The sequence below is a fragment of the Maylandia zebra genome, linkage group LG4, assembly GCF_041146795.1.
Source record: "Maylandia zebra isolate NMK-2024a linkage group LG4, Mzebra_GT3a, whole genome shotgun sequence".
Taxonomy (NCBI): Eukaryota; Metazoa; Chordata; class Actinopteri; order Cichliformes; family Cichlidae; genus Maylandia; species Maylandia zebra.
In genome coordinates this window covers 18,888,060-19,032,238 of record NC_135170.1, presented here as the reverse complement: position 1 = coordinate 19,032,238, position 144,179 = coordinate 18,888,060, and the positions used below count along the sequence as shown (strand labels likewise).

Here is a 144,179-nt window from a genome sequence, read left to right as displayed (position 1 = left end):
TCAACCCAACCCCCTCCACCCTCCCCTCTCACGTCCCCTCCCCTACCCACCTTTCCCATCTCCCTTTACCCACCCTCTCACCCCTGCTCTCCCACCCTGTTTATGTTCAGTTCAATGCCTGTGATTTTGTCTTATGTACTATATGCAAATATCTTTATCCTGTTTTTGAATAGTGCATCATAAGTATGCACTGAAGATGAAGGACTAGGCCCGATGAATGAGAAGAAGGTAGAAATCATTCACACAAAGCCAAGAGGGAAAGGCCAGTGTAGTCCTGAGCAAACATGCCCAGAGGTACCCCTCGTTTTGTATCGGTTTTTGATCCTTATAGATGTATATTTGTCTTTGTGGACAAAATGGCAGAAAAAGTTAACGCATCCAGTCAAGATTTCCTGCCTGTATTTACTTGTTTCTTTTATTTATTTATTTTTATATTTATTTATCTTTTGTTTTTTTTACTTTGAAGTAGCAAAATGTAATAATTGCTATTTGTTGCTGTAATAATCCATATAGGGAGGAAAACCAGTCACTGTGTGTGTACATGTTTCCATTTAAAAACCTTGGCGTTTTCTCCTGCTCATATGTAAACGCACAGGTGAACACACAGCCTTGGTCAGAGGTTTTTGGTTTTTTTTGTCACAAAGAAGCTATTTATTTTGCCATATTTATAACGCAATTGCCATGGAATTGTTGTCCAGCGTACTGTGCCTGATGATGCCATGCCAGTGTGTGTTTGGGGGGTGTTAAAGCACCGGGGGTCTAACGTAACCTAACTAACTGGAGGGTAGGGTTTATCGAATGAATTGCAGCTGACTTCCATACCTCACACAGCGTTGGTGTTGTGAGCGAGACCACATGAGAAAAGGGCAAATTAAAAATCATGGATACTCTCTGACTCTCAAACTGTGCAGGTACTCACCCCAGGTACTCCTTTCTCTACCCACATCCATTTCTGAATGCTGTTGCCTGTCAGGAAAAAAAAAAAAAAAAGCAAATTGTGTACTTCTCCAGAACATGAACTTGAAAGCTTGATTGTGTCACATATACTTTTAATTGTGCCTTCTTTGTTTTCCTATTTGTTAACTTTCAAACATGTTTGGGGAGAATGTGCGATAGGATTGTCAGAGAGACACAGATGCACAGACAGCCTGCCTCATATTCCTTTGCCAAATTGGAAATCGTTGCTGATGTGTGCTTTTCCGCAGTGCTTCGTTCGTGTGTTTTTAAAAATGTAATTTGCTCAGGTGTTTGTAATTTTACACTTAAAAAAACATATCAAGTGCATTTCCTCTTTGGCAAAGCAGATATTGTAGTTTTGACACTAAGTTCAGGTTTAGACTTGAGGCAGCTCCTGAAGAGCTTCTTTAAATTGCAAACTTGTGCAAAATGTACAGAAAACAAAATAATCTCAGGGAATTTTGGCCAAATGCAGTCAAGACTTCAAGTGTCTGTTGTGCTAGTAAATGGATAGCTTTGTGCATTATTAGCAGTGTCTCTTGAGGGAAATTTGACTATCAAATGACTTTGTAAATTGTTGTTGTTTGAGTGGCAGCAGTCGTTGCTACAAGCGGATGTTGTGGGACCCTGGCTAACATCGCATTTTGTGGACGTTTCTTTATGCTCAACAGGGGAAGCTGGAATATCTGGTTGAGGAAGAAGTTGAAGAGTGCACCCATCCTTACCCTGAACCTGATACTTCGCTGCTTAAAAACAAGGTGAACCACAAATGTGTAATGGCTTATTTAAAGAAACATGAAAATAAATAAAAACGCGTAAAAATGAGGAGAAAGGACAGATTGCATCGATTTTTCTTGTTCCATTACCTGTCCATCTTTTGGCTGGATAAGGATAGTTGTGGTTCATCTGTTTATCTGATTTTACTGGTCAAGATGTCAGCCAGACAGCACTTAACAAACCAAACTTAGAGAAACTCTTTATGGATTTTTGTTTTTTATTTTGAAACTCTTTCCACATCCTCCGTGTTTCTTGGCATTTAGTGAAAATAAAATAAAATGAACAGTGCTTGTGGTTTGTATTGATTTGTCAGGTTCTACTTCACTTCCTGACCCCCCTTCTTTTCTTTTTTTTAAAGTCAGTTGAAGCGTATGTACAGTGTTAGACCTTTTGAGACAAGCAGTGTCTTCTTTTCTCCTCTACTTTAGAGCTCATTTTGATCGCTCTTGTTCCATAACTGTAAAATACTCTGATTTAATTTTGATCAATTTTGGAGACTTAATTTGTTTCTTTTTTTGCCCTGCTTTTATTGTCCATGTTGTACCACGATGAATAAAAAGCAAAATCTTGTCAAGGGTGTTTTGTTTTTTGTTTTATCCAGTGTGGATATGTACACACAAACTAGTCCTGAGTCAGTGGCAGAGGTAAAAACAGACAGATGTGCTTTCACCACCAGTGCTGCAGTCTCATTAGCATGTTTGATCTGCAGCTGGATTTACATCTTTTTTTTTTTTCCCAAATATTTTTTCACTGACGGTTTTCCTAGTGAATTGTACCATCTGCCAAATACAACGTGAATATTTGATCAACATCCAATGTGTAATTTAAGTCTTCCCATAATTACTTTGATCAGTTTGTGTGAATTCAATAGGCTGCTAAATCTTTTATTATCAAAGTAAGAAACTTTTAATTTGGTTCATTTGCAGAAGCCTTAAAATCAGCTGTTTTCCAGTTTGCATGGGTTTAGATGGTCCATAGAAGACGGAGTGGCCTGCATGTGGTTATAGCTACTGTTTCAGAGCTGAGCTCAATATTTGTTATATTTTTAATATGCTTCATAACTGTAAACAAAAAAAACAACAGAATTCCTGTAATCCAAAGTTAAAGTACCAAATAATTAATAATTGAATTCGGGTGTTCCAATCACCTCACTGGCTACACCCAGGCATGAAGGTGCTGCAATGATTTCTGCGAATGTGTCCAAAAGAAAGGCTTTGTGATGAACTGGAGACTAGAACCAGGACGTATCATCCGACATCAGTGGCTGACCTCACAAATGTGCTTCTGGAAGAATGGTCAAAAATTCCCATAAACACCCTCGTAAAAAACCTTCCCAGAAGAGTTGAGGCTGTTGTAGCTGTAAGGGGTAGGTCGACATCATATTAAACCCTGTGGATTAAGACTGGGATGTCACTCCAAGTTCATAAGCTTGTGAAGGGAGAACTCTCAGAAATTGATTAGCTTTATTTCCAAATAACGCTAAACTATTAATAAATGTGATTTTGTTGGTGGTTTAAGCAGCACTAGCCACTTTTTTAAATGCTTCCTTGAGAAAACCGATTCCTGCAGATTCCTGTCTGTGCAAAATCAAACGTAAAATGTATTCTGTGCATTTCTAAGAATCACCTTTGAATCATACTTTCACCTTGCTCAGCAGTAAACTGCATATGTTGTGCAAGGTCCAGTAAGTCTATCTGTACACACATTAAAATCAAAAATTGTCCCTCCAGATAGCTTTGAGTTCATCTTTTCTAATCAATACTGAACAGACAGCAGAGGCATTCTGATACTGCCAACTCAGCAAGCAACGCAGATGCTGGCCAGAAGCCACCTGCCTGGAACGACCAAAGTGGGGGAATAAAAGAAAATGTTGATTTATTAGCAACTGCAAACGCCTCTTGCTCACTTTTACATGTCACAGAGATCTATGATTTGCCCCCTTCTCAATAATGAACATAGCCATATATTAGTTGCTAGGACACCAACACAAATCTATGCACATTGTATTTACCTGAGCTCATAATGTCATGCAGAAAAAAAGGTTTCACTCATTCCCCCATGCACGTCCATGTCGCTCACAGTGCCCACAGGTCAGGCGTGTTTTGCATGGAAATGACCTTTCCAAACCAGGTGCCTGTAGAGAGAGTGGCAGGGGTTTGTCACAGTTCATTTGAGTCTAATTCCTGTATACAGGTCGCCGAACAGCCGGGGGGGTTGTATTACCCATACCCTGCAGATTCACCACAGTCTGGACTCGAGCCAAGAAAGGAAACAGCAGAAATGGATTAAAATGGTTGTTATCCCATCTGCTGTTACAAAAGCACAACATGCTACAGATTAGCAACATATCAAAACAAAGACAATGGTCTTAAGCAAGCTTACCCTCGTGTTAGAAGTGATGGTAATGAGGCTTGACGAAAAAATCTTCCTGTGATTGATTAAATGTCTAAAACTCATCTCAGTTCATCAAAATTACATATTTGGATTTTTTTGCCCCCCCCCCCCCCAAAAAAGGGAAATGATTCATTCAAATAGCTTAGATGTAACCCCACATCACTGCCTCATTTAGTATGTGCAGGACTATAAATATGCAAATTAGTCGCAGCCTTTCCTTCCCTTTCCCTGCAGCCTGACCCCTCTCTGACTGTCTTTTTGAGTACCAATGTCTCATATGTTCTCGTGCTACAGTGAGAGAGGAAAACCCAGTTCTTGCTTTGCAAATTAGGAGAGAGTTAGTGCAGCGGAGCGAAAAAACTTACAGGACAGAAAGTAGTAGTAGTAGTTAGTCTCTCCAAACAAGTTCATGCAATTAGAGGTTTTTATGTATTAAAACCCTGGCTCTCTGGGTCATAGTTCATGAGCGCATAATTGGTACGCACTGCTGTTTTAGCTCAAAAACGCAAAACTTATGGAGATGCTAACAAAGGTAGACACTTGATTTTGTAGACATGTAGGTGGTCTTTGACTACAGGTTGCAGATGTGAACTTTATCTGTCATAAAGTGACCAGTTTAGCAAGAGAGCGATCAATAATCGGATCCTCATTACTCAGTCAGCTGTGTCCAGAGCTGCTTCCCAGAGAAAAATGTGGTTTGGCTAATCATGTATTTGAGTTGAGTCTATTAGAGTTCAATATGCGTTTGAAAGGTCATAACCAAATTATAAGTCAATTACACATGACCATGCTTGATTGTTCACCTGAACCGGCCCCAGCTGTGACCTCTGATTCTGTCGGTCTCGTGTGACTGCTCAGCTTCACTGCATGTTGCTGCCTGAGCCTTCTGGCTCTGGGTGGCCTCACCTGTCCCTGAACACCAACGCAGCAGGTGGGCTTCATGTGGTCTGTTGACTTCTGGGACTGATACCGGAATATAAAACAATGGCCCGTGAATGGGAGAACATACTTAGGAGAAGCACAGAGCTTCACATAAGGGAGCGACCAATAAGCATGGTTTATTTTTCTGTACATGCAACTTTGAAAGTTATTTTATAGATTAATATAGTGAAGCACTAGGCTTTTGCCACGCTGAACAGCAGGAGGCAGTATTTAGCTTTTTTTCTGAATGGCTTAAACTGCAAAATGTGTGAGGAAGTTGCCTCACAGCATTGCAGATACAGTATTATATATCAGACATGTTGTGTCTATTATTGCATCCCAGTTCATGCAGGAGCGGGGAGGAACACCAAGAACAGTAAATTCTTTGAAACAGTGTCACACTGAGACAACGCTGCCATCCCACTCTCTGCAACACAATCTGCACGTCATTAGCAAAGCAGTATTTCCCCAGGGTAAGAGTTAGAGCAAAAAACAGGCGAGGGAAGCAACAACAGGAAGATAGTGAGCTGAAAAGACAGGGGAAATTGAAAAAGTGATAGAGCAGGAAACAAGGAGCGAGTCAGCCTGGTGTGATGTTAAATAACCTGGTTTAAAAAAAAGAATAATGGAGATAGATTGTCTTCTCTTTTCCCTACTTTTACTCTCTTTCACATAGACAGCCGGTCGATCCGAAGTGAAGGTCGAGGGGGAAAGCAGCACATAGATTATGCAGCAGAGCAGGCAATTCATCAGCGCTGTTGGCATGCTGTCTGATTAATAATCGAAACTGCAACACGCGCTCGCAGCTTATGTCAGCTGTCAGTCATGTCCTTAAGGCATCTGTCATTTGTGCTGAACTAATGCCAACTGCATACTTCTTGCACAACTGTGGCACCACCAATCCAAGAGGAGTTCAGCAAAACTCTGAAGGTATACAGATATTTTTTTACACGTGCCAAGTTTACATTTGTCTTGCACAGCAGCTTTGAACAGAACAACAACCCCATGTGGTTTTTCATACCCAGACCAACAATCAGTATTTCCTTGCTATTAAACCCAGTGTCCAGTGGCTGTGTGTCCTCTGTAGCAGTATCAGACAGAGGTGGGCGGATCAATCCCAGTATTGATAATATTGATACCAATGCTGATATTGGTATCAGATCAATACTAGCATGATAAGTGCAGTATTTAGCCCACTGAATTGTGTGAAAAAAAATACCTCAAACCCGCACTATAAAAAATGTCTGAACCTTTTTGTTTTTACTTTCATGTGTAGTTTATTTATATGCTACAGCGCATTTAAACAACACAAGCTGACCCAAAGTCCTTCAGTGACAGGCATATTTACATTTTCAGGACTCCTAAAAACCCACTTTCAAAATAAGTAAAATTTAGTGTTCATTAAAATACATCTAGATTCATCTCATTAATCACGACACACTGCTTTCCCCTACATACATATTTATATCAGTCCTGTATTTGTTCAGTATCGGATCACTACCAAAATTTGCAGTATCGCACAGCACTAGTGTGACATTTCTGAGCTACCTGGTTCTCCTTAAGAAGGAGCATACTATACATATACGCCACATGCTTGTATGAAGGTGGCTTTTGAATGTGATGCACAGGAAAGATGTAGTTTTTTGGAAAAACTGCCTTGCCTTAAAACAAAATAAATCTCCAGGAGCTCAGTAAAAACCTTGGCTCCTGCCTCAAACAGTCTTGTCTTAAACAAGAAAGACTTTTCTTTAACAAGAAGCATAATTGTTATGCCAGCATGGACCCACACGGTCTGTCTTCTAGTTTGCACTCTGCACGGTAAAGGTTAGGTAAGCCTGCTGCAGATTTGAGTGCTTGCTTCTCTAACACAGTGTTATCAGTATCACAGATTACACTGCCATTCTTTTTCAATTGTATGGGAACTTGTTTTTCTGTGTTTGTTTCAAATGTCTGTGTTTTCATGTAAGAATCCTGTGGGGGATTTTTTTCTGCGCAGTGTAAAATGTAAAATTTCATTAACAGCAATGGAGTTGGAGTGGATCATGGCTTAGTTTTTGCACTGCGCTCCATCTCTCTCGTCTTCTTCCCTCAGCAGATGGCTCCACCACAGGAATGGGCTCAGAATCGACAAGTAAGAGCCCAGCAGCTTTCTTTTTGTCTTTCTTTCTATCTCTTCCTTCATGCTCTCTCTATCTTTTTTTTTTCCTTTTTCGTCCTGCAGTGTTTGCATTTCTGGCCATAGATGAGCCAGAGCCAGGATGGAAGCCAGTGAGAGTTTTCAGTCCTTCCACCAGAGCATCAAAGTCCTTCTGAAGACAAGACTGTCCCCTGTCCTCTTTCCTCATCTGAAAGCTGCACAGGTAGTGATGCAAAGAAAAAGGAATAAGTAGGAAGAAATGCTCCTGATAAGCATAACAAAAAAAGAAAGAAATTGCTAATATATTACAGAGGAACTTTAAAGTCAGAAAGAGAAAAAGAGAAACTGTCAGGATTTGCAAAAACAACAAAAGCTTTACTTTCAGATTCGGTTTAAGGGTAAATCGCTGCATCTGATATGCTGGTGGGATCACCGTGTTCTCATGAAGAACACATTCACTGACACATGTGGAAATTCAGGGCGAGATCAAATCATCCCCTGGTGTAACCTTGTCTCCATGGCAACGGCTCAAGTGACCTTGCCTAATTTGTACCATAACAACCGACAGTTGCAGAAATATGCACCAGGTGAAATGAAGATAACTCTGCACACAGAGCTACCTGCCTCAGTGTTTCCTCGCACGGCTAGAGGGGCAGATAAACCCGGAGGAGAGCTGAAGCCGAACAAATAACAATTACCACCAAAGTCTGTCTGACTAATGCAAAACAATGAAATGGGCAGCACTGGAAGAAATGGTTATTTTCATTCATGTGAAGCCACAGATGACAAAGGTGAACAAACAAATGCATGTTTGTTTCTGCGTACTTGAGATGGGTGAATTTTTTAACACTTTGATGAGCTGCAGCATCATTAGAAGACCATTAGCGTCCCCTGTGTTTAGTTATTGATCTCAGGCTGTGGCACCCAGAGCTTTCTCATTACATGCTGAATCCATGATGCTCGTATTCTAATCTTTGTCAGTCACTAGTGATCATTGTCCCCAAGGTTTATTGCCTTTTACCCACTCATTGTGTTTTCATCAGTATGGATGCAGCATTGAGCCAAGTGTTATGTGTCACATACCTCAATAGGATTTGGGTGCTTTTATTGTTAAAAAAAAAAAGGTAATTATTGGAGACATTTATAACATGTCAAGTTGTCTTGCTTCAAGACTTCTTGTCCGCCCCCTCTCCATCACATCAAGCTTTACTCAATAACTCTTGAGCTATCTCTTCCTAATCTGGGTGGTGTCATGTGGAAAAGAGTTTTCACAGTACTTTAAAATTACAGTTTTTGCCCGTTGCTTGAACACATTTGGCAAAACGTCGCTCATTGTGCCAAAACTCTAAACACAAGTAAACACGACACAACACTGGGAAATATACCATACACATCTGTGCCAAAATGAAACTCCACTCCCAAAACCTAAACTCTGCTATCAAAACCTAACATTCCTCTGTCAAAATGTAACTCTGTTGACAAAATGACACATACTTGCATCATATGCAAACACTTACAGATCAGGGGGAACACACTAGTCTTCTTTACATAAAACACTGCAGTCCTTGATTTCCATTGTGTATTCAGAAGGCACATTTACAGGAGACACATTTCCAAACAACCAAAAACGCAAATAGACCTACTCAATAGTGTACATCGCAGTACCATGAATTCAGATAAAGCAAAAAAAAAAAAAACCACAACACAATAATACTGCAATAGAAAAAACACTATACTGTAAACAAAAAATCATGACAATTGTGCATAAGTGGGCTCATGGATCCCGCCGTCTGTTGGGGTCTGGCCACAGGACCTCATCAACATCGCAAGCAGTGTCCTCTCCCGCTGGGCACCGGGGAAAATATCCTCTTGCATGTCGAAACCATCCATGGATTGCTGTCACCTGAATGTCGCCGCAGGCCTGTTCCATTGCCTGCAGAAGAGGCATGCGGGCATGTGGTTGGCGGTCATATACACGTCATCTCCAAGCCTAAAAAAATCCTCAATAGGGTTTAAAAATGGTGAGTAAGGGGGCAAGTATACCACTTCAAATTGATTGTGGTTGGAGAACCAGGCCTGGACCAGAGCAGCCCGATGGAAACTGACATGATCCCATATCACCACAAACCTGGGCTGATCTGGTCTGTTCTGTACAACTATATCATGGAGAGCATCTAGAAATGTGAGTATGTGTTGGCTATTGTATGGACCTAGTATTGCATGATGGTGCAGAAGCCCTCGAAGGCATATGGCGGCACATAATGTGATGTTTCCCCCGCGCTGCCCTGGGACGTGCACAATTGCCCTTTGGCCAATTACATTACGACCCCGTCGTCTTGTTTTGCTCAGGTCGAATCCAGCTTCATCAATGAAAATGTATTCATGAGGCTGTGCAGCTCCATCCATGGCCAAGATTCTCTGAAAAAAAGGGGAACATGTCACTGTACTACAGTGCTACACATACGGCACCCTCACCCCATCACACAGGTACCTGTGTAGCCCTCAGAATAGATCCATGTGGTACTGATATGGTACATATTCAGCTGCTACTGGACTTCACCAATACTCTATTGTAAATGTAAGGGACAGTTACACGTACCCGTACATATTCAGCTCGAAGTCCTTTGACCCTGTCACTGTTCCTCTCGAATGGGACTCTGTAGAGCTGCTTCATGGTGATGCTGTGTTTACCCAAGATGCGTCTGATGGTGGTGATGCTCACATGGTCTATGTTGCTGAACACTCGCCTGTCTGCAAGTATTTTCCGTCGTAGCTGGTGGAGACGGATGGCATTGTCTGCCCTCACTAGGTCCACAACGGCAAGTTCCTGCTGTTGTGTGAACAGGCGTTGCCGTCCTCCCCCAGAAGGTCTTCGGGTCATTCTGGAGGAATACAACCACATATTGTCATCGGTTTGCTTATTTTTCTTACAGTACTTTACTGTATGTACTGTGTCATCCACTGTACAACACTGTACTTCAATATAAGGAATCAGCCACTTTGGCTGCAAAAGGAGCATTAGCACCCCGTACACTTGATATGGTAATGTGATATACTGTAGAACAGTGCTATAAAACCATCTGAGTAGAGCAGAAGGTATGGAGGTGAAGACATACCTGTTTTCTAGTCGGAATGTTCGTATTACAGATGCCACTGTGAAGCGGCTTAGATGTGGGTGGACTCTCTGCCCAGCTTCCCTCATAGTCAGGCCATGGTTGATGACATGGTCCACCAAAGTTGCTCTTATTTCATCAGAAATATGGGTCCGTTCATGGCCTCTTCGGCCTTCTCCTCCTCTTCCTCCTCCTCCTCCTCTACCTCTTCCTCTTCCTCTTGCTCTCCCTCCATCCATGCTTGCAAAGTTCTTGAAATGGCTACGCTGAGGGCTTTTTGTAGTTGGCTAATTGGTGTTCGGTTTTGCAAGTACGTGCCTTCAGGTGTATATTTGAGTGGTTGCAATTACCCGATGTGTTTTGTATTTTGGATACATGTGTTTTCCGAATGGCACCCTGAGATTTCATTTTGTGAGCGAAGTGTCTTATGTATGAAATAGAGTGTAGCATGCAGGACCATGTGTGTTGCATAAAGGGGTAGGTGTGTTGCATAAAGGAGTAGGAGTGTTGCATAATTGGTACTGGGGTGCAAAGCAGCGCTTTTGTTTAAGGTATGGGTACATGTGTTTGAGGTATGGTAACAAAAGCTTCACGTTGTGTTACTTTAGTCTGAGCATGGGTTTATAGTGTTCAAGCAACGGGCAAAAACTGTAACAAATGCTTGAACAAACGCTTGTAGAACCACCTGTAGTAGCACTAACTTGAAGCAGTTATTTTCTGTGTGACTTTATCAGTCTCTTATATCATCATGGAGGAATTTTTTCCAACTCTTCTTTACCAAATTGTATCAGTTCATCGAGGTTTTGGGAATATGTTTAACCAGACCTGTCAAAAGGTCCAACCACTGCATTTCACTCAGGTTGTCTCTGCCATTGCAACAGCTTGATTCTTTTCTTTTTCAGCCATTCTGAAAAGGGGATCAGTTGGGAATCATGGTCCTGTTGCATGACCCAATTTTGGCCAAGCTTTAGCTCTCAGGCATAGGTATACAGAGCTGCTCGTAGCTGAATCAGGTGTCCAGGACCTGTTACTGCAAAACAACCCAAAATCATTACCTCTCTCTTAGTTGGTGTGAGGTGTTTGTGCTGCTGTTTGGTTTTCACCAAATATGGTTCAGTGTATTATGGCCAAACATCTCCAACTTGGTCTCATCTTTCCAAAGGTTTGCTGTGGAAGTCTTGTGGTTTGTTCAGGTTCAGCTTTGCAAACATAAGACTTGCTGTAATATTCTTGTTAGAGAGACGAAGCTTTCTCCTGGCAATTCTTCCAAATGACTCATACTTGTTCATTTTAATTGTGCTGTCATGAACTTTAACATTTAACTCGCTAACTGAGCACTGTAGAGTCTGAGATGTAGCGCTTGGGTTTCTGTGGGCAATGCATGGTCTGACCTTGAGGTGAATTTGCTGAGATGTCCACTCCAGGGACGATTCTGACATTGTGCCACATTTATAGAGATGCTCACACTTGCTCATGATCAATTATTGAGTTAATTAGATGCAACTGGCTACTATTTACTCTCTTAATTGCTATGGAAGCAGTAAGGGTATAGTTAGTGTTTCACAGGGCCCAGTGCATTCCTGGGAAAAGTTTTTTACATAACTGGAGACTTAAGTAGGGTCTTGGCAAATATTTTGGTAAGAGAACTGTAACGTGTATAATAAAGTGCAGCTTTTAGTGCCAAGTGTGTACCTCAATCCATCCATCCATCCATCCATCCATCCATCCATCCATCCATCCATCCATCCATCCATCTTCTTCTGCTTATCTGGGGCCGGATCGCAGAGAAGCCTGGACCTCCCTCTTTCCAGCCAACTCCTGGGGAAACACTCAGGCGTTCCCAAGCCAGCCGAGAGATATAATCTCTCCAGCATTTCCTGGGTCTGTCCCGGGACCTCCTCCCGGTAGGACATGCCCGTAACACCTAACCCAGGGGGCACCCAGGAGGCATCCTTATCAGATGCCCGAACCACCTCAAATGGCTCCTTTCGATGTGGAGGAGCAGCGGCTCTACTCTGAGCCCTCCCGAATGGCCGAACTTCTCACCCTATCTCTAAGGGAGAAGCCAGCCACCCTTCGGAGGAAGCTAGTTTTTTGCCGCTTATATCTGTGATCTCATTCTTTCGGTTGCAACCCAAAGCTTGTGACCATAGCTGAGGGTAGGGACGTAGATCGACCGGTAAATTGAGAGCTTCTCTTTTACACTCAGCTCTCTCTTCACCACGACGGACTGGTACAGCGTCCGCATCACTGCAGCCGCAGCACCAATCTGTCTGTCGATCTCCCGCACCCTCCTCCTGTCGCTCGTGAACAAGACCCCGAAATACTTATACTCCTCCACTTATAACTACTAGCTGGTAAATTCACACTGCAAATACATCACTGTCTTGGCCAAATATGGTCAGTTTAGGCCGCAAAATAAAACAATATGGCCACATATAAATGAAGTGCATCATTATATAGAGCCTGTTATTCAGCGTCATTAAGAGAGAATAGTTCTTGCAGTTACTGTGAGGTTTATAGATTTTAGGTTAGTGATGTTGTGACTGATCGGTGGACTGTATATAAAAATACACATAAAGGCAAGTAAACAGGAAGTGTAGCCGAGTTTGCATTTTCAGACTGACAAATACTAGTTTTAGAATTAACAGCACCAAACACACAATAATAGGATGTATTTTAATTTGTGTTCACATAAGGCTAAACTCCTGAGAGGTCCTTTCATTTTATTATTGCAACACGTGCTTTGGCCATAACTGCGTTTTTGTTGTCCTGTTGATTAAGCACAGGCTCTAGTGTGGTCTCTTCTATTTTCTCCTCTCCGGGAAACTGCTGATGGTGCAGTTTTCTACCCCATCTTCTCTCCTTCACAGCACACTTTTCCGTCCCATGAATTATGCATCTGATTAATTAGGCTGGTCGTTACAGTATATGGTCAACTGGAAACTCCCCTTTGTTCTAGTTCAAACATGAAATGGACATTTTTTTTCTTCCCCTATTTCCTACCATCATTGTCGGCCATGTCTTTGTTATGGATGAGAGGGAGGGCCCTGGGTATTTGTTGTATCCCTCGGGATGCTGCATGGCATTGCGCAGGGGAAATACAATAAAATAGCAAGATAACAAGATAAAAGCCTCATGTTGGACTTCAAAGTGGAACAGCTGCTTGAATAGAAGCAGGATGAAACACGGTCTGCGCCTTGGTGATTTCAAAGAACAAGTCCACACTGATGGAAAGCTTGAAGAGAACACACGGGATGCTGTGTACAAACACGCAGGTGTACACGTGACGGTGTGAATATTTAATCACTGCGCCGCACCGCAGAATGCTCCTCGAATCGCACTGTACTCAATTTGAAGCAACCAGCCTCTTCTTGCTGCTGTCTCTTGGACTCTCCTGCTTATGCTCACTGGAACGATCACGTTAAGCCACATTAATCCAAGCTTCATCGAACTCCACTTCTTTATGACACACAATGTCACATGAATGTAAGTAACCAGAAGGCATAAACCTCCCTCCAAACAACAATAAATCAAAAGATTCTCGCTAGATGTCAAATTCCTCAGCTAAAGGTGCCTCATCATTTATTGATCGGTGCTGTGCTCGTGAAGGTGGGCTCTCCCGGCTCCTTGGAGACTTAAACAGACACATGAATCCTTTTGCTCATGACAGGAGGGAGGGGATATTCAGGCACTTTTCTGTGCAAAAGCTTGCATTTCTCAAATATGTGCATACACTCACACATTTTACAAGCTTTTAATGAAGTGGGCTTGCACCATGAAGTAATAGGAGGTGTTAGTGGGTGGTTCTGCATTGTGAATCCTGTGGCCTTTCATCGATGCAGGGCTTCAATAGCTGTGTATTGATTGTCCCTCTTTTCCTTGTACAAAAATCAGTCATGTACAGTACCCGTCCACTGATGCGCTGTGGTCAGCATCGCTGTCTTTTATCATTGCCCACTCGTGAGATTATACTGACGAGTCGAGGATGGGCAAAAATTAAAAAGCTGCAGTTCTAATTGTGTCTCATGACTGTAGCTTTTGGAAGGTTTTAAGATTTAAGTGTCAAAATGAAGCGGCAAGGTGTGTGTGTGTGTGTGCCTGGGTCTGTTATCAGCCTTACTACTGCTCTGCTACGAATACTGTCAGATGGCATTACTCGGATGTACAGTATTTGTGTGCACCTGTGCGTCTCAGCATGGGTGTTTATGCCTGCATTTGTGTGTGTGTGTGTGTGAGTGTGCCTCCGACCATTTTCCTGTAATCATCTTGTGTGCTTTTGCGATGAGTAATGAAGCGCTGGCTGTCTGGCGGATGCTGTTTAATCATGCAAATCAGCACCACGCTCATTCCCTGCAAGGATATTGCAGCCAGTGCTGGACAGTGAGCAAGGCCGACCTCCTCCTCGCTGATTTATTCTGCCCTCTTCCCGCTGCCCCTGCGAATGACACCACGGCACTAATGGAAAGGTTGACGGGGAAGGAGGGAGGCGCAAAGAAGGACAAGGAAGGTGTGGGAACGAGGGTGAAGGAGAGAAAGAATGGAACGGAGTAAAAAAATTAGCAGCAGGGGGAAGGAAGAAAGAAATCTGTGCTCACTCTGAGTCCAAGACACAGTCTGGTTTAACCAAAATTCTCATCCGTGTTATCCTTGCATTTCTTCAGCTGCTGGCAAACTTGTTGTCTTACTCTTCCATTTATTCCGTTCACGAATGCACTGATTAGCATGATGCATGACCACACATTAAAAAGGAAATTTTGGGATTTGTTATGTTAACGGACACTAACATTAAAATGCAAACAGGAGAATGACGTTTATCCAGGGCTGTTAAGGTGTGGCTGATGAGAACTGGATGACTTCGGTCTTTGTCTGTGCGTATGTGTGGGTAAGTCACATGTTTCCAAATATGTGGTTGTGGTGCGTTTGGGAGATGAAGTCAATGAGTACTGACATTTGCACTGATGTGCACTGAAATGGAAAATTCAGTGCGGACTGACAAACACCCGACTCTCACCTCAAAACGTTGAGCAGGTCCACTATAATTCTACACAGGAGCATATACCAGCATTTGTATTTTTAATGACAGATATATATATATATAGGCTTGGTCTCATAGTTCAGTAGCTTCCTCTGGATGTGTTCGACAACACAAATTAATAGTTAAAGATTGTGACGTTTAAGGACTCTTTGGGCAACTGAACCATTAAGAACCAAAAATAAGTACAAATTCATTTTTAATGATATGCTACATGTAGACCTATTACATGGCTTTCAGATGTGGTGAGTCATGATATTCTGCTTGGTGATTGGTCAACGTTTTTCTTTCAGGTTCAGTTGATTCTCACTGGTTGCGTCCCAGACCTGAAGCCAACTGTAAAAACTGAGCACATAAAACGTAGTCCAACTCAAAGGCTCAAATTCAGACCATTTCTGTACTTAATGTTTAGACACTTTTGACTTTTCCCACATTAGACTTCCACAGAATTATCACAACAGTTCTGTTCCTGATAAGAACATAAGAAGCTGTTAGTGTGTTACAAACAAATCAACAGCCTCCAAAGCTAAACGATGAAGCCCCTGCAGAAGTGCCAAGAACTTGAGGGTGCCTCTAAAAGCGAGTTAATCATCACAGATTTCCAGCTTTACAGCAGAAATAAACACAATTTTATAAAAAACAAAAAACTTTAGTAACTTCAGCGGTGATTCTAGAGTCTCGTGGGGCTCTAGACAAAAACTCACAGGGGGGCCTCTCCACTGTTCAACACCATTCTGCTATAAATGCTCTGACAGCACCAACAGCAGTCCTATAACAGGTAAAACATTAATCTTGGCAGAGGTTGTGTTTATTTCAATAACAATGCTGTGATCTTTCAGCCTGGTGGCTTTGCTAACAAGTCTACTGCTAGTGTATCAACTCTGGGATAACTTGTCTGCCCCCCCAAGCTTTTGTCTGCCTTGCCTTGGGTGGCAAGTGGCAGCTCTGTGTAACTGTGGCTAATTTTCCCCTTCATTTCAATAAGGAGGGATCATTTAGAAGAATTGAACATGATTTATTGAGATGGAGAATTCAATTAATGAGCTATTTGCCAATTAGACTCTGATGAACCATCATAGCAGACAGGAATCCAAGAAATGACAGGAATTAGGACAGGACCACTGGTGGAGGAGGTGAAGATGGGGGTCTGACTGACCAGGGTGAGATAGAGATGGGGAGGAGGTGGGTGTCTGAAAGGCAGAATGACAGAAGAGCGCTGAGATTTAAAACAGCCAGAAATAAGGCTGATTGGCTCAGAGAGGGCAAGCAAGAAAGTGATTGGATTAGAGCTATGATGTCAGGACTGATTTTGACAGTGTGGGAAAGTTAACACAATTTAAAGAGTAGACTAACAACCCCAGCAAAGCAACCAAATGACTTACTGCATTTTTCCTATTTTATACTTAAGCGTCATGTCAGTGTACCCACTTAAATATGACACATCCTGTACAAGGATTAAAGATGTGGCTTTTTTAAACATTTGGTGTGCCACCAACATAGGCAGCTACATTGGGTGGCTTTCTGCCAGGCCTTACATCAGGAAATTTGTAGCTGAGCTCAGGAGGTGGAGCAGGTCATCTGCTAATCATCTACTAATCGGAGGGTTGGCGGTTTGATCCCTGGCTGCCCCTTGGTCAAGTTGCTCTCTGATGTGTTTCATTGATCTGATTCATATGGTGTGTGAATGTTAGACAGAAAGCACTTATTAGTTTAATCTGTGTAAATGGAAAAACCTCAGCCAGCAAAAAAACCAAACTCTATGACAGGTTTTATGCTTCACCTAGAGTACATTATATCCCCTCTGTTACTACAACACACAGCTTTGTGGAAATAATGAGATCACACGTCCCGGGTGAGTGCTGGACTGCTGGAAAGCCTGTGTGGGCTTGAAAGCGGGAGATCATTATTAAGCTGTTTGTTGCTGTCAGGAATCAAAAAAGGGTCATACTCGGTAGCAAACACAATTCAAGGTGATGCAGCCATTACAAAGATATGGATACGAGCATGTTTACTTCTTGTTCTGGTCTAGAGGCAGTGCACACTTTATTAAAATATTTATTACTGTGTAAACGGATCCATGCATTTGCACAACAGGAGATCGTGTGGTGAGACACAATGAATCGTAATGCAGCACTTCCACTTTGTTTACATGACGCATTAAACTTTCTAGGCAACGGCGTCTAATAATCTCAGCTTTATGCATGCCAGAATTACCCCTCAAGCATACCGCGGCAAAAAGAGTGGACATCCCCTTTACTGTTTTTTAGCTGGCTGAATACCATATGTGCAGGAGAGTGAACATCTGCCACAAAACAGGAAGGATACATACACGTGAACAACAGATCTGCAAGTGGATGCATCCCCCTGAGAGAGCAGAGCATGGTCATTGCTGCACAATTCCAGTTCCAGCAAAGAAACCAAAGAAAATAGTCATAGTGTCACTTGAGACTGTGGAAGTAATGAAATACTACATTTTTTACCCAATGTGGCATGCCAGAACAGGAGTGAGCCCATCTGGAAGCCCAAATTAGATTTTAGTTGGATTGTAATACATTTAAATCAAAGTAAAGCAGGTTTATCTTTCCCTTTTCATGACAACAATAAATTTGTGACTGCAGTATTTGTTAGAATTAGGAAAAAATAGAAGTTGTACCTAAATACAATAAAGTACCAGAAAAATCACCTCCTTAATATTTAGATTATATTTAGAGCACCGACTAAAGAAAAAAGGTGAACTGGAAACGCTGTGCTCAAGGAATTCTGGCCCCTTTCCTTTTGTTTTCCCCACCGTACTCCCTCCGTTGCCTTTTTAAGTCCCAGCTATCAATCTATGTAGTATTTCCTTTGTTTTTTTTTTGCCAATCCAACACTGTGACCACTAAAGGAAAAGACAGAAAGCTCCCCCAGGTTCATGTTCCATCACTGATCTTAGTGTCATCGGCCATCAGCCATTTAATAAATTCATCTCCTTGAAGCATGCCTGCATCACATCCTTCCTCTTATCTGCCCATTAGTATCTGCCCTCTCCTCATCTCCCTTTCCGCCACATTACCATCAAAGGGACAGACATCAAAAGTGCCACATAGCGACCCATTTGAATGCACTTGCTGCTTTGTTCATGCTTGTAAGACTAAATACCTCAGCATGCATGTGCACATCTTTTAATGACTTGTAGCCTGTAGTAGATAAAGCTGATAAAATGTGGCTGAGTGGACTTTGAAGATAAAGATGGAAAAATTAAAAATATTTAGGTAAAAGGCAAAAATTTAAAAACAATTTGTCATGTAAAAGAGCTGTTTAACCAATGAAAACATTTGTCCCGTCTCCAGCTGTTTCGCATCTGATTTCGGGTCCACTCTGTAAATGCTGGTAAGGTAGTAGAGCAGTGTCGCAGCCAGTTGTTGTTAGAGCCCGCGTCTAAAGACCTGAAGCTAAGCCACAGTTTTTGGACAATTTAGTAGAGTTAATGTTTAACAAGTGAGGTCACCAGCCACTAAGCTAAAAGCGATAATTTGCTAACTTTATCTACATGTGCTAATGGCTTACCTGCACAATACAAATCTGCTTAAAAAAAGTTACAGTTTTCAGTTTCAGGGAAAATTATTGCCTACTTGTATTGTAGCTCCTTGTAATTATGATTAGCATTTCATATGATGGTAGATGACCATGGATGAATTCTTCTACCTTAAGTGTGCTGTAGGGATTAGCTTTCTGGGACTAACTAGTATGGTTTCATGATGCTTAAAGATAAGATTATTATTTAGTGAATATTTGCATTTCATGGTTATACAGATCATTTTATAATTGGAACCTAACTAACTACGCTTAAGCTTAATCTATGTAATATTTATGGCTAACCTTTAGCAATGTAGTCGGTAACTAGAGGAATTCTCAATACCTATCAGGACCAAAGGAAAGTGGTTCTCGATCATCTATTTAAAATGTTAACATTAAAATGTATTGTTAACATTAACACAGACTGATATGTTAGGTTTGTTGGTGACTAGCCTGCTAATGTTACAGTTACATTATATTTGCATTAGCATTTAATGTTAGCTGATGCAAACATTTTAGCCTGTGGAACAAAGTGGATTTCAGAATGGCAGCTCTCTTAAAATGTTAACATGTATTTCACGATTTCAACTGACATAGCAAATAATTCAAATAATTTGGATGTTGCTACTGTGAAGTGAAACATACTCAACTAGAATTCTTCAAACAGATCTGGACATCGATATTTTAAGTCCTTCGTTAAATTGCTCATCTTCTGCGTGTAGTTTTTGGTGCCCCATTCATGGTTTCTCCTGTGCTTGTGTGTTTCTTTCATCCTCCTGTGTCTCTTTAGCATGTAAGGACAGACAAGAACCCCTTTTTAGTTGCAGAAGAAAATTTGATCACATCACTCTGATTTTGGCCTCTTTACACTGGCTTCCAATTGAATTCAGGATCCGTTTTAAAGTCCTTTTATTGGTTTTTAAATCTCTAAATGGTCTGGCACCTGTTTATTTGTCTGGCTTGTTGAAGCCCCACGTCCCCACTCCTTCCCTTCGGTCAGCTGAGCAGTTGCTGCTTTCGGTCCCAAATTCATGGCTGAAACTTAGAGGAGACCGAGCGTTCTCTGTTGCTGCGCTTTGGAATAACCTTCCTCTTCATATTAGACAGGTTACATCAGTGCCAGTTTTTAAGTCTTTATTAAAAACCTATTTTTATTCCCTGGCTTTTAACTCTGTGGGTAACTGATATTATTATTGCCTTACAGTCTTAAACACGTGTTTACTAGTATAGGTCCCTCCTAAAGGGAAAGAAGTCCAATTTAAAAATTTGAATAAAATTTACCTGACAAATAGACTCCTTGATGATAGATTCAAAATAGAAACTGGTAATTGTGTATTTTGTGAAACAGAAGAGGAGGATTTGGACCATCTATTGTTTTTGTGCAATTTTATACAAATATTTTGGTTGGATTTTCATACCTGGCTTTATTCCAGTGGGATTCAAATTACCCCATTTACCTTAAATATGATATTGTTTGGCGTGTTGTTGAAAGAAAAAAAAAGCTAATTATGGTGTTAATGTGTTATTAATCTTGTGCAAGCAATTTATACAAAGCTTGTCGTTTTTATAAGACCAAACCAACACTAGCTTACTGGAGAAACAACTTAAACCTGTTGGTTAAATCTTTGACTTTAGTTAAAAATAAAAAGGCTGCTTTTTTTTTCCTTTTTGGAAGATTTTGATTTAGTGAGTTGATTTAATCTGTTAAATTATATGACCCCATCTTTATATCTTCTTTTTCCTATGTATGAAAGTTGCTAATATGTAAGGAATGTCTATTCTTTGAATGTGTAATATATGGTGCATTTTGTTTGTATGTTGATTTTGCTAATTTAAAAACAAACAAACAAACAAACTAGTATCCGGTTGTTCAGTCTGACGTCACTAGCCGTGTCTGGGTCTAAACTCCGCTGCAGGTCCATATATCAAACGATCACTGTGGCATTACTGAGAGTTGAAAAACTGTCTAAAGTCTTTCATCTTTAATAAAATGATCAGCATTTTGCTCTACCAGGTGTAACAATTGAGTTTAACATCCAGGCATCCATGAAAACGGAATTTATGACATTTAACAGAGTTAGAAGTTAGCAGGGAGTTAGCTCGCTAGCTTCTATCTAAATACAATATAGCATGTCCTGACTGCGGGGTTTTGGAAACAAATTAAAACATACAGCTTTCTTATCACTTCCAGCATAAATGAAGACAGAAAACTAAACAGCAGTGACGTTTGTAGGGTTACTGAAGTTTGGCTAGCTGGTATATAATGATGTGCTACGTGACCGCTAGCGACATAGCTATGTTAGCATAATATAAACAAGCTAACTTTTTTTTCCACTCGATAAAAGTTAACATGAGTTTTCTCGGTGGTCAGAAACAAATGTAATCGCATGGCAGGATGCTGTAAAAGGACCAAACTTCAGCCAGGAGAACAACTGAGATAATTCATCCACAATACAAAGTTAGTCATTCATATACTGCAGCATGGGCTGGGCTGTAGTTATATCCTAAGGTTTTAAAAACTGAGCTTAAATAAATGATTAGCGGTAATAAAAGCCGAGGGAGGTCAACAGGGATCACTGACTGTTTTAGGAGCTTTTTGAGATCAAATAGAAGAAAATACATAGCAGTTTTTAAGTCTTTATTAAAAACCTATTTTTATTACCTGGCTTTTAACTCTGTGGGTAACTGATATTATTTATTTATTTATTTTATTATTATTTATTTATTTATTTTTTAAATTTTATTGCTATGTCTGGTTTTATTACTATGTGCATATTAGTATTGTACAGCACTTTGGTCTACCAGGTGTGTTTTTAAAGTACTATATAAATAAATAAATGATGATGATGATGATGAAGAAATGCCGCCTTAACGCCAAGACTCACTGAACATGTTGTAACAAAACAAGACGAAACAACACTTGTTGTGTCCCTTAACCTGCTAAGACCTGAACTCTTTAATAGCATGTATTTTTAATTTCTCTTTGCCATTTGGGCTGATTGGGAGCTGATGAATGTAAAAACAAAGAATTACCTGATTTTTTTAAAAGAAATTTTTAACTGAGTTTTGTTTCTGGGAAAAATGAGATACATATAAGAGGACATGCGTTTTAAATTTCCATAGAACATGGTTCTATAGAATTTCATGGTTTGATCCAGGAGTTGAGACTGTGTCATGACCACATGTTTCAGGATGTCAGTGGGGCAGTTTGAGCTCTTGTTGGCAGAGTTGGAAACACATCTGAGGGGGCAGGGAACTAATTTCAGAGCATTGTCTAGCTGTTTATCTGAGGATGAATAACATTACTTTACTATTTATATATCCAGTACTAGTGTGGGGTTTGAGCTACAAGGACACTTGCAGCTGTCTGGTCAGTTTATTCAGATCTGAAAAATCGAGCTTTGTTTAAAAAGAAAAAAATGAATGAGAAACTCTCCAGCTCTTGTCCTACGTTTATGTGACGCTAGTGTGAGCCTTGATGTCATCAAGAGGTGCTGTATTGTTTAGATAAAACTCCCTCTGTTGTTGAGCTGGCTGGATGGTAACACAAAAACAGGGTTTTCTGACTAAACAGACTGTTACTTTCACAAATATCCACTGATTTGTCTCACTCATATTAGCCACAGATAAACATTGAAATATATTCTTCTTGCAAAGAACTAGATTTGGATTTTGTTTTCCATCACTTACATTGGAAGCACACTAGGAACAGATTTCAGCCAATCTGGACAGAAGGATTGATTACAGCAAGCAATAGCTGTTCAGTATTCATATGGCACCTAATTTTTTTATTTTATTTTATTTTATTTATTTATTTATTTATTGCTAGATATTGAAAATGTGATATTTATTGGGTGCTAAACAAAACTTTTGATGGCGATCGCCAGAAAAACAGAGATGCTATTTATTAGATACAAGGTTTAAAGTATACATGCCTGAAGTGAATGACAGGGACACATCAAGTACAATGAATAGATTGATTACGGCACAGCCATATTATATATATATGAATAGCATGTTTTCTTTGTTCCTATTAGTCTTTTTTTTTCACTATTTCTTGCTCTTTGTCACCTCCCTGCTCGTTAGTCTTGTGTCTGTTTCACATTTTATGTTTTTCCTCCATAACCTTCCTCCCTCTCCCTTCCTCTTCTATACCCCCTTTCTTTGCCCTCTTTCCCTGCTTTAGTGAATGCAGACATGGCAGATGCAATTCCAATATGGATACATCCTGTGCATGAAGTGTTGGCTTCAGTTTCACTTCCTGAGCTCCTGTGGATATACAACATATGTTCAAAAGCTAAATCTGGCCATTTTTTAAAAAGTCACCGGTCAAGTGGCTGTATAGCAGTGTGACACACTCAGTTTTACTTTGCCACACGGATGCTTTTCTGAATGTTTTTGCCATGCTGTCGTCAGTTCTTTCTTTATTTTGCTTCAACCTCATTCATCTTTTCACCTGGCTTTGTCTGCAGCGCAGTCTTTCAGTCTCCATCTGTCTCTTTCGCTCCTTCCTTGCCTCGTACTCACCCACCAAACTAGCTCTGTCTGTCAGTGATATTGTCCTTGTGTAGATGCAGTCACAGCCAGGACAAAAGGCAACATTTGCTACAAAAAAGAGCCAGGATGGCTTCTTGATCCGGCCTTCAACAAAATGCAGGAACATTTGACAATCAACATGTTTGCAGCAAAGATGACGAAGCGTCTCTTTCTTACCCACATGTGCACTCCCACACATCAGCCTCCTAGGTAAACAGGACAGACAGGCTCTCCAGTGGAGAAGAAATGCTTTTCCCAGTGTGGGCCTACATGCTTAGCAGAGTGAATAATTACAGTGATAAAAATGAGGTGATGGAGAAGGGAGATAAAAAAAAACTCGTAAGATTCAACCTGGCGAGGCAAAATTCATAGAGATTAAAGTAAAAGGCACCAAACGAGATAAAAAACACAACTTCCAAGCGCAACCACAACGCATGACAACGTGATATTGCTTCTAAACAGCGCGCTGATTCCGGCGTGTTAGTTTCAACGTGCCTGTGCATTTCCAGATTTTCCAGAAGTCTTACACATTACATGATACGAAAAATAATTGAGAGGTTTTATGGGTATAACAGGAAAAGGTAACATAATTGAGAAACATTTGAAAAGGAAGCACTGAGTAGCATAGAGCAGATGAACTGTAAAAGTGAAGCAAAAGGCCAAAAGAAAGGAGGATTAGGAACATTTGTACATTAATAGTAATTCCTTCACTAGGTTTTATCCTTTCAGAATGACTAAACACATAAGTTAGTAGTTACATTAAATGAGAATTTACCATGGACACCTGGTGCAGTCTCTTTATATATGAGGGCAACAAAAAGTTCACGTTTCTGAACTGCAGTTCTGATTGTAATTAAATGAATAAGCATGATGAAGACTATATCCCATTCCGCATGTATGCATGCAAACTTAAGGTGTTTGAAATTCATGAGCATCTTCATAGTTTGCCCTTCACTGCAACCTTGTGTCACGCGTTATGCAAATTCACGTGTGTCTGAGTTCAAGCTGATGTTCTGTCCCGTACTTTCACTCTCAGTGGGCTCATAGCGCTGCATGCATGAGAGCGTACAGCTGAAAGCTCTTAACACCAAGGCCCAGGTGTCAAAAAAAAAAAAAATGAAGCTTTTCAAAATGCAACAGGCATCGAACTGAAACGTCATTAAATGCACCTCTGGCATGTTTCAGTAATACTGGCTCAGTATTGCTTCACTTTAACCTGAGACAGAAGGTGGGCTCATGCATATTGATTTAACTATATTCAGTGCATAGAAACACAGTTCAGTCGTACATGTTTACAGCACCGGAGGATGCTGAGATAAGTAAAATGTCAACAAAGCTAAAACCAAGAGGTCCCAGTTTGTAGCACGCCCGACTTTGAAACAACTTTCATGTGCGATTGCTTTGAAGTGCATAATGATTGCCAAGGTTGCCATAATTAAAGGTTCAACTAAATATGAAATAAATACAATGCATGAATAAAAAATAAAACAAAAAACAACTGCCGCCTTTGTTGCTCAGGATGCGCTGTGATGTGGAGAACTTTTTTTATTCACCAGTTATTCATTTAATTAATCTTTTAATCAATTGTTATATGCGTTTCTGTATATTTTTCTTCTGATGCTTTAGCTTCGTTAACAACCATAGAGACTAAAGGTAATGTTTTGCTTGCATGCAGTCATCTGTAGAGTAGGTAAGCAGTGTCAGTGAAAAGATGTAGGACGTTTTAGAAATGTAAAAGATGAAGGACACACTTCCAAAGTATTTCCGATGAAACATCTAATCATTTTCACACTACAGCGAAAGACTTTAGCTTTTTTTTCACAAAATATTTGATTTGGACAAATGAATTACAAGTTTTGGGCAAGTTAAAATCATTTGCAGATTATCTAATGGTTTTCTGAATGTTTTGGGAAATGCAACTGAACTGAGAAATGTGCCAAAGAAACTGAGATAAACAACGACTGCACATTATTGCAAACTTAAGCTTTAATCAGCATTCTTAAGAAAGAAAGAATGAGACTGCACTCAGACATCCTGTGAAACAAAGTCTTCGAAAGGTCACTGTGATTTCAGCTTTTCCATTTACTCATGAAACCGCTACCCATAAATGTTCGTCTGAAATTATAGCTTGTATTTCCAATCTTTTGGCTCGTCCCCCCCCCCAAAAAATCCTCCTTTTGCATGCTGTTTAAAGGCAATATGTGAATGGCTCGAAACTGATATCGTGAGCTTTGCTACATGTGAAAGTAAAGAGATGGAAAACAGTCTGTGTTTATCTAAAATTAATCTCACATGTTGTCATAAGAAAAACACCAAATCGCTTCTAATGCATTAAATTGTGGAAACAAAGGAGACAAGGCAATAACATATACTTAGAAATAAAATATTATATTTAAATTTTGTTGATCTACAGAAAAGAGAAAGAGAAATTGAATAACAAGCTCTATATAAAGGAAGGCCTATGAATAAATACATTTACCCATTTTATAATCATCTTAGTCTTTGAAGAGCTGGATTTGTTTATAGCTCAAAAACCTTTAAGGAAGGCTCCTAGAATTAATAATTTACCCCTGACTTTTGCAAACACTTGGAGCTTTCATTTTTCTCTCAAATCAAACTGATGTTTGTAAAAGAGTGAGGGCATACCATGAAACCGTTCCTGCAAGCGGCATCACACAGTAGATAACCTGCAAAAAGAGCCCAAGTTTTTGTCTCAGTAAACATTTTGATGCCGTCAGGGGACAAGTCCTTGTTCGGTTGCGTTCAAGCAAGACAGCTTAGCAATGCTGTCAATATATCAGTGTACTCTGTAAGTGTGAGTTTCGATGGTAACGACTGCAAATGAACAAGGCTGCCTGGTGCATTTTGAGTCATATGACAAAGTTACCCGTGTGTGGGAGATTGATTGCAAGAGATTGGATAAGATTCACATATGCCTTTCCTGCTTTTGCTGTAATTTGTCAACAGACGCTGTCACTGCGTTACAGAAGAGACTGTTTTGCAGCACTGTGAAGCACAAAGAAAAGTAAAGCAACACAGCTGACACATGCAAAAGCTACATTAGATACAGTCTTTTAATGGTGCGTTGCAAGCGAAAGAAATTGGTGACCCATCAAACTACGCTGCAATTCACAGTACGGCTCAGCTTGCAAAATTCTGCCTGGGAGTGGTACATTTTACATTTTACATGTTTCATTTATTTTATTTTTTTGGCCTTTGCACTACTGTAAAGCTTTCTTTTTCCTGTCAGCAGGACATGTCTTTAGCACAGTCTAACAGAAATATGCAGAAATCATGTTCGACAGGTTAAGACAGTTTGTTTAGCCATGTTGCAATAGGTGGACCTTTTAGGATGTCAGACTATTCAACAGCCACTAAAATAGACTTCGATCAGCATGGGATAGGAATGTAGGAAACATTTGCAATTTCCAATAAATCCTTGTATGCACAAGTGGTTATTTGATATTGTGATTAAACTGCTCACTGATTTGAGAAATAGACCAAAACGTTAAAAATGCTAAGAGAAATGGTATTAAACCCAACAAAGAGATGTTGCAATAAGATACCTGGAGCTCTGTTGCAACATTTTTTGTCATTCTAAACTGCTTTCTCACGTCTTTGTGCACTTAAACCAGCACTATGTAGAACCACTACATACGTAGAACTATACAAAATCGCACATCTCCGGTTTTCACATTCGGTTTTCACATTTAAATACGGCTGTGTTGCCCCACGCTGTGTGTGCCATTTGATGCCGCAGCTACAGACAGAAGAGTAAAAAGGCATCCAACCACTCGACTCAACAATGAGCTTAAACTTACTACATAATTCTGAGTGGGTTTACAGGAGTGGAGACAGATCATCTGGGGCAAATGGAGCAAAGTAAAAGCAGCTGGCTTCAGAAAAATTATGCAGTTAGAAATCCCAATTAATATGTGAGAAAAGAAATGTCAGTCCCAGTCTAAGAAGATCAAATTCCTATAAATTTTTGCCACAGGATCCCAGAAAGAGAACAACTCTGTCCCAAAAATGGACATCAGGGAAGAGCTGGCTCTTACGGAGCCCCGCAAGGGACATGGGAGGAAAAAAAAATTAAGATGAACTTTTGCGAGTTCTCGCAAAACAAACTCAGGATCTCGCAAAACTTTTGCGAGAAAATATACTTTTAAGATATTTTGAGGCGTGAATGTAGTTGTGTAAACATCAAATATCTGCTCGATTTACAAGACATCACATATTTGCAAAAGTGCTCCGACGTTTTCGGAGACGTCTAACACCCACCATCGCGAAGCTAACGGGAGGTCGAGACCTACTATAGCCGCGGGGAACACCGCTCTCCCGGCACATCGTGCCTCGACCTCCCGGTCGGCTTCGAGCTGGCGGCCTCCGAATGCGGCAAAAACTTTTGCGAGATCGCGAAACTCGGGATCTCGGAAAAGATTATCTTAATTTTTTTTCCTCCCATGTCCCTTGCGGGGCTCCGTAGGGCACTTATTATAACAAGAATGGAGTCAGAAGGGGTGCCTTACAGTCTTAAACACGTGTTTACTAGTATAGGTCCCTCCTAAAGGGAAAGAAGTCCAATTTAAAAATTTACCCGACAAATAGACTCCTTGATGATAGATTCAAAATAGAAACTGGTAATTGTGTATTTTGTGAAACAGAAGAGGAGGATTTGGACCATCTATTGTTTTTGTGCAATTTTATACAAATATTTTGGTTGGATTTTCATACCTGGCTTTATTCCAGTGGGATTCAAATTACCCCATTTACCTTAAATATGATATTGTTTGGAGTGTTGTTGTAAGAAAAGAAAGCTAATTATGGTGTTAATGTGTTATTAATCTTGTGCAAGCAATTTATACAAAGCTTGTCGTTTTTGTAAGACCAAACCAACACTAGCTTACTGGAGAAACAACTTAAACCTGTTGGTTAAATCTTTGACTTTAGTTAAAGATAAAAAGGCTGCTTTTTTTTTTCCTTTTTGGAAGATTTTGATTTAGTGAGTTGATTTAATCTGATTATATGACCCCATCTTTATATCTTCTTTTTCCTATGTATGAAAGTTGCTAATATGTAAGGAATGTCTATTCTCTGAATGTGTAATATATGGTGCATTTTGTTTGTATGTTGATCTTGCTAATTTAAAAACAAACAAACTAGTATAGGGCTTTGGAGCGTGATGTCACGGGAGGGGGCGTGACCAGGATTTTTGGTTGAGGCGCCATGTTTCTGGACCAAACAAAGCGCTAGCAAAAGAGGAGCGAAAGCAGACGGATAACACCAGTTAGTACTTGCTGCGTGGTCGGTTGTAATGTTAGATCGCATGACCGGCAAGAGAATAAGCTTGAAAATGGTTTATCTTTTCATTCTTTCCCAACTGGAAGCAACATGAGGCAGCTCACCTAGCGGATGTTACCAAAAGAAGGAGTCTAGCCTGGATAGCAGCTGTGAGATGAGCTGATATCCAGTTCTCTTCCATCTCCAAATATCTGTTGGTGCTCCAGACATTTTCATTCCGGTAAGTTCTAAATATGTTCATATCTTTATAGCCTATTAGTTTTATTTGCGATGCGCTCTAAGGTCATAGCAAATTAGAACAAACATCCTACTTCTGCAAAATCATTTGCAGAACTACATTATATTTATAGAGTTGCTAATTATTTGGCATTATTGCAGGCAAACCAACCTATGAAATGGATGAAACACATCGTGACTGGGTTCCAACGCTACACAAGGGCCACTCCGAAATCCCTGCTTCAAACAAACCACCATGCCAATCAGATTACTTCTTCCATGTGAGGATGAAGAGGTGACCCTTCTGGATAAGATGGTGAAGGTTTGCTGCGTTTTGGTGAACAGTGTGGTAGTAAAACCAGGGAAAAAGGAAACTTGCTCTTGTTAAATACTCTTAAAAGTGTTGTGCTGTGTGTATATATAGCGGTAGAGGGGAAAACTCCGACCCTCCTCCTCCTGCTCCCTTTTCTCCTCCTTCTCCTCCAGCAGACATTCATAGTGGAGGGAGGGTCTGTCAGCTACACCCCCCTGGGATCTGCTCCTCCTCTGCCCGAGTATCAACTTTCATATATGGCTGCTCCAATCACCATGCAGCCATCTCATATGTACGGCCAGCCAGGCACAGCTAGATAAGGACAGGTGAGACACTCAGACAGTTGTCGTTAGATATTTATTGATAAAGGTGCTTGAACCTGTTGGATGCTTCAGGCTAATGAAAGAAAAACTGTTTTGCTTACATGTTTCTGTGCTGTTTATCATTATTAGTCTTTGAAATGCTGGACTAAGTGTCAGTATTATGGATTTTTGGAGCAGAGGCCAAAGGTCAAAGCAGAATTAAATATCAGTGACAGTGCAGCTGTGGGAGAGAGAGTAAGTGTGTAACTCTGAATACATTTATACATCTGTTAATGTTCTATGCTCTTGTTTGTGCATGTGTACCAGCTGTCCTGTAGTTATGTGTAGCAGCAGTGTGGCTGTGTATTTATACGAGCTGTGTGTTCTGGTGATCTTATATCCACAGTGGAAGTCGCTCTCAAAGAAGGAGCAGAAAAAATATTTTGACGAGGCGGAAACACAAAGATGTCATCACGCCACAGAACAACTATGTATGTCCAAAGTGCCAACATACAGTTCATGCATCTGCCTTTCACTGCACTGAATGATGAAACAGTCACTGCAGAGAGTTTGTATCAGCTCAGGAAAATTCTGATGTGTTTGTTTTTTTAAAAGAGGAAGAGAGTCAGAGATCGCAACTGCACCAAAGGTGAGAGAATATTTCGGGGAATTGTTTTCATGTCAAATGTGATGAGAAAAGTCAAAAATCTATTAAAAAAGAACCATTGTGTTTTTGTTTGTGTCCTCTGAACCTGAAGAGGACGCTCAGCAGGCCAAAATGCCTTGTATGAGGCCAAGTCAAGCAGAGCCCTCTTCTAATTCAGCTATGAAGGAACCGCATCAGCTGGATAGAGTCTGGGTGTGCCAGTGTTACGTCCCCACATAAAATTCAGGAGGCCCAGCTGGGGCCGTAACAGACAGCCACAGACCAGCCAGGTGTTAACACCCTTATCAATCAGAACACAGTACTGGTGCAAATGCCAAACACACTGAACCCGGTCAGTGTGCCTGTGTGCAATGTGCCACAACTTTATTAGTCCCTCCTGCCTCTCATCTGGAGTCCCCTCCATTCACACCACTGATCTCCTCTACTGCACCAAGTTCCTCAAATAGAATCACTCAGCATCATTCCTCTTGGCGGGAAATTCCCTAGACTGGTCCTCAAGAAAATCAAACCAACCCTCATGGATTCATTTGCATCATAGGCCTCCTCTGTGCATTATGCCAATTATCAGATATGCAATGCAGTGAAATCACTCTGTATGCAGAGCATATGCACACAAGGAAGAGCATCAGATATTCTGGATCAGCTGTAAGCGAATGGTTTTCAGTTTTTCTTGTTTTGCAGGTGAAATAAAGATCAGCAACATTTGTTTACCTTCCTGAAGTTCTGTATCACTTAGTTTTTTTCCTGGTGCATATAATCCTAAGACTAAAGACTAAGTAAAGCGCTATACAAATACAGGCTATTTACCATGTGATAGTTGGGGGTTTTAAATCTGGCTGTTGCAAACAGAGCTACAATATGAGAGAACTGTCAGCGCTTGCGTCGAATAAGTCTTTCAAAGCCGTCACTGAGCATTGTTACAGTATTATTTTTCACTATTATCTTACAAAACAGCAGTCCAGGTGTTGAGGAAACCAGTCAATCATCCATCACAATGAAAGCAAAGCAAGGCTAAAACTAGCAATGTCAGCGCTGCTCCCAATCTCCTAGTTTCAGCTGTCACAGCTTCTTTCTCGGCTAATGGCTTTAAGTTGCAGAGAAAAAGTGAAAGAAGCAGGGAGAAGAGTGAGCGGGTGGGAAATGGTGTCTGTGAAGGGATAAGATTTAGGCATTAGCAGTGACAAGTCAGCTACCTTGCAGGCTTCTGTTTGGTGGAACCATAGGCTGCATTCAAACATAGCTGCTGGGATGTCACCCATTGGTTTGTGAAGCCCAATTTGAAGGCTCAGTCACTATAAAAGTTTTTTGGGGGAGCCAGAAATGACCTTGCTAATATAAGGTTTGAAAAACTGTGCTAATTAGTGCTAAATAAAAATAAAACACAGGCTTTTCTCGCACTTAAATGCACAGAAAACCATATCAGGTAAAATCAAAATCCATATTACATTTTCCAAATTCTCCAAAAGACACCACAAGTATGGCTGATGAGCCCTTTTTAGTGGTTCAAATTAGCAAACGTAAAGCCTCATAGACAGCTCCTAGAGATTTCTCGAATGATGTCATGGGCACATTAAGAGTTTTCTGCCATATTGGATGTGATGCAACCACAAGGAACGAACTGGCCATATTTAGCCAGCTGGCTGGTCAGTCATCTCTGGAAGGTGCTGGTTGATTTGGACGCTAGCAGTTTGTCGTGGTCACCTGTCGTTTCTGCATAAGGCAGCCGACTTCTCTGCAAAAACTTTCCAACTACTTGCTGAGCTGTAGTAAAACTTGAAAAAGTGGTGAGGCCAGCGTAGACCTTCAAAGTAAAAGCTATCCATCACATTTCAAAAAGAACAAATTTGACTTCAAAGGTGAGTGGTCTCTGTTTCCAGTTTCTCTAGTGCTTGGAGTGTAGTTTCCAGGTGTCTGTAGACAAGTCAGTGTGTTCCATGTAATCGTCGAATAGCAGCAGTAATCTGTAAGTAAAGCAACTGACGGACAGTTTTAAAAAGTGGTTGGGGAATACACATTGTCAACTAGCAACCAATGGTTGCCAAGATGAGTCTGGCCAGTCTGTAGGCCTGGGACTTTAATAATCAACCTCCAGCAACCAATTGCCAACAAGTTGGAGAATCCATATTTTTGCCTCCCAGCCAGTGGTTGCCAGATGGTTGCAGACTCTCTCGGCCCATGTGACTTCAACCTTACTAACTTCAAAATTGCAGACAAGTTGACATAGCCTGGTTAGCGGTCACATATCTGCAAAACCTCAACGGGCTACAATGCTTTTAGTCTCAGTGAAACTCCAAACTTAAAAAATGTTTAAAAAGGGGTTAATTAGCTATAGACATCAAACTATTTTTGTAAACACATTAAATTCAGCTGTAAATGTGGGCATTTACAGCCCCTTTAAGCAAGCCTTCAGTTTTTGGCAAAACCCTTCAGTTACTAGGGGTGTGGAGAAAATGGAAAGGCCTGACACACACAAGCACTGATGCAAATTATGTAAAAGTTCATAAAGGCCAGAGAGCTGCCTATTTGAATTAGAGCAGATAGGGAAAAGCGTTGCTACTGTGCCTGTTTAATTCATCCTCTGAAATCACAGAGCGACGAGCTGGGAAAGAGAAGACAGAGAAAAGAGTGGGCACAAACAACAAAGAGACACTCAAATGAGACAAAACCTAAGAACCAGTTTAGATTTCTGAAAGTTTAAATATTGTCTGGAGATTGATAGCTTTTTTCTTCTGATCTTACACATTCAGCTCATTTTACTGCCACTTTATTCATCATTTTATTGTGCCACCTTCACAACCTGCCTTTATCTGACTTTCTCCCTCGAGCCTGTGATGCAATCAATGGGTTTGGACAACTCCCATGGGCAGTTAGCCTTGACAGCTGACAGGGGCTGGTTTCAATGCCTGCCCCTGATGTGTGTGCGCACACGCCTGCATGTGCGTGTGTCAGGAAAGACTCAGGTGTGGACTGAGAGTAAAGGATTCAGTGGCTGATGTGATTAGAGAGATGAAAAAAGAGAGAAGTAAGGGAAGTGGACTTCATTTTTACAGTAATAATCCCATACAGCTGCATCAGGAAATGGAATGGCATTCATTTATCATCATTTGCCGAACCTTCAAAGGGAAGAAAAATTTCTCTGCACAATTTTCTGTCTTTTTTTTTCACATAGAAATGCCCACACTGCTCTCTAACCCATCAGTTTGACTTCTCTCACGACAGCAGCTTGTGGTCTATGTTAGTCCCCTAAAAACAGGCAGTTAGGTCATCTCCTTGCACATCAAAAACATTCTGCTGGCTTACGTGAGTCATTAAGTGACAGAGCATTAAAAACACATCCTAATTGACTTGCTTTTTTTTTTTTTTTTTTTGGGAATGAAAGGCTTAACACTTCTCTCCTGGGGTAAAAGCAAAAAAAAAAAATCTGCAGTTTGAAAACAAGTTGGATGTTGTCAGAAGTCTGTTGTTCCTCCCTTTCTTCCTCCTGCCCAGAGAAAAACTCAGTAATGAGACACATCTTTGTGGATCTTGTTTATCAGTTTGACAAAACTCGGGGGTAAAGATTGCTTTGACGGCACGCCGTTTCTCTCAATTTTTTCGACTACCTTCTGACCTAACGTCTTTGGCAGACAAATTTGAGAAAGATGAGAAAAGATTTTTCCCCCCTTTTTTGAAAAGAACCCCTCACAACCAACTTTAATACATTTCATCCAAGACACTGAAAACAGCTCGACTGAGGTGTTTGGAGCATTTTCTTTCTCATCAGACATACTGTAAATAAAACAAGAGCGAGCTTTGACAGTCTGAAAATCTCCCTTGTCCACAGTGTTCTCATGCTGCACAGAAGCACAGTGAAGTAAAGCAGCAGGTTTCTAGGCGTGGTGAACATTTTGTCTTTCATTTTTGTTTTTTTAACCAAACGAGGCCTGATGTGTCAGGGGACTTGTGCGCTGCCATGGGAAATAATCAATCAAATAAGCACACCAGTCCCCCAAAGGCATGGATATTGACCTTTGGAGTTAATGTTGCAAGAGGCTACTTGCACTCATCTGGCATTGGAAGGAAGCCACACAAAAAGCTGCAAAAATTCCAGATGACAGAACCTGGAGATAACCAAAGCAATGACACTACCACTTGCATCCACACATAGTCTTGGAGACTCGTGCACTTTTGCCACTCGCCACACAAACACACACACACCTCCACTCTCCTGCGGTGACATTTGAAGGACAGGGGCCTGGAGGGAGAACAGGTTTTGAGAGGTTAGATGAGGTGGAGGGGCTGGCTGGTTGAGGGTGTGAGGTAAACAACACCTCTGAGTTCAGCGTGCATGCTTAATGTGCTCTCTCGCGCTGACGGCTCCGCTGGGCAAGACTGCCGATGACAAGCTGTCTGGAGAAGTCTCCTACTCCTGCACCATCTCACTACCTCGGTCTCTCGCGCTGTCTGTTAGCTTTACTCTGTCCAGCTGTCCATGTCGGGTGCGGACAGCTTTTGGTGCAGTCTCGTTGGCTTTGTCTTCCCTGCCTGACACAATCCAACCTCTTTCCTCCTGGCTGTCATACCACAAGCTTAATCATTTAAATGTGGAAAAAAACAAAACACAGGCATAAAAATGAAGACTGGATGTGTGTGATTTTTTACATAAAATGTAATATTTTATCATTTTATAGTTTTTGTTGGAGGAGAAACATTTTTTTTTTTGTGACTGATTCTCCAGTGGTCTCATAGCAGCAGTCAGAAACATCCGGGGCATTCCCTTCACCTTTGTACAGTTTTATGAAATGCATACTAACGATATATTCATGATCACTGGCAGCAATGCACACATGCAGATCAAAATACAAAGATATGTACAAACGTGAAGTGTACACTCTTAAGGTGTGTTCAGACTGAAGGTGAAGCAAATTTTGAAGAGACGGACATGACTGCATACAATACAGAGTGTACAGGGGGACGCAGGCTTGATCAAGGCAGCTTGGACTGGAGCAAAAAAACACGTTAGGAAAGATGTGTGCTTTTGCTGAACCTTGTTCAAGACAAGGGGGGTCTTGAACATCAGTCTAAGTGAGAGCTGTAGCACACACACACAGTGCATGAAGGCACACTCTGCTGACGCACAAATTTGGTGCACTGTTCTGCTTGTTGTATCTGACGTCCGGCGCCTGTAGTGTGTGAGCGCACAGTGCACAAAACACTCAAGCTGTCAAACTTGTGCGAATAAAGCAAGGCGAGAATTTGCTTCGCTTTCTGTCTGAGCACAGCTTTACAGCTATCTTTAAAATTTAAACTAGTGGTTTTTACCCCCCGACCTGAGTTCGTTAACCTCATTTACTCATGTTATCCAATTGGAGCCCATCTCTCTAGCGACTGGTTTTGGAGAGGGCAGAGGTGCTATCCGACCAGTTGGAAGTTTAGACGTGCAGAAGCAAAAACAGACAAAAATGAGTACTGTTGTAATCCGAGGAGATAAAAATCACATTGACATCATTTACTCAGGGCATACACATAGAACATTTATTGCTGTGTAGTCAGGCTTTAACCTTTGATGCCATATTCACTGACACAAGGATTTGTCTCAGAAAGATAAGAGGATATATCTTTAATGCTAAAACAGCCCTTGGTTGCTTTGTGTTTTTTCCCTCTTCGACCTTTAACCCCGCCAGCTATCCTTACTGACAAACAGGACATTTCAGGAAAAAGGCAAACACTTTACCTGAAGTCACAAACGCACATGCACACACAGTCCCTCACACAGACACACGCGCACACGCAAATGCCTCACTCGTTAATACCCAACACCATATGCTAAAACATAGTCATCAAAGTGATTTTGCATGATAAAAAAGGTCAAACCCTCAGATTTTCTCACATCACCTCATTCCTCTTGAGAAATGGAAAAAAATAAATAAGGTAATGATTGAAACGCCAGGGATAAAACAGTCTACCTCTTAGAAATCAGGCTTAAAGATGAACGTCTCCTTTTTGGATGGAGCAGTTAATCGAGTGGTGGAAGCCAAAAAGACGCCAAGTCTCGTTCCGCTCTTACAGTTTCAGCTTTTCGCATCAAATCTCCGTGCGTGAAAAGTTTGCTACAACATACTGTATGTGTGAAAAGATGGGGGGGGGGCTGAGTGCATCACTGTGTCGTTTCAAGAATAAGCATACTGTATTGCAATCCCAGAATCATGCTTAAGGAACACTAATGTGCCCGTAATCGATATGTTATGGTGTAACGCTCAAATTAAAGCTTTCATAGAGATGGTGTACGCTGTTTGTGTGGTTTTTTTTGTTGTTGTTTTTTAGCATAGGAGACTAAAAGCAAACAAAGTCCCCTTTTGTGCAGGGAATGTCCGTGAGCTAGACAGTCCCCATGTGGTGAGTGAGTATGGCTGTTCCCACCTCTGGTTGTCCTCTGAGACTCCAACATCTAGAAAAATCAAATCGCGAGGAACCAGCGTTCCCAAGGAGAAATGTGCTGGAGGGAACAATCACTTCAGCGCACAGAGTTTGTTTGAAATTTTTTGCTTCGTTGTTTTATACACTGTCCACACCTTAGAAAAATGTTAGAAAACTTGGAAGCCACTGGCAGACCAAAAAAAGTCCTAGACAACAAAGTCAAAGACACTGCATGGGTTAAACTAAATCGGGACAAATTAACGGCAACACTTGCACGTGCCTATTCTCTTTTCTACAAAAATAGTGGAATAGAAATCACATGGTTATCACCCAACATTGACATGTCAATACACTTCTGTATATAGTTAAAAATCTTGGTTAAATGCAATCCCATCATGCAGTCAAGGACCCTTGCAACACTTTTGTGTGAGGGTGGTTTCTTTTTTTTTTTGTCCATTCGCTTTAAATCCTTAAACGTAATGAGAGGAAGTGGCGTCAAAAAAGGTGTGTGCTTGAAGTCTCACTTGAGCGAGGGAGCTGCAAACCACATTTTCCAGTGCAGGCGTAGCTGGGCCGCTCACACGACGCTGTTTCTCCTGGCCGCGTCTGTGAAGCTCCATCCAACCTAGCTTTCCGTTTTATACTATATTTCTTCATGTTCACGAGTGAGAGATGCTGGCAAGAGAAAGGAAAATAACCAATTTCACGAATCACTCCATGCACAGTTATACCTCCACAGTCTGTTAATTTATTTCCATTTCCCGGTGCCACTGAAGACCAAGCTGAAAGACGTGCGAAACTTTTCCTCAGTTGATACCTCTCCCCCTGGTTTCAAAAACACAGAGGTGCGGTGCAGCGGTGAGAATGCTTTAATTCATTGCCTTAGATACCTGAGGCGGTGCTCTCTCACACACACTCACACACACACACAAACGTGAGCACACATTCCTGAACTTTCCTCCACCCTTCACATTTTACTCTGATCTCAGCAGAAGCTCCTGTGCCAGAGTGAGTAAGACCTGTTGTTTCCGTCTGCCAGAACAGATGGACATTAGATCCGCTTTCTGCTTTTCCAGCCAAACAAATGACCTGCCTTCTCCTTGCCCCAGTCTTCCTCCCGCCTTCATATATTCCTCCATCACAAAGCCTCCGCCCGTGTATTTGCCACACTGCCTTGGAGACATAAGCGAATCAAAACACCCTCTGTTGGCATGGATTGCTATTTCTTGTTTGGTTACTTCTGTTTTTGCATTTTTAACCTCAGTGAACCCGAGCCATCAGGAAAAAGGAAATTACAGTCGAGCAACATGAAGATTCTTTGTTGTATCTTTGAGTTCAAACCCTTTTGTATCTCCTTCTGGGTTTGCTGTGTGATCAGAAGCTTCCATGGCCTCCCATACTGGTACAGCCGCCAAGTTGGTGGAAGCTCTTGGACCTTGAAAAGGCCACTTCCACACCAACAGACCATAACCAAAACCACTCCCATAGATAGCACAAAATAGGACATGGGCTTGTCACGAATGTATAGAAATGGGTTAAGGGGGCAAGATGAGGGTTTGGTTTTGGAATCGTGTGTCATCAGACCTTTCTCTCACCGATGAGGCAGAGAGAGCGAGAGGGATAGCAATGAGTTCAGATCCAAGGAATGGAGAGACAAACAAAAAGGAAACATTGGGTTTCATCTGTTTTTTCGACAAGGCCCTACTGTTGTTTGGCTTGAGCTCTTCCCCTTTAGTCCTTGATCTCCATCTCCTATTTCCCCTCTTCCTTCTCCTCTTCTTGTATCAACCCCAGTCCAGGGGTTGGCCAAGAAGCCTTGGGGGTCCATAAGCTCCAGACCCATAATCTCCCTACGACCCTCCCTGCTCCGGGAAGACAGCAGCATCCCCCCTTGGTCCAGGCTGCCTGTGCTGTTGCACTTCTTTACTGCTCCTCCTGGGTACACCAGGGAGCTGGGTGATAGCAGTGATGTCAGCGACAAGCTGCTAAGTGTCTCTGACAAGTGTTCACTGTTGCCTGCTTGGCTGGAGCCACAACCGCCAATAGACGATCCAATCCCTATGCCCAGGTCCTCATCTGAAGGGTCGATCGAGTCATCGCGGGTGTACCCAGGGCTGGTGCTGCCACGCCCGCTGCTCTGACTCCGCTGGTGACCCCTGGTGGCCAGAAGGGTTAAACCAGACGATGGGCTCGGTCTTGGTCTCAGGGTCTGGACTGGGGAAGAAATGGAGGTGGTGTCCTCAGGCAGAGGGAGAGGACACATAAGCGGCAATGGAGCTGATGACAGTGGAAAGTCTAAGTTCTGAGGTGGGGACACACTGAAGCTCAGTCCTTCTTCCAAGGTGGTCTGAAGGCTGCCTTCAGAGCTGCCTGTAGCGAGGGACGAATCACTGTGGGAAGGGTACTGAGGGAGATAAGAGACAGAGTGGAGAGAGATAATGAGCTCATCAATCCAACTCTCTTTTTCATTAAGACTTGTAACAGTACTGATTACAAGCCTGCCTTTATTATATTTACTTGATCATCATTTGTTAGTTAGCAATTACTGAAATATATTTCAACAGAACCTCACAACTGTCTTTTTATGTTTCCACGTCAAACATCATCTAACTTACCGTAATCTATCTATTTGGTCCCTCGTCCCCTCTTACCTGTGTGCAGAGCTTCTTCCTATGGGCTCCAGGGGAGCGGAACGAAGCCCACGAGGCTCTGGAGGCTCGGGAGGCCAGCCTAAGGCCTCTTGACAAACGTAGGCTTCTACTGCGGGGAGGTACTGGGATGGCTGCTTAAGAGACCAGCAGAGGACATTATTAGTCAGTTCTTACAACCAGATTTTATTTTAGGGTTAAGGATGTATTAAAAAGACAGATTTTATATACAGAAGATGGTGACGGATTAATCTGTAGTCTGGGCCTGAATACACCCAATATGATGCCATTTGATGTAAAAACTAACTGTACATGTGCATATATAGAGCTAATCCTACTGCAGAGGTCAGTTTCTTCCTTAGACTCCCCCCTCGTCACCTCTTATAGGCGCATTTTGAGACTTACTGTACGTGGACTTCTCTTGTTTATTTATATAATTACTTGAATTTAATTTATTGCCTTGTTCTTTGATTTGAAGTGCTGTTTAACCAAATTGTGCAGCATTTTGTTGAGGCTGTCACTTAAGATTACAGCATTTCGTTTACACAATATACACACACAGAGCAACAAGCAATTCACATTATTGTGCTTATGTGTTTGTTGCGCTGTGGATTTACTCACCTGGGCTGCACTGAGGTGAACAAACACGCGGTTCGTGTGTTTGCATTTCCATCTCCTGCAGTACGATCTCCATCTCAATGCCCGTGCTGAGGGCTCTGCATGGCTGGCTCTGCACCACAGTCTGAATCTGGTGACCTCCTCCTTCGACCTCCTCAGAGCTGGGAGAGTCACTGCTGCACTTTACCTACAAGACAGAAGATTAACAAATATCCAGAACAGTGGATGCTTTTTCCTTCATATCTAAATTAGACATATGGGCTCAATTTGTGACGCAAACTGCTGCGACCTGTTTTGGAAAAGCTTGTATGATTAAGATGATTAGATGATCATTAAGTTAGCATAAAATTTTCTTTAAACTCTCATTTCATCTCCAAAGCAATAATTAATCCATAATTCATGTGATGTATTTTAAATTGAGGGTTCCTGGTTGAGGCAAAAAAAAAAAAAAGCCCCTAAGGTGCTGGGGAGATATTAAACATGGCCTCTGAGTCACATCATTCTCTTTGGCTTTTCATTTCAGTGCAATTCAAAGTGTGAACATGAGCTCTTAATTGTTATGTTAATCCTATATTTCGTGACCTTAAATGTTTAGGTTTGAAATTCCCGAGCATCCGCAAACAGGCCGCGATGGCTTGAAGTGAGTAGCAGGAGGCGGATGAAGGCAAGAGTTCAAAAATAAGCTGGTACATGTGTGAGAGTGGGTGTGCAGGAATGCTTTTGTGCTTTCATTAGTGTACTGTACCTCTGAGTCATTCAACCCGAGCCCCTTAACAGCCCCATTTCAGGTGAAATCTCAAATAGCCTTATCAAGCATTCGCTTCTACCCCTGCACACACATCTCTTCAGATACCACCACTGTCAATGGAAAATTGTATTTAGTAGTCAGTATAATCTTTTAGTGATATAAGTTTGCTTATGGTAGGATGCTGTTTGTAGTTATTTGGTAGTGACAGGATGTGTGATTTTTAGCAGGCTTGGTTCACCCCCCACATCCTGGGAGCATGGGAGAGGTCGTACCTTGTTTTATTGTAGATACATCCTAACTTGAAGATCTGTTTGATGTTTGGTAGAGCTTCCTACCCTTTGTATGGTTTCACTGTGTTATCTTTGGTAAACCATACATTGGGTGTGGGGGAAGACTACCCTCTTTATGACCAAGGATGTTGTTCCTGCTTTTAGGTTATATGACCCTTTGTTCAACACACACACACACACACACACACACACACACACACACACACACACACACACACACACACACACACATACGCTCAATGGAGTATAAATAAAGACCGGGGCAGTTCTCTCACTGGAGTCTCTTAGAGTGGAGGCTGCCCTTGCTAGCAAGAAGTTCTGTGTGTTTCTCTTCTCTGAGTCTTTACTGAAGAAGTGTTTTAGAACATTTTCCCTAACATTTACTTGGTCCTTCGAGCCGGATCAGAATATATCAGAACTGTTATCTGTGACTCTGTTCCAGGATCCAGCACTGATTCCTGACGCCGTGGGGAGCCGGCACCGAAGTCTGTGCACAGCCCTCTCAGATGAGGAGAGAGTCCCAGAGCGTGAATTCGAGTCTGGGCCGGTGACCAGGTCCACGGCGCTGGGATTCAGTCTGGTGATCCGAACCGTCAGTGGGACATCGGGGGTGAGAAACACTATTTGGTATTTAAAGACGGCCGCAAAGATTTAAAGTAACGTGACAAATTAAAAATACGTTTAAGTAACGTGATAAATTAGGTTGGGTTCGCCGGAAGGAGCCGAATTTGACTAGTTTTAGAGGTAGCTGAAATTATCTCGTGACAAATTAGGTTTAAGTTCGCCGAAAGGAACTGTGTTTCGACCAGTTTTAGAGGTAGCTGAAATTATCTCGTGACAAATTAAAAATACGTTTAACAAATGAAAACACGTTGAGTATATAAAACGGCCGCAAAGGTTTAAAGAAATGTGATAAAATAGGTTTAAGTTCGCCAGAAGGAACTGTGTTTTGACCAGTTTTAGAGGTAGCTGAAATTATCTCGTGACAAATTAGGTCTAAGTTCGCCAAAAGGAACTGTGTTTCGACCAGTTTTAGAGGTAGCTGAAATTATCTCGTGACAAATTAGCGCGCAAATGTCTATGTGTGTGTATGTGTCTGGAAGTAAGTTGATTTTACAGCACAATACGCTGCTGAACTACTTCCATTTTTGTTTTCTTTGCTGAGGCTCACGTAGTGGTGACAAAGGAGAACGGTTGAGTTTCATCTCATAAAACTGATACCGCTTCACCGTTAGGGTGAAGTCGAAGGCAGTATCAGTAAACCACTCTGAAGTCAAGCGTGCCAGTGACGGCCCAGCAAAAAATCTTTGAAAATGGGGGATAAACAAGTAAAATTAACACCTGATGAGAAATGTCTAGAAAAACAGCAAGCCGGAGCAGGACTAATCCAAAAGAAAGAGAGAGGAATGCATAGTGGAAGAGCAAGAGGTAGAGGCTACACACACACACCAAACAGTGACTTTAACACTACATGCTGGAGGTGTGGAAAAGAGGGACATTTTGTACGTGACTGTAAGAAACAAAGAAGACAGTAACTCAGAATAGGATAGCAGCTCAGGTGAAGAGAGCAGTTCAGACTAGGAAGAACATAATAATCCCTCACCCAGTGAAAATTAGAGATCACAGTAGTTTGAAGTAGTTTAAAAAAGGGTTGGAAACAGACCCGACTGAATAGATATAAATGCAAGAGGAGTAAAGTAAAATAAACAAAAGGCTAAATTACAACTTAATTTTAATGCATTCAAACTAATAATAAAAAGGATAACAACCTATAAACTGGTATTAATAATGAAAGCAGATAATTCACACAAACAGAACTGTGATAACTGGAGTGTGCAGCGTTTCCGTGAGCAGTTTTCCTGCATCTTGACTTGTGTGTAGAGTGTTCATAACATCAGCATTATGTTTTTGTTTATTTGTTTTGTTGGGTTGAAAAATAGTTAAATAAACTGGTGATCATATTTATGGATCACCATGGTACATATCAGCTATGTGATTTATTTACGCAGATGAAAAAGTGAGTGTGAATGTGTTTGACGTCACAGTGTTTTTGTGCGCTGTGTAAAAAGAATTGTTTTTGATTGTGAGAGCGGTGATTCTGCAGGTCACCAGCTATTTAAAATAGTAATAATAATAATAATAATACAAACAAAAAAGAGTGAAAAAGAGACAAAATTTACATTGTAGATGAAAAATAATTATAGGAAAAAGGTTTTGTGTTGATCAACCAAGAACAACTACAATCTTATTTTCTGCTTTTAAGAAAGGACGGTTCACAAAAACAGAGAGAGAGAGAGATGTGTGTTGATTAAGCAGTGAGGATAATAATGAAAGTCTCTCAGTCTGTCGTTTACAGGTGGGGAACGGAACTGGATCAATTCTCCACGGGCAGCAGTCGGAAGAAAATTATAGGTTGAAATCATTAGAAAAAATAGAAAACACCCAGCCAGAATTTTTTGGCTAAATTGTTTTGCAGCTTCCCATCCTCATCCCGAACAAGCAAGCTCCAAGGAAACGAATCTCTCCCTGAAGACACCGAGTGCAGTTTCAGAAGCACGAGCATGAACATTTAACAGTGGACAGGAGTCCAAGAGACAATCTGAGCAGAGAGGCCCAGCAGCGCTGTGGGCAAACGGCATCAGAAAGAGAAGAACCACCATCTAGATTGGATGGATGGAGATGCGTTTCCAGCAAGCTGCAAACTCACTGTGTGTGAAGGACTTTGACATTTGCCATGTTTGGAGTGAGATGGCAATAAAAGAGACAGTGGGACAAAGAGTGACACGGGACAAAGCTGAAAAAGCTGACTGCCATTGGACTGAAAAGTGGGAGAGATGAAAAGGAGCAGAAGAGGACTGAGGCGGCTGTTTTAGCGTGGGCAATCAAATTGGGTTAAGGAATTCGGGGAGACAGGCGACTGCCTGGAGGTGGAGGATTGACAGTGTCCAGACCACCACAAAAGGGGGAGGACGACAAGCACTCAGGTATGCAAGTGTACTGTTAGAAAAAAATGGAAAGTGACACGACACATACAGATAATATGCACCAGAGATAAAAAAAAAAAAATCATACACAAAGTGTTACACATTAAGAGAGGGCATTTGTAGAAGGGGTTAACAACACACAGTGTGGTTGCCGATGGTAACCTGCAAGCATTTGGGGTTTAGCTGTGCCTGACTATGACAGAGTTTTTCATTTGTTTCTGAAACAAAATTTGGAGTGAACGGAGCTTTGTTTCAGAAAAAAAAAGGGGGAAGGTACATGAAAGGATACATAAAAACAGAACATGCACTAACCCTACTAATACAAACACAAAATAACTCATGAAGATTAGACAACATTTTAAGTGTGTGAGTCCGTTTATCATCTTGTCCAAGTCACCTCGTGTGATGCAAAGACCTGGTGATTAAACTCATAGCTAATAAGACACATTAGGCTTATGTGTGTGTTGTGCAGCTGATGATTGATTTGGAGTGAATCTAGCTGATGATTCTTCTCCTGTTGAGAAGTCGAGCTTGCCGATTAGTATAATGGTATGATTTACCCTCCTGAGATGAGGAGTTTGTGTCATGACTTAACAAGGCCTTTTTATTTTGATACTTTTACAGTGCACTGAAAGTTTGGTTTGATAATCTGTTATTTTTCATTTTTATCTTTTGAACAGGCACTGATTTTGTTTGTCTATTTCTTTTCTTTAAGCAGATCTGCACGTCGGGAATTAAAAGTGCTATACGACCTGTCGAGAACGCCGTTACAAGTGCATTTTCTCCACATTAAAATGGGCTCAGGAGAAAGCCACTTATTTGGGACAATTATTAAATGAATGTCCCAGCCTGAAAAAGGATTCAGCGAGGTAATCCGATCTAAAAGTTTTTTTTATTTTTGAGATGACGTCATTTTGCTGAGAGTGGAAACTAAATGCGACAATCGATTCCACTATCAGCAAAGAAAGAAAGAATGAATGTATGAATGCGTGAGTGAAAGGAAAGAAAGCTGACTGACTGGTAAAAGAAACTGTGAGAAAGTGTACACACCTGCGCAGCGCTAACATTTACATTTCTTTTTACAGCAGATGATTAATCATGTGTTTGATCATGTGGTTTATAAGAGGATTAGTTAATGTTTTTTTTTTACTATAGGATTTCTGGGTTTATATGTGAATGACATTCTTTCCACGAGAAGGGATGGTTGACTTTATGGTCTTTTTATGGCACCTCTGGAACCTGTTGACCTGTGTCTGACCTCCGTCTGACCACAGTCAATGTGTATTGCTAATGTTTGTTTCTCTGAGAATGCTGTGGAGGATTCGGCAGAGGCGGACAAGTGACATTAGTAAAACAAATAAGAGATTACGATACTTATGGAATAGTTTATTATGGGCTCATTTGCTGGCCACTTTTGAATCCATAATAATATATGAGTGGAGTGACTTTGCTTAAGAGAAGTCACCGATTACATTAATGTTAACTGAGCACATGGGATGATCCATGTTTGAGGCAAATTGGGGTGATAATAGTGATTTAATGATTTGAGAAAACTTGCACATGACACTTGTCTTGCCCGTGCTTATTACTCTTTTGATATAATTGTTTATACGTGTGAAGTTTGATTTTATTTCCAGATCTTGTCTTCCAGGCCATGATGGCCAGTTTTTAAGACAGGGATCCAGGTTTGGTGAGTTGACGCATGAGAAGTGTCCATGCGTCAAGAGGTGGAGTCCAAGGATTAACATTAAACAATGTTTTCTATTATTATTGCTGCAGTGATTTAACCGTTTATTTACGGGTATTAAACCTATGCAAGTGGTGCACCCATGTTCAGATGAGGCTTTGATGGTCTATAAGTTCACTGAACTAAAGAATGTGGTTTGATGATTGTTGACATGCTCTCCAAATAGAAGTTTTTCTAAAATACAGGTGCAGCAGTAATCTCCTGGGAAATCTTCAGAGGCCCAGTGAGAAGCGAGAACCATTCCAGGCATAGCTGACAGCACCAGGCAGTGGTTGAGGTCAAAGGTCAAGCTGGTTAGGGCCCATCATGAGATCAGACTTTGGAGCCACAGCAAGGACCATGAAACTGCGTTGGAATGAGAGCTGTGCCAAAGGGGATTTCCAGAGGCCAACAGAGGAGATTGTGGACAACAGATGGGCACCTGAAGGATGAGGGGAGCGTGCCAAGCTCCATCGACAGCACATTAGGGAAATCTCACACTTGGTTGTTTCAGTGGTGAGGGGGGAGTGCTGATTGAGCCCCCGTAGGGTAAGCTCGCACTCCAACCTCCAGCCTCTGATCAACTCTAGGGCAACCAAGTGTGAGGTGTGATGGATCTGTGTGCAACCATGGGGAGGTGGACCCTCCTGGTTACCTTGACTACGATGCTCACCCTTACAGGACTTCAGCTGACCTCAACAGCAGCTGAACCAGGAGGCAGGCAGAAGAGATGGACACACGACACCTCTCACCTAAGGGACATGACGCAAGATCACATTCATCCGTGGATGAATAATGCCTGGTACCGTTATATCCACGACAGAACAAAGGCAGAATCGGCAAATACAGACTGTTATGTCTGTTCTCATATGCCCAGCACGTCGACACACCCCACATTATATGGCAAATATATGAACAACACTCAAGCAAAGTGTGCAGCCAGCTTTGCTGGCATTGGATTCCAACACAGCTGAATCATCATCGACGATAAAATCTCATACGCTGTTGGACTTAGTAATGGAACATGTGATCAACTCTTTTGGATCGACTTCAATGTGACAAATCGGAATATCTCTATCCATTTCCCAGTGTTCCTGGACCAAGTGCCAGGAAAGAACCACTCCATGTGTTACCAGCAAGAGAAAGGTAACAGACCCCTTGGAGACACCACAAATTGTGTCCAAGCTGCAAGCCACGGAGAGGGCGCACCTGTGAACATGAGTGGACCCTCTAACGGCACATACTGGGTGCAAGGAATGGCCTGGCTATGTGGACAACGGGCATATTTCATATTGCCCCCAGACTGGACAGGAACATGTGCTCCTATATTCCTGTCAGACCACACCTTCAGGATGACTGCAGTGAACACCACTTCTACACTACGCCGGAAAAGAAGATTAGCGATTCCTAAACTTCAACCACATGACCCGATATGGGGAGGCGACGTGCCTAAGGAGTTTAAATTATGGACTACTGGACAGGAAGTACTCCATTCATTGTTCCCCTTGGTGGGAGCTGGAAAAAACATGCTGAGAATTGAAACTCTGGATTACCGGTTTGGACTTTTCCTGAACGCTTCATGTAAGATCAACGAACAGCAGAACCAGGAAATTGATGCATTACGGATTACAGCGATGCAACATCAAGTAGCTCTGGACTTGTTATTAGCAGAGAAAGGGGGACTTTGCGTCCTTTTTAATACCACATGCTGCACTTACATACCAGACGATGTACATTCATCAAACATGACTGACGCCCTGAATGTTTTGAGACAGATCCAGCAGGCTCAAAATCAGGACTATGTAAGTGATACAAGTGACTGGTTCTCTTGGCTATAAACTGGCTCCTGGTTACAGGTGCTAAAAAGACTACTCATCGGAGTTGGGATATTTTTACTTTTATTTTGTGTTTTTGTAACGTGTATATTGCCATGCCTAAGACTCATGATTAACCGCATAATATTTTCTACTGTTGCTGCATATACAGCTGTGACAAATGATGATGATAACTTTGGCCTGTTGGAACATGAAGACTTTGTGTGATTAATGACGATGTGACAGAAAATGTACGATAAGATGTTACAAACTGATATCTCACTTTAAAAGTTTTTTCTGACAACAGGAGGGAATGTCAATGGAAAATTGTATTTAGTAGTCAGTATAATCTTTTAGTGATATAAGTTTGCTTATGGTAGGATGCTGTTTGTAGTTATTTGGTAGTGACAGGATGTGTGATTTTTAGCAGGCTTGGTTCACCCCCCACATCCTGGGAGCATGGGAGAGGTCGTACCTTGTTTTATTGTAGATACATCCTAACTTGAAGATCTGTTTGATGTTTGGTAGAGCTTCCTACCCTTTGTATGGTTTCACTGTGTTATCTTTGGTAAACCATACATTGGGTGTGGGGGAAGACTACCCTCTTTATGACCAAGGATGTTGTTCCTGCTTTTAGGTTATATGACCCTTTGTTCAAAACACACACACACACACACACACACACACACACACACACACACACATACGCTCAATGGAGTATAAATAAAGACCGGGGCAGTTCTCTCACTGGAGTCTCTTAGAGTGGAGGCTGCCCTTGCTAGCAAGAAGTTCTGTGTGTTTCTCTTCTCTGAGTCTTTACTGAAGAAGTGTTTTAGAACATTTTCCCTAACAACCACCATAATTACTACTTGTCACGGTCCGTGGAGATAGACCGTGTGGGAATGTGTGTGTTGGACCCAGACGCGAACACAAGCGAAGATGCAGGAGTGGATTAAACAAAAGCGAGCCTTTTATTATGGCTGATAACAGAACAAACCAGAGCGAGGGCAGTACAAGGGTAATAGTTCAAACAGAAAACCTAAACTGGACATAAACTAAGAAAAAGCTATGGCTGGAGATACGGAACACAGGGGGTGGTAACACAGACGACGCGACACAGACTGCATGAAACACAGAGACTAAATACACATGAGGGATGATCAGGGGAAGTGGATGCACACGGGGAACACAGGTGACACTGATAATCATAACAAGACACGGCAGGAGTGAACGCAACACTGATGGGAGATGGGCAAAGTAAAACAGGAAGTACACAGAGGTTCAAACAGGAGGAGAGAGAGCACGGGGAGAACGCAGACATAACGGGCTGGGGAAAACATAGAATAAAGCACAAAGAGAGACGAGGGCTCATAAATACACAGAGGGGCACACAGGGGGTAAGAGTCACGAAGGGAAAACACTTAGGGAACAACACAACAGGGCAACTCAGGAAACATGGCCTAAATAAGGAACGAAATACAAAAATACAAGGAACTAAGAATACTGGGCCCACATGGCCCAGGACCATGACACTACTAGCCCTAACCCTAATGTTAGACAAGCTTTTAAGTAAAAATGGTGTGCTTTATATTGTAAGGGCTTGCTTTGGGCAGAGATGTGACTTCCCTCAGTGTGACTGTGTAAAACGGATTTATTTATTTATTTGACACCAGATTTCTTTTAATCAAACAGCGCTGGGCAAATTAAAACCCTAACCTTACGTCCTTTGTCACCTTCTCTCTTTCCCTCTTCCCCTTCTTTTCTCATCTCCTTCCCTCTCCTCTAATGAGCACTGGTTCACAGCCATGCTTGGTGACGGCAGGCTTATCTAGCTCTCCAGAACCAAGGAGCATTACCCCATTACAGAGGAGGATATCTAGGATGGATGGATGATAAGGGATGGAGATAGTGAGGCTACAGAGCAGGTGTGCAATTACCAGAGGGGGAGCACTGTCAAAGGAGAAGCATAAAAGATAAAGTCTAAAGCAAGCTTTGGGCGGGTTCATAGAGAGCCACCACGAATTGTGATTGAGGGGAGTTTGGTGGAAAGATTTATTCACGAGAAGGACTGTAGAGGATAGAGACTGTCGACTCTCCAAAGACAAGATAGTTACCCTGATACATAGAAAGAAAGTGATAAAGGCATCTTTGGAACCTAAAGGTTTATATCTGCAAATCGCGAGAGAGCCTAAAGCGCAGCCATGAAAATGATTTTATGAGGGTTCATTTGTTTTGTGCTTCCTGGAAGTAATAATAAAGAAATCTGCTGCGGGGTTGGAACAAAGTGCTGGTAAACTGCTGTATTTACGTCAAATATAAAGCAGCTGGTGGAACCTATGGGCTCTTATCCAATGACCTAGCCTCTGGGGACAATGAGCATTGATTTTCTTCTGACGCTTGCGTATAACAAACACCAGGTTGGTGACGTCCTGCTCCATGTGTTGGTGATTGCTTACCTCCCAACTATCAGTGGAGATAAATATAAAAAACTACAATAAAAGCTAACTTGTAAATCGTCTTTTGTCAGCCTGCTTTGTCAGCCAAAGTCTGATTGGTCAATACTAGCCTGACACAGTTTTCCTGTACTAAATGTTGTATCTTGTTGAATTTGTGGTGCAGTATTCTCTTTCTATTCGTCTTACTCACATGAAACTGGCTTAAAATTCCGTCTAAAGATGACAACCAAGTGTGCAGCACGGCAAAATGATAATAGTACTAATATCCTCCTAGTGACATTTAAGCGGGCGCTTACTCTGCACACCTTTGTAACTCAGAGCTGTGTAAAGATGGCTCAATGTTGTAAATCAGAGCTAGTGTACAAAACCTTAGTGCCCCTAAAATGACAGGATTACTAGAGCTACCTATCATTAAAACAACCCTAAACGTTCATACACTGACTTTTAGATTGGCCTAGCTGAAAATGAGCCTTCTTATGGACACACTGTAAAGCTATAAAATCCATATTTAAAGTGAAAATCTTTATGGTGTCTTTCCTCTTCACTCTGCTTATACCCACCTCGCCCTCTTGCGCCAGCAGCTGGTAGGCAGTATGCTCATCTAGGCTGAGGTCATCCGGCAGGGCAGGGGATGAAGACTTGTCCGAAAGTTGCTCTGACTTCAAGGAAGCCTGTTCAATCTCTGCCATCCTGATCTGCTGGAAAGAATATACTTCAGTTATCCATGCTTTTAAAGGCATAGGGAATAGGACCGGCAACTGTTTCAGACTTTCTACTTCATAAAACATGGTCTCATCAGTGCTCAGTAAAATTTTACATGTTTAGCGCAAGGTTCATAGCAACCAGCCACGACTTCAGTGGCTTACATTTTGGTGGATATAGAAATGAAACTTTTAAAGGTTTAGTTTATTTTGATATCTATCTATATTATTTATATCTTGCATGATTTTTTGTTTTATTTTTTGTTAAAAGGCCAACATGAGCTACAGAGACGAGTTCGATAAAACCTCCACCAAGCTGGTTCACCAGATGCTGACAATTCAAAGTTGCCAAAATGCCATGGCGCCTGTCTGTAAAGAGAGGCAGGATGAGAGATTTCAAGAGAGCAGTGACATTACTTCATCATCATCAAGTGAGCAATTGTTTTTTAGTGGCATCAATATATACGCAAATAAAGAGGCTGGATGGGAAGCTGGATGAGGCGGGTATCCATGCAACGTTTTCGTGTACGTGTCGGCGCCGTCTTCATGTATATGCAAAAGAGAGTGAAGATGTTTATTTTTCCTATCAAGCGTGGTGATGTTAACAAAAAAGAAAACATTACCAAGCACACTGTTGTCACTCAGATGTGACAACAGTGTTACTTTCTCTTTTCTCTGCTCCAACACTGGCTCCAGCTAGGTTCATTTCATCAGAGCTGCGGGTAACGTGGCCCATATAGCTGCTGAATTGCTTTTAAATTATCAGCCACACGTGAGCATCGAGCCTCCCTGCTGGCACTTTTCTCTGCTCTTGTAATACTTTTCTTTTTGTGCACCGGTTTCAGAGCACAGTGCAAACCGTGAGCTGGAGTGGAACCTCAGTGTTGTGGAGATGCAGTGCTCGGGCAGCGTTTCTTTAAGGACACAGAACAATAAATGGCCAGAGCATGGGGAATTAAAAGGGGCCAAGTGAAATACAATGAAGTGAGAGTTTCATAGAGGAACGAAAGATTCATGGCTAATATGAGGCAGTAAATTACCATTGCCCATGCCCCTGAGGAGAGAGTGAGCAAGAAAGTGAGAGAAAGAGATAACGAGATGGGATGAGGCAAAGGCGAGGAATCAAGACAGAAGCACAGCAACTCATTAATTTGAAAGAACACTTTCTGTTTTGCCTCCATATATTACTCCTCACTTATGTGAGAGCACCACATCTGTGACTTTTTAGCGCCTTAGAGGTGGGCTGCAAATAGCTGTGGAAAAAAGGTTCCTGTGAGTCAACTGGTTTATTTATCGACAGGTAAAAGAAACGGGAGCTTCTCTTTTTCTGTATTCTTGGCTGGGCCTCCAGAGATAACGAAAAAGCACAATAGGCACAGGAAGAGTTGCTACACCGCTGCTTCCAAGGTAACTGCAGAAATATCGAAGGCTTCACTAACGAGATAGGGGACTCGGGCAAGGACCAGTTGGAAGTGTCCACTGCAGCCTTAGAGCAGTGAAGGAAGGTATTTTTCTATTCAGCACTGCCATGAGAGAAGATTGCTGACTGCAGAGGAAATAAGCACAATTAATATCTGCATGAGTCTTAACAGTCAGAATATCATATCATAAGTGCACCAGCAGGTGCTCTTGCTCTTTTATCTTGCTGAACTATGACAACAAATGATCATTTACCAGAGTCTATGAACTTTGTCAACACGATACAGTGATCACTTAACTTCACGCAAACTGCAGCCATTAATTCTCCTTTTGTCACCACTGTCACCTGTTTGAACAGACTATGCCCATGATGCTGAGATCAGAGCTCTATGGCAGCCATGGCATCAGGTGCCGAACTCCTCTTCTTCCTAAATTATACTCCATCCATCCATCCATCCATTCGCTTCCGCTTATCCTTTTTAGGGTCGCGGGGGGCGCTGGAGCCTATCCCAGCTGTCATAGGGCGAGAGGCAGGGTACACCCTGGACAGGTCGCCAGTCTGTCGCAGGGCTAACACATAGGGACAGACAACCATTCGCACTCACATTCACTCGCACATTCACACCTAGTGGCAATTTGGATTATCCAATTAACCTATCCCCACAAGCTGCATGTCTTTGGACGGTGGGAGGAAGCCGGAGTACCCGGAGAGAACCCACGCAAACACGGGGAGAACATGCAAACTCCACACAGAAAGACCCCGGCCTGATGGTGGAATTGAACTCAGGACCTTCTTGCTGTGCGGCAACAGTGCTAACCACCGTGCCACCGTGCTGTCGCCTAAATTATACTCTCTACATATATAGTCTTATAACTAATGACTGAAGGACTGTCTCATACTTTGTGGTATTACACATGGTACTGCATAATGAATAAAAATATATACGTATATAAGGTGCGATCAGAAGTTTTAGTGACTGCCCCTGATAAGCAAAACCTCAACATTGTCTCCGTGTGCACCTCTGGACAACTAACAGTGCTTCTGCTATTTTAAACTGCTCCTTGGAAGTTCTGCTCTCTTGCATTTAATCCTCCTCAGTCCTCTTTAGTTCTTCGTAATTATGCAGGACGAATTAGCTTCGATTTTTTTTTTGGAGCAAGTAAGATTTTTGCATTTTAATAAACCGATCTCACCAACTGCATTTGGCAATAAATGCACTCATAGCTCAAAATGCACAGCGTTACAGAATACACAATGATGTGGAAATAGTAAAATAATACTGTTTCACCTCAGGCACACACCCAGATGCCACTCTGAGTCAATTTAAGCACTGTGGATCAATCAGCTCTCTGAAATGATTTCTCTGCCTCCTCAGATGTGATGATGCAGATATGCAAGCACAAGTGGTCACAGTACATGTACAGTACTGTAAAAAAGAAAATAAGTGGTCCAGAGGTCCACTAAGTCTTTCAGGAGCCCACAAGGTTTCTGCTTTTGATGGGTGAGGTCACAAAATCTTTTAATTGCACCTTGAAATGTTTATGTCCAAAAGTTTTCCACAAAACTGTACACCATTTTTCCTTAACGGTGCATTGTGACCACAGGAACAGCTGATATCTTAAAATCAGTATCGCTATTATCCTTTCATTTTACAAACAGTGTTTTGCTTATTTCAATGAGATGCATTTAATATTACCATTAACAGTAGTTTAGTTTCAACTTTGAATTGCCTGTTAGAGCAACATTTTCTAGTGGTTTGATTAGTTTCAAAAGTAAATTCAGTGAAAATGATGTTGAGGAGCTTTCATATAGTGTTGAGCAGTGGCCTCTTATACTTGCAGCCAAATTAATAGCGAAGGCCTCCTCTGCTCCACTGAACTGTTCCCTGCAAACCAAAACTGCAGTCACTCTCATGCTGTGGATCGTCCCTCGTGTTTATTAGTTCCTTGATGAATATTTCCAATGTCACACACGCTGCACCCAGGTGTCCCGCTGTGTCTTACTGTCTGCTCAAACACAGTAAATCTGCACAGAACTCTCAGCAGCAAAAGACTCATCTGTGTACTCACCCATACTAGCTCTCTCTCTGTCACGCACACACGCACACACGAAAACACCCAATTTGCAAGTCTGATGTTTAAAGAAGGTGGCAAATTAAAGGAGATCAGCACCGCATCAGAGAGAGTAAATCTGGGCTAGACAAAGGGATTGCCAGAGGAGAGCAGCTTCCGAAGGAAAAAGGCGAAGCGTATAACGGAGCGAGGAAAGATTGATGGTTTGACAGCATCTGCAGACAGGCAGAAAGCAGGGCTGACAGATGAGGAGGTGTAGAGCCCAGTTATTGCTTCTTCTGAGATGACCTGCTGCACTTTGTCATTGTGATAGACAACACCAGCACAGGACAGTATGTTGTGGGGGTGTGTGGTTTATGCAGGATCTCCTGTTTACAAAACGCCCCTAAAACATAAGAACAGGAAAAACAGGCTGTTGGTGCGTGCCTGCATGCATACAGCAACAAGAATGGCTGCCTGTGTGCCATGCATTAAGTGGGCCTCATTGAGTCACATTACTGCACATATGGAAAGTCGCTTTAATCTTATGCTGCTGGGCTTTTTTAGAGGCTTTAACTTTCTGTTATACTGTAACAAAACAGCACATAGAGCAGTTGACACACTTTATGAAGCTTGGACTTTGACAGCACTTTCCATTCAGACTGCTTGGTGTGATTAATGGACCCCTGTGTGTATCCACGAAAGTACGTGCAACCCCCTACATGCCTGCAACTTGTTGTGCGTGTGAATGTGTGAGTATTCAGGGAATCCTGTGTTTTACAAAGTAATTGTATGATTTACCAAATTTTGGTTTTTGATCCAGCCTAAAATTAGATTTTCCAGAGTACACAATCCCACACGTGCGCCAGTCAGTGAAACCGCAAACTGAAGGTTAGCAAATGCTGTTAGCTTTATATTTATACACATTTGCACAGCTACAAAGAAAAGTAGATGTTTTCAGGAATTAAATTTCTACCTCTACACTTATTTGGCGCTAGGGTGCCAATTTTTGTTTCTCCCTTCCAACACCTGGAGGCATTTTTATAAAGCATCTGGAAGCTAGGAATTACATGTCTCAGGATGATGTTTGGTTTTCCCTTCAGAGTGCAGGTGTAAAAGTGTTTTATTTGTAGACGGGCTTTTCTCTAACAGGAATGAGAATAGCTATAATCTGGCATGCCCAGCGTACACGTTTTTTTCCACTCTGTTGAAATCAGCATTTTAAAATGTGAAATCAAGAAACTGCACTTTTAACAGCCTTATCTTCCTTCAATTGCATTTTTACACTGTCAGAGCTGGTCTGCTGAACACAATAAGGAAAAAAGACTTGGTTAGCCTGGTTTTGCCAAAACAAAGTAGATCCCTTCATAGACATTCTGGATATTTTCCTGTTGATTTATATTTCACTCTGTCCTTTCTCACAGAATGCAGCTGAGAACTGCAGAAACCGTGAACGAGGAGGGCCGAAGATTCACCCGCGACTCTCTTGAAACGAAAGTAAAATGCTTTCCCAGAAAGTCAGTAGATTTGTTGTTGGGTTCACTGTGAAATAACATTGCTAATGGGTTCATTAAAGTGTCCAAACCTTGCTAAATTGGCAACGCAGGGGTAGCTTATTTAAAGCCTTAATGTGATGTGGAACTTTTTTCAATACTAGTAAATTATTCAGAGTGAGATCCTTGGATGTTTGTCCTGTAAGCCTGAGCCTATCACAAACAATTGTGTTGACTGAATTCCGAAACACGTTACGCCAATTAAATATTTGACTGAAAAATTAATACATGTGTTAAATTTGTCTTGCAAATGTGACCAGATCTGAGATTATTTCACCCTCCCCTTGGTCCCGTGTGTGTGCTGTGGACATGCTTGTATTCATGTGTGTTTAGGGTGGTACCTCTTGCGGGTGGCCCTTGCAGTCTTTGCAGATGAGCTGAGGAGAGGAGTAGTGGTGGAAGACAGAGCCGGAGAGGTTGTCGATCATCAGCATCTCCCCCTCTAAGGTATCCTTGATCAGGAGAGATACACTGTCCAACCACTGGCTCTCCTGGAACACATACGCACACGCGCACACACACAACACGCACGCACACATACACGGACACATACGCAGGGGACGCGGGGGGGCGGCAGACCAGAATGCACGCAGGCGCAAACATGTGCACATGCGGACATGCGAGGACAAAGAAACACGCAGGGAAATGCATACACCATCGAAAGGGTTATAAAAGTGCCCATGTGCACACGCTGGTATGCTTTTGCAGTTTTCTCATACTCTGTGCTCACACGCAAACACACACTCATGTCACTCATGTGCATATTCACCCCCACGACAGTACATTTCACACTCCGTACGCCTTCCTTTCTGACATTCCTCAACTGAAATAATAAATAAATAAATAAATCTCTCATACACTGTCAGATATTATGTATAAATAAATGAGATTTTGATGGCCTTTAAGGCTAAACACTTGTTCTTTTTTGGGAAGGGAAAAAACTAAACAACAACAAAAAAAAGCTCCTCAATAATATAACTCCAAACCATTAGCCAAGTAACACATAATTTTACTATCAAAGCCTTGAGCAGTGAGAGCGGTGCAATTATATTTGATATATCACCTCAATTAGGCTGTTCAATACCTTGTTGAAACAATTTAAGATTTAAGCATTTGCTTTGTGAGTTGGATATTATTAGGTTTAAAGCAATTTAGACTGAATCACTCAGGGCTTCTTTTTTCTTTTTTCCCTGTGACTTAAATGATCCCTCCTTGCTTGAATCTCATCTGCCAGATTGGTTTTCCCAGAAACCAATCTGGCAGAAAAAGGAAACTACTGACAAAAAAAAAAGGTGGAGGGGGGACTACTTTAAAAATGATGTCTGTGATTCGCAGCGGGACTCTGTATTTCACAATGATGTGTGATTGTGCCCGTAGCACATTCTTAACAGCCAAAATAACCGTATTACATCAGCAGATCTATCCCAAAAGATGCTGTGAAACAGGGTCACTCCTCTTCAATCCCCACGCAAGCCTACTTTCATAACACATTTCTACAACGCCGCACATGCCTATACTTAGGCCTCTTATGCAAACACACATTTCTGACTCATGTGGTTATATTACAATCACTCATGGTTCATGTTTTGAAAGTGAGTGGGCTCGTGATTCAAAAGACAGGTTACTGTACTCCCAGCGATATAAATACATCTAAATCATGCTGGGTTTTGATACAGAGCTGCAGTGCCGCATTTTGGCACAAAGACAAACTGACTCGGCTACATCCAGCTCGGTGTATGCACATATAAAAAAAACATACTCTTCTCTCTCTCTCTCTCTCTCTCTCTCAGAGAGGCCCTGAGATAGTCCATTCTGTGTAGGTTGAGAGCTTAATATAAAAATAATGTTTGATTGACTGTGGTGGCCTATGTGGTGGCCTCCATTAATAACTGTATTAGTGGACAACAATAGGGCTCGTCTGCAGGGAATGGAAGTTGAGAGAGGGGGAGAGGAGAGAGCTGAAATTAATTACTGCCTCTATCTGACTGTCACTGGCTCGGCTATTATCAGTCCTCTCTTATGCCCGTACTCTCTCTCTCTCTCTCTCTCACCGTGCATGTGTCAACTTCCTCTAGTGGCTCCTTTAGTCCCTGTGCAATGCATTACTGGTGTTGCACTATTCTCTAAAAAAAGCACTTTCTTAGTGTTTAATATAGCACATTATAGATTGCATTAGTTGCACCAAAAATCCAAGTTCAACTGAGCTGTCTGCTCTGTATAAATAACGTAAATATCAGCTTTGTAGATGAATACAAAAGATGAACACTGTAGCTCTAATTCTAAAAATACTAGACTGTGCAAAAATCTTGAGCCATCCTTCATCTGTTTATATTTCACCTCTATTCTTTATCACAGAGTGGACTCATTTGTTTAAGTAGTCTTCAGGAATAGTTCTCCAGGCTTCATGAAAGACATTCAGAGCTCGTCTTTGGATGTTGATGGTTTCTGTCAAGATGATCCCACATCTGGAATCTGAAAAGGCCAATCCAGGCCCAATAGTGTTCCATTGTGTGTTTTTCTCTATGTTTTTCTGTGTGTTTGGGATCTTTGTCATGTGCTCAATCAGATGCTTTCCAGGTGGTATTACATGATGGATCAAATCCAATGGTAGTTTCTGTGTTCATAATTGAAAATTTCAACACCGCTGGATGATACATAACAAACCATGACAGAGCCTCCTCCGTACTTTACAGAACATGTATCTGGCTGCAGATGCTCACTGTTGTACCCCACTCGTTAAAAAATCTAATTTGGATTCTTAATCCACAAGTCATTTGTTCTGATGTAATTGCAATACCTCAGCCTTTTCTCCCTGTTTCCCTTCCTTAAGAATAGCTTTTTGAAAGCCATTTCTGATGAGACTTCAGTAAACAGTAGATGGTCTTAGGTCCTGTATCAGGTATTTGCTGGATTTCCCCCCCCTATTTCTTAAGGGCAGGACTTTCAGATACTGATCATCTGCTGCGGTAGAAGTTTTTTTTTTTTTTACTCAAGCCAGTTCTTCTTTGTTCTTCACTTGTCTGGTTTCCTCAGATTTTTTAAGGACAAAGTGCACACCATGTTGAAATAGTCCATTTACTATTTACTTTGTTGATTACTTTGTTGGTGCAAAAAAAATATTTTATGACTGTTAAACTGTGTTAACTTTGGCAACTAAAGAAATGGGAAAAAATTCCGTGAGAAAAAATTTAAAATGAGCTTTTTGTCTGTTATATGTAGACACTGCTTCATCTGCTTGAGTTAGGTGTCTTTTTTATGTTTGAATGATTCATATGTACATACAAAAAAGAAACAAAAAAGAAAAACATACCTCTGAAAATGGTGAGGTACAAAGACTCGACTTGGGATGTCTCAAGATTTTTGATTAGTACTGTAGCAGTATTACTAGCAGTAATATTACAGCAATTTATTTGACAATGTTTTTCACAGACATACACACACTCATCCTGGTACGAACAATCACACACTCAAACCCCAGGACCCGTGCTCTGAAGATATTACATCGCACTGCCAGATCCCTCACTGCATCGCTTGTGAGAAAGAGAAGCAGAGAGAAAGACAGAGAGAGACAGGATGCTGCCAGTTTATTCTCCCTGGTCTGCATTAAGTTCCTTCGTCAGCCAACGCTGAACTAAAAATGGCTCCGTGCAGCCAAGTTTAGCTCTACAAAGGTGAAATTCCTCATGGCAGCCAGTGAGTCATCTTCATGTGTGTGGTTCTGCGTGGAAATCTCAGACTATCATTAATGATTTCATAATGAAAGCGTGCGTCTCTGCTGACTGCGAGGAGAAATGAGGGACCCTTCCACTCGTTCTCTCACAAACACACACACACATTAGATGTAGGCAGTGAAATTATGATTTCCAAAGCGTAACCTGTGCACATATGTATGCAAGCTCACATAGTCTCAAATGAGCATTGAAAGGTTAATAAAGCCTAAATGAAAAAAAGCTTCAGTGAATAAGTGATTAACATTTTTCACCTCTCCTCGCTGACTGCATTGGCTACAGAGAAGATGGCGAAAAACCTTCATACACAAAATCGACATGATATCACTTTAGTTGTTTTGCCTTTAATTTCTCCCTAATGGTTTAACACTTCTATTACTCATCTTATTCAAACAATTGGCTTTGTGCAAAAACTCCTGCTAAGTCACTGCTTAGCATCTCTTTCTTCTTCTCCTTTTATCTGTTTGTGTAAATGTTTAACCTTCCAGGCCCTCGCTTCCATCTTTCAAAATCGCTTAAAGAAAAAGAACAAAAGTTCTAACAACTTATACAAAGAGATCGACTGATTGAGTGCACTCAAGAAATGCGGGCTGTCAGAGAATTTTTACTAAAAAAGAAATCAAGCAATGATTCTCTCTCTCTCTCTGACATCAGAACCATTTTAAACAGAAATTACTGACATTGTTTATCACTTTTGTATTCTTGCAGCTTGCTCGTCAAATATGTAATTTTCCCTGCATGAACTAATCCATTGACACCGTGTAAAGAGAAGCAAACTGACAGACAGCCAGAGAGACCGAAATATCACAGTAATAATATATAATAAGTCCTTTCATGTGCACTGTCTGCTCGTAGTCTGAGCTGTACCTGTGTATTTTTATTTACCTGCGTAATTCCCACATACTCAGCCCTGAGGAAGCCTCCATCAAAAAATGATAGCAGCTCTTACAGCGGAATATATAAAGCGTGCATACAATAACAACTCTGTTTCTAAAAAGAAACATTTAAGACTTTTGTGCAATCGAAAATGGCACAAAGAAAACAAAAAACATGTTGAAACTGAGATTTTTTTTCAAAGACGCTCATTTTAAAGTTAATTTAAGCAACATGTGGGCAGGTTTTTATCATCCCTTCCTCACAAGTTGCATGTACATGTCTTCCTTCATAAAGAATTTCATCAGTTCACAACCTCTTTGTCATATTCTTTGTTTCATAATAAGAATTTTTCAATGAGTTTCAGGTCTGGACTGTAAAAGGCCAGTTTAGCATTAATGCTGCCTCCACATATTTTTTGTTACCTGTGTGTTACGCCCCTCTGCAGCCCCTAATCTCTTTGCAGTGGAAATGCAAGAGTGTTCAGCTGTTGCTAATTGACCACACCTAGTCAGGTGTGGATAAAGGAATACCTGAGGCAGATTCATGTTTACATGCTTTTTCTTTGCATGAGGTTTTAACTACAGTTTTACAGTGAGAAACTAGGTTTACCAGCAGTGCTTTTCAGCATTTCTTTGGTCCAAAATGTTTTGTTGTTGAGCTGACGGGATGGTGATAGCAACTCAGATAATCAACAGGCTGCAAAGCTAAAAGAAAATCGACACCAACTGTGTCATTATGGACTAAAATCTCTGAGGAAATTTTCCAACACCTTATTGAATTGATGTCACAAAGAATTAAGGCAGTTCTGAAGGCAAAAAGGAGAGTCTGATCAGGTACTAGTAAAGTGTAACTACTCACCAGGCCAGTCTTTTTTACCCAGTTTCACCATTTGATATATTTTCTTTGTACCAGATTTAATTAAATTCAAGTTTTAAAAGATTTACAAACTATTAAATTTGTTTATTATTTTCCTTTTACACAGCATCTAAAAAGAAGGTTGTACTTCATCTGCGTCAGACCTGACGTTTGTATGTATTCAATAGTGTCTTATAGTACTATTTATATTGTTCTTGCAATAAGCGGTGACCACTCGGGTAGGGCTGCTCGATTATGGCAAAAATGATAATCACGATTATTTTCACTGAAATTGAGATCACGATTATTTGACGATATTTATTTTGTCCGCCAGAGCTTATATTATTTTTTTACATGCTGTAGTGCCATTTGTGGGAGCATTTCAAGTTGCTATACATCAATACAACTGTTATAGCCCATATTTTAAAAATGTGTATGCATTAAGTCCATAGTAACTACATTAATTGCAAAAAAGTGCAATAAACTACAAAAAAATTGAAAATCGTTTTTGTTTTGTTTTTTTTACATATATTTCTACTTGGAGAAATTTAAGAGGTTTATCCCTCAAAACTTTAAATACAATAAAGTTGCAAAAAATCGTTTACAACAACAGGAAATTTATTTTGAGTGTCTTCATAGTTTTATTTTGGAGATACAGCAATTTTTATATACTGCAGGAAAAACAAAAAAACAATCCTATGATGCAAATTTGCAAAGAATGTGCATGTGCATCAAAATAAACTATTTCCAGCAGTGCAATTCGAGTTCTAAGGCCTACAAGTAAAAAACTACATTTTCCGCAAAAATGACGTCACTTGCGATAGTTCGCGTTGACGTCTTTTTCAATGTGGGAAGTGTTAAGAACAGCTGATCGGATCAGCAAAGCGTGTTTCTGGAATATTATGTTTTTGTTCCTGCAAGCGCTTTTTATGCAATTTTTGCAAAGCTATATGTGGAAGGAAACCGTGACCGAGGACAAGCTGATGGCATAAGATGTAAGTAACTCCTCTGGTTTCATATGGAAAAAAATTTATTGTGCTAGCTTAGCAGGATTTAAAAATAGTTACACAAAACGAGCATGCTGCTCTGACCGGCTTTAAAGGTTTAACAATAACAATATATTGAATAATGACTTTAAAAAATAATATAAAATAGTGTGCAAATACTGATAACAGTGCAAATGTTTGCAATATAAGAAATAAATGAAAAATGTGAACTTTGCAGTGTTGCTCTGTGGTGCAGCTACGACACCATAGCAAAGTTTACACACTGTGTCTACTTGATCCACGTCTGACTCCGCGAACCCATAATGTTTCCACACCACTTAAGTTTTGTTTTTTTTTACCTCTCTTTTCAACCAACGGCAGTCACTCTCCTCTCCAAATAACTTCTGCTTAGCTTTCCGAGCTTCCCTCGGGTCCTCTTAATTGTTGTCACGCGTGTTCGAAATGCAGAGCAGTGCGCTTGATTTGCCACACGGAGCAGCGCGAGAGTAAAGCATGAGGGAGGGGCTAATAATCGGCTCAGTCATTTTTAATGATCGTTGAAAGCCCAGATCGTAATCGTGATTAAAATTCGATTAATTGAGCAGCCCTACACTCAGGTTTTAGACAGAGTGGACACTGCAGAAAGAAAGGAGCAAACATTTGGGCATCTTCTCTTTATCGCTATGAGAGACGTAGAACTATCAGAGTACTACTGCAGATTGAGAACATCAGCAAGTCTCCTTATGAGGCTCGACACTGATGCTAAAAAAACTAAAAGTCATAGATATCTCATCCTTACTTTCAGGCACAAAGACACACGCATGCTTATTCAATCAAACACACAAAAATGCCTTTCACACTCCCACCAAGCAAAAAGATCCTCATGTACTTTCTTTGTTCTCTCTCTCCCTCTCTCACACACACACACACACACACACACACACACACACACACACACACACACACACACACACACACACACACACACACGCAGACAGACTCACTTGTGCTGGTGAGTACATAGTCTGGCTGGAGTCACTGGAGTTATATGGTCCCTGGTGCGCAGCAGTGACTGCGTGTCGCAGCTTTCTCACTCCTTCTCCTCTCTCTCCTCGGGCACTTCCTCTGTCTCTTCCTCCCGCTGTGCCTCCAGGCCTCGATCCAGCAACGACTAGTCCTTTATCCACCCCCCCACCCCCGCAACCGGGGGCGCCCATGCAACAGAGGGTGCCCTGGGCCAGCTCCAGCTCAATTTCTGCATCCATCTCCGCCTCCTCCTGGGCCTCCTTGTTGGAGTCGTCCAGGTGCTTCATCAGCACGGCCACCACCACGTTGATGAGCACGAACTGGGCGGTGAGCACGAAGGAGACAAAGTACATGGGCGAGATAAACTGAAGGCTTGGATTGCAGGCATAGTCCACATCAGTGCCGTGGTCTGGTGGACACTCCCGCAATGTATCCTGGTCAGACAGAGGATGAGGAGAGGTTGGTCAAGGGTAGTTTTGGGTGAAAGGGAGCAAAACAGATAAGATATCACAAATGTCACTCTTTGGTTAAGAAGCTTCTTCTTGAATATTTGGAAAGTGGCGGAGATGATGAGAAGAAGTCTCGAGTCAAAATTTAAAAGTCGTCATGTATTGATGCGAGCTCAGCCCTGAAGCAACTTAATCATTCACAACAAAAAGTAATTTTACTGCTAGAATTATCTTTCTCATGCTAACAAGGCTCTTTGTAGTCATGCCTGCTTGTATTATCTTCATACACTTGCTTCTGTGCAAAATAACAAGGGGACGATATTTTTACTTTTGTCTTTTGAAAAGTTATTAGTGGTTTTCCAGTCTGGTTAACACGCGCACAGCGGAGTTCAGGCAGAGAAGAACCAAAGTGACAAGTGTTTTCTGGAGGAAGTACACATATCTCACCCAGGCTGTGAAAAAACATAACAATTTTAGCCCTCTGAGCTGAAGCTGGTCTTTTCTGTCTAATTTGCTTTGACATTTACAGACCCTGTGCCCCTTCACAAAGCTCCCATCATTTCTGCATCCTTTTCCATCTTCTTTGCTTAAATATTTCCATTTTCTCCTCATCCGAGCCTCCGTTTTCAAACGCACTCTCTTCCCTGTTTTGCATTTTTGCTGTAATCCCACACCCACAGCCCCTCACCCCCTGGAGAGGAGAAAGCATAATAACTGGTCAGTTCTCTTAACCCCTTTCCTTTCCTCTCATCTTCCCTTTTATTACAGTCGGCTAGTGCCTCCTTTTTCTCCCCGCTGCACTCTCCCTCATTATTTCCTCCTCTCTATCGTCACTGCATGACTAATTACTGCTTTCCTTTCCACTAAAGCAGAGCAGGTCTAACCTCTCTCACAGCCCAGGTAGCAAGTTGATGGATAAAATGGCTAAGATTTACTCTGAGGGGCACCATCTGTGGCCCGCTGTCCTGCTTCATGGCCCGCTATCATCCACACTGCCTGCATCGAGTGTGTGCCTAATGGTCCACACCCGACACACAACAGCATAATCTCTGATTCCCGTGCAGCCTCAGAGCGTGGAGGAGATGTGATTATTCCTGGTGGAAGTGGATGTGATTTCAGAGGAAATTGGTGGGGTTTTTTGTTGTTTTTTTTTTTACATGTGCACGAGGCAGTCATCTCTTTCCATCAGTAGGGAAATGTGTGCTTCCTGTGCTGAGCTAACACATCTCCTTTTCAGAATCATCAGAATCAGAATCAGAATACTTTATTGATCCCTGGGGGAAATTATTTTTTGTTACAGTGCTCCATTTTAAACCAACATTAAGACAAGACAGACAATACGCTAACTAAGAATAGTACAATATATACATATATATACATACATACATACATAAGTCACTTATAAATAAATATTTGGAAAAGAAAAGAAACATGTGTAGTTGCTGTCATTGCTGTCATTAGAGAGAAGGCCAGGATGGTTGACAGTTTACTATTAAAGAGTCTATTTTTAAATAGTGTTTTCTCTCAATCACAGTTAAAAATATACTTGCATGTTTACCCTGTGTAGCATCAGACTGAAGCCTTTCACATGCACTCAATCTAGTAAATAAGACTGACTCAAATATATCTTCATACTATTGCCTTGTACCTTCATAATGCCATTCCAGTTGTCACCCGTTGAGACTTGAAACAATGTAAGAAAGGCCATGCCAAAGTTTTCAAAGGTAGCGTGACGACTCATACCCTCACATGGGTAATCTTCATTGCAAACTGAGAATAAGAGCGAGAAGGATCAAGAGAAGAAGAAGTTAAAAGAGGGGTGAGAGGAAAATGGCAAGCAAAATCTCTCCAATTAAGTCCATCCTGAATAGATACTGTCTGTTACTGAATCGATAGCAGTGTGACCAAACACTATCTGATTCTGAGAGCACAAAATATTTAGCTGCTATCTCAAGGCAGTCTTTAGGATGTTATATGAACTCACCTAGTTCTCCAAAAAGCTCTACTCCTAAGGCGGCGTAGATGAAAAACAGCAGCATGAAGAGCAGGCCCAGGTTACCCACCTACAACGGGCACACAGAAGGAAAAAGGTATTATTGCGTGTTTGTCATAAATTCATAAAGAGTATTTTAATATCTGCAGGAATGAAGAACTTTGTAGATGGCATTATGGTCGGGTCAGTGTCTAATGCACAAGTTACAGTCCTTTTAGTGAAAAACAAAAGCGTATTCTAAACACTAATATATGCGCATAACTAAATGCACTCACCAGACACTTTATGAAGTACAATTGTTTAACTGACTGTTATTGCAAATATCTAATCAGCCAATAACATTGCAGATTTTGAATGTGGCATGATTGGCCCGACAGACTGGGCTGAGTATTTTGAAAAACTGCTGATCTAGTGGAATTTTCCACACACAGCCAGAAAATATCCAGCGAGCTGCAGTGCACTGGGTAAAAAAGCGTTGTTGATGCCATGTCAGAGGAGATCAGGCACACAGGCAACGGTAATTCAAATAACAACTCGTTATAAGCAAGTTACACAGAAGAGCATCTGCAAATGTACAGCATGTTAAACTTTGAAGTAGATGGGCAACAGCAACAGAAGAGCACACTGGTTCCATTGCTGTCAGCTAAGAACAGAAAACTGAGGCTACAACAGAAGATTGTAAAAACTTGGCCTGGCCTGATCAGTCTTACTTTCTTCTGCATTATTTGAATGGTAGGGTCACAATTTGTTATAAACACAATGAAATGTTTATATTGTCTATCCTGTAAAATAGTCAGATGTCTATTCATATTAATGTACAGAATTCACCTGCTTGCTGCTACTACTGCACATTTACCCAATGTATATACTATATATATGTGTAATGTTCTTCCTCTACCCCCCATTCTTGCACATGTCGAGGAGCGTGTCAGGCTACATTTCACTGTGTGTTATACTTGTATAACTATGCATGTGACAAATAAAGAACCTTGAACCTTGAAAGCATGGATCCAACCTGCCTTGTATGAACAGTTCAGGCTGGAGGTTGTGGTGTAGGAATTTTTTTTTTGTATTAACTGATCATCTTTTAAACACTACACTCGACTGGGTTATTGTTACTGACTGTGTCCATCCCTTTATGATGTACTCATTTTCTGATGGCTGCTTCCAGCAGGATAGTACATCATGCCACAAACCTCAAATAATCACCTCACTTTGGGATGTGGTGGAATGGAAGATTCACATTACTAATGGGTAGCAATTGCACAATACTGTTATGTTAATATAGACCAAACTCTTACAGGAATGCTTCCAGCACCTCGTTGAAGCCATGCATGAAGAATTAAGGCAGTTCTACTCCTTGCGAAGTGTAACTAATGAAGTGTCCCATGAGTGTTTTTCTTATGACTAGAAATAAATCGATCCCTGCTTCGTCTGCATCCATAAAATATGTTATTGCAAAGTAAAACACAAATTGATGATAATATAGTACGTGTATTATTACAGTCACACATTATGTTAATTCTAATGATTTTTGTTCCTGCTTTTGAAAAGGTCTCATACAATACAATTTCATTTTTACAAGATTTCCAGTATCTATAGGGCTTCGGAAGAAAACTCCTTTTCATTATATTTTATCATTAAACAAATCACTGAGTGATGGATATGCACGGACCTAATCCAATATTCCAACTTGTTCTGTCATGCTCCTCTCACCCTTCTTGGTTCTGTAAACAGACTTTGACACGACTAAAGCCACAATGCTGTGAATTTTTCAGCTTGGGCTTTTGGGACTTGGCTTGGATCCATGCCACGAAACAGCCTTCTGTTGCTTCACCCTAATAGTGATGATGTTGTATGGTTAAAACATTTCTAATCCTATTAAGGAGATGCAAAAGCTAGCCTCCTATTCACCGCCTTTAATGCTCTGCAAGCAGCACTGTTCCACTGAGAATGAGGGAATATTCAATGTGTGCCTCAGTACTCAGTGCACAGAGACTTTTCAAGGAAACTATACTTGTGATTTGCTGCCAGTTCAGCTGAAGAACACTGCACCAACACTACAGCGGCTAGGGCAGAATTTGTTCACAGGAAATTACACATCAGCTGTTGTGCAAGTGAACTTTATAAAGAAAATTACATTGTGGTGCTTTGCCAGGCTTTTTTTTTGGCTCTGTTTGAGGCAGGATCTTTAATGATGCCATGCTGAAGAGGAAAATAATTGTGAAAAAGAGAACTTTGATAGTAATATCTGGTTTAGTCGGAGAGCTCTCAGTAAATGGAAGCCAAGTCAAACATTTCTCATTTAGTTTAGCTGTCAATGAATTTCAGACAAGGACTTTTCCAGCAAAGAACAACAAATCTAGTGGAATACATTAAAAGTAGCTCTTTCATGCTCAGGGTTTAAATATGTTCAGGGTTTGTCTTTGTTACTATATCTCATGAAAATGATTTCAAAAAGTGTTAAAAATGATAATGACATACCATATAATACCTGATGTACTTTATCTGCTAAGCCAACAGCATTGATTAAAAGAGATTTAAAATATAGTGAAAAGTAAAAGGAAAAAAAGCAGAAGAAGGAGTTCGTTCAGGTATGCCACAAAGTCAAACTCAGCTTCAATCCCAGCAAAGGAGCTGCTCTCACAGCCAGCTCACAACAGCTGATGGATCAGCTGATAACATCCTACACAGCCAATTGATAAATCTATGATAAGGCCTGTAATTAGTTAAGTTGCTTTAGCCTGGTCACATTTGCTGTCCATTGCAAGCTCCTGCGCCGCCTCCAAACCCCAGCTCCACTTTTCACACTGTTTTTGGCTATTGCTGACTGTCAGGTGTCACTTACCACCCATCAGGGACAACTGTAGCATCAGAGAACCATGAATATACTACCAAACTTTCACATGAACTCTTTACTCTGCTGCCCTCTGGAAGGAGGCCCTGAATCAGGGGGGAAGGGGTGAAGACACCTTGTCCGACCAACGATCATAAGCTCATGTATTTCGTTCTCTTACAGAAACTTGTCTCCAAACACAAATTAGCGGTAGAGAAACTTTGAAAAGTGCAACAGAAACTTGAAGCAGAGAAAATTTTGAAATATGTTGGGTTCAGGATAAGGCAGAGCTTTTAATTTGAAGGCGACCTTTGCCCTTTTGTAGTTTGCATCACACCTTTTCAAGTTTCACTACAGCCTGCAGGGTAAAATGAGGAGTGTTTGTAGACAAGTGGTGTCTTGCATACAATCTACTGGCTACAGCAGCAACCTGCTAGTGACCAAAGCATCACCAAAGGTTTTTGGTGCAGCTCCCTCTTTGCAAATTTTACTCACTTTTAATTTCACTTGCAATCACTTGCTACCCAGTTAGGGAAACAGCCATTTTTCCCTAGCCCCTTAGACTTGCCTCACATGTAATATGAATTATATAACAGTTAAACCCTCCCAGTCCTCCTTTGGACTGGAAATAATGGAAGTAAATGCATCACAACAGAGGAACGTGTCTACACAGTTTGTATCTCTGTGTTACTCTTCCTGGATTCCTCAGCCAATCAATAATGATGAACTAACAATAAAGTTTTGCTAGTCTAGTATTAAGGCTAATCATCTGTTCGGTGAAAATTATTGACTTTAATCTATACTTACAAAATAACATGGACTACTTTGATATTTCTTTAGACTATATTTTGCAAAGATGAGAAAGATGAAGCTATCTTTTATTATTTTAATGATTTAATTTGGCAGCAAACACGCATATTAACTGCTCCTTTTCAAAACTTGATTGTATTCTTAAGGGAAAGTGGCTTTCTAAATGATTTCTACAGTTTTCACAGGCATTTCTGGAGTTTTGTCAGCCATTTCCAGACAAAAAAATAAATACACATCTGGCTCGGCTTTAGCGCTAACGTGGCATAAACTGTTAGTGACAGGTTGCAGCCGTTTTGCATCAGTTAAGGAGGAAAGATTAACAGAGAACGCTTCAGGGTAAATGACTTTGTCTCACTGCCTATTTGTAAAGACAAGCCATGAAAATACATTTCTTAACATGTCACTGAGCTATTAAGCTTACACACCCTTTCAGTTTATAGATCCCTCATTACATCTCCATGTCTTGTCATGATCTATTAACGGCAGAAACCGACTGTGTAACTTGTGGAGTGCTGAAATGATGTTTTATCTCATAAATTATTATTGTAGCAGCCATCTGTCGCCATGTGCCACGGTAGCGTAATTCATATTCTGTGGCCTCCCATGGCATTATCAAGCGTTTGACTCTTCAGCTGAATTCTTAAGCCTTTGTTCAAATGTCAATAATCTCTTCAATGTCCTATGTGATGAAAAGCTGGCAGCTAGCCATTTCATTTTCACTGTGAAATATAGCGTAGTATCACCTGAGGTTAAATCTCTCACCAGGTATAATGCAGTCACTCTGACTGTTTCAATACCTCACACACACGCACACACACACACACACACACACACACACACACACACACACACACACACACACACACACACACACACACACACACACACACACACACACACACACACACAGACACAGACCTCCTGGAACTGTTTAATTAGCCCTAGTTTTAATTACCTCCCTTGTTGCCCTTGGGATAGAGTGAAGGGCTCAGTGTTAATGAGAGCGGGATCAATAGAAAAGAAAGACAAGGAATCTGTTCTCCCTCACCTCTGCCTGCCCTCCTTTCAACACGCCACCTGTTTCTCTGTGCTTGCTTCATCTTAGTTTTGATGGTCAATGGATCAAACTGTCTGTATGTGTGTGTGTTTGTGTGTGTATCCTACATAAGGCACTACACGTCTTTATTTCATTCATTTATTTTTGGAAAACCTGTTGGTCTGGACCATTTGTTCTGAAAACTTTTTCTGTCATGCCCCACTTTTCAAAGCTGAAAAACGATCCATAGCCCACACCCCATTATTTTATCATTAACAATTAAAAGGATTCATGTTGAATTTGAAGAGACTCAAGGTTAGAACAATAGCATCTGCACACTAACGGTTTATTTTCCCTCCTATCCATAAATTATGTTAATTTAACTTAGCTTCACTCCGTACATTTCCCCTGGTGCTCCCCAAAACACCTGCAGTAGCTCCACGCCCCTCCAGTGGTGCCTGCCCCACAGTTTGAGAACCACTATTTAAAACACAATGACTAAAAGGAGACAAAGGCCTGCAAATTTTGTGGGTATTTATTTTCTTTCCTGTAAGGTACAAAGAAAAGATAATCGTTACCAAATTTATAATACGATAAAAAAAGGTATAGTTGAATAATAGAACATCCATCTGTTGAATATTAAATAAAGAAGTAAAAAAAAGATGTAAAAAGGCAAAATTTACCCACTACAAAATACGACCTGTACCGTGAAAAGCACAGCATATTTACGACGTTAGACGAGAAATATTATTTCCTAGTGTCCTGTAAAAACCTGACTTTTTGTGCTTGTTATTCTAGTGTCCCTACCTTTAAGTACTTGTAGTTAAATATAATTACATTAGAATTTCAAATAAAATATATTAAAATTCCATTTAATTTGAGGGGAATTATGCCCTTACTGTGGACCATATTATAAAGTTACTGAAATGTGAGAGTGGCCTCTATCTTCTCATTTAATTTTCCAGAATTCTGAAATTATTGTTTCACTTTTTGCTGGAAAAATTCTGACAGTTTTGATGGAGTTAAAAAGTAATGCTCCAAAAAATGACACCAGCATACACCAAGAACATTAACCAATAAGTGTTGAGACACTGGGGGAGATGGCATGCAAACAGAAACATCATACATACTTTCTACAACATGTTTGATGTGCCGTTTCACACTTCATGTTCTAATGAGTACAGTTATTCTAGAAAAAACAAACAGAAATAGACAGGCAGCTGAATATTAGGTGCCCTGGAACAGTGAGAGACGGCCTGGGCACTGTTTGACTCTGTGGACAATTCGCCACTAAATGAACTAAAGACTAGTTTACAAGCTGTTTCTAACACACTGCGGTCTCAGTGGGAATCTGGGAACTCTCCGTGGTGCTGAAAGTGAAAACAAGCAAAAACCTGCCTGTGTGTATATGTACGCAGATGCATATGTGTGTTCCAGGCTCCCAGTGTGTGTGGTAAATGAGTCATCCATTAGAGTTGCCTACAGGCCAACAAAGAAAGGGAAGAGGGGCTAGTACCCCCCTTGGCTATTGACTGAGACTGGCCAACTTTCTCTTGGGGGACTGTGGAGTGAGTGTGTGTGCGTGCGTGTGTGTGTCTGAGCAGAGGAAGAGAAAGACTAAGTGTTTTTTACCTGAGGCAGGGCTTGGACTACTGTATCCAACAGGGCTCTCATTCCTGTTGCCATTTTCAGCAGCTTCAGCACTGAGAGAGACAGAGAGAGGTGGGAATTTAGAAGGAAGTCCCTCAGGTTCAATTACATGCTACATGCACATAGAATGGGAAACAGTGATCTGTGGAAACATCAGTTCATGATTTTGCCTTGTAAAACAAAAGCATTCACGTCAAGCCTTTTCCTGCATATTAACAAAGGAAAATCTCTGGGAGTGTGGTAACAACATTTCTACTTGTATTTCCTTTAAAGTTGGGTTTAATTTAATGAAGCTTAAATTCATTTTTGTTTATCAAATGTCCAAAAATCCATAAACTTCTGTTAACTTAAGTAAGAAATCCTTTTAATACGACAGAATATTAGGGCCACATTAAGAAAAAATAGAAGATTTATATCAATTTTTTCATTAATATTGTTCATTTTGAGAATAAAGCGAAAATTTCAAGATTAAATCCAGGGTGAGTCAGTGAAACACTTTGATCAGCTTTCTTGTAATACAACACGTTCCCTCTGTACTGCACGAGGGTGTAACCATCGATGTCCTTGCATCGGTCCACTGCCAGTTTTTTCCTTTGTGTGGGTTTTTCTTCTGACCAGTTATAGCTTTCTCCACCATCTCGTCCTCTGTCCTAATGCTTAACAATTATCACCAAACTGTGTTCATGTGCTAAAAGGGAAATCATTTCTGAAGTACAATTTCACTAACTCATCTAGACAATTTTGTAGAGGGTAGAACAGCTGGGTCACTTGTTCGCCTTGAAACAACAACTTTAATCTCCACATTTTGACTTTTTCTCCTTAAAATTTAGAGTTTAATCGTAACATTTTGAACCAGTATGTGAGCTGAAATGGTTATATCAAAATATAACTGTAACCCCCCCCCCCCCCCCCCCAAAAAAAAAAAGAAAAACCAAAAACAAAAAAACATGTATGTGATTATTCACAGCATATTTACCTCTTGCTATCCTCAGTACTCTCATGATCCTGATGATGGTGGGGTTGATAGGCAGAGCAGCACTGATCTCAATTTCTTCCAGCGTGATGCCCATCAGTGACAGGAGCACTATGGCCAGATCCAATTGGTTCCACCTAGTACAAGTTCACACGTTCACTCTCATGTGGTGGAGTAAAAAAAAAAGCATTGCACTAAACTCGAAATATAGAGAGTGACTACAAAACACAGACGCTCTGGTTCACTGGGGGAGTAAATAAGTCACACTTGTTAAAACTGCTGCAGACTCAAATAGGCTGTTCACCAAGTTCTGAGCTTTATTCTTTAAGGAGGCATCTACACATTAATCTCCTTTGAGATTTACACATTGCTGACATTGATGCTACAGTTCCTCAGACCCAAGAGTCCTTAAAGACATCATCTTGTCAGACAATTTAATTTTAAGGCTTGAGGACAGATGGGAAACAGATGGTGCCAACAATTTGAAGAAAACCATTGCCAGCGCAACATCTGACTTAAAGGTGCGGTACGTCGTTCTAATCCAATACACTTTTTGTCAAATTCAGCTAATATTTCCTCTGGGTCTGCTCGTTGTTGTTGGTGGTGTGTGTGTGTGCACTAAAAAAGTGTTTGCACACAGTCGGCAACAAGACGGCAACAACTTGTGAAAAGGTTTAATTAAAGTTGCGCTTTGCTTTTCTGTTATCGACACTGTTAAGCTCAGATTTCTCTAATGAAGCACGCTCCACTTAACTACCCGTGTCTTCAACTGTAAGACCTTGTCATGTGCCGTGCGTTTTACCTGCTACTCCACTGACCCAATTCTAAAGCTGGCCCGAGAGTCACCCCAGCGTATACCGTAAATCACACTATGCACAATGAGTGCTCGCGGCTGTTGCTGACACTACATAAAAAGAGACAAATTGCCAGCTGATCATTGCGTGATAAATTCTCTCTATATCCGCCCATCTCTTTCTCATTTCATCATTCATTTGTCCCCTCCATTTTTTTGTCTTTGATCACTGCAGCTTCCATCTTCTATATATTATCTGTCTTTTTTCTGCATCTCTCTCTCTCCGTCTTCCACCTTATCTCTTTTACAAACCATTTTTTTTGCTATTCTTTTCCCGCTGTCTGGTCTCTCTTCGGTAACTGAAATAGGTCAATGACATTAAACTACCATCAGTATAATATGAGCTCCCAAATCTGGTTCTGCCTAAATTAGTCACTGCATAGCTCTCAAAAGACATGAGTGTCATCATTGTGCAGTAACAGATGAGGCTGTAAATAGAGAAGCGCTGAGCTGATTTTCCTATAAAAGTCAAACAAAGGTGAGTACAGTAAGATGGAGAGATTTTCAGTGTATTCATTTCACATCCACACAATTGACAGGCACATTTCATTTGGTGGTGAGATTGTTCTTTTACAGCTTCATATTTTTATGGATTATACCACATTAGCTTTACTTGGTTCATACACTGAACAAAAATATAAACGCAACACCTTTGTTACTGCTCCCATTCCCCATGGGATGGACGTAGAGACCTAAAATTCATTCCAGATACACAATATAACCATCCCTCCCAAACAGTGGTCACAAATCAGTCCAAATGTGTGGTAGTGGGCACATCTGCTATATTGAGATAATCCATCCCACCTCACAGGTGTGCCACATCAGGATGCTGATCTGACATCATGAGTAGTGCACAGGTGTACCTCAGACTGCCCACAACAAAAGGCCACCCTGGAATGTGCAGTTTTTTGCGCTATTGGGGGTCTGGGGACCCAGAACCGGTCAGTATCTGGTGTGACCACCATTTGCCTCATGCAGTGCAACACATCGTCGCATGGAGTCTATCAGATTGTCAATTGTGGCCTGTGGAATGTTGGCCCACTCCACTTCAATGGCTGTGTGAGGTCGTTGGATATTCGTGGGAACTGGTACACGCTGTCGTATTCGCTGGTCAAACACATCCCGAACATGCTCAATGGGTGACATGTCCGGTGAGTATGCTGGCCATGCAAGAACTGGGACATTCTCAGCTGCCATCTGCCCTGAACAATGTGAACCATGATTCATCCGTGAAGCGCACACCTCTCCAACGTGCCAGACGCCATCGAATGTGAGCATTTGCCCACACAAGTCTGTTACGGCGACGAGCTGGAGTCAGGTCAAGACCCCGATGAGGACGACGGGCATGCAGTTGAGCGTCCCTGAGACGGTTTCTGACAGTTTGTGCAGAAATTGTTTGGTTGTGCAAACCAATTGTTCCAGCAGCTGTCTGGGTGGCTGGTCTCAGACGATCTTGGAGGTGAACCTGCTGGATGTGGAGGTCCTGGGCTGGTGTGGTTACACGAGGTCTGCGGTTGTGAGGCCGGTTGGATGTGCTGCCATATTCTCTGAAACGCCTGTGGAGACGGCTTATGGTTGAGAAATGAACATTCAATGCACGGGCGACAGATCTGGTTGACATTCCTGCTGTCAGCATGCCAATTGCACGCTCCCTCATTGCTTGTGGCATCTGTGGCATTTTGCTGTGAGACAAAACTGCACATTCCAGGGTGGCCTTTTGTTGTGGGCAGTCTGAGGTACACCTGTGCACTACTCATGATGTCAGATCAGCATCCTGATGTGGCACACCTGTGAGGTGGGATGGATTATCTCAATATAGCAGATGTGCCCACTACCACACATTTGGACTGATTTGTGACCACTGTTTGGGAGGGATGGTTATATTGTGTATCTGGAATGAATTTTAGGTCTCTACGTCCATCCCATGGGGAATGGGAGCAAAAACAAAAGTGTTGCGTTTATATTTTTGTTCAGTGTAGTTTAAAATGATCCCTTTTTATCTTACATTTAGTCTTTCTCCTGCCCTCGGTTCATTCTTTCCTTGTTATTTTAGCTTCTCCCCCTTTAAGGACCACTTAACTGATTGGCTGCCATTTGTCAACAGAAGATCATATTAAATATGAGCATTTGTGAGCAACTGTACTTAAAATTGATCTCCAGTATTTTACCTGCAGTACTGGTAGTGTCCCAGTGTGTTGCAGTGTGTTTGAAACCATGTCATGCTGAAAAATGAAGCTGATGCCAGTCAGATGCTTTCTAGATGGTATTGCATGGTGGTTTAAAATCACACACTACTTTTTGTGTTCATAATTTCATTAATTTTGATGAGATTCTTCAGTACTACTCGTTCAAATGCAGCTCCAATCCCTGACAGAGCCCCTACCGTGTTTAAGGGATGGCTTTAGGCTCTCACTGTTGTACCTCTCCTGTCCTGACCTCTAAAAACCAAACCAAAAGTGTCACATTTGGATTCATCACTCCATCAGACCTGTTACAACTGAATTCCAGTCCAAATCTTGTGCAATCTGCCATACCTCAGCCTTTTCTCCCCGTTTCCCTTCCCAAAGAAGGCTTCTTGACTGCCAGGCTTCCACTGAGAGCATTTCTGATGAAGCTTCAGTGAACAGTAGATGGATCGGCTGAAGGGCTAGATGCATCTCTTGTGTCCTGTGTCAGGTCTTTGGTGGTCTTTTTCCCTATTTCTTTGACTTGAATTTCACGACTTTCAGACACTGTTCTGCTGCTGATAGTGTTTTTAAGGACACACTGCACACTACGCCAAAATATCCCACAAAATACGTCCTTTTTCAGTTAATAGCTCTTTGCGGTGCAAAACTACAAGTTCATTCCAGTCAAATTGTGTTGTCTTTTTTTAATTTTTGTAAATTCAACTAAAGAAATGGGAGCAGATTACATGCTTATATGATAGGCTTCTATAGCCTATCAAGTCCACTAAAGACACAATCTAAAATCAGTTCTTTGCTATACGTGACGGCTGGCTCAAGACAGTTGCATAGTACTGTAATTATTATATTATTATGCACCTTAAAATAAGCCTTTTAACTGTAAGCAATTTAAGGTTTATATTTGCACAGTATAGCTTGATGGAACAAGGGCATGACAGAGGGCTTAAAAGAAACAAAGTAGGAAAAACAAACCTCTTTATTATTTAAAGCTTTCTTAACTTCCAGCTAAGCAGACTGAGGTACTATGCTCTTTATACTACTTAAGACATTATAGACAGAACCCACAATGTGTGCTAAGTGTCATATTTGTAGTGCTTATTATTTAGTAGACTTGACAACAGAACGTTTAACGGCAGCGCAAATATTTCAGCACATTCATAATCCTAGATGCCGTCAAAGCTGCTATTCCACTTATAATGATCAAAGCAAACGGCAGATTTATTTAGCCATTACACTTTGAACCAAATAACTGTTTATTGTAGCACTATTTATATTATATGTTAACTTGAGAGATTATAGCATGTGCCAAAAGCCCTAATAGTCGACTTAGGGTTTTTTTTTTCTGTTGCTTTTTTTTCTTTTTATCATCATATATGTGATAAGTGGTTTAGCTGAACAGACAGTGACACAGGATGACATTGTAATTTTTGACTGATATAAATGTCCACATCTAATCCAAAGGCTGCTTAAGGTTAGACACTGTGGGGCCATAAGAAAAGCTGTCTGTCATTCAGAAACAGATTAATCCATCTCTGGAGAGCAGATTTAACAAATCCACAGTGGAAGCATGAGATCTGCTGTGCTGCCAAGCTTTTTGCTATTCAAACACGCTGCTACAAATAAGCACTATTACACTTAGACAGGAAGATGGTTTCAAGCAGTATCACGTCTTGATCACAAAAAGTAGAAACAGGCACTGTACCTGTCTTTGAAGAAGCGACGGACGCCGAAGGCAATGAGTTTGAGCACTGCTTCCAGCACAAACATGGAGGTGAAGAAGTAGTTGCAGTATTTCAGGGCAAGATCCAAAGACTGCAAAGAGAGAGTAAAAAAGGGGCATGTGTGTGTGTGTGTGTGTGTATAAATAATGGGGTAGAGTGAGTTAACAGTTGCATCAGCAAATTGGAATTTGTCCAACTGTGTGTATCGTAAAATCAAACAAGCCAGAGGCCAAAGGAGAGCATGCTCCATTCATGGCACTAGAAACACACCACGCATTATGTCCTCTAAAGATATAAAATAGTATTTAAATATTCCAAATGCAAACATGCTTTATTTATTTTTTTACATCCAATCCAGCTTCCAGTCACTGAAGAGGCTATTTTCTCCCTTTATAAATAGAGCTGTGTTTTCTAACAAGTGGGAGGCTCCCAAATGTCAGGACCAACAGCTGACAAACACAGCCGAGACCTGTGATATTTATCTGATGCTCGGTCAGTTTGAGAAAGCTCACTCCATTTTAAAGGTCAAATGGGCATCTTATCTCAAGGATAATCACTTTTCTCTCCCTTACAAAAGCGCTGACAGGCTTTTAAACCTCCATGTGCCACACAGATACTGTACCGGTAACAGCACTCTGACAGCAGCCCCTTGTCAAATCAGCAGTGCAATCACAGCTCCTTTGTACGGACTCCATATACTCACAATACATGCTATGGAGCCTGGAATACAGTTTTCTGATGCTTTGACTAGTCTGTGGAATTTAAGATGCTGCTGTTTGGAGAAGGGAAGAAGAGCGTGAGGCTGAAAGCTGTGGCGTGATGCAGAAAAGAAATTAGGAAGATATGACAGGCATTAATACTCAGCATAAAAAGCCTGCATACGTTCTTTCTAGTAAGATGCAGCTTGCAGCAATTTCTGTATTTCTGCTTATATGAAAAGCACACGTAAGCTGAAAACACCTGACTTGCATGACATACATAGCTATTCAATTAAATTAGCTATATGCACAACCAGCGTGCACTTTTCCACACACAAGTAAACTTCTGCTTACATGAGGTTGATTGTAGTGCTCTAAGGACATGGTGATGACGTTGATGCAGATGATGAAGGTGATGATGAGGTCCAGGTAGTGATTTGTGCACAGTGTGTGGATCATCAGTCGCATGTTGCCATAGCTGGCATAGTAGGGCAGCTTCTGTGCCTCTGTTAAAAAAAAAAAAACGGGGGTGAAGACGCTACAATAATAGAGAGATAACATAGAAACCCCCCCAAATCATGTGACCCCACTATGAAAAAGTCCAGTCAAGCTTTTCTTTGTTTCTTGGACATTATTAGAGTAGATTTGTAGGAATGAAGTTTCAAAATACAACCCTAGATCCAAAGGAGTTGGGAGGCTGTGAAAAACATAAATAAAATCTGAATTAAATGATTAATAAAGCCTCATTTTATTTTTAACAGAACTAAAAAGGCCATTTTAAATTTGATGGCAGTGACACATCTGCAAAAAGTTGTAATAGGGCCACGTTTACCACTCTGTAGCATCCACCCTGTGTTTAACAATGTTTAAAAGCTGGGTTCTGGCTACTATCTGGCTATTATTCTATTCTATATTTTTGTTTCATAATACAACAAATTTCCAGATGCACAAGCTGCCAGTTCCATAGGCACTAATGAACCCCCATACCATCAGAGGCTTCTGACCTGAGCCAGCTCCCTTTCCTCTTTAGTCCAGCGGATGTGGCATCCATGTTATCCAAAAAGATTTTAAACTTTCAGTTCATCTCACCAAAGAACAATTTTCCACTTTACCTCAGGCCATTTTAAATGAGCTTTGGCCCAAAGGAGACGACGACACTTCTGGATCATGTTCACATATGGCTTTCTCTTTACACAATGAGCTTTTTAACCTGCATTTGTGGATGGCACAGAGCAACTATGTTCACAGACTGGGATTTATATAAGAGTTCCTGAACCTATCCAGTGATTTTCATGACAAAATAATGCCTGTTTTTAATGCAGTGCTGCCTGAGGATTGCAGATATCCACTATTGAGTTTCGGCCTCATCCCTTGCACACAGAGATTTCTCCAGATTTTTGATGATATTATGAACTGTACTGTATACATTGATGTATTCCATAATTTTACATTGAGAAGAATTATTCCGAAACCATTCCACAAATTGCAGATACAGTTTTTTTGTAGATTGAATACTCAATAACTCTTCCTCTCTAATGTGCTCTTTTATATCCAGTCCAGTCCTGCTGTCAGTTAACCTGTTTAGCTGTAAGGTCTGCACTCGCAGGCCCCGCTAGTTCAGAGACTTATCCCCATGAACGAAGCAAGACGATCAGAGCTCAGTCCATTCAACTTGCAAGGGAAGCCGGTCGGATCAGGATCTTTGAGCTACGAGCTCCTCACCTGATCCCAGATAAACATTCCTTACTAAATAAGGAACCCAGAATATTGCATAGAATGTGCCTGCAGTTAAAGGCAAGGTTTACAAATTTTAAGCACAACAGTGACAACTTTTAACACAATCATTCTAACAGTTTCTTTTGAGCACAACTTACTTTTCAAGTCACTGGTTGTCCCAACATGTTGCTACCATTAATTCATAATGAACTAATGTTTTTCATGAATTAGTAAAACGTCTGAGTTTAAACAGGTGTTTTCTGTGTTTTATTTTAAATAAAATATGGATTCATAAGATTTGCAAATCACTCTGTTTTTATTTATATCTTACACAGCTCCTCAACTGTTAGAGGAATCAGGTGTGTAATTTCTAATATAATCTATTGTTCTGCAGTTTACATCTGTCCAGCCTTGGTGCAGGCTCTCACGTCATCCAGCGTCTGAAACAAAGTGATTTAGCGACGCTCCTTTTCAGGTCACCCTCACTTTAAGCTCTCTTTGATTTAAGTTACAGAACTGGTTGTTTAATCAGACGTTCCTTAAAAAGCATAATTTCAGTGGCTTGATCGCTGTAAAATCAGAAAAAAGAGGAACTGGAGCAATGTTAGAAAACATAATACTTGCCGTTTATGTTTTTATTATCAATCTGCCTCAATTTCCATCTCTCTGTTTTTATAGCACAAATTTTCATCAGTGATGATCTCAGCTTAGGAAAATGGGTCTCGCAATGTGTCATAATGACAATAGAGCTAAAATGAGATAATAAAGTTCTTCTTTTCAAGCCCTTTGTGCATTATATTACTCTGTCTTGTTATTTTATGGTAATTGTCATAGTTTTCCATTTGATTTTACCCATTTTTGCTTTCTAAATGTCTGTCTGCTTCTGACTTCCCTTTCAATCCCTGCTCTTTCCCCCTTCAACCACTTTTGCGTTCTGCCTTTTTTTTAAATCCTCTTCTAGCTTTTAGCCTTTTTATTCTCGATCTCCATTTCCTGTCTAACTTCCATCTTACTCCTCCTCTTCTTCTCCATGCGCCGCTGACGTTTCTCCTCACGCCTCTTGGCTTCCTCCACCTCCTGGTGTTGACGGCACTTGTGGAAGTTCTCCACCACCACGCCAACAAACATGTTGAGGACAAAAAAGCTAACGATGAGAAGGAAGGAGATGAAATACAGCAACATCCACGGGTTGTTGTTGGTTATCGGCTGGGGTTGGAGATGTGGAAGTATTATGTTGTGATGGGAAAGGAGACAAAAAGAGAGTTACTGAGATTAAAAAAAATAAAAGGTTGTTTCCTCAAAAAATCATAAAAGCTTATATTCAGGTACCTGCTGGTCCACACCCACAGCGTCCAAACCGTGGTACATGATATTGACCCAGCCGTCTTTGGAGGCGAGTACAAACAGAGACATCAGAGCCTAGACAATACAGGGATGTGAACAGAAAACACTGTTATCCTTACCTCACCCCGACAACTACACACTTTTCTATTGTGTACTGTAAAACATGTAAGTGCAGGAACCGCACGTGGTACTCACCTGTCCCAGGTTGTCAAAGTTGTACTTATGGTGGACCCATTTATAGTTGGCTTGCACACAATCAGACTTGTTGGTGATGTTTTTGACATCAGGACCCAAGCAGTAGAAGAACTTGCCTTTAAAGAGCTGTCAGTTCAAGGACAAAGAAACCAAGATTTGGAGCTCTGTACTTATATATAAAACAGAGAAATACTCCTTAGAGAGACTGGACCTCTTTAAGGAGCTTAAAGCGTAAAATAATAAACTGATAAAACCTCACACCAGCTCGAAATGTTGTGCAGTGAGGGAAGAAGTAGTAGTTGAAGACAGCTGTTCCTACCTGGACCCCGAGGATACCAAAGATGATGAAGAATGCGCAGCAGATGAGGACAATGTTGCCAATGGGTTTGAGGGAGGTGATGAGAGTTTCCACCACCAGCTTCAGGCCTGGGGCTCTGCTAATCACTCTGAAGAAAGGAGAGGGGTAAATGGATGAAAAAAAAAACATACATCAATGAAGTCCAGTGTGAGGTCTTTTTTTAAACCACAATACTGTCAGATACAAAGACTGAACCGTTCTTGCAATTCAATTCAATTTTGTCCTGTGCATCAAGACCTTTACGCCTACATGAACTTTCTTTTCAAAATGACGGGAACTGAAATCAGATTTTTTTTAAAAGCTTGATTTTCAGAAACTATTTGTTTAGGGTATGTTTTAGTGTTTGGACATGTTTCCTTCATCTTTACCTCAAATCCACGCAAACATGGAAACAATATCGTTACATCACAGCTTTGTGTGATCAAACAAGACCCGATGTCCTCTACAAGTGACAGAAGCTCAAAACACTGCAGGAAACATATCTGTGGGACAAAATAATCTCTACACTGGATTTTTAGATTGTTGATTACTAATTAGCCATTTTCAGTTAAAACCTTAAAGAACAACATTTTCACAGGTTTGTAAAAACTGTATGGACAGCAAAGATTGACAGGAAACATGATGATGATCATGCCTGACTTTCAGGAGATCAGGAAAAAAGATACAATAAAAACACAATGATAATAAAAAGAAAGAAAAATGCATGGCTTGCTGCCAACCTGAGAGGACGCAGTGTCCTGAGCAGCCGGAGAACTCTGAGCACACCCAGGATCTTGGCCCCTCCCGCCATGGACACGACAATGTCAATCAATGACACAAAAACCAGGAAACCATCCAGAATGTTCCAGCTGCTCCGCAGATAAGCCTGTTCTCCCACATACAGACCCATGGAAACCACCTGGAGATGAGAAAGCAGACATGAAGCGCCACATTACAAATTGGTAATATCCACCGGCCTAGTGCATAACACCCAAAAGACCAGTTCCCTTCTTACTGACTCGTGAATAAATATTAGCGTATATCATATTAGCATATGATGGGATTTAACATGTCTGTGAGTTTAAATGTTACGAGTGGTTATTGTACAGGCACATAATCACAGATGGATGCTGTTTTGGTAAGCAGCAGTGGGAGCATTATGTCTGCTTCGTCAAAAAATCTGCAACTGATATTTGAAGCCGTTTGCTGAGTGTTTGCTAAAGCTTCAGAGGGACCGTGGGGGTTATTGTGCAAACATCAAGATGGCTGAAAGATCAGTGCCTGGCACACATCTTAGCTCTGAATGCCAAAATGTTAACAGCCTTCGATAATAAAAGTGTCAATTAATTTATAACGAGTGTGCTATAGAGTTTGCTATTCTAATTATGCAATAGGACTGGTATTTACTCTATGAACAGTTTCTGTGTGAAATTATATCTTTGAAATCTTTCAAAATTAATGAATATATTATGTAATAATGCATCTGAAGAAACCTCAGACATGCTGACCAACCCTGCAGTGTTGTTCATTTATGTAGCTGCATTTTGCATACATCGTTAAACTACATGGCGGAGTCCTATAGGGACATTAAAGTTACACAAACAAACACCACCGGCACACAATGTGTAAGCCACACAAAAGTCCAGACAGACAGAGACATGAAGGGAGACATGTACGGCTCAGCCAGGGGGCTGACAAGGCTGTAGCTCCTCGATGTGCGGTGGTTGGTTAATAATTGATTGTGGGAGTGCATAATTGATGGCCCACTTGTGCCAGAGTCTTTCTCAGAGAATACAGACTCTGTGGTGGAGGGAGGAAGAGAAAATTAAAGAGGGAAAGAATGAGGAGACAAAAATATTTGAGAGTCAGGGAAAAAAAAAATAGGTGAGAACAGAAGGAGTCTCAGGAAGTGGAAAAAACAAACAGACTTAAAAAAAGAGGACCACTTAATATAGAAGTGGACTGGAGGAGGGACAGAGTGTGGGGGAGTGCTGAAGATGGACTGCTTCCATAGGAGTAGACTAGTCCCTAATTAATGACATTGCTTAATTGCTCTATTCTCCATAGGAACGGGGGAATTACTGAGAAAGGAGGGAGGAGAAGAGGATGGGCCGTGGGTCACTAAGGCAAAGGCAATTCAGAGCGAGAGACAACCCTGAACACATGGGAGGAAACACAGAGAAACGACGCCTCTGCGCCGCCTGCATTGGCAGTAATAGAGAGACAGGTTGTAAAACGTTACCTTGAGTGTCATCTCGCCCACAAAGATGGCAGTAAAGATGTAGTTGGAGATAGTAAGAAACACTCTTTCCTGGACAGAAATAGGAGCGGGGGGAGAGAGCGGGAGAGAGGGTTGACAGTCAGAAAGTGAAGATGGGCCAATTAGGAGTAGTAAAAACAGCACTTACTGCACCTTATAGATCATAAAAGTGAATTCATCCTCGGAGAATACAAACAGCTACTGCACAGAAACTGCAGAAAGGAGCTGGAGTTTCAAACACACGCGTGCAAACAAACATTTTAGAATTACCAAGCTGCCCTGTAGTATCTTGGGCCTTTCCAGAGCCACTGTGATGCAGTTGGAGAAGATAAAGGCCAGTACTACGTAGTCGAACAGCTTATGGGCAATGATAGATTGGCACATCTGTCTGAACCTGGAAGAAGATAGCAGGGGAGAAGAGAAAAAAAAGTTAAACTGAAGGGAACAATGAAAGGCCTCAGTCTGCCCAGACGCACTTTTAAAACCCCTTCCACCCAATCGGAATGAGAGCCAAGTTCCCTGAATGTGCATGGGAGCTCCCTAACATCTTGGTGAGTAAATAGCTTCATTCAGCCCCTGTTTACATCTCTCCTAATTCAAAACAAATTACATTAACAACACTCTCAGAAGCACCAGACTCCTGAGTACAGTTCTCTGCAGGGGGAACAGAATAGAGAGATAAGAGAGAAACAAACGGAGTAAGAGAGACAAGTGTGTGTGTGTGTGGGTGTGTGAGGTGGGGGGGGGGGGGGGGGGGGGGGGGCAGAAAGAGATGGGACGTATAAATACTGAATATGCATTTCAAAACTTAGCATGTGAGGCTGTGCACTGCCAAAAAGCAATTAAATGTCTCCGCTGCAGTATTTATAAGGGATGGATGAAAAGAAACAGAATGAATATGAAAATGAATTGACTACGAGAGCGAGCGAGATCGACTTTATTCCAAACTGTTCGGGGACACACATGGACACGTTTAAATGGCTTTTATTGAAATACTCAACTGTGCCTAGTCAAACCCTTCCTCTCAGATTGTAAGATGGCATCACTACAAATTAATGCATAATTTAATGAACTGCCTACAGTATTAAATTTATGCCTCCCCTCTTGCTCTCCGACTAAAGGAGGAGATCGCTTTGCTATTTGTAAGGTGGCGATCAATGTCCTAATGCAGAGGTGCTTTCGCAGGAACTTGAAACTGTCCTTCACATTGATGAGCTGTGAAACAGAACTGGGCAATCCGTTCGTACGTTTGGAAGACTTGAGCACAGCATCGGTAAAGGCTTCGGATAAAGGCGAGGCTTACTTGTTCTGCGGGGAGAAAAGGAAGACGGACCAGTCTTCTCTGGTCTCACACCAGTCTGGTCTGTATGCTTCTAACATCTTCTGGATGCGGAAGCACAAGCTCTGCAACAAACACACATATCAGTGCAGATCATGGCACACACACACATGCACACACACACACACACACACAGAGCGAAACCGTCTGTTTGGATTCCATAATTAAATTATTTACCAAAGTGAAACACTTCTATGGCAACAGCTCGGAGCATCTTCCAACATTACCATCTGTATAGCTCTTTCCCCCGCTGTCTAAATAGTCCTTTCTAATTAACCTTGTTTCCCTCATACACAGACTTGTTTATAATGAAAACAATGAGGCTCCCATGAGGCCCAGGTGATAGGGAGTGCGGGCTTTGCACAAAGTAGTTGGCAATCCTACACAAGAGAGCGGGAGATTATTGCACATGTAAAGCCTTATACTTGAACATAAAAGCTAATGGTTTGGTTGTTGTGTATTACAAACCTAGATTGTGTTTCTTTGTTCTCTCTAAATGCTCTTACATAGTGCGTCTTAGAGCTGCTTCTGAGGAATATTTCCTCATGCATCTGTGTCTAATTTCCTTAACCGCACATGCACACAATAGTAGCCTACATAGTCGATGTCATCATCCAGGTCCTCTCGGTCCTTGCTCCGTGCGTTGACCTGGGGGAAGACCTCGGCCATCAGGTGGCTCTGGGGATTGGACCCTCCGGCCTGCTCGGTTGGATGTCTAGGCGGGGGCTGGAGGAGCTGTGACAGTGGAGTCTTCCCGTTACAGTCTTGGTGAAGCCCTCCGAAGTTGCCACCGCTGCTGATTATCATCCCTCCAGAGAGGCTCTTCTTTCTGTGGTTGGCATTAAGAGTCATGGAGGGAAGGGGGTGCTGCAGAGGGTGAGTTTGTCCAGGCACCTGGAGCAGGTGTGGCAGCTCTAGTGATAGAGCTCTTCGGTCTCTCCTGGGTCCAAAAGAACCTGGGAGCATGGGATGGGGAAGGTGGAGGGAGTGGGGAGCGACAACAGGTGGGGAGAGAAGAGACTCCTCCTCGTCCGGCTGGATACGATGTAGGTGGTGGTGTGGGGATGAGGAGGCACGGGGACCTCGGATTCGCAGGCTTCCTCCGACCACCCCTCCTAGACCTCCCAAGCCGTAGCCATAGAAGGGCCTTGAGGAAGTCGGGGTGAAGCCAGGACTAGCAGAGGGGGATGAGGAGGAGCACGGCCGGCCTCCTAGGCTGTTCCAGCTAGAGCGGCGGGTCAACAAGGCATGGTGCTGGGGAGCCAGAGGACGGCCCCAGTTGTGGTAACCTCGACCTGGATACTGAGAGAGAAAGACTGATATGATATCTGGAAGTAATATAACATCAGTGCAACTCTTATTACTAATTATTTTAATCATTTGCTATTCATTACAGTTCCGTTTAATTAGGCTAGCTGTAGCTCAGGAGGTAGAACAGGTCATCTGCTAATAGCACAGCTGGCGGTTCAATCAGTGGACCAAATATCCCAAATATACTTGGACAAAATACTGACTCCAAGTTGCTCTCAGATGCATTCATCTAAGTATGAATGTGTGTGAATGTTAGATAGAAACGTGCTTAGATAGAAAATGTATGAATGGGCAAATGAGGCAAGTGCTTTGAGTGCTCAGGCAGAGTACATAAACGCTAAATAAGAACCAGCACACACATTTTCAGATTTATAAGCAAGCGTAAAACCTTGAAATGTGATGAAAATCTATGTTTGCGACTCTATAAATACTGCTGTTAAATTATATCGACCAATTAAATTTTATGTCATAAGAGCTAACGATGTAGCAGATATGCTCTTTGCTTGCGTTCATTTTTCTGCTACTTTATGCACAGTCCCATCAACTTACCACAGCCCTCTGCTCCAGGTTGGCTCTGCCAAGAGAAATGACACTATTCTTCCTGGAGCTGAGAGCAAAGGTCAACCTCTCTCCTGGAAACAAACCGGCAGGCAATGGGGACATGTCCAGGTGCCCGTTGGGAGTCAGGGTACATATCTTTGGGTCTGCAGGAAAGAAGAAGGAGGAGGAGGACAGGGGAAAAGAAAATAAACAGTGCTAAATGGTGGGAAGAAGAAAAATAAGACAGATGAGTGAGAAGGAAAACTATAAGACTAAATAAAGCCTTCCCTCCTTTTGTTTGCCTTGTCTTTGTTGATGCCATGAAAGCAGAAAACTCTACACTCTCCATCACTGTATGCAATTAATGTCTTAAAACAATGTTACAGTCAGCTCCAGGAGGAAGAGGAAGATTTCATTTACACTAAATTGCCTTACAGGACCAGGGAGGAACTTGTAATAGCGAAACAGAGGATATCTCAGAGTGCTTGTCCATTCTCAAACGTGTCTTTTGATGGAATAGGTCTCAGTAAACATTGTCATTCCAAATGTGTTTCCCTTCCATGTACCCTGACATTTATGGGCAAGATTTGTGATCAGATGCCATCAGAGGACTCGCTAATGCGCTGCTAAATGCTGCTCGCTGCTGCTCGCTGCTGCTCGCTGCTGCAGGATAGTGGTTCTTGGTGAGTTCGCTTTTGTTACGCCGGGGGATATGTGAGGAGAGAAGTGGATGGAGGAATGGCATCAGTCATGCATTATTTAAAGTTTGCTCTGCTTACATTCCAGACCGGGACAAGGAAAAAGAAAAAGGTGCTTAGGTATGTTTGTTGTGGAACTCATACCAAGTTTTTGATGCCCGAGGCACAACAAATCACCTGACGCCACAGAGCTTGAATATGATGGTGCCCCTCGAGCAAACAGATTTAAGTGTTGCAAAGTTGATGCTGAATAATAACAAGAATTTTTCAAAAACTGTTATATTTGCAAATCTGTAAGTTTTGGGGAGAAATGGCAATAAAATTCTAGAGTTGAGAAAAAAATTGTCTGTAAAGAAAAATATGCAGTGAAGCTGTGGGAGGTAGCATTCACCTGATAGGTGCAGGGAGTCTTTCTGTTTGTCACTGTCATCGAAATTGCAGGAAGACCTGTCATCGTCTGAGCAGGAGCGATTTGCATCACCCTGTTTTTGGGGACAGTGAGAGAAAATAAATGGGCGAATCAGAGAGACAGAAGAAACAAACAACAAAGCAAAGAGCGTGTAAAAAAGAAAGAAAGAAAAGAAATAATGAGCAATTACAAGCTAACAATTACAAGCTTACACATTCCTAATTTTCAGTTCTTTCTTTATTACCTAATTATCTAAGATAAAGAAAGCGGTTACATTACATTCATTATGCAGCAAATTAATAATGTATTTCCTACTGTTGTGTGGACATTGCTATTAAAGTAATCCACTGGGTCCTTATTTCCTCAGACACAGGAAGTGCATACACACTCTTGTGCTCACTTGTGCAGCCAACAACAGAAGATTTACTATGCTTTGGTTGGAGGTCAAACAGAAGAAGTAGCTTCAGCAAGAATGAATAATAATAATGAAAAAAATAGCTGGCTGTTTAATCAAGGTAGCTGCTTATTATTTGTTCAAGCCAGCGGTCCCCAGGCCTCGGACCGGTACCGGTCCGTGAGTCGTTTGGTACCGGGCCGCGAGAATTGAGGCTCAGGTGTGAAATGTGTGGTTTTCAGGGTTTTTATCGGTTTTCAGTGTTATTTTGTTATCGTTTTTATCGTTAACTCGGTTTTCCTGGGTCTTTTCACGTGTGTTATGAATAACTCTTCTATTTTTCAGTAGCGGTACTAGTTTTATTTTGTTGTATTTTTCCGCGACACCTTAAAGGCCGGTCTGTGAAAATATTGTCGGGCGTAAACCGGTCCGTGGCACAAAAAAGGTTGGGGGCCGCTGGTTTAAGCCACTGTGAAGGCTGCAAAAGTCCCAAAAAAACTAAAAGACAGCCTAAAAACACATGATAAATCCCAAAAAGCAAAAAGGCAGTTATTTTCTATTGATTTGGCTAGTATGCTTGGTCATTTTCTCTCATCTCCATGCTGCCTATTCCCCTAAATCCAGGTGTCTTACCTCTGCTTGAAAACCCTCAACCAAGATGGCCACGAGCAAATTGAAGAGCACGTAGTTTCCGAACGTCATAAGAGCTACAAAGTAGAGAGCGGCGCAGGGAGAAGTGGACGCCATGCCATTGTACAGCACCATGTTCCAGTCCTCCTGGGTGAGAATCTGCAGCAAACATATGCACAGAGTGAAACAGGGGACACACAAAAACAGGCACAGACACTCACCTACACAAAAAAAGTGTATGTGCAGTCATAAGCGCATGTGTGTCTGAACTATTCTTACCTGAAAAACGGTGACGATAGCCCAAAGCAAGGAGTCAAAGTTCTTCCTGTCAGGCACGGTGTCCCCTGCTTCTGTCTTCAAGCTAAACTTACAGCCAAATATGTGCATCCCCAAGATGCTGCAACACAAACAAGGGTTTTGTCCTGTAATTACTTAATTCAGTCACAAATCCTATCGCAGAGTGAGAATGCAATTATGTTGTTAAACTGGATGTTTTAACAAGAATATGAAATCCAGACAATGCCATTAACATAAGTGCTGCTTAGAGGAATTATGAAGACATTTGATTTTAAGGTTAAAGTCTCTGTAGCTCTGTGATTTAACTGGTCACTAATGGCTATAGTAATTAGGAGTATGGGCCAAATGCCAGTGGCTCAGGATATCATTAGCTGACTAAAAGCTCAGATGTCATCTATTTTCTCACACTCATGCTTCACTAGAGAGATAAAGAAGCTGGCTGGCAGGTATGCATACACACATACGTAAGATTGGGTAACAATCAGTATACATGCATAACATCATTATGCAGCAGCATGTAAGTCATCTCTCAATGTCAAAGTGACTGGTGCCAGTTATGATAAATTCTCCTGTTAACACATCATTTTTCAATTATTTTAAAGTCATCAGCAGGTACATCATAAATATTTTCTTAGGTGTAATATGAAGGTAGAATGAATGTTTAAGGGATCCATATACCTGAGTAAGTAATTAAATTAAGTATTAGTGTAATTCACCCTTTCTGTGACTGAGATTTTACAGTTGACCTACTGGAATGATTGGTACCAGGAAAGCGTTGCTAACGGTAATTTACAGGCAATTTGAAAACTGTCCAAACTTAAATTAAACCATCTTATTAATATGCTGCACTAGAACTTGGATATGACAACTTAATACAATACAGTTTACCTTTGTCACTGTTCTTTGGCCAGAGACCTATCTGTCTGGTGTAATAGAGACTCAAATGTTTAGAGAAATAATTCTCATTACCTTAGTGGCAGAAGAAAAGTCGGAAAGGGACACAAGGTCCAAAAAGAATAAGCTTGATGTAGCTGCATTTGTGCTGTGTAGGTGCAAATGCTGCGGAACTGCATTGTTATAAATTAACCCCAGAAAGACTGATGCATGAAATAATTGCCAGAAAATTAACTTTAAAAAAACAAAACAAAACTGTGTTGAAAAAGTGTTGATTGAACCTTCTGACAAATTTAAAAAACATATAAAAAATTTAAAATCGTATCACTTTTGCTACATCTGGGATTTTTGAGCAGCGTAAAGTGTTGCTCAGTGAATCAGATCACTTTGAAGTGATCTGATTGGTGCACACGAGACAACATGGTGCCTGCGTTCGGCTTGGCTCCTCCGCTTCAGATCGCTCTCCTAAACGCGCGCTCCATAGCCAACAAATCATTTATACTGAATGACTTTTTTAGCAGTAATAGTCTGGACTTCATGTTTGTCACAGAATCTTGGCAGCGGGAGAATGAATTAATCCACCTTAATGAGCTCTGCCCGGTCGGCTGTCACTTCATCGGGACTCCGCGCTTGGACCGTCGTGGTGGTGGTCTGGTCACTGTTCACCGAGACAATTTCGCTTGCAGGACTATGGACTCTGAGTTTTTCCCTTCCTTTGAGTCACAACTTCTTAAGGTTGGTTCTTCAGATATATTTTATTGTGTTTTAATTTACCGCCCTCCCGGCCCCGCTGGTGTTTTTATTCGAGATTTTACGGACTTTTTATCTTCCAGTATTAAACTGGAGAAAGTCTTAATGATTGTGGATTTCAACCTCCGCGTGGATGATCTTAGCTGTAGCATGGCCTCTGACTTTCTATCCATTACAGACTCGTTTCATTTTATTCAGCATGTCTCTGGACCCACCCATGTTAAAGGCCACACCTTGGACCTTGTGTTTTCTCTTGGCTTAGACATAACTAATGTCTGTGTTGAAGACGTACAAGTGAGTGACCATTCCTGTGTTACTCTTAGTCTTAGCTTCCCTCTGTACACACCACCTTCTAATCTCATGTTCCATAAGCGGTTCATAAATCAGGATGTTGCTTTGAAGTTTTCTAATATGTTGGACCCTCATGTGATCAGTGGCTGCACTGATGCTGATGTTGCTACACAGTGTTTTAACAATCACTGCTTGGAGATTTTAAATTCAGTGACACCTATGAAATCTGTCATTGCTGTCTCAAAAAGAGCTCATCCATGGATAAATGGTGACGTTAGGAAGGTCAAAAGAATCTGTAGAAAAGTAGAACGCCTTTGGAAATCAACTAAACTCGAAGTTCACAGGCTCCACCTTAGGGAATTTTGGGTTTCCTTACATGAAACCATAAAAACAGCCAGATCAGGATATTTTTCTCAGTTAATCTCATCAAGCAAGAGAAATTCCAAGGTACTGTTTGACTCCATAAACTCTATTGTTTCCCCCGTGGTCCACCCAGTACCCATGACCTCTATATCTGAGAGTGACGACTTTCTGAATTTCTTTGTGGATAAAGTTGATCATGTCCGTATGAGCATTGGTTCTTCAATACCATCTGTTTGTGTCTCTGGGCCACCACCCCCTCATTTACTGTCAGTGTTTAACCCAATGAACATACATGACCTTTCACTCCTGCTGGATAAAATGAAAATTACCACTTGTGCAAATGACTGGAGTGGTTTCGGTCATACCTCTCCAACAGATCTTTTAGTGTTTTTGCGAATTGGTTTATGTCACATTCTAACGATCTGACATGTGGGGTACCGCAGGGTTCAGTTCTGGGTCCTATTCTTTTTCTTTTGTACATGTTACCTCTAGGACTTATAATTAGGCAGTTCCCTGAGGTGTCTTATCACTTCTATGCTGATGATATTCAGCTCTATTGCTCTTTTAAGTCAATGGAAGTCCATAAACTGTCCTCTTGAATTAAATGTTTAGCTTCCATTGAACAGTGGCTTGGTGACAACTACTTACAGTTGAACTCTGAGAAGTCAGAAACATTAATTATTGCCCCCGACAACCAGATATCTCTAATCAAACAGCATCTGTTCACCTGAGCCTCAGGTACCTTGGTGTGATCTTTGATTCTGCCATGTCCCTAGAACAACACTCTCACCAGTTGATTAGGGACTGCCTTTTTCAGCTAAGAAACATCTCCAAACTGTGAACTTTGCTGTCTAAACCTGAGTTAGAAATGGTTATTCATGCTTTTATTTCTTCTCGCTTAGATTATTGTAACAGTCTTTTTCTTTTGTTTGAGCAAAAGGAATCATGACCGTCTCCAGTTAGTCCAGAATGCTGCTGCAAGGCTTTTAACTAAGACACAAAAAAGAGAGCACATTACACCAGTGTTACGTTCATTACACTGGCTTCCAGTACATTTTAGAATTCATTTTAAAATCTTGGTACTGACTTTTAAAGCTTTGAATTGTGATGCCCCTGCCTACATTTCCGATCTTTTAGAACCCCACGCTCCCTATCGCAGCCTGAGATCATCTAACCAAAGGCTGTTGGTAGTCCCATGAACTCGTTTTAAGACTAGAGGTGATAGATCTTTTAGAGCGGTGGCCCCCAGGTTGTGGAATGCTCTCCCTCCATCATTATGTTGCCTTGATTGTATTTATTCTTTTAAAAAGCAGCTTAAGACTCATTTATTTAGATTGGCTTTTAATTAGATTTGTGCTGTATGTTTGATTGTTAATGTATTTTATGTATTTCTGTTTTATATTACCGTGAAGCACTTTGTGGTTTTTATCCTGTGAAAAGTGCTATATAAAAAATTGCCTCTCCCTGAGCTTTCTTCCAGTCAAAAGGGAGATTTCTTCTCTTCCTACTCTCACCAAGTGCTTGCTCACAGGGGATCATCTAATGATTGGGATTTTCTTTCTGATATTGTAGGGTCTTTACCTTACAATTGGAAGCAGCTTGAGGCAACAGTTATATATATATATATATATATATATATATATATATATATATATATATATATATATATATATATATATATACAGTGGGGCAAAAAAGTATTTAGTCAGCCACCGATTGTGCAAGTTCCCCCACTTAAAATGATGACAGAGGTCAGTAATTTGCACCAGAGGTACACTTCAACTGTGAGAGACAGAATGTGAAAAAAAAATCCATGAATTCACATGGTAGGATTTGTAAAGAATTTATTCGTAAATTAGGGTGGAAAATAAGTATTTGGTCACCTCAAACAAGGAAAATCTCTGGCTCTCACAGACCTGTAACGTCTTCTGTAAGAAGCTTTTCTGTCCCCCACTCGTTACCTGTATGAATGGCACCTGTTTGAACTCATCATCTGTATAAAAGACACCTGTCCACAGCCTCAAACAGTCAGACTCCAAACTCCGCCATGGCCAAGACCAAAGAGCTTTCGAAGGACACCAGGAAAAGTATTGTAGACCTGCACCAGACTGGGAAGAGTGAATCTACAATAGGCAAGCAGCTTGGTGTGAAAAAATCAACTGTGGGAGCAATCATCAGAAAATGGAAGACATACAAGACCACTGATAATCTCCCTCGATCTGGGGCTCCACGCAAGATCTCATCCCGTGGGGTCAAAATGATCATGAGAACGGTGAGCAAAGATCCCAGAACCACACGGGGGGACCTGGTGAATGACCTGCAGAGAGCTGGGACCACAGTAACAAAGGTCACCATCAGTAACACACTACAACGGCAGGGAATCAAATCCCGCAGTGCCAGACGTGTACCGCTGCTGAAGCCAGTGCATGTCCAGGCCCGTCTGAAGTTTGCCAGAGAGCACATGGATGATACAGCAGAGGATTGGGAGAATGTCATGTGGTCAGATGAAACCAAAGTAGAACTTTTTGGTATAAACTCAACTCGTCGTGTTTGGAGGACGAAGAATACTGAGTTGCATCCCAAGAACACCATACCTACTGTGAAGCATGGGGGTGGAAACATCATGCTATGGGGCTGTTTTTCTGCCAAGGGGACAGGACGACTGATCCGTGTTAAGGACAGAACGAATGGGGCCATGTATCGTGAGATTTTGAGCCAAAACCTCCTTCCATCAGTGAGAACTTTGAAGATGAAACGAGGCTGGGTCTTCCAACATGACAATGATCCAAAACACACCACCCGGGCAACAAAGGAGTGGCTCCGTAAGAAGCATTTGAAAGTCCTGGAGTGGCCTAGCCAGTCTCCAGACCTCAACCCCATAGAAAATCTGTGGCGGGAGTTGAAAGTCCGTGTTGCTCGGCGACAGCCCCAAAACATCACTGCTCTCGAGAAGATCTGCATGGAGGAATGGGCCAAAATACCAGCTACTGTGTGTGCAAACCTGGTAAAGACCTATAGTAAATGTTTGACCTCTGTTATTGCCAACAAAGGTTATGTTACAAAGTATTGAGTTGTATTTTTGTTATTGACCAAATACTTATTTTCCACCCTGATTCACAGATAAATTCTTTACAAATCCTACCATGTGGATTCATGGATTTTTTTTTCACATTCTGTCTCTCACAGTTGAAGTGTACCTCTGGTGCAAATTACTGACCTCTGTCATCATTTTAGGTGGGGGAACTTGCACAATCGGTGGCTGACTAAATACTTTTTTGCCCCACTGTATATATTAGGGGTGCAACAATACTTGTATCGATATTGAACCGTTCGATACAGTGCTTTCGGTTTGGTACGAATATGTATCGAACAATACAAAATTTGTAATTTATTTTATCAACTTTCCTTCTGACGATGCTGTCTGTGTTGAGCGCTCAGTGGATCTGCGCTCGACAGTGCAGCCTAGGCGGAGTAGTGGAGTGCAGATTCACTGAGCGCAGGGCAAGCTAGCAAGACAGAAGTTAAGCTCTCCTTGCAACATGGCAAATTGAACCTCCCCCACCCTCATTCAGATCTGGCGTTTGGAACTATTTTGGTTTTCATGTGACGTATGACCCTGAAGGTAAGCGCGTCATGGACAAAAGTAAAACAGTATGTTGGATGTGCCACACAATGCTCAATTACATTGGTGGGAACTAGAGATGGACCGATCCGATATTACGTATCGGTATCGGTCCGATACTGACCTAAATTACTGGATCGGATATCGGAGAAAAATAAAAAATGTAATCCGATCCATTAAATATCACGAAAGCACCTCACAAAACTTGCAACACGCCGTAACTGACCTCAGAACGTTAGCACGTCTGAGCAGTATGCCTCACGTGATAGAGCGGCTGTGGCATGCAGGACCTGTCGGTGGTCTGGATAGCATTTGGAGCTTCGCTAGCAACCCGGCATTTCATCTCCGACAAAGTTATCCCCGAGAGAAGTAAAGCAAGTGTGTAACTCCATCTCTGAATGTTTGTAAAGCATTCCTGCGTTAAGCTTAACAAACGATATATGGAGCGACTGCCTCTTCTTGCTGCTACTTCAATCATGAAACTGCTTAACGATCAGCTGATCAGCTTTTCTGTCGTGAGTCCGTGTCTCTAGTTTGCTTTTGGCCCACTTTGCACCAGAAAGAGGAAACCAGCGGCTGAACAACAGCAGCACGTTTAAGCTTGATCAGCTGTTGTTAGAATGTATTTAATATTACTTTCTACTCCAGGTTCTTTTTCTACGTAGCTGACGCTGGTAACTGTGCAGGGGCGGATCTAGCAAAGTTTAGCCAGGGGGGCCGATAGGGCATTAACAGGGAAAAGGGGGCACAAAGACATACTTTTCTTTCTTATTCTCATTTAAAATGTCTAGCTTTTAATAAATAATTATCTGACACCCAAAGTTTTAATTTGATGCAAAATGAATAGAAGTCCATTACTGTATATAGTAACTATTAAGTCTAATATAAATACCCTAGTAAGCTATAGTACTTTTTCCTTTGGGAAGGTACCATCTGTGCAGTCTGCAATTTTGTTGAAGAAAGATGTTGAATCTATTTAATATTTCTTGAAAAATAATTGATTTCTGTGCATTTTTTTCACACTGCATCAAATTAAGGTTGATTACGTCGATTAAGCGTCATGAGGTGGAGCGTGAGGGGTGGTTCCCTATTTTTTATTTATTTATTTTTGTTGTTGCTGGGAGTTGGAACCCTATTAGTTAGGTTGCTTAATATTTATGCTAAGTACTCTTTAAAATACCAGAATAGGGAGGATGGTGTAGGTTTAAGTTTATTAGATTGATCAGTATTGCTGAACTATGAAACATTTTTTTTGCATACAGGTATAACAGAATAGCTTTAGTGTAGTTGTTGTTTTAAACTTGAGTATGAACTTATACAAAATGCAGCAAGATATTTAAAAAACAGTTTTGTTGATTAAAAAACACTATATCGGATTCATATCGGTATCGGCAGATATCCAAATTTATGATATTGGTATCGGTATCGGACATAAAAAAGTGGTATCGTGCCATCTCTAGTGGGAACTAGTGCATTAGCGCAGTTTGCTCGTTAACGTGTTGGCCGTCCAGCCCCACGCACGGGGCGATAGCTCGTTAACGGAGATTTGCCGTATTGTGGCATATATATATATATATATATATATATATATATATATATATATATATATATATATGAGTACAAGATCCATAGAGGCTGGGGTCTATCACACCAGGCAAGACCCCAGGTGCAGGCTGTGTAAAGATGCCCCAGAGACAATCCAGCACATAACAGCAGGGTGCAAGATGCTAGCAGGCAAGGCATACATGGAACGCCATAACCAAGTGGCCGGCATAGTGTACAGGAACATCTGTGCCGAGTATAACCTGGAAGTCCCGAGGTCAAAATGGGAGATGCCCCCAAGGGTGGTGGAGAATGACCGAGCTAAGATCCTGTGGGACTTCCAGATACAGACGGACAAAATGGTGGTGGCTAACCAACCGGACATAGTGGTGGTAGACAAACAGAAGAAGACGGCCGTAGTGATCGATGTAGCGGTTCCGAATGACAGCAATATCAGGAAGAAGGAACACGAGAAGCTGGAGAAATACCAAGGGCTCAGAGAAGAGCTCGAGAGGATGTGGAGGGTGAAGGTAACGGTGGTCCCCGTGGTAATCGGAGCACTAGGTGCGGTGACTCCCAAGCTAGGCGAGTGGCTCCAGCAGATCCCGGGAACAACATCGGAGATCTCTGTCCAGAAGAGCGCAGTCCTGGGAACAGCTAAGATACTGCGCAGGACCCTCAAGCTCCCAGGCCTCTGGTAGAGGACCCGAGCTTGAAGGATAAACCGCCCGCAGGGGCGTGCTGGGGTTTTTTTCTTTTTTTATATATATATATATATATGTGTGTGTGTGTATGTACATATATGTATGTACATGCCAAGAGTTACCTGAAGATGAAGATAAACAGCATAAGCAGCATGCAGAAGGTGGCCACATTGTCCATCGTCTTCATCAGAACCACAAGCTGCCGCCTCAGCGCAGGCATGAATCTCACCAGCTTAATGACCCTCAAAAGCCTGAATGTCCTCAGCACCGACAGACCACCGTCTGCCTGGCCAATGATCTCACACACACTGGGGGAGCACACGTGTTTAAAAAGGGGTAAAATGAGAATGGCAAAGATGTGGTGAAATTTGTAAAAATGTATGTGGTCATTTCAAAAGAAATATGGGGAAAGGAAGACCAAAATTAATAAGAGTCAAGAGAAATGAGGGGAAATAGATAAGAAAAGATTAGATAAGAGGCTAAGTTAGTCTTTAAAAAACAACATTCAATATTACACACATGAAGATAGAAAATTCTCATTCTGTAAGCACACATAATCCATACTAGGGTGATAAGGAACATACAGTATTCTCAATCAGCCACTCATATCACACACCTGATGATGACGATGATGCCATCAAAGATGTTATACGGATTCCTCAAGTATTCAAAGAAGCCAAAGGCAGTGAGCTTCAGGATCATCTCCAGCGTGAACATGCTGGTGAAGACGATGTTACAGATCTCCAGGACATTGGTCAGCTCCTCAGGCTTGGTGGAAACATCAAAACAAAATCAGAAGAGTGAGGATACAGACCGGTACCTCTTTTGTTGCACCATAAACCTCAAAATAGCTGGACCCAATATTGGAGTCACTGATTTCTCATGCTATTTGAGAGCTATTACAAAAAATGTACCATTAATTTCTTACCCTAAATTTCAACTGTGGAATACTACACGATGTGCACAAGCACCAGTGCCATGTCAGTGGAAAAAAGGTCAGAGTGACAAAACCAATGATGAGAAGGGAAGCGGTTACAGGAGCTCAAGCACTGCAAGTATTTGAAGTTAAAAACAGAGCAGTGCCAAATACACACAAAGAGATAAAAACAGTTAATATTAAACCAGTGCTTTTCAATCACAGCTGCTGTAACAATAGATACGGGAGCCGCTGCCAAACAAAACAACTGCGCTCGTATTACTTTTCTCTGCTTGCGCTGAAAAAGCTGCCAGTCAAACTGTCAGTCACTTGAAGACAGAATTTACCCTTACCTGGCACATAAAATTAACACATACATCTTATCTGAGAGAGGCAACAGTCTGAGATCAAGAGAAGAGGCTGAAAAGTGGGAAAACAAACAGTTTCCTGGCACAGCTGTTTATGTGAAATTGTAAAGGAAAACTCACATCAGGGGGAAAATAAACAGGAAATGAGAAAAGGGATGGAGAGTGTGCATTGCCTGTGTAGCACATGGTGTCAAACACTGGCTGAATAGGAAAGCCTGTTATCTGGAATTGCCAAAGCGACTCATACATATATGAACACGCCACACATATAGCACCCCCCCCCCGCACACCAGTCAATTCCGAGTTTATTTCCATTTCTATGCGCAGACTGGCTTTATGCAAGTGCGCTTTGTGTGCGAGTGGATGTGAGTTATGCGCGATATGGATCAGATGCTTTCTCCGATACCCCCTGTGAATTTTAGTTTCAAAAGCCAGTGGAGAAATAGCCAGCTCGCCCTGCCAAAGTTAGCAAACCATGTCAGGGAAACACACACTCTCACAGCCCTCCCCTCCCCTAATCCGCTTTGTCTCCCAGTCTATCTCTACAACACCCCTAGTTCTCCATGCCTTTTTCTTTCCCTTTTCTGAGTCTCATTATCAGGCAGACACATCTCTTCCCAATCAATATCCTCCTGTCGATCAGAGGGTGAATGAGGGAGAGAGAGAGGGAGAAGGAAAACCAAAAAAAAATAAAAAATGGAAGGACTGTTTGAAACTAGATGATGGCATGACAGCTGAGGAGGGGAGATAGATTTGTCGTCAGAGATGAAGAAGAAAGAGCAAGAAAGACCTGCAAAACAGATTTGCTAGTTTCATAGCTTGAAGGTGGCTGTTATGAATTTAAAATTCGAAAAACATGTAAAAAAAAAAAAAGGCTGCAGATCAGCAATAGTATGATATGGATAAATGAACATAGATGGAAACACCCGCCAAAAACAAGTTGGATCGCTTAGCAGCTGCTCTAACCTTGACCTACGCCCATAACTCCCTTACGAGTCTTAAGTGCAAACACAGGATATAAGATTTATTGCTATTGACAGAACCATCACGGCCCTTGACACCACAGTTTAACTCAAACAAAATACCATCATCACTCCCTCCCTGTTGCTTTCTCCTCCTCCTTCCTTCTCCCCCTTCTTCTTGCCCCATTACCTTTCATTCCCTAGCAACGTTTCTCCTCATATTCTCATACCTTTGATCTTCCATGTTACTTTTTTGCCTGTTCCTGCCCTGCATATGTCCCCCGAAAATCCATCCCATGAGACAAGTGTCCTCTCTTGTTACTCGCCTGAAATGTGCCCTCAGTCAGCATGACTGTTTCATGAATATGAATGAATGAGCTACGCCCTCAAGTGTGACTGCGCATGTGTGGCTTCTTTTGAAAACTAATGAATTAGTAAAAATTATTAGTCAAACTTAAATATTTGAACACATAAATCGTCCGCTGTCACATGTGACACCTATCCAGAAGGATTTATTTGAAATCAGACTGTAAATACAGACCTTTTCCCTAAGCCCCTGTGGTGCTGTGGTACAGCAGCTGTGTGGTTAGTCATGTTTTGGGCTTCAGAGTTCTTGTTTAAGAAGAAAACACTGAAGTTAAGACTTCTGCACCACAAAGCCAGCGCACACACCTGTGTAAGTGCTCCTGTCAGTCTTGCAGAGGGAGAAAGACTCAAAAGACAAGGCAAACGAGGCGTCTGCGAGTGTGTGCATGCAAACGCGTGTGGGTCCCTGCATACGTGCCCGCTTTGAAGTGCGCGCACTCACACGCGCGCACAGAATTGCACGGGGAATAGAGCTGAAAACTGCTGTGTAACCGGCATAAGCCTCACGCTTCCTCTCTCGCTTGTCTCCTCCTCTTCTTTTCCCCCGCACAACCCTCGTTTATTTTTAGAGTCTTTAGAGATGAGGGAGAGAAAGAGAGAGAGAGAGAGAGAGAGAGAGAGCGCAACTACCCTGTACGCTGTCAAAGAGTGCGTGGGCGGATGAGAGAGGGAGAAGCGGGGAGACGGAGGATGAAACTGAGGGAGGTAAAAAAGAGTAGGTGAGTAGATGAGATGCTCGGGGTAAGGCGGGAAGGATGGAAGGAAGGGAGACAGCGAGGAACAAAGGAACAAGTGGGGGAAAGTGCAAAGGAAAGGTGCACAGAGGGATTTGTGGGGAGAACAGGGGGAAGATGAGGTGGAAGTAAAATTAGCAAGGGAGGGAGCATGAAAGACAGACAGAAAACAGAATGGGAGAGAGAATGGAGAAAAAAGAAAAAAGCTGTCTTATGTAACAGCTTGTGAGTCCATGTGTTTCTGTTGGTGCATGCGCAAGAATATAAAAAGATATTTTGTTTATGCGCCTGCACACGGTTTGCAAAAAAAAAAAAAAGGATCTGCATTGTGTGTTTGCGTGTGCAACTATTTGTGTTCACGTGTGCGTGCGTATTCTTGGCAGGCTGCTCTCACTCTCGCTTTCAGACACCTGCCTTGTCTGCCTCTGAGGAGGCTTGGCCCATGTTAAAAGCCAGCTCGGTTATGTCTACTGCTAGGCTAAATGTTTACACCTCGATCATGGAACTGTTAGGCACTGATGCTCCTCCAATCCCGCACTCGTCGCCCTGAATGTCATCTGCCGTAACGCTGTTTCCTTCTGCTGATTTGCTGGGGCGGGAGAAATGATTACGGTAACACACTGTATTGATACTGTCACTCTCAAACACTCCAAAACAATCACTCTCTTTGGTGGCTCATGGCTTTTGGAATCGGTTCAGACATAAGTAATGGCGAGGTTCATAATAAAAAGAGAGTCCTTAAAACAGAAGATGGGTCAAAAACTAAAACAAACAAACAAACAAAAACCTCTCACCACTCAGTGTGGATTTTTTCATGACCTGATGTGAAAGGTGGAAGTGCTGCATGAACTTGAGTGAGGTGAAGATGAAGGAGGTCTCTTAATCGAAGCTGATCTTACCTGGTTGTGATGCTCGATGCCCATACTGATGGTGTTAATGAGAATAGCAATCATAATGCCCCTGCTGAAGTACTTGCTCTCCACAATGCCCCAAAGTTTCCTCCTCATACCGTTCCAGAGGTCCTTACAATGTCCAAAGCACGTCCTTTTCCGCTTCCTCTCTCCATCTCCCCTCTCCTCCAAGTGGTTCTCCTCTTTGCTCGTCTCCTTAACCGCATCCTCTTCATTTTCCTCGCCATTGGCGGAATCTCCCACAGCCCTCACTCCCTCCTTCAACGATAACGCACATATAGGGCAGTCCTCGGGATTTTGAGGGACAGACAGACTGATGGAATTGGCTAGTGGCTGAGAGTCATGGTCTTGCTTGTTTTGGTGGGGGCAGTGGAACGCTACAGAAACAGAGTGACAGGGGAAAAAAAAGATGTGGATACAGTCTCAAATACAGAACTTTTTTGTGTTTTTTTAACCAAGTATACAAAAGAAGTTCAGGAGATTTATTATCTAAGAAATGCACGATCCAATCGGGCCATCATCATGTTTTGAAAAACCTAAAATTCAGCTCTTGCTCTTATGTAATTGTACATCTTATCTGAAATAGAACTGCCAAATGTTACATAAATAAGAATATTCTCATTGTTATTTTCTGAAACCCTCCTACTCACATCTCGGATGCCTCAAATGATGCCGTTCTCCGTTCACATTGCCTCCACCCCGCCTGTTACCCCTGCCTCCACCAGCCGGCGGGGGCTTGCCCCTCAGCGTGTAATAGAGAGCTGCCGATCTCCTCTTAGCCTTGCGGAGGACATGGCAGACCAGCTGGAAGATCTCTTCGTAGCAGTCTCCAGGCTCGGCCATGCTGGCCAAGGTGGAGGAGGACAGGCACTGCGCCCTTTGCTCCTGCATCAGCTGGTGCTCCCGCTGTTTGGTTTCTGAGAACTGGGTGGCGATAACCACTAGGCACAGGTTGATCATGAAGAATGAACCGATCTGGAGACGCAGAGGCAAAAAAGTTGACCCCGTGAGATTAAACCCAGTGCGACGGAAGACAAACTCCTGCAGGCATGTCAAAGTTTATTGTTTTGTTGTAAAAGCTCATAAATCAATGTTTGACAAAATTAACTAAAACAAAAACGCACAGATACGCCGCCTTATTTGAATAATCAGCCCATGGCTAAAGCAGATGTTGCTCATTTAGGAAACATGAAAAATGTGAAGAATTGTGGTCTTTCTTCAGTGGTAAATACACACTTGCCTATTCTAATACTGTGCTCTGTTCCTCCTTTAGAAATGGTAGCGCACATGCTAAAGGTCTCTGAAGGCTGGCTTCCCACCAAACCGAGACTGATTGGAGCAGACAGACAGAGCCAACACATGCCCAAAGCACAGTTCAGCGTCTGGCAATCTCTCTTTCTCTCCTTCTCTTTTTATTCTCTGACTCGACTTAATGCTCCCTCCCCTCCGTGCACTCAACATTAATTTTTACTTTTCTCACGCCTTTGCTTGACAAGCATTCCCTAACCACTCTCTCTCACTGCTTTCTTTCTTTACACTGTTTTTCACAAAATAAGTTTGATTTTCTTATCATGAGTTAAAGTAAGGTTTGGCAGCAGAGAGGTGATGAGGTTACCCGTGAACAGTACATGCTGACTGACCCTTTTAGTGGCAGTAATGGGAATCACTATGGGACTGCTGAAACTGCCTTTATTGGTGTGCTCTGAGCAGGTTACAGACCAATGAATAGATCAATACTGGATAATGGTGAACAACTAAAAAAAGAACAGACTGCAGGATGGATAGAGCAGCTTTTACCAGTGTTTCAGTTTTGTGCATCAAAAATCTGAAGTTGTATCTCTCTGCTTCAGTGATATAAATACATGTTGAGTACATACATAGGCATACTGCACATACATATCTATAAAACTATGCATTTTGAGATGTGATGCTTAATAAATCATTCACAGATATAAAATCCAAACCTAGTGACATTCCACTTTTAGACTTTCATCCAAAGTGATCAAAGATGCAAAGGAAAGGTGAAGGAGAGAGCGAGGAAACCGGAGGGAATGAAATAAAGCGGCTGCAGAGATATTTACAAAGAGAAAAAGAGAGAGGAAACATAGATGGGAGGTGTGTGAGAGGAGGAGAGATACCCATCTGTGGCCTGTGGGTCAAAGCAGGTCTGCAGGTGTGTGGGGCTTTGATTTCCCTCCAGGTTTGCATCTGCGTGTGTGTGTCTATTCTGTGATTCTGATCAGTAGACAGCTTTACGCATAATGAGCGAGGGCAGCCCAATATCACGCATTCAGACCATCACTGCATTATGCATGCATGCAAGCTCACACACACACACATACACACTCAAACACATACATATTCACATAGACAAAAGCATGTGTGATCACACACACGTCACCACTTAGATGGGCTTAGCTTATAACAGATTGCATATACAGCTGTAGGCAGAAGTTTGCACACACTCATCCTGGGCATGAATGTCATGATAATTTGGATCTTTTAATGATTTCTTTGAATGATTTCTGCTCTTTTTTGCAGAATGGAAGAACTTTAAAAAACTAGAATTGGGTGCACAAGTTTGAATTTATTTTAGATTTTTTCTAATACACATGGGGTCCTCGACACCTCGACTTCATGCTTTTGGTAGTAATCAAGAAGAGTCTGGCATAGTTAAGGTTGGATATTAGACCACTCTTCTTGGCAGGATTGAAAGAGTTCATTTGAACTGGTTGGTTTACTGGTATTAATCAATCTTGGACAAATTTTCATTACTGTTGAGGCTGGAGCTTTGGAAAGAACATTTCAGAAGCTCTTTTGTTTGCCTTCCTTATCCATCTGTTTTACTGCATCTATGTGATCATTCTCCTGTTGGAACATCCTGTGTGTACACACCTGGGTACAAATTGTAATTGTGTAGCTGTGGATTTAAGGTTAAGTTAAAAAGATTGAAGGTAATCCACTGATCCAATTTGTACAATGTATCAGTACCACTGACAGCTAAACATGATGTTACCACCACCATGCTAGTCGGTTGGTACGGTCTTCTTAGGTTTGAATACTTCACCATACTTCTCCAAAATTGTCAGTGTGGCTAAATTGCTCAATCTTTGCCTCATGTTATCATAAAACTTTTCTCTAGAAGGAATTTGTCTTATCTATGTGGGTAGCTGAAATGTCAGTCAAGCTAGAACATGTTGATTTTGGAGCAGGGCCTTTGTTCTTGGTCAGCACCCTTTCAGTCCATGATTATGTAAAGGTTCCTTAAATGTTGACAGTAATGCTGGTGTTCTAGCAGTTTCTAGTTCATGGCAGGTTTGAGCCTTGGTGGGTTGGTCCTGAACATCTTAATATATTTTGTCTCATCAGAGGGTGACAGGTTTGGTCTTATTCCAGACTTTGTGAAAGTGGTGACACATTTGAATAACTTGTACTTATTGAAACATGTTAAAACTGATGATCTTGGACTCTGTTGTTGTTTGGAAATGTATGTAACTACAACTGTATGCGCTCCTATGCTGGATTCATCACATATATATTGGTAAGACTTTTTTCATATACACACAGGTAACTGCCTAATAAATGCCCTCTCGGGAGTGATTAGCTCTTATACACTTACTCCCCCTCAGTTCACTCTGATATAGCTACTTTGGGTTCCACACTTGACAGTATATCAAGTTTCAAACAGACAAAGATGAGACTGTGTGATTGACACTGTGGAGGTTAAACTTCTTTTTGTCTCTCAGTTTTGTACCCCAAACCACACACTTACATGACTGATTAACAGACTTTAAAGCGCGGGGTGCTACAACGTCATAATGACACAACAGACGGAGAGATGGGGTGGATGAGGGAGTGAGAGTTTGATGAGTAAAAGGCAGTAAATGGAAGGACTACAAAGGAAAAGAATGAAAGCATTCAAGGTGACCCTGACTGTGTGTAGAGCACAATAAGGGCCCATGGAAGTGTGTGGCTGAAAACTTCTCATGGTGTCAGCAATGCTTCCACGACATCACTTAAAAACGTTGGGTGGCTGCCAAACAGAATGGAGCTTTGCAAGGAAGCTCAAAAGGAGCAACACATTTGCGTCAGTTAGTTACACCAAAACTATTTGGGCATTTGCACCACAAACGGAGCAGTCTGTCTAGAGCAGTTAGACGATATCTCTTAATCTCTGTAGCTCTTATACTGAACCCGAAAACAAAGGAGCTTGTTTTGTTTGGTCAGTTCTTAGTGCCAGATTGCAGCAGTTTGGGCATGAACTCTGACTGCAAATCAGTGCGATGATGTAATCATCTGTTGGCCCTTAATGTAATTGGAACAAGAGGGGTACGTGATATGAGACTCTAGACAGTGGGTTAGTACAAACCAGGAAAAAGCGATTATGCTGTAATGTGACACCACATCCATATCTCGCAAAAAGGTGATTCTTGCACTGACAATGCTAGCCTGAGGTCTCATCTGCCACAGTGGATGGACTTTAGTCAGCAATCACATCAGCAATAACAAAGAATTGGACGCAGGATTAAAATTCATATACCCCCAAAACATTTCCCTTCCCTCTGATTATACATCTTTTTACATGTACAGCAAGTGTTATAAGATCTTTCTCATAGTAACATTTTTTAACGATTGAAACTGCTCTTCTACTCACGCCTGGAACTCAAAGTGCATACTATACGCATCAATAACCCATTCACAAACATCTGACTACATCAGGTTTAACTCAGGTTTCAGCATCTTGCCCAAAGAAACAGGTCAGAAGAGCCAGGGATTGAACCATCAACCTTCCACTTAGCAGAAGACTTCCATTACTTTTAGAAAGTATCAGCACTACAAAGTTTCTCATCTCCTTTCTTCTGCCATGTTATCTTCCTGATCTTATTTTGTCTTTCTTTTACTGTTCACCTGCTGATGGGAAAGTGTAAAATCTGTGACTTCTGTGGCACTGTCTATTGTACTGACACAGTGGGAATGAACAGAGTTTACAGGCAGTCAAAAGCATGTGAATGCAGCACAAACAATCCAACCCTCATTGTGTTGCTGACACTGTATTTCCCATATAACCTTTGCACAGAGCATGCACATGATAACTTTTCCCTTTCGGCACTTGATTTTTTGTGTGTTTTTCAGCAGTCCATCAACTTGTACTTGTTTTTTTACTTGCATTTTTCTACTTCTCACTCAAAAACAGTTCAATTAATCACTCAGAGGGTGTTTACTGACATATAAATGTATCAATATACTCACACTAGGAGGCAATAGTTTGTGTTTTTCTATAGTTTATCCAAACGTTTATAATAATTAAACATGTGATACACTGGAATGTTAGTAGAAAGTACTTACAATGATGAGTAAGATGAAGTAGATGAAGTTGTAGAAGGAGTGGGCATCCATAACATAATACATTATCTCAACCCAGCCCTCTAGAGTGATCACCTAGGAGGAAAGATTTGACTCAAAGTTAACATTTGCAATTTGTGCTCCAGGGTTTGCTTAGCATTATATAATTTTTTTAAAAGACTTACTTTGCCACATATTTATCTACTAGTGAAGGACAGTTTTTTATCACCTTGAAACTCCTCTACATAAATAAATACATATATAAAACCAGCGATTTTTTATTTAAAAAATAACATGGAGTTAAGAAAAATAAGTAATAGGAAAACTAAGGAAAATAGACAAGTAAATGCAAAAAAAGAATGCAGATATCTAATTAAAAACAAATAAATGAACAAAAGAACACTGAATCATCAGCACCAAATAACCACATTCCAAAAAGAAGGTTATTATTACTACTCATTACCCTTAGCACGCAAACCTACCTGGAAAATTACAATCCAGGCGTAGACAATGTTGTCAAAGTTGATGGCACCTTTGTGGGGGTTAGTACTCCCAGTGTGGCACCGAGTGTAATATTGGTTCCAGTTTATGCATAGCCCTATTGCTTCACCAGCACCACTACTGTTAGCCAGAGGCTCGGGACTCAGGCCCAGCGCCTGTCTGTGGAGAGCGTCCTCCTTATCCAGGCAGCATATGCGTCCTCCTTCGCGTCTCGCTGGCACGTCAGTACATGACATTATGCCATTATCGGAAGCCAGGGAGCAGATGAAGGGTCGTTCATCATCTTCCTCTGGCCGGTAGTATGGCGCAGGCAGGGTCATACCTGATGGGCTGGAGAAAGAACAAATAATAACGAAGGTAAGATGTTCATGGTATTTTATCCCAATACATAAAATTGTACATGAACTTAAATGAAGTATTTTACTTACTTCATTTAAGGAGCACTGTACCAAGAGGTGGGCGGGGGGGGGGGGGGGGGGGGGGGGGTATGAGTGATGACTTAAGGCAAGCATGCTATCACAGGAAATACTCCCTTGCTTTCCTTCTCTCTACTGCACACAGTCACAAATATATACACACATGGCTGTGTCTTTTGACTAATTTCTTTCCAGTTCAGACAAAAAAAGCTTACAACCTTGGATGATTGGATTAATAAGAGCTTTAGGTGATATGTACAGTATATCTATAGAGGCCACACCTGGCAGACACCTAGCAGACAGTGCTTGAAGCTGCTGCAGTAGACCAAAGCTGTGCTGACAGGTGTGGTAGGGAGGGTTAGAACATGTGTTGCCAGGATATTACCAAAAGAAATGATGTTAGGAATTACATAATATCCTTTTTTTGTGCATAATTTTGGAGAAGTGTGCGAAAAATTGTCCTTTCACCTTTAGTTTTCCAGCAGAAGTGGTTATTAACTGTTTGTTAGCTGCTACTGGATTTCACTGGCATGAATACAGAAACCAGATAATGACAATTAACTTTGTTTGCTTTTTATTTATTGGGTTTGCAGTTTGAGTAGTTACTAAATCCTTACAGCAGTATCTGTGTTTTCTGTTTTTATTGCGATTTCTCCTGTTTGGTGGAGTAGGGGTGGCTGATGTAGCTAAAATAAGGATACAAAAGATGATTCACAGTATTAGCATATGTTTTTCACCCAACAAACTCAAGACAAAGCATGATACACAAATAGTTTTAAAATGATATAATAGTTTATATAAGGCGAGCATCCTTGCTTTATTTTACAAAAATAAAATGACAAAGCTGTTTTTCTCCATAACAGGAAACAGTGATAATCTTCAATTCAGTTCTGCTGTTGTTTGAGAAATCATGGAGGATGCACTTTAACAATTCTCTGCTGAACTATCAACACAAACATTTTGAGGACTAAACATTTTATATATTTGAAGACTTGTGATTCAAAAGCCTGTAAACATCAGAAATGAGAGGACGATATATATATAAAAAGATCTCAGTGCATTTTGCTTCATGCCCTGCAAAATTAGACAAAGCACCTTTTCCAAGACATTGTTTTTGCCACTTGCCTTTTCACTACAGTATGTCTACCAATCACAGCACTACCAATCAGAAAGTACAAATCACATCATGAGATAATTAAACAGGCGAAGTGCCATTTATCAGTTTTGGAGACTGTGATCATAATATTTGCCACCTTCAGGTGCTATTTTGCATCTTTACTTACTTGAAATGACACCAGTACACTCATTTTGAAGCTATTTAATTTTGGTTCCACATTTTTATTCTTTTTTATTGACACAGCATATCATGTTATATCCATCCTACATTTGTCTTTATTTATTTTGAGCACAGTGTAGTTACAAAAGTATGAATTTACTTAAACCTTACATACTGTTTGGATCTAATTTGACATATTTTGGCATGTGACAGCAGTAAAAATTCTGTTAGCCTGAACTTAAAATACTTTTGTACAGGTGCTCGAAATTTCTGAACAGTAAGGTTGTTCCAGGTGGTTTTAGGAAATCTTAAAACTGTACAAGCCATGATGATGTGTATAATTGATGGGACAGTGGTGACACAGTGCAAGGGGGAAATTGACACTGTCACGAGAAGTGTCTGTGTTATCGCCACATTCACTCAGGTTCCCACAGAGACAGGCGCCTGGTGGTCTCTGAACGATCCTGATGGTATCTTGAAACAGCGAAACAGCAAATCTCCTTTCACATACTATATGACAATGGCACCGCTGCTCTCTGAAACCCATTATATCCTACAGTTTAAACTGCATCGTTTGCTGCTGCGTAGCAAATAGCAACACAAGTAGAGCCATCCCCATCTGGGGAGCACTCACATGTGCAGCGACCGTGGCGCGCTGAGACATATATTCTCACAACCAACAGAAATGAACAACAAGAGAGAAATGTACACATAAATATAGTAAGGAAAAAGACCATGAACAGGTGCAAAGATGTCACAGTACATCTGCAGCGCAGCAGTCAGTGGTATATAAATTTCAAGGCCATTCACTTAACTTAGTGGTCAGCTGCCTTTTATGTGAATGAGCCACATCGAGGCGACTATATGAGAGATCACAGGTTCTGCACGTAATGCGAACTAACATTCATTCATAAGCTCACACTCTAATCTTGGCCAAGGACACTTTTACATGCAAACAATATTTTATGTCTTTAATGGTTATACATGGTTATTTAAAACAAATAAATTTTTTTTTTCCTTTTTTGATATTTTCATTAAATCTAGGCTTCATATCATGGGTGAAACAGGATATTACCATTGTGTGAATAGTAGAGTTTTATTCCTGCTTTCTGAAGCATTAAGTATTAAGCATTCATTGATTATGCACCATATGTGCTTCCAATGCAGACCTGCAGTTCAAAATTTGGTATAGACAGTTTTTATGAAGGAGTTTCTGGAACTTGTTCAAAATTAACCTGGCTTGACTGTTATATAATAATGAAACTCCATGTTTGAAGTTAAGACAGTTGATTCAGTGACTAATTTACTGAACCTGAACATGGGAGCTTTGAAAAAAGGGTTATTTAAAACAAAACATGCCAAAACAACCCTTTTTAATTTGTCAATATTCATTTTGTTTTCATAAAAAACAGAAATAACATAATTTCAGTAATATTCTCCTGCCACTACACTTTTATGGTGACAGCACAAAACTCAGTTTGTTTGCAGATATTACAGAAAGTTGTACAAATATCATTAAAAAAAAGAAACCTGAGTTTTCCTTTATTTTATTCTGAAATAAGATCCAAATATCTTAGCAGGGTAGCATTAACCTTATTCCACGGCTCTCTGGATAAATAATTGGTCTGGTCTTGACAAAGCAAAAATAACAAGTGAGGTTTGCTATTTGAAGCAGAGACAGCTCTGCACTGTTGCCCTGACTACCTTGCTAAAAACAGGGACCTCATTTGACCAGGGCTGTGATAGGTGGAGATAATCATGCATCACTTTCTCAGATGCTCAGATGTTTTTAGAAATAGGATTTTAATGAGTGCAAAGAAGTCATGGAAGGGGAGCTCTGAAACGAATGTGTCCACTTACTGTTTGTTGTATGAATAGTAGCTTGTATTGTTGTCACCTTGTGTGTGTGTGTCATCATGGCAAAATGTGGTACTGAAGGCAACTATTGAAGCAGGAGCTGCCTAAAAAAAGCAGTACTTTGGTGGGTGTTTATATCTGCTTGTCTGTCTGTTTGCCAACATGACAGAATCACAACTATGCAGCCATCAAACTTTGCATATGTAGGAGTTAAAAAAGGGTTTTGGCAACAATGTAGTAATGATTACTTAGTACTTGTTGGCTGAAATGTCATCACGTTGACAGGCATTGCAGCTTATGTAATCCTATCTCTGTTTTTATCTAGAGAGCAGGATCGCTGCTCTTTCATTTTGTATTGATTAAGATTGCTTTTGGATGTCCTGATAGAACCAGCTGTATAATTAGTAGTCCGAGACAGAGGCAACAAAGAAGACAATTAGACTGCGTGGCAAGTATCTGCTCATGCATGTACAATTATTACACATGTAAACTACATGCGCCATTACCCCCTGGAAAGCGACTCTAATGAGTAGGAGAGTGTTATCTTTGGTTTCTGTCAGACTTAATGGTATTATTTCAAAATTGTGACTCTTCGATTGTCACCATCTGAAGCACCTGATCATTTCCTAACGTGTTTATCATACTTGTTATGAAAAAGCATGCCAAATCTTCCCAAGTGGCTTAATTTAAATAAAATCTTGGCCGTCAATTCAGTTTTGCATGAATGTGGTTATTTTAAAAACAAGTGCCAAAAAAGAGGAAAAATAACTTGTTAATTTCAATCAAATGACTAAAAGCAGAAAACCAGGGAATGCACCTGAAAGAGAGCGGATAATCATCCAGTTTAAAATATAGGTAGGTTGAAAAAGCATTAACACACTCAGGTTTTGCAGTTGCATGTGTTTTGACTTGGCTGTGGAGTAATTGAGGGCAGGGTGTGGACGCTCATGCAAAGGTCTGGGTCTGAGAAGGATAAAAATAGTCCCTTTCCATCAGCAGATCAATTACTGAACAAACACATTCACTGCCTCCCGACCTATACCGTTTACTCGCTGCTCCGTCTATATGCGTCACTTCAGTTTCCCTTTTTGCTTCTCGCATTTTACTCTTCTAACAGGAAAAGGTTAGCTAAACACCAACTGCATGCAATGCAGTCACAGTTGTTTTCTCACATGCAACCAGAGCATGCTATATGCACTGAGTGAAACCTTGCCATACGACCTTTCATTGTCATTTTTCTGCCAGTAATTTATCTGCTTTATTTTAAAAGGAATACTACTGGCATTTCTATAAATTGGTTAAACAATGTGGAAAACATTGGTTAATAATAAGGAAATATGGAAAATTCCTTCTTTTCAAAATCATGCTGTATTTTTCCTGATTTCTTTTCCATCTTCACAAGCTCTTTATGCTGTTTATTTCTTGTTTTTATGGTTTCTTTCTCAATTTTTTTGTATTTTCCCTCTGCCCTTCCTATAATCCTTTCTTCTCCCTTTAACAATCCCCTATTTCCCAATCCTCTCTCATTTCTCTCATCCTGCTCTCTCCTCTTTAATTCTCTTGTCCTTGCCCTCTATCCTGCAGTCAATAGCAAGACAGATACTACTGACATATATGGCGGCCGAATATCTCCTTTTAACCCCACCACAAACCACACACACGTGCACACGGCACACGCGTGATCAATAGAAACAGTGGCCTTCCCACTGAGAGTCGCTTACAAACCATGCATTGATTGGGTGGCACAACAAAGTTTTAACTTATGCGCTGACACAGTGGCTTACAGTACCAGTAGAGTTAATACTCCACAACTGGGGGAAAGGGACTTACAACAGAGGACATAGAGGACAGAATGGAAAGAGTTTGTCAAAGTAATTCAAATAGGTGTGTTGCTAACTGGATAAATACTTGAAAGCAAGAAAAGGAAGAAAAAGACACAGAGCACTGTCAGAGTAGTGAGGCATGAATGAAGTGTGTTACCCCCTGCTGGTGACTTTGCACAGCGTGGCACATGAAAACCAAGCATCACACTGAGAACACACCTGCCAATGGAGCACAAGGTGGCGGGAAGGCTAAAGAGTAGCAGGAAAGAGTGGCAGTTTACAGAAACTGAATTAAGGGGCGATTGTGGCTCAAGAGTTGGGAGTTCGCCTTGTAATCAGAAGGTTGCCGGTTCGAGCCCCAGCTTGGACAGTCTCGGTCGTTGTGTCCTTGGGCAAGACACTTCACCCGTTGCCTACTGGTGGTGGTCAGAGGGCCCGGTGGCGCCAGTGTCCGGCAGCCTCGCCTCTATCAGTGCGCCCCAGGGTGGCTGTGGCTACAATGTAGCTTGCCATCACCAGTGTGTGAATGGGTGGATGACTGGATATGTAAAGCGCTTTGGGGTCCTTAGGGACTACTAAAGCGCTATATAAATACAGGCCATTTACCATTTAAGTGCAACTGTGAGATACTGTGGTCATAAACATGTGACAGACAAAGCCTAATCAGGTGAGGAGGTTTATACAACGTGCATGTGCAAAAAATTGTCTTGTCTCTCTGTGGCCATATGGCACAATATATCTACTGTAGTTTGGAATCTTGGGGGCAATGACATCGTTGTTATTAAAAACAGCAGAAGATAATGGAATTTAATCAAGAAGGTAAGCTGGCTGATACGGGCTGAAATTCAAACACGTGCCAAGATTGTATGAATAAAGCAAAACAAATCACAAAGAAATGTTGAAATCAAAAGAGAAAAGGAGCAAAACAGTAAACTGAATGCTGCACTTGACTGCCCACTTCATTATAACCTCTCAAAGAATTAATATCAGACCTTTATTTAGCATAATAGTCCTTAAGCGCTAACACACTAAGACCTTTCTAATTAAACACTCAAGCACTCTGATCAACCTGAATAATATGTTAATACACCACTCTAAAAAAATATGCAAAATAATAGTTTGGTTTAAAAATAAGCAACACTCTGACTGCTAAAAATCTGCTGTTGCATAATCAGCAAATGTGTGGGAGTCAAGTGTGTACTGGCAAGTACAGCCATGGTAAAAGAAAATACACCCTTTGCCAATTCCAAAGTATTACATATCAGGAAATAATGAAAAATGATCTAGTTCTTACCAGATCTTAAATTTAGGCAAATGCGACATGAGATGAACATTAACATACTTATTTAACAAAACTTAAGCCAAGTGTGAAAAATGATGTACAACCCATTATTAAAGCTTGTAGAACAACTTTGAGTAGCAATAGCGCCAAGTAATTTTTCTCTTTATGATTTTATCACTCTGTCACATTGTTGTGGAATATTTTCAGGCCCATTTTTCTTTACGATGTTTTGATTCATTGAAGTTTGACTGGTCCAGTGCAACAACTTGATTCTTTTCTCTTTCAGCCATTCTGTCAGAGGGTTGCTGCTATGCTCAGGATCACTGTCATTTAGCTTTAGCTGTCAGACAGATGGCCTCATATTTGACCCTAGAATACTTTACTTGCTTAATGTCATGAGGTGTCTGTATTGATATCATTTAATCAAACATGGTGCTGTGTGTATATGTTATGGCCAAACATCTCCACTTTAATCTTGTCTTATCAAACTTCTGTTTTTATAGAGTTCACAGTTGTTGATGATCAGTTAATCAAGTGAGACATGCCACTGGTAAATACTGTGCCATCATAACAAGAGACAATACAAAGAGACTCCATCTGGTATACATGACTTATCCCTTTAAGACCTACCATTGAACCAAGTCCGCCAGAGCTTATATTTATATTTTTAGATGCTGTAGTACCATTTTTGAGATATTTTAAGTTGCTATACATCAATACAACCATTATATCCCAAATTATAATAATATGTATGCATTAAGTCCATAGTAACTACATAAATTGCAAAAAAGTGCAATAAACTATAAAAAATTGAAACATTTCTAGTTAGAGAAATTTTAGAGGCTTATCCCTCAAAACTGTAAATGCAAAAAAGTTGCACAAAATAGTTTCCAACCACAGGAAATTTATTTTGAGTGTCTTCATAGTTTTATTGTTAAGATACACCAATTTTTATGTACTGCAGGAAATGCAAATTTGCAAAAAAACAGCATGTGCATCAAAATAAACTATTTCCAAAAGTGTAATTTGAGTTCTAAGCATCCCAGAAACTATACAGAAAGGCATAAACTCAAACATTAATTTAAAAAAACCCAGCATATCTTTGTAAATGCCCTTGTTCTGATATCAAACGTTTTTAAGGTAGACTGTTTTCTTGGGTTTGGTAAATGTTTAAATATGCAATTGTAACTCTCTGGTGCCACCTTAAAACCTGTAGTCTGTAATAGGACATGATGTCGTCGGTAAACAGGAAGTAAGTCTGTGAATTAAGGAGAAGGCATGTGCCGCATGGTGGCCTTAGCCAGATAAATCCAGTGGCATCCACATACATCCAATGCCTTTGGTATGTGGGTATGTATAGACTTATTTTATATTTTATGTGCATGTATAGACCACTTTATTTCAAGTAAGTTCATTTTTCTGTAAGTTTAATGATAAAACCAATCTTATGCAGTTTACGCTAGCAATCGCTTATGGAGCTAGTTAAAGGGGAACGACAAACAAATTGGAGGCATTCATTATAGCAAGACTTGTTAAAATCATAATTTGATGTTTGTATTTGACTTAAAAAGGGAAGTAATTCATATGAACATTGCATGTTGACATATTAAAAAACTGGGTTAATATATTTTCATTGCTATATATGTACATGGTGAATAAGTACAGTGATTATGCCTTGTACTGTTTGTTACAGTTTCACCTTTCCCTGTGTCAATAAACCTGTGAACCGGGAATCGTGTCATCAGAGTCTTGATGTGGGGAAGGAGTTTAGCTGACTGCCCAACCATAGCAGAGGCAGTACAGCCCTATAGGAAAAAACTACATTTTCCGTGAAAGTGACGTCACTTCCGGTTTCGGGCAGGTACTGGTGGACATCAGATAGATCGTGCTGACGTTTATTCCAATGTAGGAAAGATCGGCAAAGCGTCTTTTTTGGAATATTATGTTTTTGTTGCTGCAAATGCTTTTTTCGCAATTTTTGCAAAGCCATATGTGGAAGGAAACCATGACCTAGGACAAGCTGAATGGATAAGACGGAAGTACAACTCCTCCGGTTTCATATGCAAAAAAATTATTGTGCTAGTTCATGTGGTTGCAATTCTACTGGGCTTTAAAAATAATTATGCAAAACGGAGTGTGCCCGCTCCGACCGGCCATAAAGGGTTATATATTGTATACCTTAGAACACACACATCAGAAGTGTGTACCTAATACGCTGATGCCAGCATAAAAGAGGAAACCAAGAAAATGAAATCAAACACTGCTGATCACTGGTAAATGTCACTCACACAGCCATAGACACAGTGGGAGATGCTGTCATACAGGGTCATGAATATTGAGGCATGCAGCTGGGACCTAATCACCTTCTCAGCGGCAAAGTGGGACAACTACTGTTACAGTTGTTTCCTAACTTGAAAGCAAAATGACTGTAGGAAAGATTTATGATAATGTATATAGTAAATTAAAAATTTCATATATCTTGTATGAAAGCCATGAAATTGGGATTATTTTGCTAGTATGCGTGAAATGGATTTTTCACAAGCATCACTTGAAAGTAGAAAGCAATGCGGTTTGATGCTGGGCCAAATCACTGTCATATCTGTCAATAAGCACAGTCCAGTTTCTTCACACTATACACACACAACCGTAAACACATGCAGATGCACAATTTAACTCACACAGTGAAGTTTTCCTCAGGGTAGCAACGGTTTCTCAGGAGCCCCGCCCACAGCTGCACCCCGATGATCCCGAAGATGAAGAAGACGAAGAAGCACAGCAAAAGCACATTTCCCAGCATGGGTAGAGTGTCTAGCAGCAGGTTCACCAGGATACGCATACCTATGTAAAGCAGGAGAAGAATTAACCAGTAACAGATTATCACAGTCTTGCAGCACTTGTTAAAAAGGCATTCTATTCTTTGTATGGATGGTACTTTGCATTGATAATCATCTGAAATGAAAAAGAAAAGATACCCTTTGTCAATTCTAAGGGTTTACATATCACAACATAAAAATAATGTTCTAAAATTATTAAAATCCGAACTCAGATAAATAACTGTGCATAACATACTAGAGCAGGTCATTTTTTAGTTACCAAAAAGTAAACCAAAGTCCAGAAGGAGCGTGTGAAAACTGCACATCCCATCTTTAAATAGCTCATGAAAGTAATTTTAGTTTTTCTGTGTGAGTTCTTTACAACGTTGCTTCCGCTGATTGAGGTTACCGGCACAGATGCAGCTTTGCAAACCTAAGCTGTGCTGCATTTCTTTTTAGAGAGAAGAAGCTTTCTTCTACCAGCCCTTCCAAGCAAGCCATACTGGTTCAGGCTTTTTCTAATTATACTGTTGTGAACTTTAACATTTAACATGCCAACTGTGACCTGCAGAGCCTGAGATGTACGATTTTAGCAAATTCCCTGAGCATTGCATGACCTTGAGGCCAGACCATTTGACCATTTTTCTCTAAGATCGTTGCAGATCTTTCCTCCTTTGCTTTCACACACCTAAATCCTCCAAACCAAACTGCCAAAACTTCTACTTTCATTGAGCTGCTCACACTAATGATCAGTTAATCAAATGCATTTGGCTTAATTACCCTTTTAATGGTAAGTGTTTTTCCACACACTGCTTCTGCATTTTGGAATTACTGCATGTTTTTTTTTTAAACTAAATAATGATATGTTGCAATATGCATGCACTGTCATCCATCTGAAGTTTTATTTTTTCTAATGTTAAGATCTAGTAATATTTTTATTATGCTATTATATGCAAAACATCATAATTTAATTGGAGATTACACATCAGAATTACAGGAGCAGCACCACGACTCCAAACACGCTCCTTCCGGTTCTTATCTATATATGTTCCCCCAGTTCTACAAGCTTTTCATTCTCATTTATGTGCCTCACCCTGCCTCCCCATTTCAATTCTTTAACTCCTTCACTTCTATTTAGTACATGTGGATCTGTCAGGCCCGGGAGCCGCTGCCACTCCCCTTCCCCAAACCGCTGCTCAATTCACATCCAAGCCATTCACCTTTACCTACTTAAACGTTGCCAAACATAAAACGAGGATGTGGGTCCAGCTAGTGAAAGATGGTACACTTCCTTTCACACATGACTTTAAATTTTGACTTGTAAATGCAACTAATGAACTTAATTCTAGGCACTATGTCTTAAATGATGTCCTAAAGAAAATATTACATGTTACATGTCTTTCTTTGTGATCCTTTTGCAGTTTTTCATGGTTTTACATGGTTTGTAACCGGAGTCTGTCATGTATTTGTTTTTAAATGTCTGTGTTTCACAAATATATCGTATAATAAACACTTCATTGCAGATATATTTATACCTTTACAAATCTTTGGAAGTAATTCAATAATAAATATATATATAATTTCCACACATTGATGCTTAAAGCATTGTTTTCTTACACATTTGGACATTTAAGTCAGATAACCACAGCATCAGTAGAGATTCTGCTTCTGTACATCCATGTACATGCACTGGACACACATATCAAACAGTAGCAGATACCAGTTGGATTGGAAGTTAACAACCTCTCCATAGGAGTCAGTTTGTAAGACAAATAAATCTTGGACCACTGTAGGAGACGAACTATTTCCTGAAAGATCAAGCGCTTGAAAGGTTGCATATCAGTGACACAGCAGCGTAATCAGGCTACGCGAGGTCTTATTCATGATTAGACAAAACCTAATTGCAGAAATACAAGCGCGTCTCCTGTCGAATGATGATGACCTCATTCCCCATGGATTGGCCTGTCTTGCTGTGATGACACATTGAGACTGTGATTAGCGGAACATAATGACAGCTGATTGGACTAACAAGAGGGAGAGGTGAGACCCACTGATGAGATCACAGTGATCCCACACTGACACCTGAGAGTGGTTTGCCTGTGTGTTGGTGTTACTACGAGCGTGATTGCCTGTGTGTATGTCTCTACTTTTCTGATGGCGGGTGCATTAGTGTTTTTCGGTGACATAGCGGGATTCGTGAATAACAACTCTGCAGTAGGTTAATGTGTCACAACAGTGCATCTAACCTGCCAACAGACTGTATGACAGGAGAGAAGCTGAGAGAGATGATGACGATAGCTTTACACAAAGACACAAGCACCTGTAGCTCACTGATGACACAAACACAAAAAGATGCAAACACAAATGTTGGTGCTGAAAACAAAATGTTCTCTTTAAAAATCTTTATAAATGTCCCCATTTCCATAAGTTGTAATCATTATTATCACAATTTTTTAGAGATTTATTACAGAGAACAAAGAAAAAGATGCAGGGATGTATTGAAAATACACATGAAAATGCAGTGTATAAGGCAAAAACACCGTTTGTACAATTCTAATGAGTTTGAAAGTCAATATTTGGTATGACCACCTTTAATCTTCAACATAGCCTTGAACTTTCTTCAGAAAGCTTTTTTGTAATTTCTGTAAGTAGCATTCACAAATAGTTCTCCAGGTTTCTTGAAGGACATTTAAAGCTCTTCTTTGGATGTTGGCTGTTCTGTTCTTAGTGATCATGATCCCATACTGCTTCAATAACGTTGAGGTCCAGGCTCTGAGGAGGCCAACAGACAATAAATGAAAATGAAGCCATTGCCAATCAGATGTTTTCCAGATGGCACTGTATGGTAGTTAAAAAGAGCCTCCACCATCTTTTACAGAATTCTGCAGACACTCACCCTCTGTACATATTGAAATTCAGATCCATCACAACAGAAGTCCTGTTGCCATTTATGTTCAATCCAGTTCTTCTGCAATTTGCCAGACATTAGCCTTTTCTTCCTGTTTTTCTTCCTTAAGAATGGCTTCTTGACAGCCATCCTTCCACTGAGACCATTTCTTGTGGGGCTTATCCAAATCAGCTGTAGGGCATCAGTCGGGTCCATGTCAGGACTTTGCTGGATTGATTTTCCCTAATTCTCAAGTACACAAGCTTTTAGGGCTGCCACTTTTTCTTTTGTCTTCCACATCTTTTTTTTTCAAGGACACACTGTACACCGTGCAGACATAGGCCAATGAGTGAAAAATGAAGCTACTGTCCAAAAAAACAATGAAAGACCTTCAGAATACCTGGAGAACTCTTGTGAAAGGCCAAGAAAGTCTGGATCCTTGAAAAGAAAATATAAAGAAATGAGAGGTGGCTCAGGATTTTTACACACTACTATATTTGATATTTGTTTGGTCATCATGCATGGGCTGCCAATTGGTACAATGTGCTTCATTGAGTTGAAGTCTAATGTGATGTGTCTCTAATCTTTCTAGGAACAGAAAGTGGATTTTCTGTCTGAGGAGCGCAGATGAAAGAATTTTTCTTGAATGCACATCCGTTTTCCTCCCCTGGCTAATTTGTCTCATCAACTGGTATTAAATGGAAAGTAGTAGTGTTGCTAGCATATATGTGTCTCTGCTGGTGGCTGGAGGCGAGTCTAAATGTATTTGTTCCCCCGGGTCCTCGTCATTAGGCCACTCTTCCATTAGGCCTAATTGGGTGATGAGAGGGAGAGATGGATGGAAGGCAGAAGAAGAACGAGAACAAGACAGGGCCTGAGGGGGTGTTAAAAAAAGTGAGCGTTAAAGAAGAGAAAAAAAGCAAATAGAAAAGAAAGGAAAAATATTCATGCAAACTAAAGAGAAATGCTGAATGGAAGGAACACAAACAAAAGTAACTAGAGAAAAGAAAAAGTCCTTTTCTAAGCCTCTCTATATATTTACTCCTTCCCTCTCTTTTTCTACCTGCCTCTATTTTTCTACTCTGCTGGTTTTCCAGCTCCTGCTGTTCCCAAATAAAGATGGATGCCTCCCTTTGCGCCACAGAGGAAACACATTCAGAGCTACCTGCCTGTGCTATTCATTCAAGACCATGAGACTTCTCTTCTCTTTCATTTCCATACTATCTGTTGTTTTTTTTTCCTCTGCTGCCATTCGATCTGATACTCCCTCTATCTCGCACCAATTTCATCCAAAAAAGTCTAACACAAAAGCACACATTCTTACGCACACATACGCAACACACACAGGACTATTATCTGCCATTTTGTTACAAATTGTTATGTGTGAGGGGTCAGGATGTGCTCATGCTCCCTGTGTACCTGTGGGCAAAGTAGCGATCCCAACAAAACAAGTAACAAATAGCTTTATCCCCATGCTTCCTCTTCTCTAATGGGGTCACAAATAGGGGACAGAATCAAGTTACTGCTTGCTCATTATGTGCAACTTACTGATAACCAGATAAATAACAATAGTATCCATTTCCAGCACACAGACGACTAAAGTATGAAAAAGTAGAAACAAGAGAAATGAAGAGTGTGGTCATGCATGCATGCATAGCTACATATGCATTCATCTGCTGCATTTCAGTAAAGCAATGTAGCAAGAGATTCATGATATGGTGCATAATTATCTCCTTAAAGGCATATTTGTTACAATCTGTGCATTTATCCCTGGAACAACATATGCAGTCTGCTGCATATATCTTCTAACCATACTGCTGGAAGCATGATAAAGTGAGCATCTTCATGTTCTTTCTGCTGCGAGTGTTGTTGTAAGATATTCTGCTTAGCCAGTTCTTCATTTGTGGCCCCACCTGTAAGATTGCTTCTCCGTCAGACCGTGTAGGGGAACTAATATTAATTCAAATGGGTACATGAAAAATAACAGGAGAAGTGAATATATTAAAAAGAAAGAGCAAAACAGATATTTGACATGCTGGCTCTGCAAAGCCACATATCAACTATTTTCCATGCAAGCCCAAAGAACTGCTCACCTCTCTCTATCCTCTGTCTGCATCTTTCTTCCCCAGCTATTATATCACAATTATCATCTAGCTCTGAAACGTCCATTCTTAACTGTAATGGCATGAAGTTCAAAGTTCAAACTGAGCATTACAACAGGGAAAAAAGGTCATTGTAGTGAGTTTGAACATCATATAGATGCCACATGGGGTGGTCTTAGTATCTGAAAAGCTGCTGATCTACTGGGATTTTCCCGTATAGTCATCTTGATGGTTTGCAGAGAATGTTCCAAAAAGGAGAAAAGAGAAAATATTCAGTGAGCAGCAGTTCTCTTGGGTAAAATGCCTTGTTGATGTCAGAGGTAGGCAACAGTAGCTCAAATAACCATTCATTACAACCAAGCTAGAGCATCTGTGAATACACAGGATATTGGACACTGAAGCAGTTGGGCTACAGCAGCAGAAGACCACAACAGGTGACACTCCTGTCATCTAAGATCAGGAGGCGGAGGCTACATTTCACATGAGCTCATCAAAACTGGACAATAGAAGATTGGAAAAATCCTGCCTGGTCTGATGAGTCTCGATGTGTGCTTTGACATTCGGATGATAGGGTCAGAATTTGGTGTAAACAACATGAAAGCCTGGATCCATCCTGCCTTGTATCAAAGCTTCAGGCATGGTGATGTCATGGTGTTGAAGATATTTTTCAGGCATACTTTGGGACCCTTAGTACCAACTGAGCCTACCTGAGTATTGCTGACTACACCCATCCCTTTATGCTCAGATTGTACTATATCTGTTTCCAGTGAAGAACATGTCATAAAGCGTAAATCATCTCAAAGTTACTGCACACAAATGGCCTCCACAGTTCGCAGATCTCAGTCTTAGAGTGCACTTTCAAAACATATAGGCTAATAAAACTAATAGTAATAGCTACTACAGTAACGTTAGAAATTAATCTGGTTCTCTTGATGAGTACTGAACACAAGTGCCTGACTACTTCAGTTCATGTTTATGACCTTTAAGGACTGATTTCCTATAATATCTTTTTTTTCTCAAGTACTGGAACAAAGTGATTGGACTGGTCTGAAATTGGCCCAGGGAGGCTAATTGCTCGCTTGCAATCATTAGGAGATGTCAGTCAGGGCTGCAGAACAAAGGAATCAATTGGAGTTAAAAAGTTTGGCCAAGCGCTGAGTTTTTGATGAGAGAAACAGGGTTATGGTCACACGCCGATCAGTGAAGCAGCATTAATGGACGGTTTGTAAAATCTGATAAAGCCGTGACTCACGGTTTGAACTGCCTGCATGATTAAGCATACGATAAATGTTTAATGATGCCTGCAGGGAACAGGTGGCATGCGAATGCAGGAAAAAAGCAAAATATGTAATACATATACATGAATTTCCATGTTGATGCATTTGGACTCTATGTGAACTGACAGAAATACAGATCTACAAAGAGAAAGTACAAGCAAAAGTATACCTCAAAGGCCACATGGAGACATGAAACATTAAACAGCAAAGAATTTGCCCAGAAACAAACACACACAAAATGTTAATGACGATCTCACTTGGCACTCTGTTAATGGCTTTGAGCGGCCGAAGAACCCTCACTGTCCGAATGGCTGACAGGTTGATGTTCTGCAAGTCCAGCGAGTACTCTACCATCCTGAATATACAGACAAAGAAGCAAAAAGGAAGAGAGAGATCAGTTAATCATTTAATCATGAACTGTCACTGCCTTGATCGGTCACTGGTTCAGCCTAGGAGAAAAACCGATTAGCATAGCCCCAGCTTCAACACAGATCTCTGTCCGCGATTCAAAGCCACTGGTCTCTCTTTGATCTAGTCTCACCGGTGCCCTCCCTTAGCTCCATGAATCTTAGCTGTATGGGAAATTTACTGCACGTGGAGGTGCAACCCTCCAGAGAAAACGCTCAGTTGGGGTGGGAGTGCAGGGTATAAAGTGACAAAGCATCAAAAAGGGAGAATAACATGAAAGAGAGGTGGGGAAGAAGAAAAGAGCAGGGAAAAAAGGGATTCATTCTATTCTAAGTGTTGCCTGCAGGATGTTGCGGCTCAGTCAGTGCCTGGCATCTGTTAGCAAGTCATTTCCACAGCATGGCTAAGCTGTTTGTGCCCCCAAACCCAAACCACTTTCATAGGAGAACGGTCACGGTATGAAAGCACTGTGTACGTCTGAATGTGCCATACACTACTACATGACTGTAATCACACAGAGTGAAGTGAATGTATGAAATTTACAGTATATGTGTAATAAATGACAGAATAAATAACACTGGGTGCATGTATATGCGAACAAACTGTGTGGATTGTGTAATACTTACGTGCGTTTGTCCAAGAGCGTGTACAAAATAGATATGCCTGGGGCTACGACAGTGTCGGGACAGCATGATACCAACAACAGCGCATCCAACACAAGCTAATAACACCCAAAGCACATCCGCTGGCTTTGTAAAAAACAAGCCAAGCTCACTGTCTCTCACATAGATAGACTTATGAACCGTGTCATTTCCAATAATGTGAAACTTTATTGATCCCAAAGGGAAGCTCTCTCCGTTTGCCCTTCAACAACAAGCACAGAGTCATCAGCCGAGGAGCACCCCAGCTCACACTTAAGTAGGATTACTTGTTGTACAAGGGGTTTAACTGCTGCACAACCTACAGGGAGTCAACTCTAACCACTAGCAATTTATTCATATGGGTGTGAAATATTTAAAAACTAGGACTGCACTTTTAGGTGAAATGCTTACTTGTGTTTTATTTTAAACTTACTCCTATAGTTGTGGGTTTTTTGTAGTTTTTGAGTCTTATACTGTAGCTGGACGAGACCATCATTGCAAGGGAGAATTTTCTCAGTCGAAAACAGGCCACAATGCCAAACCACAGAGAAGAGCGGAACAGTTTTAGGGGTGGGGCTACTAGCTTTTCTACCAGATTTAATGCAAAAAAGGATTTGATAGAGGCTGCTGGGAGCCTGAATAAAGGGCTAAAATGCCAAAATTTAAAAAAACACAGCTCTTAGTTAGCTCAAGGACAAATACTAAATGTAAATGTGTTGATTGAATAGGTTATAGGCTGACTGATACACTATTAGATAGAGACAGCCTACCCAAAACACATATAATTGCTTAGATGAGTGCAGATATTGCAGCTTTGTTAGTGATCCAATTACATCCTGATCACACACAGAGCAACAAAGAAATTAAAAACGAGAACAGAAGATCATTAATGTGCTTGCATGTGTGTGAGTCTTTAGACATGTACGTCTTTGTATGTGTGTGTGCGCATGCATTCTATCTATAGAAGTGTCTCTTCCTGTGCACATCAATCAGGCCGATGTGTTTGGGAGGGTAATTAGTGGACTGCCGCAAGCAACCTTTTTATTATTGCTTTTTTGCTCGCGATACCTTCATCTCATTCATGCTTTTATGTAACCACACTGTGTGTGTGTGTGTGTGTGTGTGTGTGTGAACGTGCCTTTCTATATCAGTGTAAAATGTAGCGCTTCAGCGGAAACCTAGTGTGGGCCTAGTGTCAGAGATCAGGCACACTTTCAGCATAAAGGATGATGAAACACTTGAAACAATCTAGATGTCAAATATGTCGTGACTTGAGAGGAAAGTTAGCAATTAACCAAAATCATAAAACCCAAAAGTTTAAGTTCTGCATTGGGAAATATGCGTTTTGGCATCATTTATATATGAAACACAAAAAGAGACTGCTCAACTGTGATGATCTCCTCGTAAAATAATGAAAACTGAACAACAGCTGCAGCGCTTTCTTGTTTTTGTCTCATGTAATTGTGAATTTCAGCTGAGCCTCATAAAGGCTGTTAAGCAAATTTCTTACTATTTATATCCTAATAGATTTATCTTTATAGTGTCATCCACGGTGACAAAGCTTTTTAGACCTAGTCTCTCATTTTCATGAAAAGGTCCTAAAGGGTCAAACCTACTCTGTAACTCATCACGTTACAGGCTGTAAAGTGATGAGTGCGCTCTACTGATGACCTCCGAGTCTTGGCATAGTACATCTTACTTGCATAAGCAGAAACACAAAGGTCAGAAACCTGAAGTGTAGACCACAATGTCAACACCTTATGGAATAAACATTGACTATCTGTCTGAAACATAGCAATCTTCCCCATAAAAGGGAGCCTCGAGAACCAAAGTGCCATTATAAACTATGGAAGTGCAGTTTCCTTTTCACCGTTGGTGCCAACACAGAGTAAATGTTTCCACAATTTACAGCTGAGTCTCCTTAATAATCCTTTCTGGATGAGGAAAACCTGTCTCATCATGTGTTTTGTAGGTTCTTAGTCATGCAATTTAGGGTAGTCTTGTGAGCTTGAAAATGTTTCAGCTCTCATCCAAGAGTCTTCTTCAAGAGTCTCCCAGGTAATAAACCCTTAGTGGGAGTTCTTCATTTTGGACGTCCTTCAGGTGATTCTGGGTCTTTAACCCACTATTGGTCATACCAGTCATCACATGAACCACAGTGCATCATCCAGTTGCCTTCTTTTTTAGTTTTCAAGACTGGTCTCATCATAATTGGCATCAGCTTCAGTCAAGATTAGGGTTGCCAAAAACTGATACTCAGGTATTAATCAATACTAAAACTAATACTGAATTAAAATACACATTTGCAAAAATATTGATGCAAACAGTGCCATCAGAGCTCCTCCCCTCACTAACAGCTGAAGTAGTTAACATTTATGACGCTGGACAACACTTTAGGAGGAATACAAAGAGGTCAGTGAAGCTCCTGCTTCAACAACATTGAAGTATCGAACAGTTATCAGTGTTAACTCAGCCAGCAAATGCATTAACAGTAGCTGTTTAACTGTTAGCAATTACCGATAGCCACATTAGCCATCTGTTTTTATTAATGTAGTGATTAGCTGTCTGTTAGAAAAAAGATGAATAATTATTGCCGGCTGAACGGGTCATGGATCGAATGTTGAGCCATGGCAGAGCGGATTATGGACACATGGTGAACTGCCTGTAAAGAGCAGCAGGGAACTAGAGTTAAACGGAGCAGAGAGTCCAGAGTGTGGAGAACTAATCTGAGCAAATAAAGAGTGAAATTCGGAGTAGAGCAGCCAAATCAGTTTGAAATGTTTGTATTGTGACAATACAAGAGCACCTAAACAGCTGTGCCTAGTCAAGGCACAGCTCTTTAGCATACTCCATAGACCAGCATCATTCATTTTTCCATGATTTCTTTGACCTGTTAATTTTTTTCAGCTTTTTCCTTGGCATCCGTTCATCTGTCCATTCATTTTCTTCCACTTATCCAATTCAGAGTCACGGGGGAGGGGCTGGAACCTGTTACAGCTGTCATGCAGGACAGGTTGCCAGTATGTTGGCATCCTTGGTGTACATTAGAAAAAGATGCAGAAGTCAAAGCTGACTTTCAATAAAAAGGGTCACACTTCTTTGCTGAATCATGAATTTCAGTGATATTGGCACAAAGATACGGAATTTGCATGCTGTCACTGCAGATACCACACAAAGTGGGAAAAAAATTAATGTCAGTGCAGTGGAAATGAAAAAACATTATTTCCTGTGAGGTTTCTGGTGTTAAAGACAGAAAGGGAAAACCACTCTTGACAAAAGAAAGGAGTGTATGGGGCCAAAGGGTGGATGTTTGTCTGAGCATGTCAAGAGGAAAGAAAGAGCAGGGAGGTGAGTCAAAAAGAAACAAAAAAGAGGTGTTGCCCGTAGGTAACAGGCATGGAGCTCATAGCAGAATGTTGACTGTGATTTGGCCCAGAAAAGCTGGCACTGCCCTCTGCAATTAGCCTAGACGCTAATCTAATGGGTGCTGCCAAGAGGCAAACGAAGACCGAGGTGTTCGCACAAATGCATACACAAACACAGGCAGGCGCACGCACGCAGATTAAACACAGCAAAGGCATAAGCTGACAGACTGTAATCTGTGTGGGTAATTCTGTGCCATAAACGTGCACATAGACTCGCGCGAGCTGTGTTTGAGCATCCGCTGAGGATAAACTGATTCAGCTCAAATGAAGATGAATGTCCCTGCACCGACCCTGGAAAGTCTGTAGCTTTATCGTTGTTTGTGCGCCATTATACCAGCCACTCCTCCCATCCATCTCCCTCTCCTTCACATAGTCGTCACTTCGGAGGACATTATATTTCCTTATGCTCATTTTCTGGAGACTTTTTAAACCAAGTCTACATACTAAAAAGCTTTATGTATTTATGGTACGAGGGCTTCATTTTTTCCCCCTCAGAATAGAGTTGAATCCCCGAGATGTGGGCATCTCCTCACCCCCCGCACACCCCCCAGGACCAAAACAAACACAAACACACCACACACGCATACAGAGGGACTTTATCACCTGGCATGTCTGAGCCTCGCATTTCACTTGGGTTAAAGCAGGTGTTTGAGCAGGTGTGTTTACTTTGGTTTTGTGCACATGCATCCATCTAGCACATCTGCCTTGTATTTTCCTCACGCATTAACAGCATGTGTGATGAATACTTGGAAGAACAAGTTAAACCTGTAATATATGAATATATGACCAGAGACATGCATGTTGTTGCCAACATGTAAGTGTTACATGTTGATCAATATCTGGTGAACACCCAATACTTTACCTAGCAGTATCTCGGTCTGTGATACTGTAGTGTCTGTGGCAGAATATCAGGGACTCTTAATACCATGACTTTGATTTAATTATTTATCTTTTTTTTAATTCTTTGAAATTAACATGTAAGTGCTGATAGCTTAACAAGAGCTGATGTCTCACTCTGCTGGAGCTGCTGAAAAATACAGAAACATTTGAAACGGCTGCACAATCAGAGCAAACTGGATGGCTGTTATTGCATAGTGGTTTTGCCGCTTCGTTCACACCACAGAGTGACTTTTTCTGGCCGAGTGTTATGTCAAATCCTGTTTTCCAAGCAGTTTTTAAAGACACATCAATGACAGCAAAGCTTTTCAGTGGCCTCCCATCAAGTTTAGTCAGTGGCAGGTAAAAGTGCAAAGCTGCTACCTGAAGGTTTTCTACACCGACCTTTGCTTGTTTCATAACACAAGAATCACTCAGAGCTGTGCCACATCCACTGTTACAGTTTTGTGTGTAAAGCAATAAAACATCTATTTGTAAAATGCCTCCATAGCTTTATTTCACAGTTTTATTTGTTTCTATACCATTTTGACTCTGACTCTGTTCCACACAGGGTCATGCCACAAATTTAAACTGGTTCTAATTTCATAACTTTAACATAAATTAATGCATAAAACTATATGACCTCCATGCAAAATAATAGCCATTTACTTGTCATCCTGCTGTTAAATATACACATAGTAGAATATGTGAACATATCTAGATTAACTGAAAATCATATGGGTCACATTTAATTAATCTTCCCTCTAATTTCTTTTAAGATGCTTAGAAAACAAATATTATTTCTAAGTAAATAGTAGTAGAGACTAGACCCGAGTAATAGAGACAGATTGCAATAATTAAAGCTGGGTAACAGCAAGCCAGTCAGCCAAAAAGCCATTCAAAATAAATGACAAAATAGGCTGTTAATCTTTGTCTACAAAACTTATTAATGTCTACAAAACCCATTATAAAAAATATTATATATGCTTCAAATCTAATCTTGTGGTTTTAAAGATTTAAAGTTGTACGTGCTAAAAGTCATTGCCACTTGCGCTATAACATTTTATCTATTGCTTCTGCAGAAATTGTCTGCAGAAATTGCTGATGGGGGTGGTTTTGCTGGTTTTAATGTTTTGTCGCTCAAGATCTTTTATGATAATGTTTTTACCTTTTAAAGTTATTCACAGAAAGTAAAAAAGACTCGAGATTTTTAACATTGTTCTCATTTTTTGTTTTACATCTTCCCAAAGCCTTGTCAGATGAACTAAACAACACTTTCATTAACATCACTTCTCATATTCATATTCTACTTTATTCATGTACTACTTTAAGTGATGTTTGGCTAAATGCCCTCTTTTATCCTATAGCCCACTATTTCAGTTCTTTTAATCACTGTTTGGTACATTTAGTGATCTATTTAAATTGCTATCAAAACTTTTAGCTAGTCATTTCCATCTGTCAAACATAACCTTACCTTTTTTCCCAGCAGACACTGTTTAGCTAACAATTACATTAGCTATTTATAAGTTTGGGGAAACCACTTGGGGAAGTCACTTGGATGAGTGACGAAATTTTTTTCCTACTAAAAATACTACATTAAGATGAACAGAATAAACTTTTTGGGACTTATATTAGCTTACGTTAGCTAAATGCTATCAGATGACATTTTGCCATATGTCATCTGATAGCATTTATCTAACTATTAGCCATTCTTTTAACATGTATTTTTATCACTTTGACAATCACATATCTACTTTAGTTATATAGAGATTTCTGTCTATTTGTACTATTTAGCCATTACTCCCCCCCCCCCCCCCCCCCCCCCAACATTAGTTTAGCATCTTTATCCATACACCTTCTGGCTGCTGCAGCAGGTATGCAGAGTTCCTCTTTTTATGAATCATTGGTATATTGTATATTGTCTAGTCCAGTATTAAAATGGTTGATTTTATGCCTTTATTTTTTTTAAAGAATATTTTAAACTGTTTGTCCTTATTTTCTGACAGGATAATAGACAGGGAGCCTTTCAACATATGGGTTACCTGCTCAGACCAGTGATCAATATTAGATCACTGGTCTGAGAAGTATTAGAAGCCTACTGTATGAAAGAATGCTTGCATAATAATTTTTGCTTACCCTGTCATGACTATGAAGAAGTCCAGTCTGTTCCAGGTGTCGCCCAGGTAACAGCGACGGCCAAAGATCCCCAGAGCCACCATCTTTACCACCATCTCCAAGGCGAAGAAGATGTAGATGAATGCATCAAAGGCCTATGAGCAATGGGAGGGAGACAAACACAAAGGAAAATGAGCTGAAGATAGAAAAAAATTAATGCTTTTATATATTTTACATGAAACACATGGGCCAGACATCTGTTTTATCTGGTGTGTTGAAGAGATTAGTGGGCTCAAGCTGTTGATAAAGCTCCCTCTTGATTTTTTTCAACTCTGATTTTCAGTTTTGGAAGAACAGTCATTCTCTAATAGAAAAATTGTCTGAACTTTAAAATTTGGTTGCTTGTAATTGCTAACGGTGCAATTTGGTAAAAAAAAAAAAATCACTGATAGTACTATGAAAACTGAAAGATTAAAACGAAATGGTACACGTGCCCTGAAACAAGCTTCAAGCAATTCCTTAGTTCAGCCCTGTATCTATTCAAACACTTAAACCAGTGCATGACCTTTTATTCTCAACAGCAATTTTAACACTCTAAATACGGCACAACACAGTTGATTTCAAATGATCACTCACAAGCAAAATAATGTTCAAGAATGATGTGTTCTGATCTATTGTGTGTGTGTGTGTGTGTGTGTGTGTGTGTGTGTGTGTGTGTGTGTGTGTGTGTGTGTGTGTGTGTGTGTTTGTAGTTTGCTGGACTGTAAAAAGGCTTAAGAGCTAAATGTGTGTATGCACTGCAAACATAGTCTGTACTACCATAATAGAGCATCACACAAAACACACACTGCTTTGTTTGAACCTGCCTACTCTATAATACTTAAATCACAAAAGAAGTAGGAAGTGATCAGGAATAAGAAAGAGGAAGATCCAGGTCAAACCTCAGAGAAAACAAAGATGAAGAGCAAAAACATGGTGAGAGATAACCAGAACGATAGAGACAGATAAGAGCACATGTCCTGATTACATTATTTTACACAGATCGCTAGCTAAACCACCTATTGTATTTTGGTAGCAAAAAATCTTTCCCACTGCCTTGCCGAAGGCTCTGTGACTGTGGTTCCTGCCGAGTCACATGTTCCTACACTATATAACTCAAGCTGCTACATCTTCACATGGAGATTACAGGACCAAGACCAAGAAATTCAAATGAAGTCATGCCTGCTAATTAAAAAACATTGAATATAATTTGACTAAGTTCAAAATCTCAGGAAAGACACAAAAATTCTGTAGTCAACTTTGTAGTCACTGAATATGAGAGCAATGAGCAGACAAATAGAATAATAAATGGTGTAAAGATACATTACAGATACAGTACCTGATGACTTTCAACAACCAAGACATTTTATATAGAAATAACAGGACAGTTTACCAAAATAAACTCTAAGGTTATTACCTTCCCTAAGTAACATAAGACATAAAATGGATTCAGTGGTAGAAACAACATTCTTTTCCACTCAATGATGAACAATTGCAAGATGGTGTTTGCAGCTATAGACCAAATAGAATGAGACAAATGGTGTGTGAAATTTTGAGGATTTATTCATGCTGCACCACTGGCAGAAGCCTGGGATGTTGTTTTTGTCTCCATCTAGAAATAGCAAGAGTCAAGAGATTGGATTCAGAAACAGTAATCTATTCTCTGGTTGGGCACTGTCTGTATTGTTTGTTATTTTCAAAGATCAAAATCTTTAAAAGCAGGGACAGAGGTGAGCTGGTACAAATTTATGCACTGCAAATGTATAGATCTCTGCTTTTGGGTATGCATGGATGGTTTTGTGTGTAAATATACAGGCACGACTTTGCCTTGTAATGCATCGGAAACCAACATGTGTGTTCCATCGCTGCTCATTCAAACGCATACAGAAAAATACACACACCAGCTCATATACAGCTAGTATACAGAGCTGGCAGCTTTCAATGGGAAAGATGAGAAAATCAGGCTCACATGCTGTTTAAATGATGTTTTGATAAATAATGCAGCCTGCACGCTTCATATGTAATCCGACATTGGCTGCACCAGTTGAATCCCTGTCGTGCTCTGCTTTGAGTGAAAGGGGAATGAATTCATCATCGTTATTTGTCACTACCGCCAGCTTCCTCTTCAGTCAACCTATCAGGTTTCATCATCAACATGATTTGTATAGAGGTTGAGGCTGTCTTGTGATGGGCCCTTTCATGATTTGAAATAGGAGCTGGTGTGGAAGCCACTTTATATGCTGTCATTGTACCACTTATTTGGCAAGAGGAAAGGACATGGTAAGTAGGTCGTAAGGATTGTGATGTTGGACCATTTAAAAATAAAATTATGTTGTGTGTGTGTCTTACTCTACTTGTGACTGACAAAATTAATCAGTGTATAAAACCAAAGGCACCACAGGGACAAATACTCACTTAACAAAATAGGGCAGGAAAGGGAATACCAGACACAGTGATTTATAAAGCGTACGTGTGTTTTCTGAACATCTGAAGCGCTACTAAAAACTATAACAGGTGCAGAGTTGAAGATATAATGAATCGAAATCCATGAACCATCCAAATCAATAGATGAAAAGAAAATAACTTTTTTCATGAGAAATAATTGCAAATGCAGACTGGAGTTTTTGGATTTGATTTGTAACACTGACTGCAGCTCCTGAGTGGGAGTCCTTTGACTTGTGGTACTTAAGAGGAAATATCTATTAAACAGTTATAAAGAGTTTTTATTGGTGCTGTCAGCGTTAATCTTTTTTAAATTACGTTAACACCATAACCGCATTAATGCGGCAAAACGCAGCTCCCCCATGCGAAGGCTGCACAGTGTCAACGCATTAGCACGGTTAGCTCGTTAACGCGTTAGCGCCGTTCAGCACATCGCACGGGGTGATCCTCGTTAACTCGCTAATGGAGGTTTGCCGCGTTAATACGGTTATGGCGTTAACGTCATTTTAACGAGATTTACGCTGACAGCACTAGTTTTTACATTTTTTTTACCTGCCTAACCCGGTCGTGTTTATTCATATTATTTACAGGGGCATATGTTTTTTTCAAGATTATCACCCTACATCCAATCGCCAAGTTTGAGTTTAGAATATGAAACAAACTCTTAACTGAAGCAATATCTGCCAGACAACTATTTTCAAACTCAGTCTGGCTTTAGATTTGTACATAGAAGCAAAACTACATCTATTTTGGCAACAAATTATGCTCTTAATGGTTCAGACAGGATGCAAGATTGTGCTGCCTTGTTCATTTGAATCTGTTGGCCAGTTTCTTTATGGTCAATCAGTGATACTAGTTTAGGCAACAGGGTGGATTAGGAGCTACATTTTAGTTTATACAGCTGGATGTAAGTCTAGTTTGTAAAGGAGTCCTCTAAGGCTCAGTTTTAGACCCTGTTTCATTAGCTCATTGTGGACTTCAGGAGAGAGAAAAGAGACACCCATGCCTCCATCTACATAAATGGCACAGCTGTTGAACGAGTCTCCAGCTTCAAGTTCTTGGGGACCCACCTCTCTGAGAATCTGTCCTGGTCAACTAAGACCTCCAGCCTGGTGAAGAAGGCACATCTGCGCCTCTTTTTCTTTAGGACACTCAAGAAGAACCACATGTCTACTGACATACTGGGTAAGTTCTACTACTATGTGATAGAGAGCATCCTGACCTACTGTGTCATAATTGCTCTGTTGCTGACCACAAAGCACTGCAGTGGGTGGTGAAAACTGCCCATTGCATCACAGGGACTCCACTTCCTGCCATTGAGGGTGTCCACAAGAAAAGATGTCTACGCTGAGCACACGTCTTTATCAGGGACCCCTCTCATCCTGCCAATAAACTGTTCCAGCTCCTCCCCTCCAGAAGACGCTACAGGACCCTACTGACTAAAACCATCAGGTTTAGGAACAGCTTCTTCTCCACAGCTGTCACCCTACTGAACTCAGTCCCCCGTTGAACCCTTCCATCCACACTCACTTAATCCTTCTACACTCCTCCTATCCCTCCCAATGACCATGATCATGACTGTCATTCATTCTCAACATTTACCATATGCTGACATTGGTTACTGCCATAGTTTTAGGACACTGACATAGCATAGTCTCTGTTATAGTGCGTACACTGTTCACTATTATAGATGTTCAGAGCGCTACACTTCCACTACTGCAGATATATTCATAAGACTCTGTAGATCTGTTTACCACACACCGGTACATCTGCATATATGTAGCACATCTGTGTATATTTGTTCATAGTACATCTGTATATCTGCCTGTCTGTATAGCATTATAGAACATATGTATGCTATACAGATCATCTCTATATCTGTACATATGTATACAATAGTGCATCTGTATATTTGCTCTCTACTTAACTCATCTGTATATAATCTGCTCTTTTTGCACTTACTCCTCTTATACTTCTGATTAGATGCAAACTCTATTTCCTTACCCTGTATTTATACATGTGTGTAATGGTAAATGGACTGGTTCTTATATAGCGCTTTTCTACTCTTCTGAGCACTCAAAGCTTTACACAACTTGTGCATTCACCCACTCACGCTAGCACATTTTCTTAGTGCTTTCTAAATAACATTTACACTTTTTTATCTTTACTCTATCACAGTGCTTCACATTTCATATCAAATTAGTTGTCCAGTACACTTCACTTTACTTTGCACTTTATAATCTGGATTCTTGGCTTTATCAAGCCTTAGGAGGCAAATGCACTGGTATATTTTTATGTACAAACCAATAGTGGGTAAATGTTCTTGTTATCTGTGTAAACAGCCAACACCTTCAAACAGCTTGTATGATTTGCACTTGTTTAGATGGCGCCTTTGTGGGGATCCCTGGATTTTGTTTCAGAGGTTGGTATTTTGCACGTTGGTCATGGAATAACCTTCAGTGCACATTAAAGCTGAATGCTTTAGTCTCTCCAGGAGAGTTCAAAGCTTTTATGAAGGCTCCTGTAACCAAAGAGTGCAATTACTATTCAGAATATGTTATATCTGGTTTTATAATTTATAACTTTTCAATGGCATGCCTTCTTGGGCAGGTCTCCCTCAAAAAAAAAAAAATGTTGGAGGGCAGAAAGGCGATGGAAGAAGACAAATCTTCAGGTACATTATCAAGAAATGAAATGAAAGAATTGAATGATTTAATGGTTGATTTCAATGAATGGGTTAAGACTGCAAAGTGCACTTATTTCTCTACTTCAGTACTAATAAGCATAAGCCTGAGAGACTGCCTTTTTAAATCCTGTAAATTTAAATTGGATTATGATAGGAAATGACAAATTTCTCCAGTTTCTGAGTTTTTTACAGGAAGAAAATTGGCATCAAATCCAAAACAGTAGCTTCTGATTCTTTTATTGATGTCCAGTAACTTAGTCATAATTTTATCTTCTTCTATGCCAGTCTCTTTGGATGAGCTTTTAAGTACTGTGTCACAACTGAAACACTCATCAAGCAGAAATGATACCTCCAAAATGTCTGTGTGAAGTTTTGGATATCACTGCCCCTTGGTTGCTTTCAGTAATTAACAGTTCTCTGTCCTCTGGCTGTATCCCAATATATTTAAATAGGCCTGTGTGCAACCACTCATCAAACAAATCTGGCCTCACTCTTTCTGATGACAAGTACAGCTCAGTGTCAGAGTTACCTTTTATACGAAAACTTTTAGAGAAGACTGTCTGGCTAAAACTTCTTGAAGGATTACATCAGAACATTTTGAAGTCCTGACATTGTGCTTATTAAGGTGACAAACTTATGTCTTATGACTGCTGATGCTGATGGATATTCTGTTCTTGTGCTACTTGATTTAGGTGCAACATTTGATGCTGTAGACCAGGGGTGTCAAATTCCAATCCTCCATGACCGATGTCCTGAAACTTTTAAATGTATCCCTGCTGCAACACACCTGAATAATGGCAAAACTCTATAGAACTTGATTGCATGCTGAGGTGGCAACCCCTAACTCTACTCAAGTACATTTAAATAAATGTAAGTAAATGTAAGTGTTTAGAAAAACTTCTAAAAGTACTTTTATCGCACCATGTTCATTCACCAATGAGGTGCTGTAACATGTATCAAATGGCTGAATTGAAACCTCAGCATGCAGGCAAGTTCTATAGTCTTGTTAATGACCTACTTATAGGTCTATACTGGGACCTTTCCTACTTTAATTAAATATGGTACCTTTGGGCCTTATCAACATTTCATGTATAAATAATATTTCTTTTCACTGCTATGCTAATAATACACAACTTTATCTCCCTGTAAAATCCTCATTTTCAAACATGTGTGTAATACATGTGTGCAATTGAAAAAAACAAACAAACTCAGAAACTGAGATTTCAGTTATTGCTTTGGACATGCTGCATCCAAGCATCAAATACTTCCTTTGTCCTTGGCCTGTCAATATGAAATCAGCTACCAGAATCCTGGGCTTGCTATTTGACTCTAATCTCACCTATCGGCAGAGATGGGCAGTAACGCGTAATCCGATTACTTTTTTCACGTAACGAGTAAAGTAAGGGATTACTACTGCAAAAACGGTAATTAGATTAGTGTTACTTTCCCGTAAGCACGTTGTTACTGGGTTACTAAAACCATGATTTATTTAAATATATTTTTTTGCGAGAGTGTCTCATGACAATGACGCAAGCGAGTGCGATGTTCATGGCAACATCTGTGTGCAGATCAAAAATGGATAATATAACGAGTGCGGGAGAGAGTATGAGCGTGCGGCGTTTAAAGCGTGGAAGTACTGACCTTATTTTGAGTTTGATTCCGTAAAAAGTGACAAAAACATTAGCGTCCGCTGCTCACTGCGTGGGAAGAAAACGTCTTTTTACAGCGATAAAGCCCCTAAACGTCCGAGCAAGCACCAAATACGCTGGCTGGAATGTGAAATTCACAGAGAAACTGCCGTATCCTTCCACTGACCGCTGCGGCACACCTGCCCCACTCCTGCTATACAGGTGAAAATAGAGCAACAGGACCGCTGAGTCTTTGATTTTATTTATTTTCTGCTGTGTTTTACGTGCATCTATTTGAAAGAGTGAGTGTAAACACAAAAAACTATTTTATTTTATGTGCTGGAATGTGCAGAAAATAGGTTTAAATGTTAAACAAATTTCTTCCAGTCAGAGAATATTGCATATCATTTAATGTTTGCTTGATGCATAAAGTTAAAAGATTAAAACTAATAAAACAAGTTTTAAAAAGAGACTTTTTATAATATTATAAAATAATATTCAATATTTAATATTTACTGCTATATACACAGTATCGCGATGGTGTTGTGTTTATGATATTGCTGTTTTTGTTTGCTTGTTTTCTCTCTTTTTTTCTCTCAACAGGTGATCCAGGTGATATATATAAAAATATGTAATTTTTTTGCCCCCCCCCCCCCCCTTTTCTTTTCCCTTCATCGCTATTCCTCTTCCCCGCTGTCTTTGTTTCCCTCCCTCCCCCCGGTCATGTCTGTCCTGTCTGTAACAACTGAAAATAAAATAAATACATAAATAATAACAGCAAAGGTCAATCAAATGGACCAATACGGCAAGGCAGGGATGGTCCACTTGGTAAAGTAATTCCGTTGGGCTTCTGTCTTTGCCTTCAGACAATAATTCTGATGGCAAAAGAACCAAACGGGACAGGCGCCCCCCCCCAAAAAGAGACTTTTTCATTTGATTACATTTTATATGAGGGATTATGCAGAAAACGTAGAATTGGGCTGAAGGATCTATTGCTTTATTACCTATTTAGGGGATAAATCATGTTTTAAAAAGTAACTAAGTAACTAATTACTTTTGAAAATAAGTAATCAGTAAAGTAACGGGATTACTTTTTTGGGAAGTAATCAGTAATTAGTTACTGATTACTTTTTTCAAGTAACTTGACCAACACTGCCTATCAGACACATAAACAAGGTCACCCAGTCCTCACACTACCAAGAAAAAGAAGCACACAGGGAGAGAGGACAGAACACATACTACGGGAGAGAGAAAACATATAATCAAAACATCTCATTTTTAAGTTTTACTCATTTGGTGCACAGTTGTTTGGTCAACTGTCTACCATCTCCTAGCTCACTTTGGAAAGATGAAGTTAAAACAAAACATAAATAAAACATTGTTGTATTCACCTTTAACCAGACAAATCATCTCGTTGTATTGCGCTTCAGTATGCCACCATACCGAACTTGGAGACACACATCATTCTAATTCTAATTCATTTTAGAATGACTAATTACAGGGGCATGGTGTTTGAGATCTGATATCTTTTCATACCTCACAATTATTATTGGATATTGACTCCAGACCACGTTATACCAAGCCCTTCAACCTCTGAGGTCAAGGACATTTTCTTATTATATATCACAATTTAACCCCTACAGATGTCCAAATCGGTTTTTTACTGTTTGTGTCCCTCTTTTATTTTTCCTCCAGGAAGTGAGGCAGGCTCGCTGTATTCTCAGAGACTCAGAGAAGTATGTGAGGGCCACTCTTAACTATCTAAGCCCTGTCAGCAAAATCCCTCCTGTTACCATTAGCAACCACCAGAATAGGACCCCTCACACTACCTGGGGAGAAAATATGCTTGTTAGAGAGACAAAAGATGCAGAGAGAGAGAAGGAGTTTGTAGGAAGGGGGAATGGGAACATAGGGAGGGGTAAAGATGACATCAGGGTGGAGGATGAGAACAGGAAAAGAGGAGAGCGAAGCAGAAAGATGTGTTGCACAGCCTCAAAACAATACTAAATAAATATTTATTTTAAATCTCTGCACAATGAAGGGAAAATCCGATGAGATAAATAAACCTATTACAGTTTGGTCTGGAGGGCTTTATTTGATGTTATAATCCACCCTAATGTGCTGTAGGCAAGTGAGATATGGCGAAACAACGAGCCAAAACACAAGGACACACAAACAAGTGACAGAAAGCTCATGTGCAGGTTACTGTAGAAAGATTTTCAGTGTCAATGGCCATTAAAAAATCGACAAGCGAAAGCACACGAGGCAGAATCAGGTTGTCCTTGTCGCACCTGAAATTGAGCCTGCCAAATTTACTTCAGTGCAAAGCAATTACAATCCCAGAGGAACACAGTGAGTCTTCAGCCAGCTGGCAAATCACCCATCACTCATCAGTAACACATCACACAGCGCAACATGGCTTACAAAAACAATGGGAACCTATTTGAAAAGCACACAGTACTGAATCTGCGATCTGACGTCAACCTGCGAGTAACTTATTTGTTAATGATGATCTAGCACAGCTCCCAGAGTGAGCAAAAAATCTGATTTTGCCTAATAACAAGCACTGCACTGTATTTTTATCAGTTATGGGGCCTACTCGTGACCTTCTGTAGTCAGCTTATAAATAAGTCAATATAGAACAATGTTTCTCACTTAAACCATACTCCCAATGACAAAGTTGTCAGAAGGATCCTCACTTCTCACCTTTGGTGTCAAAGTGGCAACTTTCCAGATAAAAACTAATCCTCCCTATTCGAGGGAGAGGCCATGCTGTGACACAGTAATCAGTTTAACAGCCTGGCCACAGAACCACATGATGGCTCTTTAGATAATATTGGTGTGGATGCAAAAAGAAGGATGGCACAAAGGAAAGAAAACACTTTAGCATTCTTTCTAACAGAGACTGAATTTTATTTTCCAAGAACAAAAGAAATCAGAAATCAAACAAATATTAATGTTGTTCTTTTTCTCTCTCGCTCTCTCTCTCTTTTTTTTTCTTTTACGTCAGCACAAACAGCCAATCACTTCTTACCCTTTCCATGTTTGGATCATCTACCTCCATCTCACTCCTCTGTCACACTGTCCATTAATCTTTTCTTTGGTCTTTCCCTTTTCCTCCTGCCTGTCAGCTCCATATCCAACATCCTTTTTCTGATATATCAGCTATCCCACCTCTGCACATCCAACCCATCTCAGCCTTGCCTCTCTAAAATTGGCTCCAAACTGCTCGACCTGAGCTTCAACGCTCATAAGTATAAAAACTAAGCTTATTTCTCTGTGAACAGGAAATTGTTACTTTGTTACAGAGGTGTTACATACTTTTCAAACTATATCTTCATATGGAGACAATGGGTTTGATCTACAGTACAACACAATAACATCAACACTGCTTAACAAAATATAAAACACTGCTGGGCTATGTTATAAGGAGAAGAGCCAAAGTCTACTGTTCCTATAAGAGAGTGTAGAGTCTAAACAGGATCAGCTCAGTGTCCAAACAGCAAAGCAACACTAACACAGCCTTACATTGACAAACGTGTCTATTCATGGGTTAGATGATTTATCCCATAATAAGCCATCACTAAAAAAGCAATTTTAGAGGTTTTTCCTTTGGTACCAGTGAAATATCTATTTCTGTCTTAGTCCATTTTTCTTAAAGGTGCCTATAAATAAAATGTATTATTATTATTATTATTCTCTAGGACAGCTTCAACAAGCATTTCACTTTCACATTCTACTGCATCAAAACTCGGTTTCTTTTGCCACCTGTTATTTCTTTTAGTGTGCACTGTTTATTAGAGTGTAGTAATATTATTGTGGATCAATTCTTTTGCTGTTTTTGTGTATTTTCTGCTTAATAATTCTGATCAACACCATATTTTTCCAAACTAAGCTAATTTCCCTACTTGAGCATGTACAATTCAAACAGCTGGCACTTTTCTTCCCATATGTATTCTTCAATTCTTGAACTGACAAATTCACATGTGGCTCCACAGCACTATTTTTAAACAAACTGAATCCCATTTCCCTGCTCAGAGAGTAGGAGAAAATATAAACATTACAGAAGGGAAAAAAACCAACAAAAAAAAAACTGTAGTGTGCATGAATCACAGCTTGATGAATAGCAATAGGAAGCGATACATGAGCTGCTTTGAATTTGTGGCAAATAATTGAAAATTTAGTTCCATCTCATCCTCAGTGCACACACATGTGCACACATAAACACAGCAGGCCAGCTTACCTGTAGTATCTGGCAGCGGTCCGAGGTGCAATCGATGTTCTCACAGGGCTGGTACATGCCCAGTGTCACACAGTTGAGCAGGATCACCATGATGCTAATCCTCTCGAACCACGTATTAACAAGACTGGGGTTAAGGAGCATTGCAGCTGAGGAGAAATACACACCTATACACATTTAGGCCTTAATGGATGTTTCAAACAGGGCTTCCGATATTAAGGACATTTTAAAAAAAGGAAAAGAAGAAACAAATATACGACACGCATCAGTTTCTCAAAAGTATTGTGTTTAAAGAACCCTTAAACACCACAAAGAAATAGTAACTTCATTGCAGTTGTTCCTTATTGCTGAATCATTTGCATTATTCAGTATGATTATTGGAAAGGTATTGTCAGTCTCAGCCTGTCATCTTGAAATTACACTGTAACACAGTCCTGCACTATTTTCACTTTTCTGTGAACACATAACGTAATACAGTATGCATGTTTACCATTATTCAGCAAGGTATGCATAAAAACTAGGAAATAAATAATCACATAAACATTTTTTTTCACAGGTTACTGACTCACTAACAGCAGCTGACTCATTCACTGCATATATGCAACACATCAGAAGTGAAGGCATCGTTCCGCTGGGGTAATTTATCAATGAAAATGAAGATAAAAATACATTTTTCCAGCTGAGCTACTGTTGCAGTTTGACTGTATGAGTCTTAAGATGTATGACAGAGTGAATATGTTTATTATTGCCTGAGTCTGCCAAGGCACATGACACCTTTTTTATATATATATTGAAAATGATGACTCACCCAACAGTATCTAAAAAAACAACTTCAAAACAGTGCCAATATAATTACGACGGTAAATTACTTTTTTGCAAGTAAAGATAGTAATGTGTTTCCAGTGCCGCCTGGCAGCACGCTATTTAACCTCAGTCTCCCTCTATATTGTTTCCTGTTTCTTCTCATTTTAAAAAGCCAGTTTTTCGCCCTGCGGGGTGCTTCGCACTGCTGGTTTCACCTGCTTTGCCAGACAGCGTGTACATACAGTAAGAGGACAAACCATCTTCACACATTAATATAATTACTTCATGCATGTGATGAATAAAAATGAGCTCACACACTATGCATATGTTGGTGGGGGGTATGTAATGTATGTGTGTTTTAATCACTGTAATGCAATTTTAAAAGTCTTTCCCAGCCTTTCCCTTCTTCTAATATCTTAAGCCGTCAGCTTATGTTCCTTTAGTTGTGTTGCTCTATCCTCTTAAGTCTTTATTTTCTGTCTTCTCTTCTGTATTTGTTCCCTTCACAAAATGAGCTTAAAATCTTTTGTTCTTATAAACCTTGATGCTGACTGAACTTACTTTCTTTGGTACTAAGATTTAACAGTGTGTCTGTGTGTGGTATTGTTAGAGCCCAGTTACCCATGTACAGGAAGTCTGGACCAGATCTCTTTTTAAAGGGTCAGAATTTCTGGTCTTATGAATAATAGGCTATGCAGAAACTTACTTAGACTGAGACACGCTTAGCTCTGCGTGCGTCTGGATGCCAACCTCAGTATCCTCTGCTGATGCAACTAACTAACAACTCTAATAGTCCAATCAGCAGCCACGCCTCTGCTCCTTATGATCGCTGCTCTCGTTAAAATGTACTTTCAAAGCCAGGAAAACAGGCCCCAGGAATCTGTTTTATGGACTAGAACAACCTGTAAAAACCATTAAAATCTGTAATACTCATACACAAGTTTTGCCTTTACTGCTAAACAAAGACTCAAGAAGGGAGTGTCCACAAGTTTAGACTTTAAATGCAGATAGGAGCTTTTATTTAAGCAATTTAGAAGCTCAGTCACATAATATGAATCATAGTTAAATCACTTAAATCATTATTATTACCTAACTAATCA

At 40.8% G+C, this 144,179-nt stretch overlaps 3 protein-coding genes across 6 annotated transcripts in view; 1 reads left to right on the top strand and 2 right to left on the bottom strand.

The window, feature by feature from the left end:
• The window catches only part of luc7l3 (LUC7-like 3 pre-mRNA splicing factor), a 7,630-nt gene extending 5,322 nt beyond the window's left edge, over nt 1-2,308 (top strand). The window contains exon 11 of the mRNA XM_004558468.3: nt 1,629-2,308. The gene's annotated coding sequence lies outside the window, so the exon portion shown is untranslated. The remainder of the gene's footprint in view (nt 1-1,628) is intronic.
• Nucleotides 2,309-8,515: 6,207 nt separating this feature from the next.
• On the bottom strand, nt 8,516-10,538 carry LOC143418267 (uncharacterized). Its single transcript, XM_076882791.1, has 4 exons — nt 10,303-10,538; nt 9,786-10,068; nt 9,120-9,604; nt 8,516-8,531 (listed from the first exon to the last, which is right to left on the bottom strand). The coding sequence occupies exons 1-4, from the start codon at nt 10,536-10,538 to the stop codon at nt 8,516-8,518; spliced, it is 1,020 nt and encodes a 339-aa protein (XP_076738906.1).
• A 20,268-nt stretch (nt 10,539-30,806) lies between these two features.
• On the bottom strand, nt 30,807-142,385 carry LOC101477663 (voltage-dependent T-type calcium channel subunit alpha-1I). Of its 4 annotated transcripts, none has more exons than XM_076883100.1 (35): nt 142,279-142,385; nt 131,262-131,395; nt 124,033-124,130; nt 117,375-117,534; nt 108,024-108,372; nt 107,545-107,637; nt 102,849-103,173; nt 102,187-102,575; nt 98,558-98,709; nt 98,064-98,249; nt 89,758-89,875; nt 89,482-89,637; nt 88,437-88,527; nt 87,357-87,511; nt 86,094-86,798; nt 85,461-85,561; nt 84,428-84,551; nt 84,140-84,208; nt 82,638-82,816; nt 81,880-82,006; nt 81,561-81,686; nt 81,351-81,440; nt 81,035-81,227; nt 78,660-78,811; nt 77,589-77,698; nt 72,851-72,984; nt 71,857-71,927; nt 65,534-65,612; nt 65,198-65,319; nt 63,079-63,534; nt 55,971-56,120; nt 50,465-50,602; nt 39,890-40,073; nt 39,272-39,405; nt 30,807-39,024 (listed from the first exon to the last, which is right to left on the bottom strand). In XM_076883100.1, exons 1-35 carry the CDS (start codon nt 142,366-142,368, stop codon nt 38,299-38,301), a joined length of 6,666 nt encoding a protein of 2,221 aa, XP_076739215.1. In that variant the 5' UTR covers nt 142,369-142,385; the 3' UTR covers nt 30,807-38,298. The 4 variants fall into 4 exon arrangements, with proteins under 4 accessions (XP_076739215.1, XP_076739217.1, XP_076739216.1 ...); XM_076883102.1 differs by having other exon boundaries at nt 39,272-39,402; XM_076883101.1 differs by having other exon boundaries at nt 50,465-50,599.
• Between the last annotated feature and the right edge of the window lie 1,794 nt (nt 142,386-144,179).

Coding starts and splice junctions, on each gene's coding strand:
- LOC143418267 (XM_076882791.1), bottom strand. CDS start 10,538: ATGGATGGAGGGAGAGCAAGAGGAAGAGGAAGAGGTAGAGGAGGAGGA. Junction 10,069..10,302: donor ACATTCCGACTAGAAAACAG/GTATGTCTTCAC, acceptor GTATTCCTCCAG/AATGACCCGAAGACCTTCTG. Junction 9,605..9,785: donor TTCGAGCTGAATATGTACGG/GTACGTGTAACT, acceptor CCTTTTTTTCAG/AGAATCTTGGCCATGGATGG.
- LOC101477663 (XM_076883100.1), bottom strand. CDS start 142,368: ATGGTGATCCTGCTCAACTGTGTGACACTGGGCATGTACCAGCCCTGT. Junction 85,562..86,093: donor TGGATGATGACATCGACTAT/GTAGGCTACTAT, acceptor TGTTTGTTGCAG/AGCTTGTGCTTCCGCATCCA. Junction 84,209..84,427: donor AGATACTACAGGGCAGCTTG/GTAATTCTAAAA, acceptor ATTTCTGTCCAG/GAAAGAGTGTTTCTTACTAT.